Source organism: Dromiciops gliroides, chromosome 3, assembly GCF_019393635.1.
Source record: "Dromiciops gliroides isolate mDroGli1 chromosome 3, mDroGli1.pri, whole genome shotgun sequence".
Taxonomy (NCBI): domain Eukaryota; kingdom Metazoa; phylum Chordata; class Mammalia; order Microbiotheria; family Microbiotheriidae; genus Dromiciops; species Dromiciops gliroides.
Window position 1 is genome coordinate 126,710,865 of NC_057863.1, and position 136,109 is coordinate 126,846,973.

Genomic DNA, 136,109 nt, shown 5'->3' on the forward strand with positions numbered 1-136,109 from the left:
TTAGGCACCATGTCCTAAAAGTCAGTGTTCACCCAAATGTTTGATGAACATATTTCCTCCCTCTAAATACAGCTTGTTTGATTTTTAAATAAAGAGAAAATGCATTTCATGTGGCCCATATAACAGAAAATGGCCTATCCTCTCACCCAACAAGCCTGCTCAAATCTGTGAAATAATAAGGACCCTTCAAAGCCAAATGAATTGTCAACACTTTTGAAAGAAAACATCATTATTATCTTCATACAAACACTTGTGTGAGCTTCTGGTGTATGAGCCCGGGGCTGCATAGTGATACAGAGATAGAGTTTTCTGTATTTGTGATAAGCACAATAGGGACAAGAAAGCAAAAAGGCCTTTGAAAACTTGGTTTTGAGAAGTTACAAAGAGAGATAAGAGAGCCCAGTGCTGGGCTTTGTTTACTTAGCAGATCCAAGACCGGGATCCAAGGCTATTGGCTTTTCCTGGTCTTTCAAAGCTTCTCTCCAGAGAGTATCACTGTCCAAACAGCACATTGATAAGCTGGAAAGTGATCTGATGAGGGCAGAGTCTCCTCCTTGTGATATGAAGGACAGTTGAAGGAACTGGGCATGTTTAGAGAACACTTGGGAGAAATATTATAGCTGCCTTCAACTATCTGAAGGATTATCATATTGAAGAGAGATTACACGTTGTCTATATTGGCCCCAGAACTCAAAACCTGGAGGGAAGGGGCATTTATTAAGTACCTACTATATGCCTGTTTTGGTAGTGTGCTGTTTTACAAATATTATCTCACTTGATACTCATAACCCTGGGAGGTAGGTGCCACTATCATTCTCATTTCACATTTGAGGAAACTAAGGCAGACAATGGTTAAGTGACTTGCCCAGGGTCAAATAGCTAGGTTAGTGTCTGAGGCTGTGTTTAACTCGGTTGTCCTAACTCAGTAAGTCAGTCAATAAACATTTATTAAGTGAGTACTATGTGCCAGGCATGGTGCTAAGTACTGGGTACACAAATCTTTGCCCTCAAGGAACTCACCATCTAATGGAGGAGACAACAAGCAAACAAATATGGACAAAAATCTCCATACAAAATAAATAGGAGATAATTAACAGAGGGAAGACACTAGAATTTAGAGGACTGGGTAAGGCAAACTGTACAAAATGAGATTTTTAGAGAGGATTTAAAGGAAGCCAGAGAAGACAGTAAGCAAAGATGAAAAGAGAGAACATTCCAGGCATAGGGAACAGCCAGAGAAAATGCCCAGAGCCAAGAGAGGAACTTTCCAGTTTGTGGGATAGCCAGGAAGCCATCTTCATCGGATTGAAGAGAACTGGGCAGGAAGCAAGGTGTAAGAAGACCAGAAAGGCGGGAGGGAGGGGAGAGGTTAGATTATGAAAGGTTTTGACTCCATGTCAAAAACATAAAGATTCCTGTGGGCCACATACTGAATTATCAACATCATTTATGTTTCATGGTATTTTTAAAAACTTTATTAAATGTTTCAAGGGCAGCAACACTTTGGGCTGCTTAAAGGAAAAGACTGTGGGAAGACATGAGAGGAGATGCCAGTCTCATCATATCCCTATATCTAGCTTGCTACTCTAGAGACTTCAGGGAATTTCCCCTCAGATAAGACCAAGGACCCTCTTTCTTGGTTGAGCTGAGTAACCTGGCTCCCAGTGAGAGAGCTCCTTCACACTGGACTGCCTCCTTTATATTTTCCTACATATACTTTCTCTGATTTGGCTATGATTTGGATAAATGGGTTTCTTTGTTATTCTCTCCATGAGTTCACCGTGGAATTGGTATTTGGTGAGAAAGGAGTCAAGCCTTGGATATAGAGGTTGCTTCCCCCCAAAATGACAAAGCATAGAAAAGTTAGCTGGAGCTTGATAATATCCCCTAGATGAACAATATTTTAGGGGAGCAGATAGATATACTTCTAGTATTGTAGCCCCTCCCTCTGAGGAGAGAAGAGTGACATTGAGCCCTCATTTCCTGCTTCTCCTCCTGGCATGACTGAACGTCTTCCCAGGATAAGGGGAGGGGAGGGGGAAGAGCCTACAGATGTCTATACTGCCTCCCTTCATACCACAGGACAACCCCCTTGTAATACACGAGCCCTCTCTACTTGGGGCTCACTCCCCTCTCTTCCATTAAACAGTTTAGTCTGGTTCCCACAGTTTTCAGAACTGTTGCAGAGAGCTGCTTATTTGATATCTCTGGTCTAGAATATTGCCCTCAGTTTAGGTAAGGCTGAAACTACTCCTCCAAAGAAAGCTTCAATCCCTCACTATTCTATTTTAAAGGGTCAGACCCAACCCTGCATGGAATTCCCTGTCTTTTCTAGTATCCAACATGATGGCCCGTGTGTGCAAAATGACATATCCTAATGTGCCCAACAACCCTGCTCAACTTTATGAAACATTCACAGGAACATGAATCTGGAGCTAAAAGGGAGCTCAGAAGCAATGTTAGGCCCAGCTCTTCAATCTAAAGATTAGGAAAATGAAGCCCAAAAAGGTTAAGTGACTTGTTTAAGGTCACACAGGTAATAAGTGGAAGAGACAGAACCGAACCCAAGTTCTCTGACTACAGAACCAATGTTCTTTTCCACTAAACCATGGATTCCTCTGAACCAAGTTCCAGCTGCAGGGATCTTCCTCTGCAAGGTTTTAATCTTAGACTACTAGAAACTGAAGCATAATATCTACTTGCTGGGTGCAATTAACATGCCACAGGCTTGGTCTCAGCTGCCTGGCTCTTTCTTCTTCACCAGATTTCTCATTTTTAGTATGGCTCCCATGCCTCCCCTCAGGGATATCAGCTCTTCCTAGAATCCTGTCTTAGGGTTTTACAGTATTCCAACACTTGGACGATAGAGGAGTAATGCAAACAATTTCCACTTAAGAGACGAGAGAGGCTATTTCATTATAAAACATTCCCCTGAACAATTAGATTAGAATTGGGGTGGCAAGTACTGGAGGCATATTCCTAATGGTTTCTAAAACGTGGCCTAAATTTGTTGTGGTAGCACAGGCGTGATGTTGTTATAGCGTTACTTTCCATCTCACTGAATGCTGCTTGCATTATGAAGTTGATATTATCAATCATTTCCCAAACTAGGTTGTTATTGCTGAGAGGGGTAAAATCCCAACAACAACAACAACAACAATAATGAATAGCTATGTCCATATCTAGGGGCAAATAAGTAATACAGTGGAGAGAGTGCCAGGCCTAGAGTCAGGAAGAGTCATTATTATAAATTCAAATCAGCTGTTTGGCCCTGGGCCAGTCACTTAACCCTGCTTGCCTCAGTTTCCTCATCTGTAAAATGAGCTGGAAAAGAAAATGGCAAACAACTCTGGTATCTTTGCCAAGAAAACCCCAAAAGGGGTCACAGTCAGACACAACTGAAATGACTAAACAACAATCTAGTGGGGCAGCTAGGTGGCGCAGTGGATAGAGCACCGGCCCTGGAGTCAGGAGTACCTGGGTTCAAATCCGGCCTCAGACACTTAATACTTACTAGCTGTGTGACCCTGGGCAAGTCACTTAACCCCAATTGCCTCACTAAAAAAAAACAAAAACCAAAAAACAACAATCTAGCTTTCTATGTATGTATAAATACACATATGTATGCATGTGTACCTGAGAGACATATGTGTGTATGGACCTGTATACACATATGTATATGTGTGTATACATATATATATCACTTTAAAGTTTACAAAGCTCTGTACGTGTAGTATCTCATTTGATTCTCACAATAACCCTGAGAGTTTCTTTTGGTTTGGATTTTCTTGCTTCCTATAAAAATAAACATTTCTCTATAATTTTCAAATTCCACATTAGTGCCAGTTTTGTTTAGTAAGCCATGCCTCCTGACATTCAGTTTTTCCTCAACATTGGTCTATCTTTTTCTTTTTTTCTTTCTTTTTTTTCTTATTCTTTTTTGCAGGGCAATGAGGGTTAAATGACTTGCCCAGGGCCACACAGTTAGTAAGTGTCAAGTGTCTGAGGCCAGACTTGAACTCAGGTCCTCCTGAATCCAGGGCCGGTGCTTTATCCACTGCGACAACTAGCTGTCCCTGGTCTATCTTTTTCTTGCCATTTTCTCACCTTTCTCCTCTGTTTCTCTACATTACTTATAGCACATACCTTCCATCTGTGCCTGTTTTCTTTCTTCCTAGGTTCAATTTGTCTCTCATTGTGAAAATGACTGATAAAAAATGATATAATTCCCAAACATCCCCTAGAAAATTAAGCAACACCTGATACCTAACCTTTTAAAACTATTTTAAATAAATTATGTTGAACTTTAATCTGCTGAATTAGAACTGCCAGGATCGTAAAAAGCCATCTGAAGGGCCTTTGCAGAAATACAGAAATCAATGCCCTTTGAAACAAGTTGGATAATATTTAAATCATCTTTAATCATAGTAATTTTATGTTTCATCATAAAAAGGAAACCAAGTTATAGCTTAATAATAATAAATAAAAATAATAACATACAAGACTCTCTTGGGCACATAAAAATTAAGTAGGCCTGGCTACTCCTCTTTTCAGGCATATAAAAGTAGCATAATAAATCAATACCTTGCTTCATTGCCCCAGGAAAAAAAAACACCTTAAGTCCCAAAGTGGATAACTGGATGAGGTTACAACAGCAAACCTACCTTCCAAAAAAACCTCGTGTAAATGTTAGGTTTATCTTCACTGAAGTAAGCAATAGAACTCAGTGTAACTTAGAAGTTTGTATCAATTTACTAGCTCCTGAATGTTCTCTGATTGTCAACAAAAGTTGTAAAATCTTTCTTTGCTGTTCAGAGAGTAGGGCTGCTCTATTCCATGAAGCCTATAGGTTACATTTAGAATCAGCAATAATTTCAGAGATTTAAGGATTCTTTCTAATCTAATGGAGCTTGTAGTCTAGTTGGGTCTTAGTGGAAACCAAAAATGAACTCGAAAATAAAACCCTTCAGAAAAACATGGGTTAAACACCAGTTTCAGAACCTACTGTACTCTGCACAGCACACAGGATGGGGACTTATGAGGACTTCTATAACTCTTTTGTCCCTTATACCAAGGAGTTTTGTTTAAAAGTCATTAACAATACATGTGAATACTAAGAGCAAGAATAATAAGACATCCATGACTGTTTCTCTCTGAAACTCCTTTGGGAAAAAATCAGACACATAATAAATAGCTGGCATTTATAGAGGGCGTGCCAAGACTCAGCACATTTTCAAGGTTGTACTAGCTTAAGATATTTAAGACTTGCAAGCATGTACAATATTATTTCATTTCATACACAATAGGCATTTTTACCTTATTTTGAAGATGAGAAAGATGAAGCTCAGAGAGCTACTGTGATTTGTCCAGGGTCAGAAAGCTAGGAAGCATCAGAGGTAAGAATCTAACTCAAGTCACTCCCTGACTTCAACTCCAATGCTCTTTTCATTATACCATGATTCCAAATGTAGCATTACTATGACAATCTGATGGCTGGCAAGCTGGATTTTCTTCCTTGGCCATGAATGCTAAAGAAAAAATTGTTTCCTGAAGTAGAGAGGCTACAAGTATTAAATAGATGAATCAGCAATTGATACATGTTGTTGTTGTTGTTGTTGTTGAGTCATGTTCCACTTTTTGTGACCCCATTTGGGGTTTTCTTGGCAAAGATACTGCACCAATTTTCATTTCCTTCTTGGTTTTATTTTACAGATGCAGAAACCAAGGTAAACAGGGTTAAGTGAATCGCCCAGCACTACACAGATAATAAGTTTCTGAGGTCAAATTTGAATTCATGACCATGAGTCTTCCCGACTCTAAATAAGGCACGCTATCTACTGTGCCACCTAGTTGCCCTAATCAAAATATATTTAAATTATATAAACATATAATTAACATATTATATAATATATTATACATATATAAACATGTAATTCACTAAGGCTGACTGACATTCACCATAGAGTTTTGGAGAAATGAAAGGATGGAAATAAATAACCTTTCTTTACAAACTACAGAAAGAAGAAGCTGGGGAGGCAGGGAAGTGAGCAGGACACCTAGAGAAGACAGAAGCACGTGGGGTACACAAGTGATTCCAGCCCTACCAAAAACATATGAAAGGAAGAGGAAGGAAGGACTATCTAGAAGCTGAAAATGAAAGCCCACTATGGTGGTGGTATGACAGCCTGGGCTGTTTGGAAGAAGCCTCAGTTGCAATTTCTTGCCACAGTGAGATAACCAAAAGAAACGGGTATTATTTGGAGCAAAGGAAACCATTGTCAATCAAAGAAGCAAAGAGGCCAGTACCAGGAGGCAAATATAGAAAACTAAAGTGGCAAAACAATAGCCAGGGGATCCTAGGTACAAATAGGAAAATGTGGCCTTAGGGATCAGAGATCAGTTCAATAGACTTAAAGCTTGTACAAAGAGTTTGCATGCCATCCTTCTCAACACAATCAACATATCTGCCTCTCGAGGACTTGGTGGGTGATTCTAATTGTGCTCCTGATAATCTGAATGGGCTTCAGCTGTGGAAATCTCCTCAAGGCTTTTAGGGTTTTCCACACAGGAAACAGTCACATTTGAGGATCACCATACAAGTTCATTATCTCAATGTGCTGCTCCAACAGAAAGGATCAATAAACTATTTAATATCATTGGGACAGCCAGGTGGCACAGTGGATAAAGCACCAGCCCTGGATTTAGGAGGACCTGAGTTCAAATCTGGCCTCAGACACTTGACACTTACTAGCTGTGTGACTCTGAGCAAGTCATTTAACCCTCATTGCCCTGCCCCTCCAAAAATATCAAAAGAGATATTAAAAATTAAACCAAAAAGTGTCATGAATCTATACCTGGAATCATCTCTTATTGTGGCTATGGCATGTAACAAAATAATATTTAGCCATACCTTGGAGATATTGTGAGTTCAGTTGTAGGCTACTGCAATAAAACAAATATTGCGATAAAGTGAGTCACATATTTTTTGTGTGCATTTAAAAGTTATGTTTATACTATACTGTAGTCAAGCGTACAATAGCATTATATCTTTTAAAAACCACCATAAGGTACATGCCTTAATATTAAAATATTGCTAAAAAGTGCTAACCATCATCTGAGCCTTCAGCAAGTCATAATCATTTTTTCTGGTGAATGGTCTTGCCTCAAGGTGGGTGGCTGCTGACTGACTGGGGGCTTGTTGCTGAAGGTTGGGGTGGCTGTGCCAATTTCTTCAAGTGAGACAACAATGAAGTCTGTGGCATTGATTGACTCTTCCTTTCACTTAAACACTTAGAGGCTGTTGTAAGATTATTAATTGGCTTAATTTCAACAATGTTGCATCTCAGGGAATAGGGAGGTTAGAGGACAGGAAGAGGGAGAGAGGGAGGATAAGGCAGGTTGTCCCTGAAGCAGTCAGAATGCATACAATATTTATCAGTTAAGTTCACCATCTTATATGGGCACTGGTTCATGGTGCCCCAAAGCAATTATAATAGTAACATCAAAGATCACTGATTACAGATCACTGTGACAGATAAAATAATAATGACAATAATTATCAAAATGTGACAGAGACACAATGTGAGTACATGCTGTTGGGGAAATGGCACTGATATACTTTCTTGATGCAGGATTGCTACAAATCTATTTGTTTAAAAAAAAATCACATTATCTGAGAAGTGCAAAAAATGAAGCACAATAAACCAAGGAATGTCTGTATTATAAATAGAGATGATTCAAAGAAGTACAAATGGGCAGCTAGGTGGCAAGTGGAGAGAACACAAGACTTAGAATCAGGAAAGCCTTTGTTCAAATGCTGCCTTAGTTATTTACTAGCTGTGTGACCCTGGGCAATTCATTTAAACTCTGCCTCAGTTTCCTCATCTGTAAAAACCCTACTTCCCAGGATTATGAGGATCAAATGAAATATTTGTAAAAGCCCTTTGCAAACCTTAAAGTGCTATATAAATACTAGTTGTGCTTATTATTAATAATCAAAAGTATGGGAAGTAGAGGTTTCTGTACAGGGACAGACTTGAAAAGACTGGGAATCCAATATAGAAATACAAAGGTAAAGGGGCAGCTAGGTGGAACAGCGATAGAGAACTAGCCCTGGAGGCAGTAGGACCTGAGTTCAGACACTAGCTGTGTGACCCTGGGCAAGTCACTTAACCCCAGTTGCCTTAAGACATCTGGGGGGCAACTATGTGGCACAGTGGAAAGAACACCGGCCCTGGATTCAGGAGGACCCGAGTTCAAATCCAGCCTCAGACACTTAACACTTACTAGCTGTGTGACCTTGGGCAAGTCACTTAACCCCAATTGCCTCATTAAAATTAAAAAAAAAGACATCTGGGGCCATTTTCAATCATCCTGATATATATCTATATAGATATCTACATATATCTAGATCTAGATCTAGATCTAGATCTTCTTACTGGACCCAGATGGCTCTGGAGGAGAGAGTGAGGTTGGTGACCTTGCACAGGCCTCCCTCACTTAAATCCAATTTGGTGCAAGTCAAGACATTACTCTGATGACATGGTCCTCTTCGAGAAAGAAGGACAAACAACAACAACAACAAAGGTAAAGATGTTACATGATCGGAATCATTAAATAGTATGGACGACATGGATGAAATAAACATTAACCTATTCACCAAATCCTGAAATGGTAGAATGCAAATACATAACCTTTCTTTACAAACTATAAATAGCAGAAAGAAGCTGCTGGGGAGGCAGGGGAGGAAGTAGGACACCTAAAGAAGACATAGGCGGTGGGGAAGACAAGTGATCTCAGCATCCATTTAGGTGCATTTTCAAACTTTAGCAAGTTAAATTTAAGGGAAAGCAAGGAAAACACAACTTCTTACAGTGAATATTAAATGCATATGGCTTATAATCACCCAAGAAATAGTATAGACAAAACATATAAATGGATTCCAAAGGGTTTGTATAAAGTTATAGTGATAAATGACTATTGACAGAAGATGAACCATATATAACCTTTCAAGTTGACATCACAGAGTCATAGGGTCATGAAGCGTTAAAGCTGGATGGTACCTAAGAGATTATGGAGTTCAAAGCGAAAAAGAGGACCAGAGAAGTGAGTGAAAGAAAACAATTCCTTCCCTTAACACATGGACCATCTTTTATGAAGAGCATATAGGTCTAGATTGTCATGGGGTCTAATTCACCATAGTAATTCCTCCATTTTATGACACAGCATATTGAGATGGCCAGAAGGATTCACAATCCTTAAGATCATGGGCAAACTTCATACTGACTGCCAGTAGAAAAGACTTCCAGTAGCCAAAAACTTTCACCTAAGAATTTCCATGACCATGGCAGAGATGCTTAATATTTTTCTTCTCAGTTTCTTTCTTTCTTTCTTTTGTTTGTTTTTTGTTTGTTTGGGTTTTCTGGTGAGGCAATTGGGGTTAAATGACTTGCCCAGGGTCACACAGCTAGTAAGTGTCAAGTGCCTGAGGTCAGATTTGAACTCAGGTCCTCCTGACTCCAGGGCTGGTGCTCTATCCACTGCACCACCTAGCTGCCTCCTCAGTTTCTTCACCTATAAAATGGGTATAAGGGTGGCTAGGTGGCACAGTGGATAAAGAACCAGCCTTGGATTCAGGAGGATCTGAATTCAAATCCGGCTTCAGACACTTGACACTTACTAGCTGTGTGACCTTGGGCAAGTCACTTAACCCTCATTGCCCTGCAAAAAGAGAGAGAGAGAGAGAGAGAGAGAGAGAGAGAGAGAGAGAGAGAAATGGGTATAAAAATCTCACCCCTACCTAACTTTCAGAAATATCAGAAAAGGTTTAATAAATGTGTTCTCTTTGGAGGCTGTCTATGTAAATCTAATGCATTAATATTAATATCATTACTCCACTTGGTAAACACACTACATAAGAAAACTCAAATTATAAACCTCATGAATTGGGGAATGATTTTTTTCCACATTACAAAAGAGTTCTTTTCTTTACAAAAGGATTCACCAGATGTTTCTTTTAAATAGTAAGTATCTCTACTGTATCTAAAATTATATAGTGTTTTTGTTACTCCATAACTTCAATTTTCCCACTTCAGCTCCCAAAAGTTATTCCCTTCTGGGGAAAAAAAAAAACAACGTACAATTTAAATACAGAAGGACTTTCGAATTCTTAAACCATGATTTGTGCTTTTAAATATTCAGTTTACTATGCAAATCCACACGCTCTCCCCACAAAGAGATGTACTTGTTTTTATTAAGTCCCATATGTTCTATTTTTGAAGTATTAGAGGGGAAGATGGGGGAGTTTGAGGAGATGGTTATTCAAATACTTAAATCAATCTGTGATCTTATGAATGTGAAAATAATAAATGACTTTACTTACATGATCTAAGTTAATGTTCACAGCCCTGTTATCTAAAGAATATAGGAGTTAATATGCCCATTTTACAAATGAAGAAACTGAAGTACAGAGAGACTAAATGACTTGCCCATGGTTACCCACCCATTAAGTGTCAGAGGCAGGCTTTGGACCCAGCTCTCTCTCTTTATTCCCTTCTGGGGGAGGGGGACACCCCTACAATTTAAAATCAAAAAGACCTCTGAATTCTTAAACAAGGATTTGTGCATTTAAGTATTTACAGTTTACTATTGTAATCCATACTCTCAACCAAGAGGTGTATTTGGTTTATTGTTTGTTTGGTTGGTTGGTTTTTGGCAGGGCAATGAGGGTTAAGTGACTTGCCCAGGGTCACACAGCTAGTAAGTATCAAGTGTCTGAGGTCAGATTTGAACTCAGGTCCTCCTGAATCCAGGGCGGGTGCTTTATCCACTGTGCCACTTGGCTTCCCCCGATGTATTTGTTTTTACTAAGCCCCATGTGCTCTATTTTTAAAGTATTTGAGGGGTGAAAGGAGAAGTTTGAGGGGTTGGATATTCCAATACTTAAATCTGTGATCCTAGGGATATGGAAAATAATAAATGACATTTGTTAGTGCTATTCATTGTTGTTCAGTCATTCCGTTGTGACTAACTCTTGGTGACCCCATGGACCATAGCATGCCAAGCCCTTCTATCCTCCACTATCTCTTGAAATTTGTCCAAGTTCACATTCATTATTTCCCTAATACTATCTATTCATCTCATCTTCTTTCATTCCTTTTTTTCTTTTGCCTTTAATCTTTCCCAACATGAGAGTCTTTTCCAACAAGTCCTGTCTTCTCATTATGTAACTAAAGATTAAACTTCAGCTTCAGTATTTAACCTACTAGTGAATAGCCTGAATTTTCTTGAAGCATTTGCTGTCCAAGGGACTCTCAACAATCTTCTCCAGCACCACCATTTGAAAGCATCAATTCTACAATGCTCAGCTTTCCTTATTCCCACTCTCACAGCCACAGATTGCTACTGGAAAACCATACCTTTGACTCTATGGACCTTTTTCTGCAAAGTGATGTCTATGCTTTTAAGCATGTTGTCTATACTTGAAATAGTTTTCCTTTCAAGGAGCAAGTATCTTTTAATTTCATGGTTGCAGGTGCTGTTTGCAGTGATCTTTGAGCCCACATAATCTCATTTGATACAAAAATTTTGTGAGGAAGGAACCATATATATTAATATGCATTTTACAAATGAGAGAACCAAGGCAAAGAAAGGCTAAATGGTTTTGCCCATGGTCATATAGGTAGGAAGTGTCAAAGGCAAAATTTGAACCCAAGACTTCCTTGACTCCAAGCCCAATGCTCTTTTAAAAGTTAGCATACAAGAAACAAAGTAGATGTCCATTGATTGGGAATGGCTAACAAATTGTGGGATATAAATACGATGTCATATTGTTGCGCCTTAAGAAACAATGAATGTGATAGATATAGATAAGCATGGAAAGAGCTATGTGAACTGAGTTAGAATGATATAAGTAAGTCCAAGAAAACAATATCTACAATGACTAGAACAATGGAAATGGAAAGAACCAGAAAAAAATTAAAAGTGAATGTTACAAAATTACAAAAAACAAGCAGGGCTCCAAAGAAGAGATATAAAAAGACACTCCCTTCTACTCCACCCCTCCATGGGTGGGATGGATCCCACGCGTTTTCAGACATTTTCAATATAGTTATGTTTTGCTTGGAGAGGGGGAGTTCTTTTCTTTTTCTTTAAAAATATTATTTGTTATATGGGATAGCTCTCTGACAGGGGGCAGGCGAAAAATTTTGAGGGAAATTTTCATGATGTAAATAAACAAAATGTGTCAGTAAAAATCTTATTGTAAAAAGAAAAGAAAAACTATGGGTTATAATCGAGGCTAAACTTGGAAAAGCAGACTGTTCCTCAAAGGTACACATAATACTATCCAATGTGATAAAAGTATAGTTTCATGATGAAGAATTAAAGAATATATATCAAAAGCTGGTGAACACAATGCTACAATGTATAAAAAGAAATTATTTCAGCAAAAGAGAACATCAAATTATTTTAAAGATATAAAAGTATGAATAAAAATACTGTATAAGTCAAAAATGTTCATTAGTTTTAGAAGAAAAGAGAAAAGCTGTTATACAGATGAAAGATCTTTTTCCATGTCTTTTCTACATATTTGCTGGTAAATTGGTTGTATGTGAGAGGGAGCCAAGATGGAAAAAGAAGAGTATTAGTTACAAAATCATACTTTTCTTCCTGGGCTCCCTATGATTTAGATGCGGAATCATTACTCCCTTTTTACAAATGAGGAAATTAAGACAGACAGAGTTTATTTAACTATGCCAAGGTCACACACATTCTTCTATTTTCAAATATAATTGCTGAAAGTTTTTGGTTGAAACTATGTTTTGTTTATTTATTTGTTCATTCATTCATTTGCTTATTTGCTTACTTATTTACTTATTTATTTCTAGGACCAACTAGGTGATTCCATGGATAGGCCTAGAGTCAAGGAGAACTAAGTTCCAATGTGTCCTCAGGTACTGACTATCTGTGTAACCCTGGGCAAGTCACTTAACCCTGTTTGCCTCAGTTTCCTCATCTGTAAAATGAACTGGAGAAGAAAATGGCAAATCACTCCAGTATCTTTACTAAGAAAAACCCAAAAGGGATCACAAAAAGTTGTGCCCAAAATGAAATGACAACAATAACAGCATGTTATATATATATATATATATATACACATATATATATATACACATATATAATATAACATGTATTTAAATATTAATAACTTATTATTAGAGCCATTATTTAAAATAATATAGGTCTGTGTTTTGTTACTTAACCTAACCAGACTTTAGCCCACTCTTTCTGGAAATGCAAATGGGCAGCTTACATATACTCTAAAATCTGAGATAGTTACCTAAGTCACTGAGAGGTGAACCAATTTGCCTCAGATTATAGTCAAAATTCATCAGAGGTGAAATTTGAGGCAAGACCCTGGTTTTCTTGGTTCCCAGGGTGACTCTCTCTACTATGTCACATAGCCTCTTACTTCCTTTAAATTTTCCCTCAATGAATTGATTCAGAATGTTTATAGTTTTAAAAAAAACTTATCTAGGTACATTGTGCTTAACCTTCAAAATTACTCAACATCAAAACATCCCACTACATGTCTCACTTGTCAGCTATCTCCTTCTGTTTCAGTCAAAGGTAATCTATTGAAATAGCTAGGCTGTTTCAGCAAATCATATGGAAGAACTCAGTTTGTCTTTTCTACCTCATTGCATTTAAAGCCTCTCTTTCATTTCTCTACACAAAACAGAAGAGAAAGCATAGAAAACCAGAAGCATGATATTTGTGGAAGAGTAAAAGTTGTTTTTCCTTCAGTGAGAAATGGGCAGTTCTTTACTCTATGATGTTTTTATGCTCTCCTCATCCACCAATACTTTTTAGCCAATCTCAGTATAAATCCTGTTCCATACTTTAATTACCCTAATTCAGCTTTGATTACAAACTGTTTTAGTTTAAAAGGACACATACCCCTTATATAAAACACAATATGTGGAATAACAAAACCTTAAAAAGACACTAAACTTTGACCAGAGATTTGTTTTCACTACAGAATCAATTTTTAAAACTTGGTTTATACACTCTTCATGAACACATACATTATATATGGCAAATGAACAATGAAATGACTGAGAAAAACAAAGGTTCAATCTTCCGAGCATATTGATTTATTAAGCAATGCATGACAATTGTCCAATAAACCGGGACCAGACCTCACCAGCTTAGGCTTGGACCCCAAATACAGGTGTAGACAGACTTTCATACATCAAAAACAATTAATAAAATAAAGGAAACAATACAACATTAGGTAATCTGATTTCTAAATGGATGAAAGATTAGGGACTTTCCAAGTTGGAAGGAGAAGATTGAAGAGGTGAAATCAGTAAAGGAGGTATCCCACTCCACCCAAGTTTCTGTAAGCAATCCAAGGAACATGGAAACAATAAATGGTTGATCAGTACGAGGTCAGTTTTTTAGACAGGATATATGGGTGACTTGTGAGAAACTCCTTGCACCAGTCTTTGGATCTTTGAATCTGACTGAGTCCTTGGTCAGCATAACCTAGGTCTTTGATTAAGGGTCTCTAAATAGCAGGTGGGGGGGGGTGTCCAGCTTCCCAGCCACACAAGACTAGGTTCAAACAATGCAATATTTTTTCTCCCAATCCCCACAACTGAATGAAGTTTTCTCACAAGACAGAATTTGGACTAGACCCATAATTGAAAAGAAAGGGAATTGAGCTAGATCCAAAATTGAACATGATAAAGTCAGTGTGATTCACTTAATTCCCACAATTAACCATTTGCTTCCCTACTTCCCTCAATTTCCTCACATGGAAAGTAAGACACAGCTACATGATATGCCTGGCACACAGTAATAATAATAAGTTGCAAGTGTGTTTAATACACAAGAAGTAGATATTTTTAGGACATAAAAAATAGTAGTAAGTTAAGTATTTGAGTTATTCTCGTTTATATTTATATTTATATTACCAGGATAAAATTTCTAAGGAGATGAAAATAAGAGCAATTTAATAACCAAAAAAACCAAGGTTTTTTAACCCTATAATTCAAAACTTGATTCCATAATCAGTTTTTAGCCCATCCCCTTAAAGTCTGCAATAATCCTTTTGAACATTGAATTTACTCTTCTCATTTTATCAAGGTCTAAGTACCCAAATAGAACCCCTTTGATTGCAATTCTGCTCCCTTAGGATCCAGTGTAACTACTTTTATTTGGGTGCTTTGTTAGAGATCATTGTTAACAATGGTAAAGTGGGTTACTTCTGGGGGTGAAGCCAATGGGATGGAGCCAAGATACTGGAGGAGAGAAAGCTGAGTTCTCCTAATATGCCCTTCCAAACAACATTAAAATAACTCCTCAAACTGAATTCTGGAGTGGGAGAGTGAGTAGAAGGTCAGAGTGAAACATTCTTCCAGTCTAAGACAACATAGGAGTCCAGAAAGAGAGATCTGTGATACAAGGGCAGGAGGCTGGACCAGAATCCACATGGATGAAACACCAGTGGTAGGACTAGGTGGTGGTGGCTGAAGCAGCAGCAGCATTAGGAGATATTAATCCATAGATGGAAAGGAACCTGGAAAATGGCCAGAAAGTATTTAAGGTACTACTGTGCTAGCAATGGACATAGAACCAGATGCTGTTTGGCAGTGCCATTGCCTGTACTCACTTCTCAGTCGTAGTTCAAAGGTGGAGAGGAGTACTTTTGGTCGAGAAAAGTAGAAGCTCTGAGGAACAATATAAGTTCTGGGTACAAGGGAATCAGGGTCCCTGAGAAACAGTCATCATTTTAGGTCCCAAGGGAGGAGGGACCCTGAGGAGAAGTATCCCTTGCAGTTCCAAGGGATCAAGGGCCCTTCCTGGTTAAGGATCAGATTGCATGCCATGAGAACAGTGACTACACCTCTCCCCAGATTATACCACTTGGAAGTAACAAAAATTTTCAAACTTCAAGAACTAGCTCTAAAAACACAGTGGAAAAAAAAAAAGCCTAACACTTCAGACAGAGCCTCTCCAACTCCAACAGCCCAAGCTGGGAACAGAGACCAACATTAACATAAAGTTTCAGAACAAAAATAAGAATGTGACCATTAAAAAGTTATTATGGTGACAGAAAAGATCAAGACACAAACTCACATGAAGAAAATGAGATCAAAATCACTAAAGTAAAGCCCCAAAGAAAAATGTGATTGGACACAAGCCCAAAAAGAATTCCTAGAAGAGGTAAAAATTATTTTTAAACTCAAATAGCAGTTTAGATGAAAATTTAAGTAAAGAAATAAAAGCAAAGGAAAAATTACAAAAAAATAATTAACAGCTTGGTAAAAAGTAAGACAAAAAATACTGAAGAAAATAACACCTTAGAAAACAGAATTAATCAAATAAAAAAGAAAAGGGTTAAAAATATTCACTGATTAAAATAGCTCCTTAAAAAGCAAATGGACAGGGGCAGCTAGGTGGTGCAGTGGATAAAGCACCAGCCCTGGATTCAGGAGAACCTGAGTTCAAATCAGGCCTCAGACACTTGACACTTAATTAGCTGTGTGACCTTGGGCAAGTCACTTAACCCCAATTGCCTCACCAAAACAAACAAAAACCAAATGGACAGATGGGGAAAAGAGGTTCAAAGTGTCACTCAAGAAAATAATTCCTTAATGATTAGAATTGGGCAAGTGGAAGGTAATGACTCCAAGAGACATCAAGAAACAATAAACAAAGTCAAAGCAATGAATAAATAGAATAAAATGTGAAATATCTCTTCAGAAAAAACAACTGACATGATAATTGAGGAGAGATCATTTAAGAATTATTGGATTACCTGGAAAGCCATAATCAGAGAAAGCACCTAGACATCATAGAACCACAACATAAAATAGAAATTTAAATAACCTATCAATCACCTCCTGAAAGAGATCCCAAAGTGAAAATTCCCCCAAATATTAGTCATATCCCAGAGATCTAAGATCAAAGAGAAAGTACTTCAAGCAGCCAAAAAGCAAACACTCAAATACCTTAAAGTCTCAGTCAGGATTATACAAGATTTAGCAGCAACCACATTACAGGATCAGAGGCTTTGAAACATGACATTCTGGGAGGCAAAGGAACTAGTATTATAGCCAAGAATAACCTATCCAGCAAAATTGAGTATAATCCTTCATGGGAGGAAAGTTGATATTTAATTAAATAGAGGGTTTTCAAGCATTCCTGATGAAAAACCAGCTGAATAAAAACAAATTAACTTTCAAATACAACATTCAAGAGAAGTATAAAAAGAGAAATAATAAGGGAATCAATAAGGTTAAAATATATACATTCCTATATGGGATAATGATAATTTTAACTCCTATGAACTGTATCATTATTAGGCGGTTTAGAATGAGCATATATAAACAAAGGGAATGAAAGTAAGTTGACTGTGATGGAATGATTTCAAAAAAGTCAAATTAAGGAGAGAGAAAGTGGGATATCCTGGGAAAAGGGTAAAGGAGAGTAAGAATGGGGGAAATTATATTACATAAAAGAGGTACAAAAGGAAGAGTTTTTACAATGGAGAAAAGGTTTGGGGGGGGGGCATGATTGAATGTTGCTCTTATCAGAAATGGTTCAAAGAGGAATAACATATACATTCAGTTGGGTATGGAAATCTATCTTACCCTATAGGGAAATAGTAGGACAAGAAAATAAGAGAAGGGGAGGGGAATTGATATGAAGGAGAGCAGATTAAGGAAGCTAATGGACAGAAGCAAAACAGACTTTTGACGAGGGATAGAATAAGAAGAGAAAGAAGGATAATTGGGAAAATGGGATGGAAGGAAATACACACTTAATAATCATAATTAATATGAACTATGAATATGGATAGAATGAACTCACCCATAAAATAGAAACAGTAGAATGGATTAGAAACCAGAATCCAACAATATATTGTTTAGCAGAAACATACTTGGGGCAGCTAGGTGGCACAGTGGATAAAGCACTGGCCTTGGACTCAGGAGTACCTGAGTTCAAATCCAGCCTCAGACACTTGACACTAGCTGTGTGACCCTGGGCAAGTCACTTAACCCTCACTGCCCCCCCCCAAAAAAACCATACTTTTATAACAGGAATGCAGGGTTAATTCTATATTGGGAAAACTATCAGCATAATTGACCAAATCAATAACAAAAACAACAAAAATCATATGATTATCTCAATAGATACAGAAAAGGCTTTGGATAAAATAGACCACATTCTTATTTAAAAAAAAAACACTCTAGAAAACGTAGGAATAAATGGAGCTTTCCTTAAAATGATAAGTAGTATCTTTTTTAAATCATTAGCAAGTATTATTTTAGTAGGGATAAGCTAGAAGCCTTCTCAATAAAATCAGGGGTGAAGCAAGGATGCCCTTTAATATTATTGTTACTCAATATTGTACTAGAAAGGCTAGCTTTATAGCAATAAAAAAGGGAAATTGAAGGAATCAGACTAGGCAAAGAGGAAACAAAACTATCACCCTTTGCAAATGATATATATGATGGTATACTTAGAAAATCCTAGATAATCAATTAAAAAACTACTTCAAATAATTGACAGCTTCAGCAACATCATAGGATATAAAATAAACCTACATAAATCCCAAAAAAATCCAGCAGGAAGATATAGAAAGAGAAATTTTATTTAAAATAATTGCAGACATTATAGAATACTTGAGAATCTACCTGCCAAGACAAACCCAGTAATTATATAAACACAATTTTAAAACTATACCCAAAGGGCCATAAAACTCTTACAAATAAAGTCAGATCTAAACAATTGGAGAAATATCAAGTGCTCACGGGTAGGCCAAGTCAATATAATAAAAATGACAATTCCAATTAAGTTCATTTATTTATTCAGTTCCATACCAATCAAACTACCAATGAATTATTTTATAGAGCTAGAAAAAATAGCAAAATTCATCTGGAAGAACAAAAGGTCAAGAATATGAAGGGAACTGATGAAAGGGAATCAAATATGAAGGAGGGTAGCCTAGCAATTCTGTATTTCAAACTATATTACAAAGCAATAATCATCAAAAAAATCTATTACTGGCTAAGAAATAGAATGGAAGATCAGTGGAATAAATTAGGGATACAATACACAGTAGTAAATGACCATGGTAATAGTATTTGATAAACCCAAATATACAAGATTTGGGAACAAGAAATGACAATTTGGCAAAAATTTCTTGGAAAACTGGAAAGCAGTTTGGCAGGAATTACATATAGACCAACATCTCACACCATATACCAAGAAAAGGTCAAAATGGGTACCTGATTTAGATATAAAGGGTGATACCATATGTAAATTAGGGGAGCATGGAACAGTTTACCTGTCAGATCTATGGATAAGAGAAGAATTTATGACCAAACAGGAAGTAGAGAACATTATGATATTCAAAATGGATAATTTTTATTATATGTAATTAAAAAGCTTTTGCACAAACAAAACTAATACAGACAAAATTAAAAGCAAGACATAAAACAGGGAAATTTTGGTAGCAAGTTTCTCTGATAAAGACTTAAGCTCCATGATCACAATCTTATCTAAACTTTGTATTTCCCTCATTCCTTAGCACAGTCCTTTATAAACACTAGGCACCTAATAAATGCTTGTTGAAGTATCATATATTTAATATATTTGCTAAAAAAAATTGTGCAATAAGAGATCATTTAGACATTTTTTAACTTTATATGAAAAATTTCTATAAAATTCTACCTATGTCCAGCAATAAATAGTAGTACTCATCTGAAATACTTATACTCCAATATTCAAATGGATTCATATTCACATCGATATTCCTTCAACAATTTGCATTGCAATAAATTATTTAGCACAGTAAAAGGTATCTACTTTACCACCCAAAAAAAAAGGAAAATGGAAATAAACCATAAAGGAGAATAAATTCTTACTGTTTGGCAGAAGAAATTTATCTTTCCTCCTTGAATGCAGAATCTCTTAATTCAGTTGTTTACAAAATGTTCTTCCCTACAGACCACTTAAGCATGGGAAATCATTCCAAAAGATCACAAGATCACAGTTCTACAGCTAGAAGAGATCTCAGAATCCATCAAGTCCAACCCCTTCATTTTACATAAAAGGCAACTGAGGCCCATGGAGATTTAGTGACTTGTCCAAGATCACACAAGTATTAGAGGTTGGATTTGAAGCCATACTACTCTAACACCAATGTTCTTTCTGCTGCACTATGTTGTTTCCAATATATTCTGCTTAATTCCAGAATAGGTCTCCCTTTTTGGAAGATACCAATGAGAGTTATGAAAAGTTATTTCTTGATTTGTACAAAACCAAAAATATTAGTGATGTTATGCAATAGATAGATAAATAGATGGGGGCAGCTATGTGGTACAGTGGATAGAGCACCAGCCCTGGATTCAGGAGGACCTGAGTTCAAATCCGGCCTCAAACACTTAACAATTACAAGCTGTGTGACCCTGGGCAAGTCACTTAACCCCAATTGCCTCACACCCCCCCCCAAAATAGATAGATGTTAGATAGAAAGATAGATAGATGGATAGATAGATAGATAGATAGATAGATAGATAGATAGATAGATAGATAGATAGATGGTAGATGGATAGATAGATAAATGATTGTTAGATAAATGCATCATGCTAGAAATAAATTAGTTGCTGGCTGATTTAGCACTCCAAAGATTGCAAAGTGCTTTGTTTATATCAAATCATTTGATTCTCACAACTACCTAATAAGGTAGGTACTATATGAATCATTAGCTTAGTTTTATAAATAAGGAAACTGAAGCTCACAATGGTAGAAGCAACTCACTATAGCTAGTAAGTCTCAAAGGTAGGGTGCAGTCAGGTCTTCCTGACTTTAGGTCCAACAGCATTCTTTTTTATTTTTATTTTTTTTAGTGAGGCAATTGGGGTTATGTGACTTGCCCAGGGTCACACAGCTAGTAAGTGTTAAGTGTCTGAGGCTGGATTTGAACTCAGGTCCTCCTGAATCCAAGGCCAGTGCTCTATCCACTGTGCCACCTAGCTGCCACTGGTCCAACAGCATTCTATCTATTATAGCACATAAACAGAAGTCTCACTCCAAAAAAGAACAACCCCAGAACTCCATGAAGAAATTTATAAACTACCAGTCATTTTCAGACCATACTTCAAGAAACACTGCTCTTCTTTGGTTAAGTAGTAATTCATATTGGTGTCTTTGGTATTTCTAACACAGTAATTTCTTGATATAACTCACCGACCTACTTACCCAGTGGACTAGCCATCCCTTGTCATACATAAAAACAGTTAAGCAAAACCAACACAGTGGCTACATCTAATTATGCATGTAATATTTTTTAATTGTAGTTCCCCATCTTTATACCAAAAGTAGAGAAGTGCATTTCCTCATATGTTATCGATTCGTAAGATTGGTCATTAATCCAGCCTTTAATATATATATATATATAAATATATATGTATTTTAATATATGTATATTAAAAAACTGTCAAAAGAACCTTGAGCTACTTAGTTATAAAAGTAGTTTCACAAACCACAAACCAAAATCAGTTTCCTTATGTTAGTCATAATGCATATTGTCACCGTGTCAAAAAGACAGATTTAATTCACTAGCTAATAGTGACTTTCATAGAATAACCTGATTTTAGAGTTGGATGGACCTCAGCCCTATCCACACACATAAGGTCTTATGTTCTTAATTGATTTATTGATTACTCACCTAAGGAAAACCACCATTACCCAATAGTCAATTGCTTGAAGGCTTTCCATTTATCTAATGACAAACATATTTAGAAAAATCATTTTCTGGTGTGACCTTGAAGAAAGACAGAACAAGCTATTAGATTATGCTCCTTGTGGAATCTATAATGTCAGAGCTCAAAAGTCACTAGGTACCTGACAGCTAAAAATAAATGGTTTCACAGACTACAGTCGCTAAGGCAACGACAGGCTGTTAAAATGTGGAGGCAGAGCTCACCACCAGAGAGTCAGATGCACCTCCAGGAGGGTATCAGATGACATTTTGGAGTAGCTAGTGCCTAGCCTTCATTTGCTAATATATGTAAATGATCACAACCAGGGGACCAGCTGTTGTGTGTTAAAATGTGCTGATGAAACTAAATTGGGATTCTAGTGAACACAAATCAAATTGTAAGCAAAATTACTGAAATACACCAGTCTTCCTTTTAAGCCTTGTAGCCCGAACCATGAAAAATGACTAATGTGTAATAATGCACAGACCTGACAGGAATCATAAGCTAGGAAGGAGGTTGCATGTAAAATAATAATAAAGAATATTAAATTGACACCAGACTCTGCTACAGCAGGCATAGGCAAATGGAACTGTTTCCCATAATGGACCTTTATCCACTCCCATTTTATATGTACCAAAAATAGGAAGAAAAGAACATTTTCCATGTTCAATGTTCCCCTTATCACTGGAATGGAAAGACTGAAACTTGCCTCTGCTACTTATGACCTGGGTAACCTTCACCAAGTCACTTCTATTCATATTGTACAGGATAGAATGCTGTTAGATCTGGAGGGGAAAATGAATGCTACCTGTAAGGGAATAGCAAAGACAGAATGTTGTGTGTTTCACAAAAATGGATATGATCACATCAGTTCCTCAAAGGAGTATGAATTACTAGAGATTATATGACTTCCTTCCATTCAGTAAGGGTATTAAATTAGTGAAACACATTGTTCCTGCTAGTGAAATCTTAGATTATGGGATTACAGGGTTTAGAGCTAGCAAGGCTCTTAGAGGGCAGCTAGACTTAACATCTCTGGGTCTCAATTTCCTCACCTATAAAACAAGGGAAGTAAATTCACATTTGACTTCACACTGTCTTTTAGCATCCACAGAACCATATAATTTGCCATTCAAGAACTTTCTGATATTTGCTACCAGTGTGGCCTTGGGAAAATCATTTAAATTTCCTGGGCCTTGATTTCCTCATCTATAAAATGAAAAGGTTAACTTAGATGGACTGTGAGGTCCCATCCTATGATCCTATGATCCTTTCTACAAAATACTACCTACATCTGTCCTTTCCTCTTAGTACCAAAATGCTTATCTGATAGTTTAATTCCTATTCAGAGGCCTAGTCTATCTCTGTTACAAACATAAATCTACAGTCATCTTGGCCTCTCATTAGTTATAAACACACATATGTGAACTCAATCATTTATACCAACGGAAAGGTAAACAGAGGCATAAAGTAAACAATTTCTACCACAGGAGTATAAATAACAAACTCCTTTACTATTCTTTTTTTGTTTGTTTTTGTTTTTGTGGGGCAATGAGGGTTAAGTGACTTGCCCAGGGTCACACAGCTAGTAAGTGTCAAGTGTCTGAGGCCGGATTTGAACTCAGGTCCTCCTGAATCCAGGGCCGGTGCTTTATCCACTGCACCACCTAGCTGCCCCCTCCTTTGCTATTCTTAATAATCTATCTATAACTCTCTGCCTTTGTTAACCTTCCTAGATTTTGGACTGTTCATCTATCTGAAAGCCTGCCTCATTCTCCCTACCTTCACACCAAGGGACATTGGCAGGAGAAAAATTATAGGTTGCTTTAGATATCCACAAAGTGGATAATCAACTGTGAACTATCAGCTTTGTGTATATAAAATCAAGACATTGTTTTAATGAGTATATCTTATTTTATTTAGACATGAAATTATCTGGATAAATGAAAGAACCCAAGGACAAAAACCAGTTCTCCCACAGTATAAAAATAACTCTAACCAAATACAAAACAGATCTCCTTTATTTTATTTAATTTTTTTTCAAAATAGAGCCATAAGCCCTATCATATAAGAAGAAAAAAACATTGTCACGGCTCTTATAAATTAAATATCTGCAATTCACCGCTCTTGAAAATGAGTAGACAGTAGGTTATGGGCTATGTAAACAGTGCCAACAAATGGGCTCAGAAAAATGATCGTGTCAGAGCTTGCATTCTGTTGACATAGTCTTTAAGAAGTTAAAGTCATTTTTATATCATGGCAAGGCTTTAGAGTCAAGGGTTTATGGGGAGGTAAGGAGAGAGCAGCACAATGTTAAAGTCCAAGGGAAAGGCTTCCACCATTTTGAATAATTTTCTATGGAGGCTTTATTAAGTTTCTCGGAGTCCAGCATCTTCTTTCAATTCTGATTCTAGTTCATTCCATTTGAAAAGCATTAATTAAGTACCTATTATCTGCCAAGTACTAGGCTGGTTACTGGCGATACAAAGACAACAACTGAAACAGATGCTATCCTAAAAGAGTTTACATTCTAAAAGGGGAAAACAGAACTACGAAATACAAAATAGATACAAAGTAATGGTGCAGCAGAGTTTGAGGTTTCAGGAAGGACCTTTTGTCAGATGTCGCACTAGAGCTGAACTACAGGACTTCCAGGGTTGTCTAACTACTTACTCATTGTAGTGTGGAGGTGACCCTGGGTTCTCAAAGTTAATGTAAGGCATAAGCTGCCAAAGGTTCTGTCCTCATGGAAGGCCTTCAAGTTGCGTTCTGGCAAAAAACTGTCTACTTTACAAGGACCAGAGGGGCTCATTATCATTAGCCACTAAGTGATGAATTCTTTGGCCATGAAAGCTTTGAAGCAGCAACAAGGTACATAAAAACATTGAATCTGGGGCAGCTAGGTGGCACAGTGGATAAAGCACCGGCCCTGTATTCAGGAAGACCTGAGTTCAAATCTGGCCTCAGACACCTGACACTTACTAGCTGTGTGACCCTGGGCAAGTCACTTAACCCTAATTGCCCCCCCCCACACACACACACACACACAAACCCCAACATTGAATCCACATCAAATGAAATTGCTCATGTATCATTGATAATAAAACCCTTATGCAGAAATGGAATTTCTCTCAAATATTCATTTTTTTGAAAAGTAAAACCAGCCTGCCATCTTTTTAAAAAAACAAAAAACTATGTTAGCCTCCTAAAGTTTAGCAGCAACTCCTTTATATCTTAATCTAGGCTTGTTTATAGAAAAAAAAAAATGTCAATGTTGATAAGGTTCCTTTAACCTAGAAGTAACCAAAACTTGTTTATTGTCAGGCAAGGACCTCACATTCAGAGTACCAATAATTAATCTTTTTAAAATGTAATTTTTAATTCCTTCTGTCTGTACCCTTTCCACTATTCTACTAATGGTACAGAAAGTGAAGGGTCAATTTATATTTTGTTAGTTTGTTTCCTGGCTTTCCATGCCCTAAGAATTCATTATTTAATGGCCAATCTGCTGGGAATGAAGCCTTTCTATGATTGGTGGGGCTGGTTCTTGGGTAGTATGTGCCATCTGCTTTCAGGCCTCTATCCCTAGCCTATCTGGCTTGGTAGAACCCATCAGAGCATGAACTCTGCTGCCACAGCCTATGAAGACTTAAGGTCATCTCTATATTACAATAGAGATTTTGTGAAGAAAAAGCAAATTGTTTAAAGTCCAGGAGAAAGGCCACCATATTGGGTAGGTCCTCTTTGGAAGGTTTATAAGTAAACACAAACAAGAAAGAACGGAACAGGATGAGAAGTTATAGATAGATAGGTTGCAATCTACCCTTACAGAGGGAGTACCTATGTCAATAAGATAATAGGTTCAATCAAAATATCAAAGCAAATGCATATTAATATATAGTTTCCTTTACTTCATATAGCTTATTTTCTAATTCTTATCTCACAGCTCTACCGTTACTCATACAAATAAATGCCTTTCAAGTTAAAAGCCAGTAAGTACCACTAAACTAATATGTGTTCCAGGTGAAAGATGAAATGACTGAGGAAACCAAGGCTCAAGCTTCTTAGCATACCAATTTATTAAGTTATTTGGGCCAATTAATTGCCCAATAAATCTGGATCAGGCCCCTCAGTTTGGGCACAGGATCTCTAATATAGGGAGAGACTGAGTTTCATGTACTAAAAACAATCAAATAAGGTCTATTCATTAAAAGAAAACAATTAACTAGGAAACAAAATTAGGTAATATGATTTCTAATTGTAGATAAGTTTAGGGACTTTCCAAGTTGGGGGCGGGGGGGGGGGTAGATTAATACAATTCCCTGAAATCAGGAAAAAGCATGTCCCAGTTCACTCAAGTGTCAGTATTTAATCAAAGTAACATATAAACAATAACCGATTGACCAGTAGAGCCAATTTTCAGTGGGTTACTTGAAATGTATAAGAGTGAAAACTCCTTGCATGAATCTTTGGATCTGAGTTTCTGGTCAGCATAACATAGGTGTTTGGTTAAGGGTCTCTAAACAGCAGGTGGAAGAGGTCCAGCTTCCCAGTCCCACAGGGATAGGTTCAAACAATGCAATAAAGTTTTCTTCTAATTCCCACAAGTGAGTAGTTTTATCACAAGACAGAAACTGGACTAAAGTCATAATTGAATGAAAAGGAAAATGAGTTAACTCCAGAATTTAGTCCAGTGTGGCTCACTCAATTCCCACTACCACTTGCTGTTCTAATTCCCTCATGTGGAATTCCCTAAAATCAGTGTTGTTCAACTTCACGAAATGATGAAAACTGTTTGTCATGACTTAGTATTTAATCCTGTCTGCAGTATTAGGCCTAAGAGTTATGGGAGTGACACTAACAAATATGCTTACTTAGCCAAAGTTCCAATGACTTAGATGTTCCTTGGGGGAAAAAAATACTTCGTGGTATACTAGAGTTTATGAAAAATGATTTGATAAACACTGCTCTAATAGATAAGAAAAAGTAACTACTCATTTTCTTTGAAGTTTTAGGGAAACAAAAAGTGAAATATTGCAAGAAAATTGTTAGGTTTTTTCTTTTTCAAACAAAATAAAATCCTTTGTGTCTACATAGTCAAAACAACTAAATTCATTGGCAAAGGCCAATCTATAGGTTCCATTTCTCACAAACTGTTTCATTTTTATATCCTTAGATCTTAGTGACTAGCACATAGAAGGCTGCTTAATATGTGTTTATTGAATAAATGAATTCCTATTCCCTTGAATATTTTTTTCACATACACTCCTAAGGGAGTCTGGGTAGAAGTGGGGAAAGAGTAAATAAATCCTACCCACTATTCTGGGTGTCAACCTTTTGGAACAGAAATTCTGTGCTTTACCTTTCTCTAGCCCCGATTTCTACCTATTACATCTAGAGGAAAGAATAGTCTCAGGCTAACCAGTGTTATTTAAATGAGTCTTCCTCTTGTTCGTCCTTCATTTTTCAAAAACCAATGACATCATGGGATGATGTCTTAACTTGTATGTGAATTGGATTTAAGGGAGGCAGAGTTGCACAAAGTTCTCAGCCTCACTAACTCTTCTAGAGTCATCAAGTCCAGTGTCAAGTTGACTGGTGGTGGCTAGGGATACAGTGGATGATATTAGCATCTTTGATCCCTGGCCAAGCTCTAAGCACTCCATAGTACCCATTTCAGGCCCTCCATGGCCATTGGAACAAAATGTTCTAATCTGCCCATTCTTCTGGGTAAAGTGTTCACATGCTTGGGGTAGAAAGCCTCCTAACTCATCAATAGGTTTGAGGCCTTTCAGTTACCCTCAACCTGGTGTAGACAGTCTGCTGAGCTTCTTGAAGTCACAGATGAGAGTTGGGTGATGGGTGCGCGCCAAAAGTAGATGAGCAGCCCTCACACCAGAAGAGTTAGCCCTCCCTAAACAAGCCATACACCCCTACTGTCCTTTTAGCAGAGAAAGTTTCTTCTAGGTATAATTATATTATAAACTGTGTTTATACATACAAAGTGAGGCGGACAATTAAAACAAAAGTTTAAATAATTCAACCTAACCATAAAAAATGAAAGCCCTTTCACCTGCTACTTCTAGATCATCCAGTCAAAGGTTTCAGTTTGCCCAAATAATCCCTATAACAACCTCAATGCCTTATTGAGAATCGTTTGTGGGGGGTGGGGAGGGAACAAGAAAAAGCTACTTTTAATTGGATAATATTTTGACAATAATATCTATCTTTTGCATGGAATTTTCTAAGAGAATTGAAGGTTTTTAAGCATTCTATGATGGAAACTAATGTGGATAAAGTTTCATTGTATTTTTGCTATTCATGCTTTAAAAGGAACACTCTCAAAGCTGGTGGGCCTAAACTTTGACCCAACAGCTGTGTTTCAGATACTGGCTCATGTATAGAACTTACACTTTGAACAGACTGACCCAAATGGGAAAAATATCACGTGGTTAAGTGTGAGCCTCTGAATAGAGAGAAAAACAGTACATTAGCTATTACAAGGTCAAAACCCCCTCAAAAAGATTTTTTTTCAAATAAAGAAAACAGCCTTTGGAGTCTTCATTTAACAAGCCCACAGGTCTCAGCTGCTGGATATGAGAATCATGTACTATGACTTTTTAGGTAGGTCAAATTTCTTTCCTATGGCTTTTTTTAAAGTTTCTTGAAAATTTTTAGTTAAAATTATCAAAACCACATATCAAATGGTTGCTCCAGTGAAAAGCCTATAGCATGGTTGTCAGTGAACTTGAGTTTTATTATAAAATGAAAATCTTTTTGGACAAAAATTCGCAAGAGGCCTTGAAGCAGCTGCCAACTAACTAATCATAATTCAGAAAAAAAAACCATCAAACTCATTTTGTCTGATCAAAGCAAGTGATTTTTTCAAGTCAGATGGAAGAGTAATAATTTTATAAATGCCTACTTATAATTTCACAAAATATGGATTTAGAGGAAGCAATTGGGAGTTTTGACTTATTAAGTCTATGTAGCACAAAGCAACGTTGGTAACATTCCGTATTTAATTCTCTAAAATTATATAGAGTACACACAATAAACCAAATTCTCCCCACTGTACAAGAAAAAGTAGGTGGACACAGACAGGCAGTTGCAAAAAAACAAATACGCCTCTAAATACTGCATAAAGTAGGTATTATTGTCCAAATCTGACATACAAAGAAATATATGTGAGAGCTAAGCTAAAATTAAGGTCGTGCAGTGAATTAGGAGGCAAGTTCCAAAGCTATGTGTAGTATAATTCCCAGTTTCTTGCCCTTGGCATTCTTTTCAAGTCGAAATAGCCAGTTCATTGTGTTCTTTGAATTTTAAAGGCCAGTAACCTAACTGGAGCACCTTTTTACCCCTTTTTGCCATACAAACTGAAATAGGAGTTTGTTTTGACCTAGTTTCCAGAAAATTAGAGGATTTATGATTAATTGTTTTTAAATGAGGAGTAAACTTTAAAAGAACTGCTAAATAATATGTTATTCTTAAAAGAAAAAATATGATAGGGAATTCTCAAATAAGGAAATTCCTTCCACCAGTACAGGTTGGTTATGGACAACTTATAGTCTTAGAAAGTTGCCTAGAAAGCAAGAAATTAAGTGATTTGCCCAAGGTTCACACAGCTAACACATGTTAGACTTTCACCCACATCTTCCTGGCTGGCTTTCTATACACTTCAATGGTCATGTGTTTAGTGAAGTGCCTGCCACATAGCAAGTGCTACAGAAATGCTTATCCCTTTGTCCCACTATTTCAACATACCTCTCTGTGTATTGGGGATAAACATTTTATCATCACCAATACTTGCCTCAACTTCATTTTAATATTTAGAAAACTTATCTGGTGTAGGAACAATTGTTGTCCGCAGATTCCATTTTCTACAACGTACTGATATTGTTATTTTGTTGGGATGTTTATATTTTTAAGTCCTCCATGATGCTTCATGGCAATGTGGACATGACCCTATGTCCTCAAAGATTGTGTCAATGGGGCATGAGCCTTGGGAGGTTCCTATGAAGCTGGAAAGGTTTCAGGTAGGAGCCTAGTTATCAATCTATGACTCATTTATAAGTATGTCATTTATTACAGGCCTACTACAAACGGGACCTAGCCATAGCATAGGGAGGATATTCAACATGTAGCACTTAGTTTAGATACACATAATGAATGCCCTTTTACTTCCATAAATATGGAATCTGACCCATGTACCCTCTCTTCTACATATATTTGTATCTCATCTAGATATATATAAAGACTGTGATCCCATCACAACAGGCTAAAAAGTGATTAAGACTAGTGTAAACTAGGAAATAGAGCAGTCCTACTGCTGTAATTCTGCCATCCATCAGCTATAACAGTGGAACAGAAGAAAATGATCAACAAAAAAATGTTCCTCCCCTCCCTTTCAGCAGCCTTGCTCCATGCCTGTGGTCAGTTCCTATTATATTTTCTAGCTTTTCTTTTATACGTACATAAATATAGGCCTAGACAGAAAGAGAATACAAGAGGAACCAAAGGTGAGGGAGATGAGCATGGGCCATTTTTGCACTGAAGGGGACATCTGGGGGACTTTTAGATAGGAGGCTTCATGTGCATAAAGAAGAAAAGAACCCATTAAGTTCCCAGAGAATTTCCCCCACACAATCAATCAGACTAGAATGAAAAGTCCTAGAGGTACAGAAGAAATGTAATTATCTGTACTTGCATATATGTGTGTGTGTTTATATTTATATTTTTATACTTATATAAGTGTACATATAAACATTTATACATATGTGTATATGTGTATGAAAGGCAACATAACTTACTGGGTAGCTTTGGAGCCACAAAGACCTGACTTAAAGTCCCGACTCCATAGCCATATGACCACTAGCAAGTTACTTAACCTCACAATGCCCTGGGCAATTCTCTTTATAGAAGTAGTAGCCATCTGCTTCAGTGGAGGGAGTATCCTCCCTTGGAATGGACTAATGAAACAGCAGTATGTGTGTGTATGTGTGTATAAATACATACATATACACATCACACGTTGCTGGTCCTGTACCACTCTTTCCAGCTACCTGAGCTTACCCTTTGCTGTCATGACCTTGGATAATCCAGGCTCATTTGAACACCATAATAAGGCACCATAGTAGGACTCCAATGGAGAGTTTTCTTTCAAAATTGATTTTTATATAAGTAAGGAAAGAAGTGAAAGGACTTACAGAAATAAAAGGTCTTCAAAATATAAAAATCTAAAGCATTATCTACTCATAACTATATAAACTTGCTTCTCCCTTATAGTGGTTCAAGATTTTTTTTCATTCTAGTTCAACCATCTTACATGGCTTCCACAAGCCACATTGTCCCTTTAAATGCCAGAAAGCACTCAAAAGTCTTTTTCCCCTTGGAAGGCATTAAATATTAGAAGGGAAGAGATGCAAAGGAAAGTTGGCTTATTCTCTTCAAAAATCAAGATTTGCTGCTATAATTCTGTAGCACAAATAGCTATTTGGCATTCCCTAGCAATAGATTCTTTGATTCCCCCAATCTGAAAAATCTAGGATTCTTTCTGAAACCAATGACCTCAGTGAAGAAAATTCACGCAGGAAAATCCCCCAATATTGAAAATGAAGTTAACCACTTTCCCTGTCTCCCCACCTATGTAAATATCAGTTTTAATTAAGGCATATCTCACTTTTTATATTTCTTCTTTTCTCTACCAACTTTAATCCACAGTTCTGCTGTCATCACCACCTACATTGCCCATGTTCCTAAAAAGGTACATCTGCTACAAAGTGCTGAGGTAAAGAAAAACATTCACCAATCAGCATTCTTCTTTCCATTCTGAGCCATTTTGCCACTGCCTTCTTAGCCACAGACACATCAAGGGAAGGAATCTATTCACTTCCTGGCACAGCTGGTCAATTACATAGTGAGAAGTTCCTTTGATAGGATCAAACACATCATTATTCCCACAACAATTTGGGAAGTTTTCCCACTATGTAGAAAACCTTTTAACTGAAATCAGACTAAGTTCCAAGTGAATTCATACCCAATAAACAGGAGGAATAATTAAAATAGTGAATGATTATTTTGCTTTTAGTATTTAATAGAATACATAACAGGTCACATAATCAAGGATTTATTACTCCACAATACGAGGAGAAAAACACTATTGAGGACGTAAGTTACACAACTAGTTGTGAATATGGAAAATAAAAATCTCTATTTTTTATAATCTCTATAAATTTAGGGGACATCCAAAGAATTTTTCCCCATAAATATATACAAATGAGAAGGATTCATAATCAGCTTCTTATAAAATGAAGATTTTTTCCCCCTTGATTTCCCAATTACTTAGCTCACAATGATGATTTAAATGTTTACATTAAATGACATATACCAATGAGTCATTTTCACAAAAGTTAGGAGAAGAGGGGAAAAGATCTCAAAACCTGAAATAGACCACTGAAAGCTATAAAAAAAATTACTGTGTGGAAATTTTACATTCTTCAGCTGACAGAAGGATAACAACTTTTATTCATAGAATCATAGTGACTGGGATCTGGAAGCTACCTCAGAGACCATCTAGTCTAACCTTTTATTAAAAATGAGGAAACTGAGGCCTCAAGAGGTGAAATCATTTGCTCAAGTTCACTAGCTAGTCAGTAGCAGAGCATTCCTCAATTTATCAAATGACTAGTCTACCTGACAAAATTTTTTGAAAGAACATATGATCATTGACTTCTTTCAAGTTAGCATCTATGAAAGAGCCTTTCATCTTTTTGGTAGGGAAATAGTTAATCTTGATTTGTATTGAAACAGGAATAGAGGAATTTTCATCTGCTTCTAAAGTCAGAAAGGCAACCGTATTGTTTTACATCATGATTGTTCTTATACCCCCATACATACTGAAAAAAAAAAAGACCTAGCTAAGATCTAAGTCCACTGGTCCATATTGCATTTACTCAAGATTACTCTCCTCTGGAGAGCTTCCATTGAGGCAATGAATGAAGTCTTCAGAACACTCCAGTGTTGAACTTAAATCCTCAACGTTTAGCCTGTAACTGCTGGCAATTGTTTTACCAGCAGTTACTTTTGGAAACCAAAGAGGGCTTTATAATAGACTTACTTCTCAAAAATAAAGATTTAAACAAGTAATCTAAAAAATTTCATTCACTATCTGAATGTCCTCACAGTGAAGAAAAATAGCCATTTGATAATCATTAATGACTAGTTATTCAAAATACAGTACAAAGAATCTTCTCCAATAAGTTCACAATATAGATTCATACTCTCTGTAGCCTATTACTAAAGTAAACCTTCAATCAGTTGAATAAAACTTGTTATTTTGCCTGTGAAACTCTTCATGAGTTTCTAGTATTCCCTCAAGCTTTTCTATGTGATAATATTCTACTAAAATTTTCATTACTTGCAGTAATAATGTACTGATTCTTCTGTAAGATTATAAAAATATCTATTCTCAGAAGGGAACTTGGTATGATTTGGGTGGCATATGTGTATGGCACTACACAAATAAAGTACTTTACCAAAGCTCCATGAAAATTCCCTGCATTAAGGAAAGCATCGTAAGTAAGGATCATAAGCAGTTTGATTGGGAGTTTGCCTGAAAATAAACCAAGTGTGAATATTTCTCTGCTGACAATGAACTTCTTCCAAGAAGTTGCCAAGTACATAGTATGTTGTGCAAGAATGTGGGATTGGGAAGCTTTTTCTTGCTAGAGATAAAAGCACAATAATGTCAAATACAATGTATTCTAGATTTTCAAAACTTTAATCAAAATACAACCCAATATAAAACACAAGAGTAAAGTTAGTATTGAAAAAAAAGATTTAATTTGGTCTCTAACATCCTCAAGGGATTTGTTTTCTACACCATTCAGTCTAAAAACTAGGATGAATATGGCTCATAATCTACATGTATAAAAATAGATATCCTGTCAAACATATGGTTTCAAAAGAGATTAAACAGTATTAATAATGGTACCTGTTTTTTTAACCACTAGTGGACTCAAGATGCCCACCATGACCTTTTTATTTTAAAATGAAACTAATGATTAAGGAGTTGATAGTTTCCTGTTGAGCTTCTAAATATCAAAGAATACGTGGATCAACATAGATAGTTTCCATCTAATCTGAACCAATATTATAACAGTCAAAATTACTTGGATAATCAGTGTCTCTGCCTCTCTTCCCCTCCATAATTTTTTCCAAGTTGTACAGGCATAAGTGTTTTTGTAAGGCCTGAATTATCCAAATTAATTATCTACACTGTCAATATTTATCAGATAATTGCCAACCTTTAATTTGTTTTGATCTGTGGAGACCCAGCTAAAGGTCCTGATTCAAAATGAATAGAGGGTTTGGGAAGCAAATAATGCAGGTCTCAAAGTAGACTTCTTTACCAAAACTATTGAGACTATCAACACAGTCTAAATCATCAGAAAATTACCAGTCTTTCACTAAAGGCTATGCTCCGATGTAGGGCATCTCACCTCCAACTTGAGGGGCAAGGGATTCATCTCTTTAAGAAAAGCACAGTAAACTCTCCTTAACTATCACATCCCTAGTTCTTCAACTAAAGGATACATCAAACATCACAAAAGACTCAACCCAAAGACTTAATAGATTAAAAATTCACAAGGTTTGTAGATAGCCACATGAGTTTGGGAAATGAGAACCTATAGTCCTTATGGAAAATGTTTGCTGGATGGTTTGGATGGAATTTTAGGGGTTTGTGGACATAAATAAGAATCACGGAATCTTTCAATCATTAAGAACCATTAATTCCTTTAATTGCCAAATATGTCTCTTGGGGTTCCCTTTAAGAAAGGAAAGAGTCAGTATAATGGAAAACACACTGAATTTAGAGTCAAAAGATCTGCACAAATCACTTCACTTTTCTAGGCCTGTTTCCTCATCTATAAAATGAAGGAGTTGGACCCAATGACCTCTGAATTCCCTTTCAGATATAAATCTCTAAGACTTACGTTCTAGGTATGCTTGTCTAATGAACTAATAACTAAATGTCATTTGGCCTTACTAATTTTTTGCTGTGTTCACCTCTGGCCACTAGACACTGAACAAACAACACTAATTCACTTCAGACCACAGTGAGATTAACATTTTAATAATTACCAAGCCTGAGATGGTATTTAAAATATTAAAAGAAATGAAATGGATTTTCCTTACATTATCACTCATTCCAATCATCTTATGTCAGTCAATGATTCATAAAAAACATTCTTACTTTGGGGGGGGGAACCTGTTGCTGGGCAGGCATTGGAACAGAAAACCCTTACCATCCCTACTGAAAAAGAAAAAGGTAGCAGATTAAAAATACAGGTACCTTAATTTTAAAATGGCATCAAATCAAGAGAAATTTGGTGAAAACTAAGATTCAAGCAAGTAATAGTGGACCAAACCCAATTGTACAACTGTATTTCTTTTATATTCAATTCCTTCATAGAAATGGGAATAAGGAAACTGATCAGAACATGTTGCTTTAGTATGTACAGCACTTGACACAAGGGATTAGGCTAATTTATGACATTTAATAGTATTAGTAATGAATTTTAAAACTAAAAGATCAATGTAAAACGTTCACATACTCTATATATATACATTGGGTCATAAGTCATCTAAGATTAAACTTGTTTCCATCCTTAATTCTGTTAATGGGCATAATAAGATACAGTACAAGGTTCATTTTTTTTAAAAAAGAAATAAAGAAAAAAGCACTTTTCTTGAAAATTGCTTCTTACAAAATCTTTTCAAAAGATACTTCTGAGAAAAGTAGTGAAAGAAACAAAAAAATAGAAAGACTTGTAGGCCAGGAAATCTCCAGAGAATGACATCTTACACACTCAGGAGCTAGGATCAGTTTCCTTTCACTTATGATAAAGATAGGTTATGCAAAAGGGGATTTATTTCATTTTAGAGTAAAGGCATAAGGCAACCAGGTCTCATTCTGTATTCTGTTGCACTAGCCTCAAGTTACCATTTTATTGCTCCACAAACTTTTAAGCATTTATTTTCCTTCTTTTAAAAATACTCCATTTTACAACTCTCTGCAACTGGACAGCATTTGGTGCTTAGATTTCTCTGCAAATGAATCACCTGGGTTGATTCCACCTTTCTTCTAACAAATTCCAGGAGAGAACAACGCAGAAATACTGTTTTCAGGTTTACTCAGCAGTCAGACAAGCATTTGGCTTTTGGAAAATAATAATAATTTGTCTTAAATCTATGTGTAACCAAAATTAAACATATTCTACTCAAGTAAAAGAGGATTTTTTTAAAATTGTCGGTTAGAATTCCTCTCCAGAATGAGGAAATAAAGTTTAAAGACTAAAACCCTACTGGGTAGTTCTTTGGTTAGGTAATATAAGTACTAGTAAACTCTAAGTTAGAAATCAGAATGGTGAACTTAATAAGCTGTTTTTTCAGTAACTGTTGTTTTACTGTGTGTTATTAACATCTTTATGAATTGCTGAGTGTGTGCTTTCCTGAACTGTTTGGCATCAAAATCATGCATGTACTTAAATGGATGGTGAAAATATTCAGATTTCAAACCAAGTGCCTCTTCTCCCTAATTCTAAAGTACTTGCTAGTCAGAGCTAAGCAAGGACCAAATCTCCTTCGCTGGAAGAAAAGGAAACCCATCTACCCACACCTGGTGCTTTTTTCATATCAATGGCTCTTCCACTGAAAATACTGTCTATCTTACCGTTTTTAAACTCATTGTCAATTCATGCAATGCTGCAGACTTGGGCTTACTTATTGTCTTGTGTGGCAGCAATATTTCTCCCTGTTGCCAATAATGGCTGCCATGTCAACTAAAGTAGAGCAAAGTGCTCTTGGTGATGGGCCAGGGAAGTCAGCCCCAGGAAGCAGAGCAGTCAACTAGCTCCCTTTCTGCAAGTCTAAGTAGCTTGCAAAGTCTATTCTACGTGAAAATGGAAAGAACTGAAAAATGTAGCCAGTTGTTCTTTTCTTACTTTAACCTTTAACATTTTTAAAGACTTTATGCATTTAGAATAATTCAATTGTATCCAAAGTGTCCCAAATTCCAGAATTGCCTCTCTTGCTCCCAGTCTATAATAGCCTTTGCATCCAGTTAAAATCTATCATTAAAAGTCAAAAAAAGGCTATACTATCAACTTTTTAAATTATCAACTTTCCTCAGACTTTAAAGTTACCAATTTTGAACCCTTTCGACCACCTATGGGTCACAAGCACTTGAGAAGATTTCAAGGAATGTTACTTTCTCCAACACCCTGGATACTTTCCCATCCGAGTTTGAACAGTTCCAGGCGTTTGTTGTCAAGTCCAAAGTATTTGGTGCGGTAGGTTTTGTTGTTGTTTGTTATTTTCTTTTTTGTGACAACCTCGTCTCTCTTGATCCAGGTTTAAGAGAGGCTGGAAAGAAGATGGGGGAGGGAATGGGAGTCGGAGTGGGACTGAGCAGAGCAGTCTGACAGCCAAGCAGAAGGAGAGAAATGCACCTCTCAACCCTTCTCGATAGAAGCCATGATCCGAGGTTAAAAGATCAGCAAGAGGAAAGGGATCGAACTTCAAATTCCAAGGCTGGGACTAAGTTGAAGGATAAGATGGGCTATCTATAATAGTCCTAACAGAAGGTGTCTCTGAGGAGTAAAGGAGGGTTGTGGAGGTGCAGATAAAACCTAGTGGGATAAAATAATATCCCTCGTAGATGCATGGTGGGGGGGGGGAAGCTAAGGGGGGGGGGGAATGTCCAAATGGTTCACTCCCGGCAGAAGACGTACTCGGTGTAGCTGGTCCAGATCTTGTCCTCGCTCTGGTCCGTGCTGCTGGCAAAGGCGCAGGTGCCCGTGGAGCTGCAGGCCACCATGTGGAAGCCGGACTCGGAAAGCTTGTCGAAAGCCTGCTCCAGAAAGTTGAACTTGAGGTAGTAGCGAGAGGTGTAGCGCTCCGGAGGCCGGTCGGGGTCTCGGCTCTCGTTCAGGGTCTCCCCGAACACCTCCTTGGCCAGCGATGTCTTGCCACACACTGTGATCCTCGCCACCCGCCGGAACTTTGCGTCCGCCTGCGCGTCCCGCCCGATGGTGTAGGAGCCCCGGTAGCCGATGGTGATGTAGCCCGAACGCCGGCTGCCGTCCAGGGACTGGGACGGGGTGAGCAGCGGGCCCCCGGCGCCCCCAGACGGGCTGCGGCTAGCTATGTCCAGTGTGGGTGAGGGCGCCCCTGCCGAGGCGCCCTCTTGCTGCTCCGGGTCCACGTAGCCCAGGGGCAGCAGCTCGTCGCCTCCGCCCCCCACGGAGCCCTCTTTGTATACCCCACGGCGAGAATGGGGCGGCGGTGGGCCCGGCCCGGGCTGCTGGGGAGCCCCGAGGCGGCGCACGAGCTCGGGAAGCTGGAAGTACTCAGCCTCCCGCTGCAACCGGCTGCGCTCGGGGAAGTAATCGGGCAGCACGAGCTGCAAGTCCCGCAAGTAATCCAAGATGTAGCGGAAAAGAAAGCCGTCCCGGTCCAGAAAGAAGCGACCTTTGCTGTCGCGGGCCAACTCCTGCGGCTGCTGCTGCGAGAACATACGCCAGAGCAGCGAGTCCGGCACGGACACCACGGTGCAGCGCCGGGTCACATAGACCTGGCCCCCCACGTTCAGTTCCACGATCTCGGGAAACAGAGGCGGCTCGGCTGAAGACGACGAGGAGCCGCTGCCGCCCCCACCGCCGCCGCCCCCATTGGGTAATCCACGTGTGCTGTCCGCCAGAGCCATCTAAAAGACGCGGGTGAGATGGGGATGGAGGAGGAGGAAGAGAAAGAAGAAGAGACAGAAGACAAGAGAAGACGAGGAGGCACCCGGGAGAGCCTCCGGCAGTCACCTTCCAGAGACAGCTGGACTTGCTGCTGATGCCCCAGCTCGCCAAAGAGATGGCCCCGAAGGTAAAGGAGAGCGCGCGGCTAGTGCGCCCAGGCGTGGGCTGCGCGCTGCGACTCCAGCGCACCACCTCTCCCTGTGGCTGCGGGAGAGTCCCGGGCAGCGGCCGCCTGCTCAGTGTTTATGTAGAGCTGCCCGCTGCCGCCGCGACTCCCAGGAGGCGTGGGTGGATGCGGAGCTGCGGAGCCAGCTGAAGGCAGCTGAGACTCGGGCTCCCTCCTCACTCCCAGGGCAGGGGAGGGGGAACTACAAGAGGAGGAGGCTGTCGCGGAGGAGGAGGGGGGAATATATTTGCATGTTAAACGCTGACGTTGTGCCTTTCTCCAACCCCACCGGGCTCGCCGGTTCCAGAGCTGCTGCGGTGACCCTTCGGTTTGCCCTTCTCCACCCAACTCTCCCCCCCAGTTCCGCACTCAAAACCCTAGTACAGCCGCGCTCTCACTCAACTTTCTTTCTCTTCTGTAGTGAAGGGAGAGATGGAAAGAGGTGGGGGACGGAAACTGGATGACCACAAGAGCCAAGGGGCGTGGTGCTGTGATTGCATGGAGATCTCTGCATCTCTTAAGAACGCATGAAAACCCGAAGGGAAAGATAAACTGGCTGGGCTTAGCCCCGGAAAAGTTGAGGTATCACCTCTGATCAGGCATCGTCCTTAAGTGGCAGGAAGTTCTCAAGGGAGAATCCAGATTGACTAAAATACTCTCCACCCAGAGGTAGGGCGGTTTCATGGGCTTTATTAATGTGTGCACTCGAGAATTTTTCATAAGCAAACTAATCTGGGGTTTCCTCGACATGTTTTATTTTCAGCTTAAGGAGATTCCTTAAGACTTCAAAATAGAGAAAACACGTTTTGGATGACAAACTGGAATTTAGGTTAAGTTGTACAACACCGCGATAGATTATTTAGGGAGACTGAGACATCTGCTTGAAACATCATTAAGATCCATCTGATTATTTCAGTGAAATCTTGCCTGTTTTGACCAGGAGATCTGTCAATTTCCTTTCGAGCCCAAAAAGAGGCTTTTTATTTCTAAGAAATTAAATACCAAGCAGTTAGTAAAACTGAGTTCATTTAGAGATTCTATTGTTTAACCCTAGTTTCTCTTTTAAGAGCTTGTCTTGCCAGCTTATTTAATGTCCTCAGAATTATTATTTTTTTTTAAGAGCAGGCAGTAGCTTGTGAGGGGTTAGTGTAGTGGAAAGCTCACTGACACGAGGAGCCCAGAGAACTGAGGTCTTTCTACCTGGGTCCTGCCTAATCCCTGCTCCATTACTCATTAGCTTGGTCGATTAACTTCCCTTAGCCTCCTCTGCTGCATTGGGAATAAGAAAGGACCCAAATCTCCAGCAGCTGGTTTCAAAGCTCTGCTGCTCTTCTGACCCCCAGTGGTGACAGCAGGCAGCTCTGCATGTAGGCCGTGCCAGGGCCTCTCCCACAACAGTTCCATGGGAATATTTCCTTTTACAGGTGATTTTTGTATGGGATGAGATCAATAACACCTTATGTCTAGGGTCCTTGATAAGAAAGAAAATCACTGTTTTGGGCTCTCTACCTAGAAGGAATGTGTAAGGAAAGGATCTGGTAGAATGGGTTATATGTGTCAAAGCAGCAAAATGACCTAGAGAGAAGAATAATTAAACCAAGTATTAGTGGAATAAACATTGGTTTTGGAGTCAAAGGGCAATTATGCTTAAGGATTTAGAGATGGAAGATGCTTTAGTGATCACCTACTCCAACCAACCACCTCATTTTATAGATGAGTAAACTGAGGCCCCAGAAGATTTGATGACTTGCCCAAGATTACACAGGTAGTTAAGAGGCAAATTCTGGACACAAATCCTGCTCCTCTATGAATCAGCTGTATTTTTTCTCTTTGTCACACTGTTTGTGAACCAAGTTGCAGTCCTGGCTCAAATGCTTCTTAGCCATGTGACCACAGGCTCCTTCTCTTTGGTCCTCATTTTCCTTATCTAGGGTCCCAGCCAGCTCTATCACTCTCTGATGCAGTAAACTGGATCAATATAAATGGATAGTCAAGATATTGCAGGTACAAAAAAAATCCTCAATGATAGCTATTTTCCCTTTATAACTATATCATGTCACTGCCTAAAGTGAGCTTACCAACTAATTTTCCCAATAAATGTCATCCTTAGTTTCAAATGTTGCCATCTGTGAGAATACTCATATCAGCCCTAGAAAAGATCTCTGCATTTTGGGTAGGATATTCTATGGAGAATCTTTGGTAGGATAGACAGGGACACAATAATTGAGTGGGATGAGAAGGCATGGATATATTACAGTCTGAAATGGTAAAGGAAATCTTCTATGATGAAATCAACCAAATATCTTTTCCCATGCTTTTTATTTGGCTTTTGATGACTAATAGATGACACAAAATTCTAGATGAACCAGTACCAAATTCAGGGGTTGGAAAAGATGGAATTTTATTGTTTAGTGGCTATGTTTGTGGCCAGAGGCTAAAAAAGAAGCAGAATCTTAGCCTCTATAAACCCAATAAAATTGTTCTTTACTGTTCACACTAACCTATTTGGGAGTCTCTTCTAGATGTAAACTCTGTAGATATAGATATACACATATGTTGCATTTATCTCCAAAATCTCATCATGCTCCCAGAGAAGGATAATTAGAATCCTTAATTTGGTAAGTACTCTATTCCTATAGAATAGACAGTATATTGGGAACAACCCATTTCCTGTATGCATACATACATACATAGGCATGCATGTATGTATGTGGATACATGCATGCACATATATGGCAATTTGTCAGAAGAAAAGCCCATTTTCAAGAGGATAGGAAACATTCAGAAGGGTAGGAAATATCCAATAATAAATTAAGTTGAACTTGTAGCTATATGATGTGGCTTTGGGAGACTGACTTGCTTGTGAACCCTTCTGTATTTTATTTCATATCTTTTAGTTTGTGTTATAAAATTCGGAAGTCAAAATGTTCCAAGAACATTGGTGAAGTGAACCAAGTATACATTTGGCACAGTGGATTTTAGTTCTTTACCATCCCAAGTATGTTAACTGTTTTCATCTCAGAGAGGAGAACCAGGGGAGGAATAGCTAGGTGGTGATGTACATTCAGAACATTATATTGTTTCCCCTATTAGAATATTATCATATAAGGAAGGAATCACAAGAAAGGGATGAAGAAATTTGAAAGAAGCACAAAATTAAGTGGAGGACAGAGAATGGGAAACTGGGGAAATATGACTGCAAAAGTATAGTGAAAGAAACAGAGACAGTAAAAAAAAAAAATAGGAGTGGAAAGAGGCAGGATCAGAAAATCTCCTGTGCATATATTTAGGATATTTATCATCCTCCCTACATCTGTGAATCTCTTTTGCATGCTGACACTTTTGAAAGCCATTGACTTCAAAGGCTGCCCTGGATATGGAAGAAGATAAGAATTGGACACACAGGGATTAAATAAAATGAAGATTAAATAAATCTGAAAGAAGACAGACGTGGAAAGACTCTTAGGAAAAGATATGCCAACATCTAAAAGAAAAGGAGAAAGCTTTCTGTACAGAGTGCTGCCGTTATTGTGACTAGGAAATAAAGCCTTAATGTGTGTTGACATGTTTATTCTTCTATGTGTCTATAATATTGAAATTAATCAAAGGAACAAAAGTTCCCTGTAAATGTTTAGGGAATATGTTTGGAATGTTCTATTTTTTGTAATCTTTATAAACAGAGTACAGAGGTTCCATTAGTCAGGTAGTTGTCACAAATTCCAAAGTGGTTCCAAGGAATGACCAAGAGTACAGAAGTTTTTGATGAATCTCTGGCCCTAGTTCTTTGCTTCAGTCACTGTTGAGACCATTGTAGTGAGCTCCCTAACCACATAATTCCCTAGGACAAAATGTTGGTGCTGTCAACCAAGTGACTGGTTTTACCCAATTTCCTGCTCAGTTATATTCCCACAATAAGTATGTATGTCTCTCAAGTTCTCTCTGAAGAGCTTCGGAATTGATTGTGAGACATGGAGGAATTGGCATAGGACTGCTTAGCACAGAGTACCTCTTTCAAAGAAGGCACTGTGCTCTCTGAGCAAAGCAGAATTTCAGTATCTAAAAAGAAATGTGAGATACACAAATTTAGAGGCATCTCTACTCCAAATGTTCATATGGACTGTTTGTGCTCAACCTATGGTAGAGATTTCAGAGTCTATATTGTTCTGATCAGCCACAGTTGGACACACTGTATGTTGACCCCAACATAGTTATGTCATTTTCATCCACTTTGAGAACGAAGGACAACAACCAACAATGTGTGTATTTTAGGAGGCTATTTTTAAAAAATCAATGCGCCATCTGTGAAGCAGCCACATTCTTAGTTTATTTCTTCATTTTTATCCTAATCTACTAGCTTTAGACAAGGACAAAGTGATCCCTTTTGAAAATGCTGAGATCCAGGTTCCAGTATTCAAAAAGACCAACAATACACAATTTGTCTTCTGGGATTCATTAACTAGATGAACTCACTCCACTTGTGCCATTATTTATCATCCAAAGCACATAAACAATTAGGTCACCTATATCTGAGAGTCTTGATGGAGCCAGATTGGGATGGCAAAATGCATGTCTGTGAAAATTTGAAGGTGTGGGCTGAAAACTATCTAATGAGAATCTTGTAGCGTTTTTGAATATTAATAAGTGCCACTTACATGGGGTTATATGTTCAAGAAGCACTGTACATGTACCATCTTATTTGATCATTATACAAACCCCTTGAGGTAAATATTATTTTCATTATTTTATAAATGAGGAAGCATTACAAATAATACACTACAAAAAAATGTGGTTCCCATCTAACAGATGGAGAACAGCAGAAAGATGAATGCACTTGCCCAGTGTTTCATAGGTATTGACTGGTGGAGCTGCGATTTAAGCCCAAGACTTCTGACTTTAGGTGGTGCGATGGATATTGTGCTGGGCTTGGAGTCAGGAAGATTCATTTTTATGAGTTCAAATTCAGCCTCAGATACTTCCTAGCTGTGTGACCCTGGACAAGTCACTTATCCCTCAGTTTCCTCATCTATAAAATGAGCTAGAGAGGGACATGGAAAACCACTCCAGTATCTCTGCCAAAAAAACTCTAAATGGGGCCACAAAGAATTGGATACAACTGAAAAACTATAACATCAGCTTCTGACTCTAGATCTAGGGTTCTTCCCTGCATGCTACAGCCCCTTCCCAAGAAAGCGACAGATTTGATTTTTAAGCCAAAATATCAAAACTTAGAGACACAGATGAGATTTTTCTTTCAAAATCATAATCCAGAAGATAAACTGATAACCTGAAATCTCATCACCATGCAGATTGAGTTAGTTTTTGGTAATCAGTACCTTTTCAACTCCCTCAGTTGCCTCTTCCCTTTGATTAGAGGGCTGGAGGGAGGAGCAATAAACTCCTCCCGAAACTTTCCTTTTATAGAGGACTTAGAACTTCCTAGGTAATTTTCCATTTTCTCTGCTTGATTTTGACTCCATAGAACATCTTACCCACCACCACCATCACCCATCCCATGCAGGGTACCCTTGTGGCACCCCCCACTTTATAGCTTCCATTTGTGTGTTTTCTTCCCTCATTACATTGTAAGCTCCCAGAGGGCACAAGCTGCCTCTCTTTTTTCTTATTTGTATCCTCAGTACTTAGCCCAGTGCCTGGCACAAAGTAGGCATTTGATAAATGTTTATTGAATTGAAGTGAATTATTTCAGTGATGCTTCCACTCAGAACATTTCTGGAACTCCTCTTTGGAAATTGCCTTTATTGTTTTTTGTTTTGTTTTGAGGGGCAATGAATGTTAAGTGACTTGCCCAAGGTCACAAAGCTAGCAAGTGTCAAGTGTCTGAGGTCGAATTTGAACCCACGTCCTCCTGAATCCAGGGCCGATGCTTCATCCACTGCGCCACCTAGCTGGCCACAAGGAAATTGCCTTTAGATTCAAGTTACAAACCACATTAGGAAACAAATCTTGTTACTTCAAAGTCACAAGTAATAATTACTTGTGTGAAACTAAAAGAAAAATCCAGTAATGTAGCTTCTCCTATCCTAAGGATATGAGTCCAGAGCAGATCTAAAAATAATAAGTAATGGTTTAGGGCAGACCTCTGGTTCTAGTCTTGGATAATTCTAGAAAGGACTTGAAATCCCATATTGCAACTAAAAGCTCCCTGATTTTCTTGGGATCATCTCAACTAAGACTAACCTTGAGACTGATTCCAAAGACCCCTCACTCTCCTGAATCCAAACCCACAAAAGTGCAATTAGTTCAGAATGAAGCCAGCCTCTATGAGAAGGTAGCTTCTGGTTGGAGTAGTTTTTTTTGGACATTTTATTCAGGGATAGACAATGGGTTTTTAAGGCCTCCCACGATAGAGTTCTCTAATGGGCTGAATGATCCTGAATTTAGGTTAGTCAGAAGGAAGAAAGGCTGAATCAACTGATGAGATTTTAACATGTGGTTCCAGTATGTCTGGATATTTCACTATGAGGTTTAGGACATTGAGCCAAGCCGCTGGCTAGACTGCCCTCCTTGGCTTCCCATATAATTACAAGATTGTTTGGTATATTGGGAGGAGGTGGGGAGAAGAGAACAGAAAATCTGCTCATTTTGTTTCCTAACTAGTTACAGAGAAATGAGCTGTTTTGAAGCAATGGATCAAAATATGCTGAAACTTAAAAGTATTAACTATTCAATGAGCTTCCTTGCTTTCCTGCATTTCCATTACTCAAGAAGCCTCCTTTGAAGGGTTGCTTCCAGTAGGTACATTCTCAAGGATTCCTCTCTTTCAGTAAATGAATGGTGACTGAATCCATAAAGCAAAGTTAGGGAGTATAAATGGAAATGGAAAGATATACAGTGTCCTAAAATATGGGACACCCAGTATTTTAAGCTTTAATAGCTTAAAACTGCACTAAGACTTTTGGTATACTCCATATCAGCTCCCATTTATAATTCATGATATATGTTGCACATAAAATTTGCAAACCATCTTCCTTACAATGATTTTGTGAGCTAAGTAGTACAAGTACTATTACCCCTGTTCTATAAACAAAGAAATTAAGACTTCAAAAGGTTAAATGATGTACCTATGATCACTTAACCACATCTCCTGACTCCAAGTCCTGAAATCTAATCATTATGCCATATTGTCTGTGGAAGGTCTGATCCTCGGCCCCATTGAAACTTTAACAAATGTATGATTTTGCCTGAGGAGAGTTGGAAAGTTTAACCAAAATATGGAAACTTCAGTTATTTTTCAATGTAGAATTTGTAACTAAAGGAGTGCATTGTTAAAGCTAATCAGTTGTATTTCCTTTATTAAATGTCTAGCCCTGGTTTTTTGCCACCACAAAAAAAAAATGCTTCTATAAATATTTGTGTAGATATGGACCCTTTCCTCTTTTTTGATCTTTTTAGGGTATAGAATCAGCAGTGGTGTTGCTGAGTCTCCGGGTATGCTCTCTTTAGTAACTTTTCCTGTATAATTCCAAAGTGCTTTCCTGAATTGTTGTACACATCCACAGGTCCACCAACAGTGTATCAATGTGCCTGTTTTTCCACAGCCCCTCCAACATTAATAATTTTCTTTTTTATGATCTTTGCTGCTCTGGTGGGTGTGATGTAGACTCTCCAAATCATTTTAATTTGCAATTTAATTTGTAGTTGTTTGGAGCATTTTTTCATATAGCCATACATAGCTTGGGTTTTTTTCCTTGAAAACTAACATTCTTGTTATTGTTTGTACTCTCTGCTTGAATAGGACCAAAATGACATCACATCATAAAAGTCATGTACAGTGTATCCAGGTGACTGTTCATACAATACAAACTCAGAAGACTCTGTCACACATCAGGTACATCCTTAGACAATTTGTCAACTGTGGAATAGATCTTATTCTTATAAATTTGAAACAGTTCCTTATAGATCTTGCAAATTAGAGCTTTATTAGAGAAACTTGCTTCAAAGATTTTTCCCAGTTATTTCCTTTTTAATGTTTGCTTTGTTAGATTTGTTTATGCAAAACCTTGATCATTTTATGTCTATTACGTTCAACCTCTATGAATAATGGAGAATGGAATGGATAGAATTTTATAAGGCTATGTAAAGATGTCTTGGGTATTGTTATTTCAACAATTCAAGCTCTTTTTAGTCCCAGCAGCAACAGAAGATGACAAAGTAAGCACCCGAGTAAGATGAACACTTTGTGCTGGTTTTTAGATATCCCATCTTCAGAAAGAAGCATAATTTGGAGTTCTAAGTCTAAGAGATGCAAACACTACTGGTACTGGTCAAATAGGTTACCTAGAGATTCTCTGTTGGTAGGTCAGGAACAAATTCTGTGAAGGAGCACCACCTAAATTCAGAAGAGCAACTATTATGGCATTTGGTTTATCTTGAGGATTTGAGTGCTCATTAAAATAAATTGGCAGATAAAAAGTAACTGTGATCAGTTTCATCTGATCCACTTATCATATGAATCAAATATTGATATTTTAATAATCTACTCTATCCACAAAACAGTTTATTTAGTCATTTGGTCTCATCTTAAACAATTTTGCTTTTTGGTCATTGGGCAATGCCCCTTTGTCAATTAAGGAATGAAAGACAGCCTGATTTTGAAGTTAGAGTGCTAGACCAGGAAAATTTGGATCAAATCATCAAATCCCACTCTTACTAGTTATGTCACTTAATATCTCTGCACTTCCACTAAGTCATCTGCAAAATGGCATTTACATCTATGGTACCTTCATCACAAAATAGTTGTGAGACTCAGATGACAATGTATGGAAAATACATTACAAACTTTGAATTGATATGTAAATGTCTGACTCTTAAAAGAAAACAACTAAACAAACATCAGATAAACACCTACTATGTACAAGATGTTGTCCTGGATAATGGAGGTACAAAGGCAAAAACCAAATGGTCTTTGACATCAAGGAGCTTACCTTCTACTGGCCAGGCCCCAGAAGCTGATCACCTTTCCTTATCCCATGCATAAGAATATTTCTGGCTGTTCTCTGCTAGGAACCATGGTCAGTGATCCTTACCTCAAATTGGAGGGTGTCATATAGGCAGGGACTGACCAGTGTGGAAGAAATCACTGTAGCGGCAGTTAGGTGGTACAGTGGATAAAGCACCAGCCCTGGATTCAGGAGGACCTGAGTTCAAATCCAGCCTCAGACACTTGACACATACTAGCTGTGTGACCCTGGGCAAGTCACTTAACCCTCATTGCCCTGCAAAAAAAAAAAAGGGAAAAAGAAAAAGAAATCACTGTAGCAAATCTGTTTCTTTGAAACTTGCATTCCATAGAGGTTTCACAAGGGAAAGAAAACTTATACTTGCCTCCAGGTAAACATAGACTTAGCTAGGCTGTGGCCGATCATACCAGAAAGGGAAAAACAAAAGGATGCAGAGGAAAGTGTATCACCTGTTCATACACGGGAGGTACAAAGCTCATGGCCAACAAGAGCTGTAAGAGGAATTAGAACTGATGCTTAAAACTAGGTCTTATTGTCCCTCTTCAAATCCATAAGGGAAATAATACCCTTTCTCAGCCTAACTACTGTAGCATAATTAGGTGTACATCAGGTGGGAAAAACTTATGTGTATGTATGCATATAGAGAGAGAGAGATAGAAAAATGTATGTTTTTATATGTGTGCATATTTAAATATATACATATTTTCTATGTTCAAGTTTTAGATTTGGAAGAGACATCAGAGGTCATCTAGTTCAGCTTCCAATGAGAGAATTTCATCTGGCACATAACAGATGTTTAATAAATATTTGTCAATAGACTGACCTTAGAGTAAAGGAATTAGAAAACTCACTTTGACAGGTTTGTTAGCAATTTGCACCCTATGTACTCACACCTATTCCATAAACCTTTCTCATCCCTAGCTTTTGGCTAGCATTTTTAGTTCATTAGAAACAAATAGGCAGAATAGTTATTCATAGTTATTCAGTCTTTTACCTGCTTGAGCAAATTCATGCTTTTCAAAGAAAGAAGAAAAATCTAGATTTGGGGAACCATAGATTACTAAATTTCACATTAATCCCATGCAGAACTCTAGAACGAGCTATAAATTGGTGGTTTGTGAGCATTTAAAGTAGACAGTAGTAATGACGAGGAAATAGCAATGAGTCAACTAAGAGCAAGTCATGCCAAACTAATCTCATTTTATTTTTTGATAAGGTTGGATTAGGAGACTGTCATAGACATAGTGAATCCAGATGTGAATAAGACATTTGAAAAAAAGTATTTCCTGATATTCTTGTATAATGCAATAGTTCAATGGATCTGTGATCTCATTAATGCAGGCAATCCACCCCGCCCCCCCCCAAAGATGTAAGTTACATCTCATCCATGCTTATATGTGCTTTGAGGCTCTCAACCATTTCCTCCCACAAATTGATCAAAAGAATTCACTCAGTGCACTCAGAGTCTTCCTTACATTTTTCTAACATTTCTTGGATATCAGTAGGATATAAAAACTATCCATATGTTATCCTTCATTTTCACTATGGGATTGGCCCATCTTTTTTTTTTGCTGGCTTACATATTTCAGATAGCACTTCATCTGTGTGATAATTCATTGATAACTGATCCTCAATGTCAGCTGGAGACTTGTGAACAAGATGGAGAAAAGTGGGAGGGATGGAAGTATAGTTAGGTTTTGAAGCTAGTTGTATGACTTTATCCAGAGTATTGATTAATGGAATGATGTCAAACTGAAAGAAGTTCTATAGTGAAATGTCTTGTCCTAGTCAATATTTTTATCAGTTACTTAGAAGAAAGCATAACAGATGGGATTACCAAGTTTACAGATGGCAAAACCTAGAAGGGAGAGTTAACGTGATGAATGAACTAATTAACATTCAAAAAGATTTCAACAAGTTGGAACAATAGGCAAAAAGCAACAAGAAGAGAGTTAACAAAGATTTTTAAATCCTGTATTTAGGTTCAAAGAATGCATTGCATATATATAAGACAGGCAAGTTGGCGGTACCACTTTTTGTGGTGTAGTAGTTTCAGTCATGTCTGACTCTTTGTGACCCCATTTGCGATTTTCTTGGCAATAATACTGCAGTGGTTCACCATTTCCAGCTCATTTTACAGATGAGGAAACTGAAACAAACTTGGTTAAGGGACTTGTCCAGGGTCCCACAGCTAGTAAGTGCCTGAGGCTAGATTTCAATTCAGATCTTCCTGACTCCAAGCTCAGTGATCAATCCACTGTGCTACCCAACTGCCCTTAACCACTAGATCATGTGATAAAGAATTAGTGCTGGAATTAACAATAAATTCATTACCAGTCAATTCTGTGATAATGGCTACAAATAAAGCTAAAGCAACTTTAGACTGTGTTGGTAGAAGTATAATATCTAGATCAAGATGGAAGAATTATCCCAATGGACTTATTACCAATCAAACCACATCTAAGTATTGTATTTGGTTCTGGGCACTACCTTTTAAAATAAGGACACTGATGAACTAAACTGAACAACTGAGAGACTAAAGGATCTGGAAGTGATGTCACTCGATATTAAGCTCTTCTTACGGTATATGCCAGTTACTTTTCCTAGGTATTGGGGGATAAAATGACAAAAGTGAAATAGTTACTGCTTCCCAACAGCTTATAACCTACTGAAATGATATATGAAGAATGGTCAAAGGAACTGAACATTTTTAGCCAAGGGAAGAAATTAAATGGAAAAGTATAAAACTGTCTTCCAGTACTTAAAAGACTCGGAAGAGGGTTAGCCTATTTTCTTCAGTGGTCAAACGGTTAAAACTTTAAAAGATGCAAATTTTAGCTTAAGAACTTTATAACCATTAGAGCTTTCTACAAATGCAGTGGCCTCCCTTCATAAATCAGTGAGCTCACTATCACTGAAAGATTCAAATAGTGACTAGATGATAAGCTATTAAAGCTATTCCCTCTTTGGGAGGGAGGTTGAACCAAATTAGGTCTAAATTTCCTTGTAACTCCAAGATGCTTTCATGATGAATAATAATTTGCCATACAGACTTTGCTATAAGAATTTATATTGCCTTTTCTATTAGCTATTTCTCCCTCATAAAGGAAAGAAAGTTAGATTGACTGTGTTCTGATGGCAAGAACATTACTTATTAAACAGTGCTTGCTATGCCTGAAAGAAGTGCTTGGTTCTTGCTCATTTTTTAAAGCCTTAACTACATTTGGCATCAGTGTCATATTATCATTATGATTACTACAAATTTTGAAAGTGCTTTCCAATCACTTTAATCTTTTCATTTAAATGAAGCCAACAATACTAATTTGGAAATGGAACATCTGCTAACTTGGTGACTAAACGTTTACTACTTTTATGAGCTTTTACCATAAATATAAAAACTTATTAATGTAATAGAGTTTTAGTGCTCCAAACATTGGGGCCTATTTCTTATAGAAAATAATTGTGAAATTATATTTGCATCACATCCGCTCACCCTACAAAAATCTTATTACTTTCCAGGTTCATTTGTTAGTGTCTGCTAGATGATAATTGGAACTGATCAACCATTTCATGAGCTATCGAATTAATTGTCCCTGCCACTGAAACTAATGGAAAGAGATTCCATGAGGGCATCTAGTCTGTCACCCTGAATCTGAGCTCTATTTTATCTTCCCCATCCATACAAGTAAGCACCTACCCTGTTATTAAAGATTCCTGGAAAGAAAATTATATGGTTGTCCTGCAAAGCATGCCTGCCCCAGTGCCTCATACCCTTAAAATCAGGAAGTTACTTCTTATGTCAAAACAAAATCCATCCTCCATTAATTTAAGGCCAGTCCTTGGCCTGCCCTCAAAAAAGATTGATCAAAATCCCCATCTAATGACTTTTCATGAATTCAGAGTCTATTGATTAAGAATTTGTGATAATACCATTTGAGCAGGGCTGAAGTATACCTTTGTCCTCTTTAAATTGAAAGAACAGCATCAGTAAGTTTATTGAGGCATGTTTATCCTGTTTATGCAAACATATTGCTTTTATGAATTTAGGAACATTAGATATGTGTAGTTAAATGATTGTATTTATTACAGATGAGCCTTACAGTATTTACTTTCATATTCCTCTTTCACACACTCAATATGAAGAAGACAGAGCAGTTTTTTCCCCCAGACAAGCGGCTGCTTTGGTTGGCATCAATTGTTACTCTGCAGCTTGGTCAGAACAATAGAAGAAGGGAACTTGCTTGTCGAAAATAAGCACATTCAAATAGATGTCAAAAGCATTTAGCTCTCCCACTCACCCTTCAAAGTGACTCCGTTAGGGAAAATATGCATTCCTTGCTATAGTAGGAACATTGGCAATTTACCCACATAATGAGAAAACTCTGCTTAAAAGGAGGGTAAATTATAAAGATATACATATATACATATGTATATATATATGTGTGTGTATATATATGTGTGTGTGTGTGTGTGTGTGTGTATATATATATATATACATTGCCATATTATTATTAAAGCAAGGTAGATACTTGGAAATGCTTACCAGTCACAGTGCCTGGCATATAATAGAGGGCTTAATAAATGCTTGTTGGTTGGTTATAGCTATATATGTATATGTATATATATATATATGTGTGTGTGTGTGTGTGTGTGTATTATCTATATATGCCTACATATATTTATAAATTTCTAAAACTATTTTTAACTTTTATATGATTACACTTTTTAATGAATTCAACCTGGCTTTCCCCCAGGAGCTGAGCTGTTAAATGTTTAACAGCTCCTCAAAAAAAAACTAATATGCACAGGACACACTTTAAAATTCAATCTTCATTATTAACACATTTTTCTCCATCAACAAAACAATAAATCAATCTCTGCTTTGTAACTTTTGCCTATTTCTGAGGTGTAAATGCTCCCACTGAAAATTTAACAGGTGGCGGCCGAGCTTTAACTAGCTGGCTCTAGCACATCTCTGCATTCTCCCAAATTGTACTTGAAGATACTATTCATTTGTACTTCTTCATCTTCTTTTCTAACCATTTAGTAATTTGGGGAGGGATCGACTCTAGATTACCTTCAAGGTCTGTATGCTTTTACTAGTTGTGGGAGACATAAAAATAAAATTTGAGCACTAACAATAATAATGGGAGGATTACTTCCCAGATTTTACTTTCCCTCCTTGTTAGTGCTCAAATTTTATTGTATGTAATAATAATAGTAATTGTTGTTTGTCCTTTGTTTTCTCAGAGGACCAGTGACATCAATGATGATGTCTTAACCTCTGAGGGAATTGGATTTAATCGCGGCAGAATTGCACAAAGTCATCAGCCTCATTCTTTCTTCCTGAGTCATCAAAGTCCAGTGGCAGAACGAGGGTCAAGACATCTGGTGATGGCCTGGGATACAGTGGATGATCTTGGTATCTTTGATGTCTGACCGAGCTCTAAGCACTCCACAGCACCTGCTTCAGCTGCCTTCATGGGCTTTGGAACAAATTGTTTTTATCTAAACATTCTACCAGGGAGACTTCATATGCCTGGGGTAGACATCCCCCTAATTCACCTAGAAGTTTGAAGCCTGTTGTTTACCTTCAACCTATTTTAGCCCATCTGCCAAGAAGGTTTACCAAGGTATAGGTACTGTGTATGCTACAGCTTTTTGGAGCCACAGGTGAGAGTTGGGGGCTTAGCCAGCCTTCACACCAAAGGTGCAAGTCCTTCAAATACCCCATACACCCCAATAATAGTAAGAGTAATAATAGTAATGATAATGATGGAAAACTTTTCCAGGCACTGTGCTAAATGCTATACCTAATGTCATTGATTTTTAAATTTAAAGTAATAGACATTTTATTCATGCAATTATTGTTGTAGAACAGGACTTCTGCTTACAGAATTCATCAATTGGGGAAGCTAGGTGGCGCAGTGGATAAAGCACCGGCCCTGGAGTCAGGGGGACCTGAGTTCAAATCCAGTCTCAGACACTTGCCACTTACTAGCTGTGTGACCCTGGGCAAGTCACTTAACCCCAATTGCCTCACCCACCCCCCCAAAAAAACCCAACAGAATTCATCAATCATTCCATCCATTCAACTCCTACTTTGACTTTACAAAGTATTCATTTGGAAATTATTTCACCTTTGCTTATGTTAAAAGGGGTAAATGCACTTTTCCCCTTTCCGCATTTAGTTCTTATGCTTGTCCCTTTGGAAATAGCCCAGAGTTTTATAATAATATAACAGTTTCTTCCTTCCCATTCAAAATTTGTTAGATTAATAAGTATATGTTGAAAAGCTACAAAAATTACAAATCATTTTAATGCTGTTCTAATAAAAAGGACATAGTTATAAAATGGAAAGCCTTATTGCTAGATGATCTGTCCTGATTGTGAAAAAATAATCCATACCGGCAAAGATGTCATATTAGGCATAGTACCAGGCCTTGGAAATATAGAAATAAGAAAAGTTAAAGAGCCCTGCCTTCAGAAGCTTACATTCCAGTAGGGATATACAACACATGCCAAGATAAAGAAATACAAAGTAATTTCACAAGGGAGAGAATGCTAACAAATGGGGGTGAGAGCTGGCAGAGAGGAGTGTCAAGAAAGGCCTTGCACAGAAGTTGGCACTTGAGTTTTGAAGAGAGAGTGGGGTGGCATTCTATGAATAATAAATGAGAAGAGTGTGTTCTAGGTATGGGGGTAGCACAGGTGGAATACTGCACAAGGGGAAGAGCTAGCAGGCCAGTTTAATTAGAAAGACTGATTTTTCCCTTTGGCATCTAGGCTGCTACCTATACATTTTCTGAGCATGGAGTACAGACATGTCACACTATGTCCTATTTCCCACCTTCTCCATAACTCCAACAGTCCACATTTCTGGGATAAGGATAGATTTAGCTCCCCCCCCCCAAAATGTATCCTTTTATGGAATCATAGAACTTCAAAATTGGAAAAATCCTAAGAAATCATTGAATCCAATGCCAGCATTTCTAATTTCTCTAGGTGCTCATGTAGTCTCTACTTAAAGACTCCCAGCGATACCTTGCACCCATACAAAACACTTTCTACTTATAGACATTAATTATATATGAATTTTTTCCTTATACTACCTTCCTGTAGCTTCTACCCATTGGTTCTAATTACATCCTCATTGGCCAAGAAAACCAAATTTAATCCCTCTTTGACATGACAAACTTTCAAGCTAAAAGTCCACTTGTTGATTTTCTCCCCGAGTCTTATTACCTTCAGACTAAATATCCCTGCTTTCTTTCAACCAGGTTAGTCAGTCAAAACTTATTCTCATTGATCCCATGCTAGTCCATAGTGATTGACCCTGCTTTTTTAAGGGATTACACACAAACCCTGTGAGGTTTTATTCCAGAATTCTGCCAGAAATTCTTGTCAAGCCCATTTACCTATAGTTTGAAGAATCTACCTTCTACTTCTTTTTGAAAATCAAAAGGATGTTAGTCCATGCCCAAATCTGTGGTGCCCCTCCCTATTTTCAGTGATTCTTTGAAGATCACCAATAGTAACTCAGAAATTGCATCAGAAAATTCTTTTAATTCCTTAAATTGTTCCTTTAGTTAAGTTTCTTCAGAACAGATGTATAAGATATATCTGTGGTTAAAAAAAAAATCACTGTAGTACTCACCATCAGCAACTACTATTCTCTACTATTACTTCCCTTCCAGATTAACAATATTTTTTAGAGATTTGTAGCTCTAAACATGCATTGAAACATGCCCTTTATAGGAAGAAGAGGTATTGCATGTGGATTGGTGTTTGTGTGTGTGTGTGTGTGTGTGTGTGTGTGTGTGTGTGTGTGTGTGTGTGAGGCAGTTGGGGTTAAGTGACTTGCCCAGGGTCACACAGCCAGTAAGTGTTAAGTGTCTAAGGCCGGATTTGAACTCAGGTACTCCTGACTCCAGGGCCGGTGCTTCGTCCACTGTGCCATCTAGCTGCCCCCTGTTTGTTTTTTTACTACTTTATTAAAGTTATGTTTAGAATGACCTTTCACTCCTTTATCTCAGCCTTCAGACCCAGAAGAAGAGTTGAGACCAAGGTAAAGAAAAATGTCTAAGTATCTAATTTAGCTGAAGTACTGTTGGACCACACCTGCAATTTTGTTGGCACAGCAAACTCTCTCCACGCAGATTGTCAGCTACCTGCTTTTGGAGTTTCAGAGAGTTGTCCGAGCTCCTGGGAGACTAAGTGATTTGCCCAGTCACCCAACTGGTATTTGTCAAAGGCAGAACTTGAATCCAAGACTCCTCACTCAGAAGCTTTCTCTTTATTCACTACAACATGCAGCCACTTAGTTTAGGTGTATTTATTTCTTTACTGTTTTTATATTACAGCCCCTTTCACTTTTAAATCTTTCTTTGTCAAAAAGCATTATTTAAATAGCAACAAGCAGCCGGTGCTGTGAGGAGCAAATTAAATAAGGTCCTGATTTCTTAGGACTATATAATCTAACTCCAAAGGAAAATTAACATGCAGATGATAAACATGCCTATATTTTGTTCTTCCGTCAGAATAAATATTCAATAATAGCCCTGGAAGTAACATTGGATAGGTATTATACTACGTATTGTATGAGAGAAAAAATTGAAAACATGTTTGTCATCATGTTGGCAATTTTGAAAAAGCAAGATTATTACCCTCGGGTAAATAGCAACTGTAGCTTTGTTGGATCACAAAGAAATGTCAGCAAATGGCTATCTTGATAGCCTTGAACTGTTTGAAATTTGGTACCCTGTGGTGTTGTGTAAAAGACAAACAAAAAGAACCAGTTGTTGATTGCAGAAAGGTCTTGTCACTGCCTCGAGCTAATAAAATATTTCCTAAATATTGTCCAGTTCTAATAATGACTGTAATCAAATACACAGAACAGGGTCATGTTTTGCATCTAAATAGTAGCCAGGGTATGAAGAATTAAGTTGCATTTACATCAACCACATTGTTTAGCTTGCAGATTCCTATGTGATAGAGAAAGAGTAGCATCTAGTGGTGTGAGGTATAAGCTACAGGCCATCAGGAAGTTGCCCAAAAGACACTCTGACAGCACTGGGCCTTTACAAAGGTCTCTTCGAACTCTAAGATGAAATATAAGCTTCTCTGTGTAGCTTGTAAAGACCTCACCTGGCCCCAAGCTTATTATTTATTATTCCTTTCTCTAGTCTTGGGGACCCTGTGATCCTGGGCTTAAGAAGTTGGTGCTCAACATGTTCGTTTCAGGTTTTGAACAGGAACAGCTTCCAAAGCAAGGGTATTGATTTGCAATTCATTTTCCAGGAGTCCCCAAGAGAGAATTCCACCGCCTCAATTTCTTACTTATCTGATCAATGTTTTAGCATTTTCATGTTAGATTAATTGTATGGGGCACCGTGTCTTATCATTTTATTCCACAACTTATTTCATTACTTGATAAGATCTTTGATTTCATCAGTGTGGATACCCTTCTATTGACCTACATCACAATTCCTACCTACTTTAGTAGACAGGGGGTTTTTTGTTGGTTTTTTGGTGAGGCAATTGGGGTTAAGTGACTTGCCTAGGATCACACAGCTAGAAAGTGTTAAGTGTCTGTGGCCAGATTTGAACTCAGATCCTCCTGAATCCAGGGCCGGTGTTCTCTCCACTGTGCCACCTAGCTGCCCCTAGTAGACAGTTTTATAAGTTCCCATGGCCAGATAATTCTTACCTGTCAATTCATCATCTAGTGATGAGCCTGCCAGAACCGATCTTCTGCTGGCCCGGCCTTCAGCAACCCAGAATTATAATCATCTCACAAGGTATCAGTGTAAGACGTTAGTATTCAATAAGTAAACTCATATTTATTTATCTCACTGGATCCACCATTAGTTGTTGGGTATTACTGTCGATCAATCAGTAAACATTTAGTAAGTACTTATTATGATCCAGGTATTATGCTAAATTCTACAGGTATAAAGACAAAAGTTCCTGCCCTAACAAGAGGGAGGGCACTAGGAGCTGAGGGGTTCAGGAATTACTTCACGTAAGGAGATGCTGCTAGACCATAGTGCATATGAAGGGGAATAATATGTAAATAAAACTGGAAAGGTAAGAAGAGGCCATGTTGTGAAAAGCTTCAAATGGCAGACACAGGAATCTGAACTCCTCTCTTTATAGAGGGCCAGAATTTGGTTTGGACTCTGGAATTTTGTGCCCAGCCCAGGCTAAGCTGATCACCTGAAATCATGCTGTTTAATTTGGTTTGGGATATTCAACACCTCAACTTCCTTAACCCTATTCCCTCTTCTGCTGGAAGGCAGAGCACTAAACTCCTTAAGTTTTCTTTTATAGAGTGCCAGATCTGAACTTTTCAGGCAATTCTCCACCTTCCATCAGCTTGGTTTGGAATCCATTAGTAACCTGTACAATCCCTTTCCCAGATCCTCTCTCCCACCTTTTCAGCTTCTTTTTGTGAATTGTCTTCCCCATTAGATTGTAATTTCCTTGAGGGCAGGTACTTTTCTTTTTTCTTATTTGTATCCCAAGAGTTTAACAAAGTGCCTGACACATAGTAGGCACTTAATAAATGTCTATTGAATTGTATTGAGTTTGTTGATCCTAAAGGCAATAGGGAACCACAGGAGCATTGGAGCTGGGAGCATCATGACATGGTCAGACCTGTGCTTTAGTGAAATGACTGTGGCAACTTTATGAAGGATGGCTTGGAGTAGAGACTGACCTGAGATCAGGAGACCAAATAAGAAGCTATTAGAATAGTCTAGGCAAGAAATGTTGAGGTCTTGAATTGGGGTGTTGGTTGTGTGAGTGAAAAACAAGGAAATATTCAGGTGATATTTTGGCTGCTAATGACAACATTTTGCAATAATTCGATTTATTGATTGAGTGAAGGCAAGTAATTGAAGATAATACCAAAGCTGTTTACTTGGGTGATTTTAAGAATAGTGGTGCCCCATCAGTTAGAAGTTTAGAAAAGTGGTGGTTTGGGAAGAAAAATAATAAGTTCATTTTTGGACACGTAGAAAATTAAGATGACTACAGGATACCCAATTCAAAATGTCCAATGGGCAGTTAATTGGATCAGACTGGATATCAGGGAAAAAATAGGGTTTTCCTTTGAATGACTAGTTCCATAAATTTTAGTGTTTGTCCCAAATGTTACTTTTATTTTATGCAAAAAATGATGTCCCACATAGGTCATATTTCAAAGTCAGAAATATCCATGAAATTTTTCCCTATTTATAAAATTACCTTTTTATCCAGTCGTAGGCACGATAAGATGAAATACATATACATACACTACTTGGCACAGGGGTTCTTAATCTGAGATCCATGAACTTGTTTTCTTTTTATAAAAGTATTTTGATATAATTGGTTTCCTCCATGATCCCATATGTTTTACTTTATGCATTTTAAAACATTATATGTATAAGGGTTTCATAGGTTTCACCAGGTTTCCAAAGGAAATTATGTCCTGATTAGAGTGAGCCAAAAGAACAGAGAACAGTTTCTATGGTAGAAGCCAGTTTGGTCTTCACAGGTTATGGTTTTTCTGACTATGTTTGCGGCAAGGAAGAACAATAATAAAAATGATGAGTGAGACTTGTTCATTCAGAAGTTTAATAATATTTGAAGCAACCCCTTATTGATAATGTTAGCAAATGACGGTGTTGATTTTACTAAGTATAACTTACTAATGAAAATGCTTAACTTAGGAGTTAGTTTCATTTCAGTAGCCAGTTATAATGGAAATAACACTGGGAAGTCACAATACCCACATTTAAGTCTTGGCTCAGTCCCTTACCAACTTCAGAACCTTGTACAGGTCATGTATATTCTCAGTTTTCTCATCTGTAAAATGGGGATAACGCTATTCATAACCAACCAATCTTATTAACCTGGGTCATTTTCCATGGGGCTGCTAATATGTAGAAGGAGACAGGACTTTGGAGACTGGGGAAACTGGATGGGGACAGGATTACTGCCAGAGTTTCTGGAGTGTGTTATTAGTCGTTGTCCATATTCTTCAGGAGAAACATCTGAAGAGAAATTCTTTGGGAGCTACAAACATGTGAAGAATCCAGTTCCTCAATGCATCCCCTATTTCCAGCTTTCCTCTCTGGAGGCTTCAGAGATTTCCCTTCTTCAATTCCTGGCCCTTTCAGTTGGTGGCTTTGATTTAGCAAAAATATTGAAGTCTCAGCTTTCCATAGTCTGCTTTCATTAGCATCATAGATTTAGTACTAGAATAGTCCTTTAAAAATCCTCTGGCCCAACTCCCTCATTTTAGAGTTGAGGAAACTGAGACCATGGTTGGGGGCGGGGGGAATAACTTGTCCAAGATCACACAGTAAATGACAGGGCTCAGGCTCAAGTGCAGATCCTTTGAATCTAATAAATCCAAGGCTCCTTGCTTCCCCCAACTCTTAGGTCCAGGTGTGAGAAGCTAGATCAGGAATCTCTCTCCAGCTCAGTTTCTTATCTTGGGCTTCATGACTGTATTTTCCTCATTCTAGTCTCACCAGCCATAAACCCTTGAAGTTCCCTATGGTGAGTGCTGCCAAAGGCCAACGGAACAGGATGCTTCTAGAGGCAGTTTGTATTCAGTTGGTTACTGTTCTCTGAACAGGAAGTAATGGGGGAGGTACAGGATGGGGAGGAAGGAGATATGGCAGGAAGATGGCCCCAGTGGGGTGGCTGAGGCTGGCTGAATATAAAACAAGATAGAAACTAGAGATCTAGTTGAGATCTCAGCAGGAGAAGGATGAGCTAGTCTTCATCTGTCTGTCTCTAGGTTCTTTGTAACAGACTACATCTACTCTGGGGAAGCTCCCTTCTCCTGCCTGATACCCAAACCATGCCTCTTCACAGGAATCTTGAAATATGAAAGCTTCCTTGCCAAAAATTTCCAGCTTCCTAGCTAACTGGTATTTAACTCAAAGCTTCATTTTCCTCATCTGTAAAATTATTAGACCACCTGATCTCTAAAGCCTCTCCTCCCAGTTCTGACATTCTATGATTCTACAGTTCAATAAAGCAAATTGTTTCATCAGTGTTCACATAGGATTTCTACCACAGTCTTCTATTTAAATAGCTAATCTTCAGCTTGAGAGGCAGGAAGGCATAATGATTAAAGAACTGGCCTTGGGTTCAAGAAGATATGGGTTCAAGTCCTGCTTCTCACACATACAGGCTATGTTATCCTGAAAACAAACAAACCACCACTGATTCAATACTCTAGGCTGGGGTCTATGGATTTGTTTGTTTTAAAATATATTTTGATAATCCAATTTCAAGAAATTTTTCCTATTTCAAAATAATTTCGATAGATTTTATCTTTTTCATTTAAATACATTATTCTGAGAAGGAATCCATAGACTTCACCCAAAAGAGTTATCACTTTTTTTTGTGGGGCAATGAGGGTTAAGTGACTTGCCCAGGGTCACATAGCTAGTAAGTGTCAAGTGTCTGAGGCCAGATTTGAACTCAGGTCCTCCTGAATCCAGAGTTAGTGCTTTATCCACTATGCCACCTAGGTATCCCCATGAGTTATCACATTTTAAAAAATGGAATATCCCTGCTCTAAGATGTCAAAGTTGTATAGGAAGTACCACATTTGCATTAGAAAATGATGTTCCTCATTTGGAACTCCTTACACAGATGAAGTCATAGGCCCCACTAAAAATAAATCTTCACCTTGACTTTAGCATGGTATTAGCCCAAAGCATTCACATAAATCCTTGGAAAATACTTTCTGGTTATCAAAGCTGAAAAGATTTTATCATCAACCAGCCCAACATCCCATTCCCATCTCTCATTCCCTCATGAAGGAGTAGAAGGAGTAGAAGGATTCTGCATAGAGCATTCTGGTCCACATAACCCAGTTTTTGGATGTAACTCTGAAGAAATAGGGTAAGTCAGAACAAAATAGTAATTCTTGCTCACAGCTTCTCTGTTCTTCCAATACACTATTGAGCCTGCTTTTCACAAAGAGAGTTATTCTCCAAAAGGTAGAATGATGTGGGATTGGAGGCCCATATAAATAGAAAGTTAGAGGAGAATTAAATCTAAGTATTGAGTAAAAAACAGAAGGTGAAAAGAGTTAAAGGTGACTCAGAGGTGGTGGTAGTGGGGGTGGCATGACAATGATGAAGTACAGTCAATATATAGGAGTGCTGGGGGATTACACATTATACATACTAAATGAGAGGCTGCAGTCAAGAGGAGGGAAAAGAAAGAAGATAAATGAAGCTGTAAAGATGGTGCACTAAGTTATACAGAGAAATAAAGGTAAAAAAATAAGCTTTAAGAAGTTGAGGAAATGGGAATATAAAAACAAATGGAGGAGGAAAAAACAGAAGAATAATCTATCAATAAGCCTTTATTGAGCACCTATGATATTCAGAGAACTTTGCTAGTATCTGGAGATACAAAAACAAAGGTTAAACCATGAAGATCTCATGGAATTTACAATTTAGCTGGAGACAATAATACAGGTAGCAAAGAAGGAAAGTAGGAAGGAATGAAGAGAAGAAGGAAGGAAGGAAGGAAGGAAGGAAGGAAGGAAGGAAGGAAGGAAGGAAGGAAGGAAGGAAGGAAGGAAGGAAGGAAGGAAGGAAGGAAGGAAGGAAGGAAGGAAGGAAGGAAGGAAGGAAGAAAGAAAGAAAAAGATCTAGGAAGGAAAGGGAGGGGAGGGGAGGGAAGGGAGAAAATGCAAAATAATTTGGGAGTAAGATACTAGCAGCTGGAGGAATCAGGAAAAGTTTCATATAGAAGGAAACAATTGAAAGTAGAGCTTCTAAGAGGTAGGGTGATAATACATTCTAGAAATGGGGGATAGCCATGAAAAGGTACAAAGATGGGAGATGGAATACCATGTAAAAGGAAGCAAAGGGATCATAGTACGCATGAAGGTGATGAATGTATAATATAAGGTTATTAGGTTAGATTGTGGCCTGGTTCTGAAGAGTTTTAAATGCCAAACAGAAATGTTCATATTTTATTTTAGAACAGCAGGGAGTCACTGGCATTTATTGATATCAGAATAAATGGTCACATGTACACTTTAGAAAAGTCACCTTGGTAGCTGTGTGGAGAATAGATTGGTGTGGGGAGAAAAGTGAGGTCATAAGACCAAAGAGAAGGCTATTGTAGTAGTCTAAGAAAAAGGTGATGAGGACCTAAATTAGGGTCATAGCTATGGGAATGGAGAAAAGGGGGGTATATAACAAAAGACATTATAGAGACAGGAGCAGCAAAATTTGACCATTGATTATATATGCAAGGTGAGTGAGTCAAGAGCTGAGGAGTTGTGAACCTGGACAGGTGGTGGAATGGTAGTGTCCTCAATAAAAATAAAAGTTCAGGAGAATGATGCCTTCCATGTGGGAAAAGATGAGTTCTGATTTGGATGTACTGAATGTAAGATGTCTACAGAAAAATCCCATTTTTTAATTTCTAATAGGCATTTTGTAATATGTGACTGGAACTCAGCACAGAATCTAGGTCGAGATACATAGATCTAGGACTCATTAATATAGAAATGATCGTTAAACCAATGAGAGCTAATGAAGTTGCCAAGTAAGAGAATGTAAGGATAGAAGGGAAGAGAAAGTGGAAGAGAAGAGAGAGTTTCTAAAAAGGGAAAGTAGGCAACTACTTTCAAATACTGAAAGGAGGTCAAAAAGTTGGAGAAGAAGATATTGAAATAACAACTGAGAAGGGGGAACAAAAGGTAAAAAGATAAATAAATAGATAAATGAAAGAAAAAATGAGTTAAGGGAAAGGGTTGACAAAAGAGGAAGAAAAGAGGCAAGAATGGGGGTGGGAATAGGGTTGCACTAAAGCAGATTAAGCAAAATTAATCATAGGGACAAAGTACAAACTTAAAATAGGAAGAGGAACAAAAACATCCTAACTAATTTTTTAAAAAATACGAGAGACAAATAGAGGAAAACATAATCCTAACTCTCATAACTTTAAACATGAATGAAATAAATGGTCCAATTGAGTCAGTCAATAAACACTTATTAAGCACCCATTTTGTGTACAGCACTGCACTAAGTAGTGGTGATACAAAGAAAGGTAAGAGGTAGTCCCTGTTCTCAAGTTGCTCATCCTGCAATGAGAGAGACAGCATATAAACAACTATGTAAAAATAGGAAAGGCTTCCTATAGAAGGTAGGATAAGAGAGTGCCATATTGGATAAGAAAGCAGAACCCCCTCCCCCAAAAAAAGAAATCAGAACTCCATAATCTGTCACTTACATGAAACATATCTAAAAGTAAAGAGATATATAGAATAAAAATGATTGTCTAGATAAAAAATTTACTTCAAGTGGACCCAAAAAAGCAAGAGTTGCAATCATGCTATCAGACTAAATAAATAAATGTTCACAATATAGAGATAAACAAGAAAATTACATAATGCTTAAAGAAACAAGACAATTAACCAATGTCAACGTTTACTTAATGTTCCAATAGCATAATACCTAAATTCATAAAGGAAAATTTTCATGAATTTCAAAGATATAGTTAGGAACTCATGTACATAAATATTTATAGCTGCTTATGTACTCTCAGTAGTCTCTCTTAATCAATCATTGTGTGTGTCTGTGTGTATGTCTGTCTGTCTCTCTCTCTCTCTTAGTGGCAAAGAACTAGAAAATAAGAGAGTACCTATCAACTGGGAAATGGATAAACAGATTATAGTATATTAATTTAATGAAATATTGCTCTGTAAGAAATGTCAAAAAAGAATGGTTTCAGAGAAACCTGAGATTTGTTTTAACTGATGTAGAACGAACTGAAGTGAACAGAAACAGGAGAACAATTCATATAATATCAACAATATCATAAAGAAAAACAACTTTGAAAGATTTAGGAATTCTGATCAATTCAGTGACTAAAGCTAATTCCAGAGGTCTTATGGAGAAGTGTGCTATCCAACTCTAAATAAATGTGATGCAGAATAAGATATAAACTTTCAAATATGGCCAATGTGTGGATTTGTTTTTCTCAGGTATGAGAGAGAAGAAGGAGAGGGATAAGTGAAAGAAACAGAGAAGTAAGAAGAAGGGGAGGAAAATAAGCAGAGACAGAAAAAGTGAAATGGGGCAGAGCTTTTAAAAAAACTAGAAAATTAACAAGTTGTTTTTTTTAATAAGTCTTGAAAGTTAGTAGAGAGATAAACTGGAAGCCAAAAAAAAATACTATAGGACTGATAAACAAAACTAAAAGCTGGTTCCTTGATAAGACTCAAAATTTGTAAACTGTTAGCCAACCTGATTAGAAAGAATAGAGCAAAAAAATCAAATAAAATAAACAAGGTGGAATCACAACAAAAACAAAAGAAATGAAAAGGATGATCATAGCCCAGTCTACACAGTTACAATGTCAACAAAAGTAAGAAAATAAAAGAATACAAAAATATAAAATACACAAATTTATTTAACACCAAATAGAAATCTTAAATAATCTAATCCCATAAAAGGAATTACAATTATTTATAAAGGGACTAGCAAATAAAAAGACTCCCATTCCCGTTAAATTTAGAGGAGAATTCTATTAAACACTTAAAGAACAATTAATACTTATACCATGTAAATTGTTCTCAAAAATTGATCAAGAAATTATTTTATGAAATTCCTTTTTTATATAGCCCTAATATCTAAACCAAGGGAGGTTAAAGAATATAAATAGAATTAAATGACCAATGTCATTAATAAATATTTATTTTTAGAATTGTAATAAAATCCTGGGGAAAAGACTATAATAATTTATCCCCCAAAAATTATGTATTAACCAAATTGGAAATGTAAAGATGGTTAAAACATTATGAAAACAATCAAGCTAATCATATTAAAAAGAAAAAAATCCAAAATACATGATTATCTCAATAGATACAGAAAAGGATTTTTGAAAAAGTATAACACTCATGCTAAAAAAAAATTAAGTTACAACATATAGACACAAGGGATCTTTTTATATGAATATGAACAGAGATACACACATATATACATATATGCATATATGTATGTGTGTATATCCAAGAGCAGACACTACATGAAATGGGGTTGCAGTAGAAGTTTTCCCAATAAATACAATAATAAAGCAAGGATGTCTCTTTTCTGTGCTACTATCTAATGTTTTCTAAAAATATTAGCAAAACAATAAGGCAAGTGAACAAAATTAAAAGCATAAATATATGCAAAAAGAAAATAAAACTATCCCTGTTTTTTGAAGACTTGGTAAATGTTTACTTAGAAAATATCATAGGGGGCAGCTAGGTGGCACAGATGATAAAGCACCAGCCTTGGATTCAGGAGGAACTGAGTTCAAATCCAGCCTCAGACACTTACTAGCTGTGTGACTTTGGGCAAGTAATTTAACCCTCACTGCCCTGCAAAAAAAAAAAAAAAATCAGAGAATCATCATAGAAACTAATTGAGATAGTAACTTCAGCAAAAGTTCAGACTGTCAAATAAATCTACAAAAAGCAATAGCATTTCTACATAATAACAATAACAAAATTCAGGAAGTAATACTAGCAAAGAAAATCTCATTCAAAAATAACTACAAAATGTATAAATTATCATTTATCAAATCTATCAGATTACATTCAATACTTGTATAGATTCTACTACAAAATGTTCTTTAAAAAATAAAAAATAACAGAGAAATATTAAGTACTCATAACTGGGATATTCCAATAGAATAAAAATAACAATACTACCAAAGCTAAAATGCAAACTTAATACTATAACAATCAAACTACCAAAGGGATATATTGCAGAGCTAGATAAAATAATAACAGATTTCATTTAGAGGACCAAAAGATCTAAAACATAAAGGGATACAATAAAAAGGGGGTAGGAATATATAATAAAGCAGTAGTCCTCAAAACAATTTTGTACTGGTTATAAAAAAAAAGAAAAGAAGATCAATGTAATAGAGTGGACAAGGAAAAATGAAAAATAGTTGAAATCAACAACGCAACATTAAGAAAACCTGACAATATAAATTACATAAGAAAGTACTGCTTATCTGATAAGAACCAACGGGAAAACTAGAAAATGACTCTGGCAGAAATTTGGCTAAGATGAACATTTTATTCCATATTTCACCATAAATTAAAATTGCATAATGAACCTAAATGGTAAAGATTATATCCCTAAAATATTAGAAGAGAGGGGTAGCTAGGTGGCGCAGTGGATAGAGCACCGGCCCTGGAGTCAGGAGTACCTGAGTTCAAATCTGGCCTCAGACACTTAATACTTACTATCTGTGTGACCCTGGGCAAGTCACTTAACTCCAATTGCCTCACTAAAAAAAAAAAGTATATATATATATATATATATATATATATATATATATATATATATATATATATATATATATTAGAAGAGAAACAGATAACATATGTTTCATAGCTATAGGAAGAACTCAACAAATTCTCAACAAAAAATATTCTTAACAAAAAACCAATAGAGACTATTGCAAAATATAAAATAGATTATTTAAAGTAGATATTATTAATGGCTTTTCCAGAAAAAATTAATATATGTAGGACAAGAAGGGGAGCAAATCAACTGGGAAAAAAATCTCTATATCAAATATATCTGATAAGAACTTGATATCACATATACAAATATATGTATGTATAAGACCAAAACACATTCCTGAATTGAAAAGTGATCAAAAGATGATCAAAAATTCTCAGAAGGCTCTCTTGAAGAGGAAAGAAAGAAAAGAATGAAGGGGAAAACCTAAGCAGTCTAAAAATAGGCAATCTAAAAGTAAAAGTTATCAATAAAAATCCATTCAACCAATTAAGGAGGAGTAAAAAGATTACCTTCCTATACTGAGAGATCAATTGAAATTAAGTCACCTAAATTTATAGTGGACTCAGTGAGCATGGTTGCATATCTTTCTCCAGTTGCATTCTATAGCATGTGACTAAAAAAGAAGGAAGTGAATGATGGGAGTAATCCAAGACTGGGGTTTGGTCCAGGTGTATGAAAGGAAAGAAATTGAGGGATTCGGGAGTTGATGCCATTTGGAAAGGAAAGAAAAGTATGTTAGAAATACTGAGGGGTAAAATAATTGAAGGTCATGATAAAGACAAAGAAAAGGTTTAGGAGGAATAAAGTTCATGGAGAAATAGAATGAAAAGAGGTTATAATTAGACTTTAAAATGCTAGATTTCTTGGTCATGAAGATGGAACAATTATGAATGATGGCAAGGTCAAGAGTATGACTATCCCTCTGGGTAGCTGGGGTAGATTAGAGAAATAGGCCATGGATATTAAGGAACTCAAAGACTGGGGGTTTTGAGAAGCATCAACATATCTGTTGAGGTTCTCTGGAATAGGAATCATAGGACTGTCATTTTAGAGCTGGAAGGGACCTTTGGAGCATCTAGTTCAAATCAACAATTTACGGTTGAAGAAATTAGGCCCAGACACATGAAGTGACTTCCCAAGGTACTCAAATTAACAGAATAGGGATATGGATTAGGACAATTCCAGAAAAATGTCTGCCATGCTGATTCTTAGGAGGGGAAAGCAAGGTTGTCCTTCACTCTCAAAAAGAACCCTGACATCAAGGTGAGGTCATGACTTGCACTGAATTGGATTTAAGTGAGGGAGGACTGTGCAAGGTCACCAACCTCACTCTCTCCTCCAGAGCCATCTGGGTCTAGTGGCAAGATATACATCAGGACAATTGGAGATGGCCCTGGAGGTTTAAGGCAATTGGGGTTAAGTTACTTTCCCAGGGTCACACAGCTAGTAAGCATCTGAGGTGAAATTTGAACTCAGGTCCTCCTGATTCCAGGGCCAGTGTTTTATCCACTGCACAGCCTAGATGCCCCTAGGGAGAACAAGAGTTGGAGTGGAGAGGAAGACCATAAACCCAATATAGAACAGTAGGAAGGGGTCAGAGTTTTAAATGACAAACAAAGGAGTTTGTATTTGATCCTGAGGGTGATAGTGAGCTACTGGAGCTCATTGAGCAGGAGAGTGAAGACCTACACTTCAGAAAAAAATCATTTTGGCAGTGGAGTACAGGATGGATGGGGAGAGCACATGAGACCAGTTTGAAGACTACTGCAATAGTAAAAGCAAGAGATGATAAGGGCCTGCACTAGGGTTAGGATTGTATAAGTGGAGAAAAGAGTATATATATAAAAAAGATGCTGGGGGGCAGCTATGTGGTGCAGTGGATAGAGCACCAGCCCTGGAGTCAGCAGGACCTGAGTTCAAATCCGACCTTAGACACTTGACACTTACTAGCTGTGTAATGTAAGGGGCTAAAATTCTATCTAGTCTGTCTAAAATATCTAGTGAGTAGTCACCAATAAATTATAAGCTTTGGCAAGAGTTAGACTTTTAAGCATTTATTAAGGAGAATAAGAATTTGGTAAAGAGAATGAGAAAGGCCTAGATTCATCTATCTATTAAAGGGAGAGCGCATTTCTAGCTCCACTCTCCACCAGAGTCCTGACGAAAGAGAGCGAGAGAGCCAGCCTCTCCCCTTCTTCCTCCCACAAGTAAATGTCACTTCCTGATGTCAAAGAAAAATCACATGGCTTGCCCTCAGGTGCCTTCTCCTCATGGCAGAGCTTTCCTACAGTAGCTCTCCAACAGGTGGCATCATTCCAATCATTACAGTGACCTGGGGCAAGTCACTTAACCTCAACTGCCTCACCCCCCCCCAAAAAAAAAAGATGCTGGGAAGGTAGAAACAACAAGGTTTGCAATAGATTTGTGGGGTGAATGAGAGTGAAAAGTAATAAGGAACTTGGGAAGGGGATAGGGTTTGGAGAGAAAGGTAATGGATTCTGTTTTGGGCACAAGCACCTTCTCTACAAGTTTTATTATGCTTGGTCTCAAAGGCCCAAACTTGAAGCAATGCATAGAATTTTCAAAAAGTCAAATTTTGGTTTTACATAAGACAAAACTTTGTTAACAATTAGAACTATTCAAAAATAGAGGGTATAACTTTGGTTATCTTCTTGAAGGTCTTCAGGTAGTTTCTGGATGAACACTTGGGAATGTAGTAAAGGGGATTCTTAGGGGTTCTGGAATGAACTGAACTAGATGACCTCTGAAGTCCCTTCTGACTTTGAAATTCAATGAATCTCATTCGAGTCCCCAATATTTTTAAAGTTTGGGTTTAGAAAAAATAATCCTAACCTTTCTTATACATTGAGTTCTATTTCTTGGTTCTCCATTCTGTTCCACTGACCTATATCTCTATTTGATTTCCATTGTCAGAGAATTTTAATAGTAATTCAAAGTACATTTTAATATTAAATCTGTAATTTTGTGAAGTATTGATATTATTTACTGTATTTGCTTGGCCTAACCATGAGTAAGGGACGTTATTCCATTAGTTCACTTCTTCCTTGAGTTCTGTCAAAATTATTTTGAAGTTTATCTTTATATAGATGTCTTTTTTTCTTATACATAAATGCCAAAACTGATAAATTTTGTTGTTGTTATTGTTGTTGTTGTTGTTATAATAAAAGGTATTTTTCTTTTTGCCAGTATCTTTTGCTTTTTGGCTATAGGATACTAAAATAGATGGTTTGGGGAGGGGGGTATATCTTATGTGTTCCTACTCCATCTAAGTTATTTATTACCTTCATTACTTTTTTTGGTCACTATCTTGAATTTTCTGGGTAGAAATTTTGGGAATTTCTGTTTCCTGCAAATAGAGATATTTTAGTTTATATTATCAATGCTTGTTCATGTTCAGTTGTTTCAGTTACATCTGGTTCTTTGTGATTCCACTTGGGGTTTTCTTGGCAAAATATTAGAGTGGGTTACCATGTTCTTCTCCAGCTCATTCTACAGATGGGGAAACTAAGGCAAGCAGGGTTAAGTGACTTGCCCAGGGTTACACAACTATTAAGTGTCTGAGGCTGGATTGGAACTCAGATCAGACCTGACATCAGGTCGAGTGTTTTATCCCCTGGACCACCTAGCTGCCCTCAATGGTTATTCCTTTCATTTCTTTTTTTATTCCTTTTTGCTATTGCTAAATTTTCTAAAACTATGTGAAATAGAAATGGTGGGAGTAGACATTCCTATTTAACATCTGTTTTTAATAGGAATGTTTCTCCATATTCATTTTAATTAGGAACTCAGGAATTTTTTTTTTCATGAAGCCCAGGCAGAGTACCAACTCCCACTCTTACTCTATGGACAGGCTTGCTCATTCAAACTGCACTCGCACTGGTAATTCTGGTGTTCTCAGAGGGGAATATGACATGCTGCTACAACCCATGGTCTCTCTAAAGGTTCTAGGAGTAACTGTGGTATTGGGAGAAAGGCATATTCCTACTATTCGCCACAGTATTTCCGGAGACCCTACCTGGACACTTCTTATTTATATGAAATCAGTTACCCTGACATCATTAACCCAGACATAAACCATTTACTTAACAATAAGGCAAAACCAAGAATAATCATAACATTTATTTAATAGAAGGCAAGAGAAGGGAAAACCATAATATTTACCCAATAAAAGGCAAGGGCAGGAATAATCTTAACATTTACTCAATAGAAGCCAAAAGAAGGAATAATATTAACATTTGCTCACTAAGAAAACCAGAACAGGAAGAATAATGTTATAGCAATCCATCTTTGAACCTAGATCACACTATTCCACCCAAGTATCTAGTGACTGTTGGGGAGAAACCTAGCAGGGAGATATATGAGTGGGGAAAATGATGTGCTTTGGGCAAATCACAACTGGTATATGTTGTTCCTAAAAAGATCAAGGAAGAATAAACACACAAAGCTGCCTTTCTGCAAACTCCTCCCCTTCAGGTCCTCACTGATCTCCCTCTGAGCAAAATTCATAGCCATTCTTAACAGGGGGCTGAGGAAGTAGTGGTGTCAAACTCAAATAGAAATAGATCTCTGTGGGCTGCATATTGACTTAAGAACCACTAGGTGGCACAATGGAGAGAGTACCAGCCCTGAAGTTGGGAGGACCTGAGTTCAAATCTCACCTCAGACACTTATTAGCTGTGTGATCCTGGGAAAGTCACTTAACTCCAATTACTTTAAAATATCTGGGGCCATCTCCAGTCATCCTGATGTCTATCTTGCCACTGGACCCAGATGGCTCTGGAGGAGAGAGTGAAGTTAGTGACTTTCCACAGCCCTCCCTCACTTAAATCCAATGCACTGCAAGTCATGATGTCACCCTGATGTTGTAGTCCTTTTCCAGAATGCAAGGATAAGCAACAACAATTGACTTAGAAAACCACAAATTAACATTATCTATGTTGTGTTAGATTTTAATTTAATTTTGTTAAATATTTCTATTTACATTTTAATCTGGTTCTGGTGATACTTGCCACAGGCAGGACTTTAACATATATGTCAATAGAGTCACAAGGAGTTGGATTCCGCTTTATCTAAGTGGTTCCAAGCTTCTCTTCATAGCAAATCACAGCCCACAGTAAAAACATATACAAAGCTTGTTTTTCACTCCTGTTTTTCCCCTCTCAAAACAGAGACAGAAGTAATGGGCAACTCAGATACTCCAGAGGATTATCCCCCTTACCAGCCTGTAGATAGCACTAGAGAGCAATAAATACAAACAACTCTGTACATAGCAGGCATCAACTTTCTTCCAAAGAGCCTCCGCTCCATACTCCCCCTCCCCCCCCCCAAAAAAAATACCAAAACAATGCATCTCTTTCAATTAGGAAATTCCCAGCAAGGAAGCTGCAAGGTCTGCTGTCCCAGCTAGAAACCTTCTTTGTCTTCCATCATTGGCTTCTTGTGACACCTTCCATGCTCATCTCATTCTACTATTTCTTCTATCTCTTCCTACATAGTTTCTCCTCTTACATAACAGCTTCTAATGTCTCACAATAGTCACTTATTTTTCCCTTATTAAATAAAACTCAAGAAAATCCATCTTTCTTTTATGTGTGAACTCGGCTATCCTTATGTTATCTTCTCATAGTCCCCAAAGTTATTTCATTAATAATTTTGTTGGTTACTTCAAAATTCTATTTAAAAAAACATGAAAATAAACTAGTAGATCACAATGCCTTGCAGCTGTCATAACACTTCAGCCACTGCTCTGCCTTTCTTTTTTCCTCTTTTCTTTTCTTTTCTTTTCTTTCTCTGCCTCTCAAATAGATCCTCTCAATACAATCATCTGAGGAGCAGTTTCTATCAGATCCTCAAAATAGTCTATGTATCTCTTTAACATTTTATCTGAGAGGCCCCACAAAAAAGATTGGGAAAAAAACCATTTTATCTGAGATGCCTTGTTTCTACCCCTGATTGATTTTATCAGTTTACTTTATTCAAAGGTTCCTTTTATTCCCCTTTTTAGCCACCAAATTGTCCCTCTATAAAAGGGGTAGTACCTTACAATAGCATAATCCCCCTTCCCTTCCTTCTCCCCCATCCCCATTTTGGGAATAGCAACTACTGAGAATTTTCTGATCAAGATCACAGAATTTTAGACTCTGAAGGACTCCAGTTGTCATCTAGTATAGTACTATCCTTTGCCCTTATCAGGGTAGACAGAAAGTTATATTAAGAGAGCAGCAAGAAAAGTAAACTGAATCAAAAAAACTACAATGATGTAAATAGAAATAACAACAATGCAATTAAGTGCTACAATCACAGCTTGTGAGTCCCCACTGATCTCTCTTTTACCAAACTAAGTAGAAGCAATATAAAGTAAATAACAAAGAGTTATATAAAGGAGACATATTCCCAGCAATGATTCCCCTACATGGTTTCCTTCTTACCAAAGAGTGCAGTTTGGGGGTGGAGGGGAGAATCAGAGATTGAATTCAGGTCTCAGCTATCACCTCTACATCATGGCAGGAACCAAGAAACAGAATATATTGTCACTCCAGTAGAGTATTATGATTTACTAAGGAGGAAGGTAGTAGAGGTGGCGAATGTTAAGAGATCAAAATTCAATTAATTTTTCCATAGTTGCTACATAATTCTGGGTGAATCATTTGGTCCATGGAAGTAAGAATCTCAGAAAATCCAACCATATACTTGTGCTTATTTATATCTGGTAATATTCAGTAAAAAAAGCAAGGAATAAGTTTATTAAAATGTGATGACGATGTTCTAGGATCCACATACAACTGAAACTTTTCCGATTTGTGAAACTCTGGCTTTCCAGAGAATTAAACTACTCCCTTTTGCACAGAAGGTGGCAGCACTTCCATTGGGTTCAGACACAATGTTGCAACATAATAGAGTAGCACTTCACAGTTTTAATACTTTTCTGACTTCCTTTGTCACTATAATGCACCTGATCTTACTTTGAAGGCCAACAAGCAATTACTGGACTTCCATAATTGAGTTTTCTTTTCCTAAGAAGTAAGCAAAAAAGTTATTTTCATTTATGCAGATTAAGTCAAAGAATGTGCAGTGGAAAGAGTGCTAGGTTTAATCTCTGTTCATCAGGCAACACCCTAGGATTTATGTGATAAGTCATAGATGAGTTGTCCTCTTGGTGGAGGGAGTTCCCACACTTAGTTTTCCTACTCTAACATAATCACAAATTTAAAGAGTAAATACCTTTCTAGACACCAAATCTTATTATTAGAAATAAACTTAGAGATTGAAAGGACCTCAGAGGTCATTTAATCCAATTCCCCTCATTTTACAGCTAAAGAAAATGAGGCCCATAGAGGTTATATAATAGGCACAAGACCGTACATTATGCATCAAAATCAGGATTTGAACCCAGCTCCTCTGGAGCTCACCAGCTTTCCACCTCATCACTAATCTAACCCTCCACTGAATGAAGGAACCATTTCTTTTTTTATTATTATTAATGAAGTATTTTATTTTTTCCCGTTATATGTAAAGATAGTTCTCAACTTTTGTTTATACAAGCTTTCCAATTTCAGATTTTTCTCCCTCCCTCCCCCCTCCCCTAGACAGCAGGCAATCTGATATAGGTTATATATATATATATACATAATAACATTAAACATACTTCTGCATTAGTCATGTTATAAGAGAAAAATCAGAGCAATGAAGAAAAACCGCAAAATAGAAAAACAACAGCACCAAAAACAAAAGAAATAGTATGGTTCATTCAGCATCTATACTCAACAGTTCTTTTCTTTTTTTTCCCCTGGATTTGGAGATCCTCTTCTATCATGAGTTCCCTGGAACTCTTCTGTACCATTGCACTGGTGAGAAGAATATAGTCCATCACAGTAGATCAACACACAATGTTGATGATACTGTATATGATGTTCTTCTGGTTCTGCTCATCTCACTCATCATCAGCCCACGCAAGACCCTCCAGGTTTCTCTGAACTCCTCCTGCTCATCGTTTCTTACAGCACAATAGTATTCCATTGTATTCATATACCACAACTTGTCCAGCCATTCCCCAATTGATGGGCATCCCCTCAACTTCCAATTGAAGGAACCATTTCTAACACATGCCTAATAATACCATCTTGAACATTGTCAGTGAGAGTGAATTCACTACTTTCAATGCAGTCCATTCTGTTGCTTATCGACTGTAAGTTTTAGAAAGTTCTTCCTTGTGTCAAGCTGAAATATGATTTCCTGTAATTTTATGCTAGTGTCTTAGATTTACATAACACTTTAGGATGTGTTATCTATTTTGCTTCATACAACAGCTCTGTGAAGGAGACAAAAAATATATTGTAGGGACAGCTAAGTAGCGCAGTGGATAAAGCACCGGCCCTGGATTCAGTAGGACCTGAGTTCAAATCCAGCCTCAGACACTTAACACTTACTAGCTGTGTGACCCTGGGCAAGTCACTTAACCCCAATTGCCTCACTAAAATATATATATATATTGTATACTCTTCATCTAATACAATTATGAGAAATAATAAGTTCCTCCTTTTTCTTCCTCATTTCTTCCCTAGGGCATTCCATTTCCCCACCTCCCTTTTCTTTACTTTCCTAAATCAAACACAATAGAACAAAACCATCCAGACTCTGCAATTGTTATAGAATCATAAATAAAGAACTGGAAAGAACCTTGAAGGACAAATAATCTTTCCCATTCATTTTATGGATGAAGAAATTGAGGGCCAGAGAAGTAAAGTGACTTGCCAAAGGTCACACAAGTAGAAGATAGTAGGATTCTGAAAGCACAATTATTTCTTTTCACATGCTGAGATGTAAACACAATCATTTAATCCTTTAAATTTGCTCAGATATATTTACTTTTGTAGGTCTTATCTGTGTCTTATGATTATGTCTCATAGATTCTACCCAACCCTGGTTTTTTTCAGCAGGAATGCTTGAAAGTCTACTATTTTATTGAAGCTACTGAATGTAGGATTACATTCAGTTTTTCTGGATTAATTTCTCTTAATTATGAACCTTTGTTTTTCCTTTTTGGTATAGTGTATTCCTAACTTTCCTGTCTTTAAGTATTTGCAGCATGGTCTTTGTGATCCTAATTATGGTTCTTTGTTACTTGGTTTCATTCTTCCTGTCTACCATCATCACCATTTCTTTAACCTAAAAACTCTGAGTTTTGGCTATGATATTTTAGATATGTATAATTTGGGGTTTCTCTGAGGAAATGACTAGTAGAATCTTTCTAATTTTCATTTTGCCATCTGGACCTAATAGACCCAGGAAGTTTCCTTTTATACTTTCTGGGAATATGGAATCTAGGTTTTGAGTTTGGTCATTTTTTTCAGAAATCACAAAGATTCTTAAATATTTCTTTGTCTTATTTTTCAGATCACTTTTTTTTCTGTTTTGTTTTTCCAGGGCAATGAGGGTTAAGTGGCTTGCCCAGGGTAACACAGCTGGTAAGTGTCAAGTGTCTGAGGCCAGATTTGAACTCAGGTCCTCCTGAATCCAGGACTGGTGCACTATACAATGCACCACCTAGCTGCCCCCAGGTCACTTGTTTTTGAAAACTGCTCCCATGTTTAAATTGTTTAGTCTTTTAATTTGACTTTTGTTGTTGGATTATTGAATAAATGAACTTTTGGTTTCTGTTCCATTGAATGTTGCAAGACACTGGTTGGGTAAAGCTTTCTATCTTCTCTTCTTTTTTTTTTTTTTTTTTCAGGGCAATGGGGGTTAAGTGACTTGCCCAGAGTCACATGGCTAGGAAGTGTCAAGCGTCTGAGGCCAGATTTGAACTCAGGTCCTCCTGAATCCAGGGCTGGTGCTTTATCCACTGAACCACCTAGCTGCCCCCTATCTTCTCTTCTAAATGTCTCTTCGAAGTATTCTCATTTCCTTCTTTATCTTTTGTTTCAGCTCTTTTCTTCTATTCACTCTTGTAATCCTTGTTATATATCCAGAGTATTTCAATTATTGTAGAATGATTGGCATAAAGGAAATCATCAAAGAGATCACAGCAAGAGAGATATCAAAGGGGATAATAGATATCAAACTAGAAGAAACCTCAGAAGTTATTTAAATCTTTATTTAACAGGGGAAGGAAACTGAGCTGAGAAAGGCTAAGTGATTTGTTCAAGGTCACACAAGTCACAAGCAACAGAATCTAACTACTATATGTCCATCCCTGTATACTCACACAGATGAATGTCCTAGGGTAAAACTTGAAACAATAAACTGGAAACCATGAAGCATCTCAGAGTTTCTTTGCAGGTCCAAATGGTTGCACATTTTAGAAAAGCTGTTCATTCATGCCATCCCTTTCACCAGCCTCTTAAATGTTTTTAACAGTTCTTGTTAGCATTTTTATTTATCTATAGTCCCTCTTCTACAACTTGGAGCCCAAATACAAGTTAATGGCCTCCCTATCAGAGAGTTTTTTCATGGCCACCAATGCAGCAGACCCCTGACTGTTTCCTCAAAATCATTCCCCTTCACCTATTCACAGCACCATTATCTAATCTAAGGAGAATTTGCTCCAAAGATTTATTGACATTTTTTTCCACCACAACAAAGGTTTTTTTTTTAATAGGGCTTCTTGGGACTTTTCCACAATGTGAGGCTAATGCCAAATACAAGTTTTAAAAAACCAACCTTATTATATTTGCTTATTAATTATGTCAACACTGGGCTATTTTGCTTTAGAAAAAAGGAAGTGACATAAAAGGACATCATCAAAGAGATGTATTACAGGAAAAAATGTTGGGTTGGTCACACTGCAAGATTAAAAGTAGATATCTCATATGCTTCACATATTGTATGGTATGCATACAATATCTAAAGGTTGAAATAAAGGTCCCAGTCTGCTGGAAAGGCTCCAGTTGGGAGGAAGATTTGTGGCAGGACATGAATTAGAGTCATATGGGATGGAAAAGCATATATTGGTTACAATAAGACACCAGTGAAATGAGTGCATAAATGAAATCACAGATTCTTCAAAATATTAAATCAAGAGTATTTGGCAGTGGATATTGTTTTAACATTCAGAAAACCAGAAAAAAATTATTTTATATTATAAGCATAAAATAGGTTGTAGCACAGCATCTTCCCACTTCTCCAAAAAAAAACTAAAACCACAGAGTTGTAGGCTTTTATTTTTTTGTTTGTTTATTTTTCTTTTTGTTTTTGGTGGGACAATGAGGGTTAAGTGACTTGCCCAGGATCACAGAAGCTGGATTTGAACTCAGGTCCTCCTGAATCCAGGGCCAGTGCTTTATCCACTACTCCACCTAGCTGCCCCCAGTTGTAGGCTTTTATGCTGTTCAGAAGCCTAATATCGATACACCATGAATACTTTTTTTCAAGAAAATAATTGGAAAGCCCTGAATATGGTTAACACTGAATAGTACCACAAAATATTAAATTGACTATGTCTTAACAAACAGTAATAGTGTAGGAGTCCTTTTAGAATTAGCTGTTTATATGTGATTTTTAGATCAAACACCAAAATAAATACCAAATTGGAAGACGGGGAAAAGATGAGATGACAGCCAAAATTTGAACAATTTAAACAAACTGTTGACTTTTTTAAAAATGAAAAAATAGAAAAATGTTAATACATTGTTGAAATGATGCAAAATAATTACCTCCACAAAGAAGCTGATAGAGCCCAGAAACCACATCAATCAAAAATATTAGTTTCCTTTACCAAGCAGAGAGCTGTAGCTGACAAAGGCTGGTTTAGAGACTGAAGAGCCACTTTTGGGCATCACTTTGTAGTGATGATTCTTTGGGGGGCTGTATTATTGCTGGGTTCTCTTTCAACTTTAAAATTCTGTGATTTTATCTTTGGATTCTTTTAACTTTACTGTATTGAGAGTTTTCTTCAGTTTGTAGATCCTGGAACATAATAGGCACTTAATAAATAATTCTTGTTGATTGACTGACTGATTGATTTACTCATGTCTTCTCACGGGTTGCTGGATTAGGACTTTATGTTAAAGCCGCTTGCTGCTGACGTAGGAAGGCTACTGGACTGAGGCTGGGTTCTGTCCTCTTTGCAGCCAGAATGTCTGGGTCCTGTTCCCAGTTCTGTTTCTGTAGGAAGGAAGATGATGTAGGCCAAGGCCTTCCCCACTGCACAGTCCCAGACCAAGAAGTCATGTTCTTTCTCTTGAGGATGCACAAGGCTGGGAAGACCAAGGAGGGCTTCTCCACCCTAAGAGTTTTCTAGTCTCCTCACTCTTTCCTTCTTTAATCTTTGCAGAGGCTTATCTTTAGGCAGCTAGGTGAAACAGTGGTTAAAGCAGTGGGCCTGGAGTCAGGAAGACCTGAATTCAAATCTGGCCTCAGATACTTTCTGGCTATGTGACCCTGGGCAAGTCATTTAACCTCTATTTGCCTCAGTTTCCTCATCTGTAAAACAGGGATAATAATAGCACCCACCTCTAAGAATTATTGAAAAGATAAAATGAGATAATGTGGGTAAAGTGCTTTGCAAACCTTTAATAAGGCAAAACTACATCCCAGATTTTCTTTACTTACTGTATTATAAATTGCCTCAAACTTTTCACACTTGTCAGCCATTTTCCAGGCCCATGACCCTATTCTACCCCCTTGCCCTATATTGCTGTTTACCTCTTCATATGTATATCTTGCCCATCCAACTAGATTGTAGGTCTCTTAAGAGATAGGACCATGTCTTACAATTGCTTGGTTCCCCAGCCCAACACAATGCCTTAAACATAATAGAGGCTAAATAAGGGACCATGGTCATTCAATTCAATTTTCTCATGTACCACAGGTCTGGGGCAAGGAAAGATTTCAGTAGTAAAGAGACTGATACTGGCCCAGGAAAGTAAGCAGAGTTGAAAAGCCCAAACACTTTTGGAAGCTGTGTTATGGTATTCTTGTTAAACTTAGAAAAAAGAATAAGGTTTGTGTGTCTGTGTCAGGCACAGAGGGCATTTTTGAATATTACACAAGTGGAGCAATTAGAAAGACAACACTTATTTTAAATCTCCTTGCGAAATTCTAAAAAAAAAACAATATCCTGAGATGTTGAAATTTAGGCATTCCCTATATTTTAATTGCTTCACCAACCAAGTTTTCAGTTTACTAGAATTTGCCTTTGGGTGCTGAAATGAAAATGAAATTAAAATATGAAACATTATTCAGGAAGTAGTCAGCGTTTTTATAGGCATCAATCACTGTGCTGAATAGAAATGGTTCTATTTCAACTTATTTGGCAATAATTTTGGTTTTCCAAAGTTCAATTTAGTCTTTCCTGCTTTGACTCTGCTTATCTACCAAACAAGGTATCACAAAGCAGTCACTTGCTTAGATCATAGTTTTTTCAGAGACTTTGACTAGAATCAGAAAGACTCATAAACCAAGAGAAGTCCTCCCATGACTTGGACTTCAGATACCAAACTAATCACGAAAAAGAACTAGGGCCTTGGATTCCAAGTTGGATATCTATCCAAATGTATATTCCACATGGATTTTCCACCTCATTCTCCCTCAATTTTTAGCCTTCTTTTGTGCATTAGATTATACACTCCTTGAGGGAAGGGACTGTCTTTTTTTTTTCATATTTGTATCTCTAGTGGTTAGGACAGTGTGTTGCACATAGTTGGTGTTTAATGAATGTTTACTGACTATTGACTATTGTGAGGGCCAAAATTTGATATACGGAGCATTAATTGGGTGACTGGACTAAATATTGGGGTCCCAGAAATATGGGGAACCTTTACGTTCACCTTTCCCTCTGAACTGTCCTTTTAGATATTTCCCCCATGCCAATAAGAAAGGAGCCTTACAACTTTAATTCACAGAAGGACCAGATTTTATTACTTGGCAATTAATTAAACAACAAAGGTGAAACTAATAAAAATCAAAGATAAGGAAATAGGAAAAAGAAATACAGAGAAATGCTCTTAACTCTAAACTTAGCCTATAGAATCCCCAGATCATTTCCAATTAAGCTAATTCAAAGGAATTTAGGGTTTTCTGTTGTTCATTCACCAAAACGTGGAAAGTCTACAGTTGCTCACACCACCGTAAGGGGAGAAGCCAGAGAGAGAGGTCGAGTTCCAGAAGTGCCTCCACTTCCCTTCAGGGAGCATTCAATCTTTCCTCCCCCAAAAGGGGAAGTCCTTCAAAAACAGCCTATGGAGATTTCTCCTTATGACCTCAGTAGCATGCATAACTTCAGGGTGGGCCAGGTGTGGCCCCTCCCAAATGAGTCAGCCAAAACTCCAATAATTTTTACCACAAATAATTTTTACCACATCCCCCCCCCTTTGTTTCTTCAGGAAACACATTTGCTCTATGAAACAGCCAAAAATAACAGAATATAGTACCCTATGCTAGCAAACAATATGTTAATAACAATATAGAAAAGGGAGAGAGGAAAGTTTTGTCCAGAGGGGCAGTCCCTCATGAACCAGTGCTTTGACACTGGCCTGCAAAAGGAGGGCCTCTGCAGAGAATACATGTTACAAATGGTGTATATAATAACAGAAGGAAAAAAGAAAAACAACAAAACAAAACTGTTCATTTAAAGTCTCTGAGATCTTGTCTTCTTGGAGTGGTCATCAGGAAAAAACTAGACTCTGGTCTGGACTCATCAGGAAAGCTGGACTCTGGTCTGGACTCTGTCCTGGACTCACTTCTTTAGCTATTGAACTGCTGGATTTTTACTAATCCTTAGCATAGCATTGGCAATAATCAAATTAAAACAGTGAGAGTTCTTCAAAATATAACTCATACTCAAACTCGATATGTATATTATATTACATTCCACTCCTTTATATAATACAGGGTTGAGGTAGTTATGCAATCTATAACACTTCTTACCACTATGTGTCTGGATCAAAGCCAAATTTAGTAATGTGTCCATGACACCTGAAAATGTTATGGAAAGGTTACCATACCACTATATAGGGCATAACTATTGCTATGTATAATTGAATCCAGTCCCTGGGTAACCAAACCTCTAAATTCCTTACCAGCACCAGATTCTTAGTATTTGCAGAGTAAATACTACACCAAAAACATCACTATGCATCAGTCCATCATAATAGACCCTAAGAGATAGAGGATCCAATCAATTGTTAGTTATGGCTGGCAAATTTGCATCACTTGCTCTGATTCCCAATAATTCAAAGTCCAAATGTTTCCTTTTTTTTTGGGGGGGGGGGGCAATAGGGGTTAAGTGACTTGCCCAGGGTCACACAGCTAGTAAGTTTCAAATGTCTGAGGCTGGATTTGAACTCAGGTACTCCTGAATCCAGGGCTTGTGCTTTATCCACTGCGCCACCTAGCTGCCCCAAGTCCAAATGTTTCTTGGCAAATACCCCTTTGCCTGGCTGCTCAACAGATTCTCTAGTTCCCATCCAACTCAATTCAACTACCACCTAGTCCACCCTTTCCATTGTATCCTGTGGGACCCCATTACCTTTAATTATCAATTCTTTCTTTTTACATTCTTCCCTTCTTCTTGAACCCATGGAAACCTGAGTCTGTCTAGAAAACACTGCATCACTGGCCAACTTCTCCAGTGCTAGTTTTTCTCTTTCATATCCTTTGACATGCTATGTGGAACAGAGTAGTTAGCATATTTCTTTTTTTAAAAAATGTCTTTTTCCAGGGCAATGGGGCTTAAGTGACTTGCCCAGGGTCACACAGCTAGTAAGTGTCAAGGTCTGAGGTCAGATTTGAACTCAGGTACTCCTGAATCCAGGGCCAGTGCTTTATCCGCTGTGCCACCCATCTGCCCCTAGTTAGCATATTTCTTTCTTTCTTTTCTTTTCTTTCTTTTTTTTTTTTGGTGAGGCAATTAGGGTTAAGTGACTTGCCCAGGGTCACACAGCTAGTAAGTGTTAAGTGTCTGAGGCCACATTTGAACTCAGGTCCTCCTGACTCCAGGACCAGTGCTCTATCCACTGTGCCATCTAGCTGCCCCACATATTTCTTTTTTTTAATAATAATAAACATTTTTATTTAAAGTTTTAAGTTCCAAATTCTATTCTTCCTTCCTTCCCCCCATCCCCCTCCCTGAGGTGGTAAGCAATTAGACATAAATTATACATGTGCAATAACATAAAACATTACCATATTAGTAATTTTGTTTAAGAAAACTTGAATAAAAGAGAAAAATGAAAGAAAGTGAAAAATAGCATACTTCAGTTTGTGTTCAATCAACATCTTTCTTTGGAGGCAGATAATATGCTTCATCGTTAGTCCTTTGGGATTGTCTTGGATCATTGTATTGCTGAGAATAATTAAGTAATTCACAGTTCTTCATCAAACAATATTGTTATCACCGTGTATAACATCCTACTGGGTCTGCTCACTTCACTATACATCAGTTCATATAAATCTTTCCAGGCCTTTCTGAAATCATCCTACTTGTCATTTCTTATAGCCCAGTAATATTGCATTACCATCATATACAACAGCTTGTTTAGCCATTTCCCAATTGATGGGTGTTCCTTTGATTTCAAATTCTTAGCCACCACAAAAAGAATTTCTATAAATATTTTTGTACAAATAAGTCTTTTTCTCTTTTGGGGATGTCATTGGGGTATAAACCTAGCAGTGGTATGAGAGCATATTTCTTGATCCCTGCTACCACTTTCATAACTTATAGCTAACACCCTTACTTGGCAACCTGTCAGAGTCCCTTCCAAAGTAAATAGCATGAAGGGTTTGGGAAGGAAAGAGGTAGTACTATTTGATGGCCATTTTTATTTATTTTTTTCCATAAAAGTATTTTATTATTTTCCAGTTATATGTAGAGATAGTTCACAACATTTGTTTTTATAAGATTTCTAGTTTGAATTTTTTCTCCCTCCCTTCCCTCCCTCCCCCCTCCCCAAGACATCTAGTAATCTCATATAGGTTATATATGTACAATCACATCAAACATATTTCTACATTAGTCATGCTGTGCAAGAAGAATCAGAGCAAAAAGGAAAAACCTCAAAAAAGAAAAACAAACAAAAAAATAGAGATAGTATGGTTCAATCTGCATCTAGATTGCATAGTTCTTTTTTTTTTTTCCTGGATTTGGAGAGCATTTTCCATCATGAGTCCTTTGGAACTATCTTGGACCATTGTATTGCTGAGAAGAGTCAAGTCCATCACAGTTGATCAACACATAATGTTGATGATACTGCTGTGTACAATGTTCTCCTGGTTCTGCTCACTTCACTCAGCATCAGTTCATATAAGTCCTTCCAGGTTTCTCTGAAATCCGCCAACTCATCATTTCTTACAGCACAATAGTATTCCATTACATTCATATACCACAACTTGTTCAGCCATTCCCCAATTGATGGGCATCCCCTCAATTTCCAATTCCTTGCCATCAAAAAAAGAGCAGCTATAAATATTTTTGTATATGTGGGTCCTTTTCCCTTTTTTATGATCTCATTGAGGAAAGACCTAGTAGTGGTATTGCTGGGTCAATTGATGGCAATTTTTTTATCCTTTTTTATGTTCAGATATGGTCCTTCAGGGGAAGCTAGGTGGTAGAGTGGATAAAGCACTGGCCCTGGATTCAGGAAGACCTGAGTTCAAATCCAGCCTCAGACACTTGACACTTACTAGCTGTGGTAAAAAAATATGAAAGTTTTTTAACAGTTGGTTAGAATAACTGAAAGACGCCAGTTTTTGAAGGACCACCCTTTTGGGGAGGAGACCAACAGTCCACCTCCTGTGCACGTCAGACTGCCTGCAACGGACTGGACTTCTGGGGTGGAGAGAACGGAAGTGGGGCTTTGGCCGGCTCGGCGGGGCTCCTGACTGCGTGGCACAGGCGGGCTCTCGCTCTCCAAAGGTGGCCTTTTAGGTTTGGGTGAGTTTTTATAAGGAATATAGACTAAGCTTAGACTTAAGACGATTTGTATTGTGTTTCTACTTTCCTATCCTTCTAATCAACATCACCTTGTGACTACCATAACAATAAAAGGTCTATCTAGAAAACCAAAAGCTTCTTCCATTTAATAGTCTGGGAGATAAATTAAGGGAAAGGTTAAGTAGGGGAGATTTATGATCTAATATCCAATTTTTAATCTCACAGTTTGGTGACCCTGAAGGGACCTTAAGGACCCTCCCACCCTCCCTAGTTTGGCCACAAGCCAGCTAATTCGGTGGATTTTCTAAATACCCCCCCCCCCAGGGACTTTCCCTTTGTCTAATCTCCCTTAAAGACTTTAAGCCTCTAAAAGCCTTGTTTTAAACAGAAAAGCCAGCCCAGTTTAAAGGGCAAGATGCTCGATTATTCTACTATCCCTTTGATTTTTCTCATCGGAATATATTGGGACAGCATAACGTCCGACTTAGAGGAATAGTTTACTCAATGGTCCTTCATAACATTATTGGTTTTTTCCTCATTCAGGCAGCAAAAAGTTTTTTTATAATAGTATAAGTGTGAATCTTTGGGAAAATACATTTAATATAAGTAGAAATGCTATGCCTGCAATTGAAATACCTTTTAATACCACATTCATAGTTTATACGACTAAGGATTTTATTTTTGCTATTATCATTGTTATAATATGGGGGAAATTGTCACATATGGAGAGAGTCCTCAAGATGGCTCTTTCTACTAGAGATGATACAAGTTTAGAATCAGATCAGCAGAAACTGCTCCCCCTGCAGGAAACTATAGAACATACCAAAAAAGGAGCACCAATTCAAGACAGAAAATATAGCCCCTTTAAACCAAGTGACTTAAGCGCATGGAAATCAATCATCCCTAGTTTTGAGAAAAATCCAAACACTGTAATTTCACAGTTAAGGACTATATTTAATATATATCAACCCACTTGGGCTGATGTTACTTGCCTTATGGAAACTTTACTGTCCCCAACTGAGATTACAGATATTATCTCAGCAGGAAATGCCCTTGTTGTGAAGGGTAAGGCCGATGTGGAATGGCCTCTAAAGGATCCAGAGTGGAATTATAATAATGATAGGGATTTCCAAAGATTAAAAGATGCTAGAGAAACACTTCTGAAGGGAATGGAATCTTGCTCTAGAAAACCGGAAAACTGGCAGAAATTTTTAAGCCTACCTCAGGAGGCTAATGAAAGACCAAACAGATTTTATGATAGACTTTGCGAGGCCGCTAGACAGTACACCAGATTGGATCCAGTAGATTTAAGAGATTCCTATATTGTTCTCAACACATTTGTTTATAATTCACTGCCAGAAATACGCAGATACTTTCTGAAACAATGTCCAGACTGGAGAAATCGCACAGTAGATAGGATTAAGGAACTTGCAAATTATGTCTTTGACTCACATGAGGAAGGTCCAGATCACCCTAAACAGAGCATTCTGGCACTGGCGATTCCTAGTCAGCCATGTGAACACCAGAACAAGGACACTAAGGTGTGTTGTTACTGTCGTAAGGAGGGGCATGAATTGAGAGAATGTAGGACTTGGAGAAGAAATTCTAATTCTAATTACAGGCGAAATCAAAATAGAAATAGATCTTTTCGGAGGAATACAGAAAGGCAGTACCAGAATAATGGTAACCAAGGTCCCTCTCAGAGGATTGCACAGGATTGACGGGGTCTTGGGGAGGAATGAAACATAGATAATGAAAGCCATATATTCCTAGATCCAGATTTTTTGAATGCCCTTGTACCAGTCCATTCACCTCCCCAGAGTAAAGAACCACATGTCACCCTAAAAGTGGGGGAGACTTATTACGGTTGTCTGCTAGACACAGGAGCCTCTAAATCAGTATTAGTAAGCAAACCAGATGCTGGGTGTAGACCTGTAGGATTTTTGAATATAGTGGGAGTCACAGGAAAGAGCCAGAGAGTGGCAAAATTGAATCCTCGCATGGTATCTATGGGGCCCTTAACAGTAGAACATTCATTTTTACTCATGCCTGATGCCCCTGTAAATTTATTAGGTCGTGATCTCCTTTGCAAGCTTAGAGCAACCATACCTTGTGCTCCAGATGGGGCTGTCTCCCTACAATTGCCAGAGGATACTGTTCATTTATTACCAATTTTACTTACAGAAGCTCAAGGAACAGTAGGGGAAGTATCCAAAATTCCCTCTGACATTCCTGAGTCTTTATGGGCCTCATCCCCTAATGAGGTGGGGCTCCTTAAGTCTGCCATGCCTGTTACCTTTAAAGTTAAGGGGGGACCACCCCCCTCCATTCCACAGTATCCATTGTCTAGGGAAGCAATAGAAGGGATCACCCCTATAATTGAGGCTTTGAAAAGCCAGGGTATTATTATTCCATGCCATCACTCTCCATGCAATACTCCCATTTTGCCAGTTAAAAAACCCAAGCCTGGGCCAGATGGTAAACCTGTTTATCGTTTTGTGCAAGATCTTAGAGCGATTAATAATTATGTTATTCCGAGACATTCTATAGTTGCAAACCCAGCTACGATAATTTCATCAATTCCCTATGAATCTACATGTTTCACAGTGGTAGACCTCTGCTCTGCCTTTTTCTCCATACCAGTACATGAGGACTTCCAATATTTATTTGCTTTTACCTGGAAAAATAGACAGCGGACCTGGACTAGACTCCCACAGGGATTTGTAGACAGTCCCACATTATTTTCCCAAATTTTACAGCAGGATCTGGCCTCCATTACCTTTAAAGGCTCCACACTAGTACAATATGTTGATGACTTACTTTTGGCCTCTCCTAATGCTGAAATTTGTCAGGAAGATAGCTGTCACTTACTGCTGGAGCTGCACAAGAGAGGACACAAGGTTTCCAAGATAAAGGTACAATGGTGTTTGCCCCAGGTAGAATATTTAGGATTTATTTTGGCTGCTGGAACTCGCTCTGTCTCTTCTAAGCGAGTCCAGGCCATTCAACAACTCTCTGCCCCCACTACTAAGAGGCAGTTGAGAACCATTCTGGGAGCAGCCGGGTACTGTAGGCAATGGATACCTTCTTTTGGTGAAATTACTAAACCTCTCATAGCTCTTACAAAAAGTTCTGTCCCAGACATTTTACAGTTGGATCCCCAGCATCTCTCAGCCATAAAAGAATTAAAACGGGCCTTGTTATCAGCACCTGCCCTAGGACTACCAGATTATAGTAAGCCTTTCACTCTCTTTGTGCATGAACAAAGGGGGGTGGCTTCTGGAGTTCTGACTCAATCACTGGGGCCTAACCAACGCCCTATAGCCTACTATTCAACTCAGCTGGACCCTGTAGCGGCTGGAGCGCCACCTTGCCTTAGGGCAGTGGTGGCCACAGCCCTTTTGGTAGAAAAAGCCTCTGATTTGGTCCTAGGTAACCCTCTAACGGTGCAATGCCCTCACGAAGTAGGGGCTCTCTTACTACATCACAGGACACAAGCCTTTTCAGATCAAAGACTGGCTAAGTATGAAATAACCCTGTTAGGTAATGAGAATATCACTTTAAAACGCTGCACAGTTCTCAATCCAGCAACGCTACTCCCTAACTTACCATTCTCGGGGGAACCGTTGCACGACTGTGCTTCTTTAGTTGATATGGCTGAAAAACCCCGTGATGATCTTTTTGATACACCTTTAGAAAACCCTGATCTTGTCCTCTATACAGATGGTTCCTCATTTATGAGAGAGGGAACCCGTTTTACTGGAGCTGCTGTAGTTTCTGATTATGACACCCTCTGGGCAGCTTCTCTGCCTTCCCATTTTAGTGCACAGGCTGCTGAACTTGTGGCTCTTACACAGGCATGTAATATAGCCAAAGGTAAGAGTGCCACTATTTTTACTGACTCGAAATATGGCTTTGGCATATGCCACTTTATTGGTATGATTTGGCATCAACGAGGCTTTCTAACATCCTCGGGCAAGGCTATTGCCAATGGGGACCTTATCAAGGACCTCTTAGATGCCCTGAAACTGCCTTCTTCCCTAGCCGTTGTACATTGCCCTGCCCACACAGGGAATAGTGATCCTGTTTCAAAGGGAAATGCACGAGCTGATTCTGCAGCCAAGCTTGCTGCATTAGAAGCTCCTGAACATGTATTTAACCTTTCAAATTCTGAGGATATTCCTTCCAACCTAACCTATGACGATTCTGAAGTAGAAAAGTGGAAAAAGAAATTTAAGGCGAAACAGATCAATGGCATCTGGGTGTCTCTGGAAGGTAAGCCACTTCTTCCCCAGAAATTCTACCACCAGGTATGCCTCTCTGTTCACAGAAAAGGCCATTTTGGTACACAAGGCATCGTAGACTCTATTAAGAGAACCTGGATAGCACCAGGTGTGACTAATACAGCATCTCGAATCTGCTCGGGCTGCTCCACATATCAATCTTATAATCAGTATGCTTTTAAGGCCAAAGCTTATGGAGGGCGTCCCCTAGCATATACACCTTTTGAGCACTTACAAATTGATTATATTACTATGCCAAAAGCAGGACATTATAAATTTTGCCTTGTTATAGTTGATCAGCTCACTCAGTGGGTGGAGGCCTTTCCCAGCCCCCGAGCCACAGCTGCCTTTGTTGCCAAAATTCTTCTTAAAGAGATAGTACCTCATTTTGGCCCACCAGCCCACATCGATTCTGACAAAGGCACACATTTCACTGATTCGATTTTATCCCAAATCTACTCTTTCTTGGGAGTGACTCCAAAATTCCACATGCCCTACCATCCACAAAGTTCAGGCCAAGTCGAACGTATGAATAAAGAGCTTAAGAGTATGATTGGCAAATTATATACTGAAACCCATTTGAAATGGCCTGATGTTCTACCATTGGCATTATTCTATCTACGAAGTAGACCAAGAGGAGAACTTCATATATCTCCTTATGAAATGCTTTTTGGTCACCCTCCTATCCAAGCTAAAACTTTTTCCCCAGTTTATACATCACTGGTGGGAGGTGATACTTCTGTTGCCTCCTATATACAGGAATTACAGACCAGGCTACGTGAACTCCATGAGGCAGGAGCTGTGGTCCAGGCAGGACCATTAGACTTTTCATTGCATAACTTCAACCCAGGAGATAAAATATATGTAAAGAATTTTCAGAGAACCAGTGGAACCCAACCTGCCTGGGAAGGACCTTTTCAGGTATTATTGACAACTCCTACTGCCATTAAAATTGGTGAAAAAGACTCATGGATTCATTGCTCTCATGTAAAGCCTGAACCATTCATAGGTGAAGAGATTTTAGATAGACCTGAGGTAGACGCTAAAGAGGTAAAAACCCTAACGATAGCAACTGTTAAAGAGCAAAGAGAGTTCAGAGGAAATAGGCAGTTCCCATTTGATAATGCCACTGATCAGTTAAATGCTTTGGGACTCAGTCTTCGTAAAGTATCAGGAGATGGAAATTGCCTGTTTAGGGCTTTAGCAGACCAGCTAGAAGGTCACTGTAGAAATCATCTCAGACATAGACAAGAAGCTGCTTCTTACATGATTAACCATAGACAAGAGTTTGAGTCTTTTATAGTAAATGACTCCCCTTTTGAAGAATATGTTGATGAATTAAAGAAATTTGGAAAGTGGGGAGGAAATGATACAATTGTAGCATTTGCTAAGCAGCATCAGCTGAATGTGGTGGTTCATCAGTTAAATCAGCCTTTATTGAAAATCAGTGGTACAGACAAAACTGATGCTAGAGAACTCCACATTTTCTACCATAAAGAACATTATGACAGCATTAGAAAGATCAATGACAATTCAGAAACCCCTGCCACTTTGGCATGCAGAGAATTGGGGAACCAGTTAAAACAATGTGGCATACCCCAAACTCTAGCAGCTTAAATACTTTATAATTTAACAAGCATTTCCTTCTACAGGCAAACCACTAAAGCACATGGCCTAGTTTTCTGGCCCACCTCAACTATTTTTTTTAATTCTTTTTTTTTTGTTTTGTTTTGACTTTTGAAAGGTACTGAAAAGACCTGGAATTCACCACATCTTTAAGTTCTTTAAGAGCACAAAAGGGTGCTTAGCGAATCTTTTGCTTTTTATTTTTGGTTTTTGGTTTTGCTTTTTTGTTTTTTTGACTTTTGCTTCTTTTGCTTTTCTTTAAAACTAAATTTTGTAAACTAAGTGATTATTCAAAGACATTTTAAGTATATGCTGTGGGTGAGGCCATCGGGCCTCAGAAGCTACCAGAATTCTTTTTTTTTTTCTCTTTCTTTTTGAGAGAACCATGAGTTTGTGAGACTTAAAATTGGATATTAGATCATAAATCTCCCCTACTTAACCTTTCCCTTAATTTATCTCCCAAACTAGTAAATGGAAGAAGCTTTTGGTTTTCTAGATAGACCTTTTTATTTATTGTTATGATAGTCACACGGTGATGTTGATTAGAAGGATAGGAAAGTAGAAACACAATACAAATCGTCTTAAGTCTAAGCTTAGTCTATATTCCTTATAAAAACTCACCAAACCGAAAAGGCCACCTTTGGAGAGAGAGCCCGTCTGTGCCGCGCAGTCAGGAGTCCCGCCAAGCAGGCAAAAGCCCCCACTTCCGTTCTCTCCACCCCGGAATTCAAGTGCCCCGCAGGCAGTCTGACATGCGAAGCAGGCGGACTGTTCATCTCCTCCCCAAAAGGGTGGTCCTTGAAAAACTGGCGTCTTTCAGTTATCCTAACCGACTGTTAAAAACTTTCATATTTTACCACAAGTTCTAATGAGTTTTGTTTTATTTATTTTTTTTCTCCTTTCTCTTGTATGTTGTTCTGTTTAACTAAAAAAGACCAGAAAGGGTTATTGAACCCCTATTGCTTGATACCTCACTGAAAACGTTGAATATTGAATCTTGCTAATTGAAGTCTTATTTCTTTTTGATAAATTAATCACCACTTTAAGTATCTTCTACTGTTATACTAGAGAATTCATGTATAAGATGATGTGGTTTACTGGCTAAAAGAAGATTATGTAATAATGTCTAAAAGAAGATTATGTAATAATGTTTAATATAATCAGCTATTTACATTCATTTATTATTTATATGTCATTATACTCTGGGTATGGTTTGGAATTATTGTATATATCACTAATATACTCTCAGTTATGCAGCATAGCACGAATTTTTACCATCATACTGTCTTTGATGAAATTAATGGGATTTCGGAATATGGAAACTTATCATTTCAGAGACTAACTTGCTGTGAACTCTGATGCAGGCCCTGGAGAGAATATATGTGCAACAAAAGGAGAGACAGGTATACATAAGTCCATGGTTTGCTTATGATGGTGACTATGTAGAGCACAGTTACTAGGCACAGTCCAGTATTCATCCTCTCTCCCTCCTAATTTAACCTAATTTAACTTAATTTAACTGAACTTATTTATCTTTTTATCTCACTCAGTTGAACTCACCTGTGGCCTAGCACAATCACTGGCTGTCTCGGAACCATGAGATATGGTATGATAACCTTTCCATAACATTTTCAGGTGTCATGAACACATACTAAATTTGGCTTTGATCCAGACACATGGTGGTAAAAAGTGTTACAGATTGCATAACTACCTCAACCCTCTATTAGAAGTCTAAGGATATAAAGGAGGGAATGTAATGGAATTTATTAATTTGATCATTGACAATGCTATGCTAAGGTTTAGTAAAAAAATACAGCAATTCAAACAGTTAAAGAAGATAATCCAGCTTTCCAGACCAGAGTCCAGAGTCCAGAATCCAGACCAGAGTCCAGAATCCAGTTTCTTCCTGAGGACATCTTACCACTTCAAGAAGACAAGAGAACTCAGAGACTTTATATGAACTGTTTTGCTTTATTAGTTTTTACTATCTCCTTTCTGTTATAATATATACTATCTGTAACATGTACTCTCTGCAGAGGCTCTCCCTTTGCAAGGCTAATGTCAAAGCATCGGTTCATGAGGACAAAAAAAAAAATTGCCCCTCTGGACAAAACTTTCCTCTCTTCCTTTTCTATATTGTTGTTCACATATTATTAGTTAGCAATAGTTATTATATTCTTTTTACTGTTCCATCAAGGAAACATTCCGTTTCTTGAGGAAGCAAAGGGGGGAAATGTGGTAAAAAAAATATGAAAGTTTTTTAACAGTCGGTTAGGATAACTGAAAGATGCCAGTTTTTGAAGGACCACCCTTTTGGGGAGGAGACCAACAGTCCGCCTGCTGTGCACGTCAGACTGTCTGCGACGGACTGGACTTCCGGGGTGGAGAGAACGGAAGTGGGGCTTTGGCCGGCTCGGCGGGGCTCCTGACTGCGCGGCACGGACGGGCTCTCGCTCTCCAAAGGTGGCCTTTTAGGTTTGGGTGAGTTTTTATAAGGAATATAGACTAAGCTTAGACTTAAGACGATTTGTATTGTGTTTCTACTTTCCTATCCTTCTAATCAACATCACCTTGTGACTACCATAACAATAAAAGGTCTATCTAGAAAACCAAAAGCTTCTTCCATTTACTAGTCTGGGAGATAAATTAAGGGAAAGGTTAAGTAGGGGAGATTTATGATCTAATATCCAATTTTTAATCTCACATAGCTGTGTGACCCTGGGCAAGTCACTTAACCCTCATTGCCCCGCAAAAAAAAATCAAAGCAGTGGTCCTTCCCTTCTGCTTCTGCCATTCCTGTCCTCCATCTACCTGTTCATCAAGTACACTGAATCGCAGAATGTAAAATAGGCAGATAAAGCTTTGTCAGAGTATCAGCACACTAGAGGGAACCAAAGTTCCTTCCTCATAAACATACATACTTATTATTGTGCTCTACTAGCCTTCCAATCACTCCCCATTCTTTCATAAGGCATTCAAGGGCAGCTAGGTGGCGCAGTTGATAGAGCATTGGCCCTGGATTCAAGAGGACCTGAGTTCAAATCTGGCCTCAGACACTTAACACTTACTAGCTGTGTGACCCTGGGCAAGTCACTTAACCCCAATTGCCTCACCAAAACAAAACAAACAAAAAAAAAAACCCCCAACAACAACAACAAAAAACAAACATAAGGCATTCAATACTTGTCTCATAGACTCTCTGCAACTCATCCCTGCCTTTATGTTCATAGATCTCAGCTTAGAAACTGATGTTTCCAAACAGTCTGACCTCTCATCCTCCTTCTTTTTCATGATTTACAGGTCCACTCTAGCTGTCACCCACTAAAATGGTCATGCTTTAAATCTTACCATCATCCATAAATGTGCCATGTGAGAAAATCATGGGATTTGGCAGATGACCAGGGGCCCCACCTGAAGATTTATTTGGAATTGATTGAATTGGGTGAGATTGACTGAGAGACTGACTGAGAACCTACTTAAGGATGGTTAAATCGAGACCACACCTGGCCGGCCCTGAATGTGGTGTTGTTCTCAGTGGCCGTGGACTACAACATCAACACAAGACCACCCTCAACCAATCAGCTTGAAGAACCTCCCCTTGGGGGGGGGGACAGGAAGTAAGAAGTGATGCTGGCTTCTTGGCTCTGGTCTTTTTCATTCTGGAACCTTGGGTTGGTGGCAGAAAGGAAAGGACAAGAAGGAGGCCAGTCTGAACCCTAATGTAGATAGGTTTTTCTTTCTGTAATTTCTTTACTCCTCGTATTTTCTCTTGTTTCTTTAATAAATGCTTAATGCCAAAAACTGGTGCTGATGTTTCTAGCTTATAAGTAAACCTTAGCTAGTTCTCTCCCCATACTGAGGGGTAGAAACAAGGTGGTCAAGGTAGAAACATTAGATTTTAAATGTCACAGCCACTCCCATGATTTTGAACTCAGAAATGCCCTTCTCTGATCATGAATCCAATCCTCTCTCCTTCTGCCTTATGCTTCAATCCCACCACTACCTCCAGTCCCTCTTTGATCTCCTAATCACCCCATCTGGGTCTTGCTTTCTTCTCATCACAGTTTGACCCTGTTGTTGACCAGTTAAACCATGTACTCTCTTCCACGCTTTATTCCCATTCTAATGTCATTCCCACCATGATACTCCTCAATCCCTAATCATCCCACCACAACTACCACCACTACATGCCTTCTCAGGTGGTACTCATGAGCTTCTGACTGTAGCTGGAGGAAGTTGTGCCACTGTGCCAACAGGGACCATAAACATTCATGTTACCCTATCTCAATTGGGTCCTTATCAGCTCACAGCAAAACTTTGTCTTTTTTTACTTCTTCTCTATCTCATTCCTTTCAATGAATGTTCCACATATTTCTTCAAGCCACTAATCTCTACTCTACCAACCCCCTTCCGCAAATGTCCTCACCTCCTCTTTTATTGAGGGAAAAAAGGCCATATACCATGAGCTCCCTCTTTTCTCCCAACTCTGCACCTCAAAACATCACCATAACTCTTGACCACATCTCCCAGGAGAGTGGCCTGTATCTTTGTCTTTGCCCTATATTCCATTCCCTCTTATCTCTTCCATCAACTTGTTCTACTGATCAAGTTCCATCTCTCTTTTTTTTATCTTCAGTCTTTCTCCTCCAACTATAAATTTGCTAAGATCTACCTTGTCCTTAAAACTCCTCACTTGGTCCTCCTATCCCCTTAAGATATCAGCCTTTTAAGAAAAAAGATTTCATCTTAAATCCTTACTCCCTTTTACTACTAAAACTCTAGAAAGAATCACCTTTACTCACTTTATCATATCCCACTTACCTTTCAATCCCTTCCATTATGGCTTCTGACCCCCACCACTCTACTGGAATATTCTCTCCAAGGTTACCAGTGATCTTTTTTTATTATTAAAAAATATATTCTATTTGACATTTATTAGGAGACTGCTATCTGCAAAGTATTGTGTTGGGCACTGAGGATATGAAGCTGAATAAAACACAGATCCCAAATGGGACCTGCAGTCTATTGGGGTTGGGTGGCAATACACATTTATGCAGATAAGTTAAATACAAAGTAAGGCCAAAGAAAAGATCCAAGCAAAATATACTAGGAAACCTTGAAGAAGAGTATAATAAGAGAAGTTGGATTAAGCAGAAAAGGCTTCATGGAGGATGGAGGCACCTGAGCTCTGCCACGAAGACTATTGTGTATATTAAACAAAGTATGAAATGAATTAAATTGATCCAGTCATTGACTTCTGACAGTTTTCAGTCTAAGATAGACAGTACAGATGTATATAGATAAGGAATTATTTAAATCATGTATATTCAGTGAGATAGTAAGAAACGTGTTTGTATACAAGCCAGAAGTCAGAGAGAGTATATACCCATCTAGATTCATTAAGGAATATAGCTTGAAAATTCCAGAAGATTCATAATAAAACATGCTACTCACATGCAGATAGAAAGGTTTTATACTCAGAGTACTGACTCAGGTATATAGCTCTAGATCTATATAGATAAAGATGAGAGAAAGGGAGGGGGAGAGGGAGAGAGAGAGAGAGAGAGAGAGAGAGAGAGAGAGAGAGAGAGAGAGAGAGAGAGAGAGAGAGGCAGGTGCAGGGGGAGAGATAATAGAGATAGAGATAGATTTGGACATGGCTGATGAAGTAATTTGTTCTGCTTAACTATACATATTTGTAATGGGATGTTATACTCTACTCCTCATCAATTTTCCTTATGCTCTACTTACTTGTGCACATATTTTGTTTCCCCAAGTAGAGCATAAACTACTTAAGGGTAGGGGCAGTTTTATTTTTGCCTTTTTATGCTGAACACTTAAAACCCATGCCTTGCAGATAGAAGTTACTCAGTAAATGATTAATTGACTTGAATTGTGTTGTGCTACAAAGTTCAACAAATAGGGTTAATTGTTCTACTAAGTTCTACATTTGTTCACTACAATAGTCAAAACATGCTGCATCTTATTGGGAAATTATTGTTATCTCTATGCTGAGATGATTTCATAATTTCCTTTTTTATATTAAGCTGTTTACTTTTCATTGGTCAATTACCATTCTTCCTATCCCAATGGAAAATGAGCCCAAAAGGCATATTAAAAATATGAATCTCCCTACCTTTGGAAAAGTACCTCAATGAATCAAGGTTCATATCTTTACCTATCTTTTTTTTTTAATTTCAGCATCACCCTCAATGTTTTCTTTCTTTACAGAAACTCCTTAAAGACCTAGATTCTCTTTAGAGAGTTTCCTATTTGCACAACACTGGGTTAGGTGCCAGATAAACTAAGAGCAAATAATAGTCTGCCCTTTTAAGGAGCTTACTTTCTAGGAGGGAGAATAAGGCAGGTGTTTAAAGAGATATATTAAAAGTGAATACACAACAGAAGTCCAGACAAAGAATCAAGTAAATAGTGAACTCTCATGTCTGGGGAATCAGAAAGAACACTCAGTTTTATCACCCTAGAGTTTTGTGTATTGTTCCTTAAGCATTTAGTACAATGTTAGCCATCCTGTGGTCATCCAAGAAATGTTCAGTACTACACTACAAGTCTATTGAAATGTTCTGTCAGTATACATAAGGTCAGATGGCAGTAGGGAATGAAAGTTCTTAAATGAGAAATTATATTTTGTGATTTTCCTCTCAGGGAAAAAATATACTTAAATGAAGTGAAAAAAAGTCATTCCATTTGGGACTCAAGATTCCCATTACAGAAAACATTTATAATGTAAGTTTTCATTGATACTTTCTGTTTCTGACATCATCATAGTTATCCCAAGTAGTCCTCCTTTCCCCACTCCCCAGAGAGCCAACCTACATGAAAAATAATATTTTAGAAGAAAAAAAAGTCAGCACAATTGATTAATACATTTTTAAAAGTCTGAAAACATGTACAATATGTAACACCTGTGATTCTCCAACCCCCATAAAGGGGTAAATTGGGGATGTCTGTTCATATTTCATGATTTGAGTCCCACTTGATCTTTATAATTTTGTTACATCCACTTTTTATTTGTATGTAGTTGTTTTTTGTTTGTTTGTTTGTTTTTTAGTGAGGTAATTGGGGTTAAGTAACTTGCCCAGGGTCACACAGCTAGTAAGTGTTAAGTGTCTGAGGCCGGATTTGAACTCAGGTACTCCCGACTCCAGGGACGGTGCTCTATCCACTGTGCCACCTAGCTGCCCCTGTGTGTAGTTGTTTTTCCCCCATTTACATTGTTGTAATCATTTTGTATATTGCTTTTGTGTAATTTAAGATTCTAAATGTGGATTCTAATGTGTTCCCCCAGTTTGGGGGAAACTGACTAAAAATCACTGATAAAACGAGTTTAGGTTTTTTAAGGGTTTATTGGAAAATAGAAAGAAAAAGATTGAGAACAGAATTCTAACAGTCTGGCATTCCTATCTTTCCTCAAATCTCCTGTGAAGTCCTCTGCCGCCACCACCATCAAGTCCGGAAGCCAAAAAGCCCGCGCTCTCTGCGCAGGCTCCCTTTCCTCCTTCCTGTCTCCTCCCAGACCATAGGAGGCTCCTCCAGTTGATTGGCTGGTAGACTTGATAGACAGCACCCATGAGCAAGCGTCATTTCCTGACGCCAAGGAAAAGCCACAATGCCTCTGAGGCATTTTCCTCATGGTGGAGCTCTCCACAGCAAGTCTCCAGTAGGTGGCGTCATTCCAATCATTACAGTCCCCCCTGTTGTTCCTCAAGAAACAAAATGTTTCCTTGACGGAACAGTAAAAAGAATATAATAACTATTGCTAACTAATAATATGTGAACAATAATATAGAAAAGGAAGAGAGAAAAGTTTTGTCCAGAGGGGCGATTTTTTTTTTTTTTTTTTGTCCTCATGAACCGACGCTTTGACATTAGTCTTGCAAAGGGAGGGCCTCTGCAGAGGGTACATGTTACAGATGATGTATATTATAACAGAAAGGAGATAGTAAAAACTAACAAAGCAAAACAGTTCATATAAAGTCTCTGAGTTCTCTTGTCTTCTTGAAGTGGTAAGATGTCATCAGGAGGAAACTGGACTCTGGTCTGGAAAGCTGGATTCTCTTCTTTAACTGTTTGAATTGCTGTATTTTTACTAAACCTTAGCATAGCATTGTCAATGATCAAATTAATAAATTCCATTACATTCCTTCCTTTATATGGTTAGACTTGTAATAGAGGGTTGAGGTAGTTATGCAATGTGTAACACTTTTTACCACCATGTGTCTGGATCAAAGCCAAATTTAGTATGTGTTCATGACACCTGAAAATGTTATGGAAAGGTTATCATACCATATCTCATGGTTCCGAGACAGCCAGTGATTGTGCTAGGCCACAGGTGAGTTCAACTGAGTGAGATAAAAAGATAATTAAGTTCAGTTAAATTAGGTTAAATTAGGAGGGAGAGAGGATGAATACTGGACTGTGCCTAGTAATTGTGCTCTACATAGTCACCATCATAAGCAAACCATGGACTTACATATACCTGTCTCTCCTTTTGTTGCACATATATTCTCTACAGGGCCTGCATCAGAGTTCACAGCAAATTAGTCTCTGAAATGATAAGTTTCCATACTTCCAAAATCTCATTAATTTCACCAAAGACAGTATGATGGTAAAATGCGTGCTATGCTGCATAACTGAGAATATATTAGTGATATATACAATAATTCCAAACCATACCCAGAGTATGATGACATATAAATAATAAACGAATGTAAATAGCTGATTACATTAGACATTATCACATAATCTTCTTTTAACTAGTAAACCACATCATCTTATACATGAATTCTCTAGTATAACAGTAGCAGATACTTAAAGTGGTGATTAATTTTTCAAAAAGAAATAAGATTTCAATATTCAATGTTTCAGTGAGGTATCAAGCAATAGGGTTCAATAACCCTTTCTGGTCTTTTTTAGTTAAACAGAACAACATAAAAGAGAAAGGAGAAAAATAAATAAATAAAACAAAACTCATTAGAACTCATGGTTCTCTCAAAAAGAAAGAGTAAAAAAAAAAGAATTCTGGTAGCTTCTGAGGCCCGATAGCCTCACCCACAGCATATACTTAAAATGTCTTTGAATAATCACTTAGTTTATAAAATTTAGTTTTAAAGAAAAGCAAAAGAAACAAAAGTCAAGAAACAAAGCAAAACCAAAAATAAAAATAAAAAACAAAAGATTCGCTAAGCACCCTTTGTGCTTTTAAAGAACTTAAAGGTGTGGTGAATTCCAGGTTTTTTTAGTGCCTTTCAAAAGTCAAAACAAAAGAATTTTTAAAAAATAGTTGAGGTGGGCCAGAAAACTAGGCCATGTGCTTCAGTGCTTTTGCCTGTAGAAGGAAATGCTTGTTAAATTATAAGGTATTTAAGCTGCTAGAGTTTGGGGTATGCCACATTGTTTTAACTGGTTCCCCAATTCTCTGCAAGCCAAAGTGGCAGGGGTTTCTGAATTGTCATTGATCTTTCTAATGCTGTCATAATGTTCTTTATGGTAGAAAATGTGGAGTTCTCTAGCATCAGTTTTGTCTGTGCCACTGATTTTCAATAAAGGCTGATTTAATTGATGAACCACAACATTCAGCTGATGCTGCTTAGCAAATGCTACAATTGTATCATTTCCTCCCCACTTTCCAAATTTCTTTAATTCATCAACATATTCTTCAAAAGGGGAGTCATTTACTATAAAAGACTCAAACTCTTGTCTATGGTTAATCATATAAGAAGCAGCTTCTTGTCTGTGTCTGAGATGATTTCTACAGTGACCTTCTAGCTGGTCTGCTAAAGCCCTAAAAAGGCAATTTCCGTCTCCTGATACTTTACGAAGACTGAGTCCCAAAGCATTTAACTGATCAGTGGGATTATCAAATGGGAACTGCCTATTTCCTCTGAACTCTCTTTGCTCTTTAACAGTTGCTATCGTTAGGGTTTTTAGCTTTTTAGCATCTACCTCAGGTCTATCTGAAATCTCTTCACCTATGAATGGTGCAGGCTTATATGAGAGCAATGAATCCATGAGTCTTTTTCACCAATTTTAATGGCAGTGGGAGTTGTCAATAATACCTGAAAAGGTCCTTCCCAGGCAGGTTGGGTTCCACTGGTTCTCTGAAAATTCTTTACATATATTTTATCTCCTGGGTTGAAGTTATGCAATGAAAAGTCTAATGGTCCTGCCTGGACCACAGCTCCTGCCTCATGGAGTTCACGTAGCCTGGTCTGTAATTCCTGTATATAGGAGGCAACAGAAGTATCACCTCCCACCAGTGATGTATAAACTGGGGAAAAAGTTTTAGCTTGGATAGGAGGGTGACCAAAAAGCATTTCATAAGGAGATATATGAAGTTCTCCCCTTGGTCTACTTCGTAGATAGAATAATGCCAATGGTAGAACATCAGGCCATTTCAAATGGGTTTCAGTACATAATTTGCCAATCATGCTCTTAAGCTCTTTATTCATACGTTCAACTTGGCCTGAACTTTGTGGATGGTAGGGCGTGTGGAATTTTGGAGTCACTCCCAAGAAAGAGTAGATTTGGGATAAAATCGAATCAGTGAAATGTGTGCCTTTGTCAGAATCGATGCGGGCTGGTGGGCCAAAACGAGGTACTATCTCTTTAAGAAGAATTTTGGCAACAAAGGCAGCTGTGGCTCGGGGGCTGGGAAAGGCCAGAGCTCCACCCTTTCTTGGTTCTGCTAACTTATTACTTGGCTATTACATCAGTTCATATAGATCTTTCCATCCTCTGTATTCATTACATGTCATTTCTTACAGCACAGTAATATTCTGGTACATTCATTTACCACAATTTGTTTAGCCATTACCTAAGTGATGGGCATCTACTTTGTTTCCAATTCTTAGCTATTACAAAAAGTGCTGCTATAAATATCTTGATGTATATTGAGACTTTCTTTTTATCCATGGCTTCCAGAAATGGAGTCTATGATTCAAAATGTATGGACATTTTAGTCACTTTATTTGCACAATTCTGAATTGCTGTCCAAAACTGTTGTGACTTTTCATCATTCCACCAACAATGTATTAGTGTGCTTGTCCTTCCACAGCCCTCTAACATTGACTGTTGCCATCTTTTTGGTCATTTTTGCTCATTTGCAGAGTATGAGGTAAGACCTCAAGGTTGTTTTGATTTACACTTCTCTTATCATTAGTTATTTGGAGCATTCTTTCATGTGAATATGGGACCCTTTGCTATCTTTTCCTCTTTGTGTTTTCTTTCCTGAACATAGATGACTAAATAGCAACCCTGAGATGGACATGTCTAGCCTTGAAGGTGGTCTTGTTATTTCAATAAATTGGGGGTTTATGGGTCTCTCAGAGTTCCCTGGAAGCCAGAATTCTGTATAAAAGGGGATGGTCACTGATGGGAAGATGAGCACAAGGTCTCACCTGGCTTACCAGAACACCCTAGACAATGAGATAAAATTTAAAGACTTAATACTGAGAAAGGGCCCTTAGTATAGGAGAGGGTAGAGGACCCTAATCACCCCACACCCAGGAATGATTTGTATTATTATACATGAAACTGCCACGGACTCGAAAATGCACTTTATATTTAGATTGGTTTCATATGGGTAAGCAGGAAGCCTAGAAACAATATATAATAAACTCTCAATAACTAATACAGTGTTAATCTTAAAAACCTGGTGCCTACAGAGGCTCTCTGAGACCCATGAGGCTCATTTGTGGCAAGCTGCCTCTGCTTTGAACATTTTGGATATCGAGCCCTCTCTTCCTGCCTAAGACCCTTACCCTGAAATTCTATAGACACTTCCATACCTAATCTTTGCATTTCATATTTCTTTTACTTTACTCTTCCTAGAACCACATACATCTGAGTGAGAACCCCCTCCCCACCTCCTCCCTGCTCATCACCCTCAGCTGCATTTATGAGCTGCTATGCTACAGAAGTGATGTAAACCCACATCCATGCATACTTGGACTGGGTATAGTGCCAGAGAGTCTGGAATGCAAAGTCCAAGGCAACCTCTTTTAAAGACCATCACTGACCCCCTTTTCCTTTTATTGGTGTGAAGAATATCCCACCTGAAATTCTGGTAACTACTCTGGTTTTATTTATTGACTTTTTCATTGATATTTTCTGTTTCTTACAGAAGGTGCCCTCACCCACCCTCCATGGTCCTGCCTCCAATTGTTTCATTTTAGACTTATGCCTCCCTTTGTGTGAGTTAAAACATGATAAAAATTTATTGCTTTATTCATTACTGGTCTGTCTGATTCTTTTATGAAACTTCCTCTACATTCCATAATTGCTATGATACATCAGAACAAACACTGATGAATAGAGGCATTGACATAAAGACTTGAAATCTGTGTTTATAATCTTTCTGGCTAGGTCAACATAAGCTAAGTAGTCACAGAAGAATGGGCAGCATTATTCATTTGTAAACTATACTTGTGAATCTGATTCTGCTTTGAAATCATGCTGGCAAACTCCTGAATGACCAGTTGAATACCTTGATCTGGTTTTCTTGATTTGGGTGTTATTTGACAATACTTTTCTGCTTGGAATTTTCCTTAGAGGTGCCAGTATCAGTGAAGGTGACAGAAGGAGAAGGAAGAGTCACTTCCCCCTAGGAAAATGATCTTCTGAATCAGAAGGAAAGGCACATATTACCACCCCTCTTCTATTGCCCTTATCACAAGCAAGCCCTCTGACATTCACTAGATATTTACAACAGTTTCCAAAGCACTTACCAATACCTTTTACCTATGAATGAATGAAAGGAATTGACTTCATGTAGGACTTTCCTGTTTTAGGACATCAACTCAAAGGACTGTAATGACGAGCAAAGTTACTTATGTTTGTCTGTAACACGTCTTGGGCAGATGTTTACAGAAAGAGAAACACTAAAAAGGAAGTAACTATACTTTCTGCTTGTAAGCGTGGGAATTATGTCAGTAAAAAAACTTAAAAGGAAGGGAGGATGAGAAAAAAATTACACATCCTCCCATGACCTGTGATGGACATCACAAGACACTGAGGCTTTTAAGGCTTTCTGTGAGGAAATCCTGCACTGGAGTCCAGTGATGATGGGAAATGATTCAAAACACCTACCATCCCATCAGGTCTCTGATCAGTTACATCATCATACTGAGGAATAAATATTTGAAAAAGTTTTCAAGTTAGTGATGCCAGAGAGGACCAATGATGTGTTGGAGCCAGTTCTCACTGGCTTAATTTTTCCATGAGTGTTTTCATCTTAGAAATTCAATGAAGTGACAAATCAGGTCTCTGATTGTTTTGTTGATTGTCTAAATGTTGATCATGCTGATTAAACTTAAAAGTATGTCCTGAGTACATTTTTTTCCCAGAGAGTCAGTTGTTAAACATTTATCAGATATCCCTGGCCTTGGACTCATAAAATATTAAAACCGGAATGGACCTTAGAGAACATATAATCCAACACCCCATTGTAAGGACAAGTAAATCAAGAACTAGAGGTGAATGGGATGACCAAGGTCACACAGCTAGATTGCCAGAGCTAGGACTGTAGGTCATGCTTCCAGGGTCCCAGTACTCTTTCCACTATACCACTCAGGGAATAAATACTGATCAATCAGGGCCATAAGACAAGATCTGACACTTTGGTAAGGTTATTGAAAATCATATTGATGTCTGCATTGTGTGGTTAAATAAATAAACTGTTAGTCATACTCTGAAGACCATGAGTTAATCAACTAATAAACATTTATCGAGTAGCTGCTATGCCCAGTACTGGGAATACAAATACAAAAGTAAGCAGTTCCTGACCTCAAGGAACTTACATTCTACTGGGAGAATACAACATGTTCACAGATAAGTAAATACTTGTGTGTGTGTGTGTGTGTGTGTGTGTGTGTGTGTGTCCCTACACACACTTGTAGTCTGAGCCCCAAGATGTATGATCAAGACCCTCAGCCAATGCAACAACTTCTCTGTTGTAGCAAGGATACATTCAAATCTATCAAACAATAGAACTGTATTCTCACCCGATACATGTATCAGGGCTTGCATTCTTATCCCTTACTCTAAATGGAGTTAGTTGTTTTATTTATTGAATCAACCCCTCCCCGCCTTACATAAGGAATAAATACAAAGTGATTTGATTGGGGTATTTATGGAAGGGGGAGATTTGAAACTGTAAGAATCTGGAAAAGCCTCTTGATGACCTTCAAGCACTTCAGCCAAGCATCAAGATAAGAAGTTCCAAATATTGAAGATAAAGAGGGTGGCTTACGATGTGACACAGCACAAAGATGAAAGAAGATATGTTGTATATGGGGAAGCACAAGTAGACCATGTCTATAGACTCATAAAGATGCCTCAACCCAGCCTCTGAAGGGCAACCTTTTTATCATGGCTGACTTAAATCAATCAGGGCAGCTAGGTGGTACAATGAATAAAGCACTAGCCCTGGATTCAGGAGTACCTGAGTTCAAATCCAGCTTCAGATACTTGACACTTACCAGCTGTGTGACCCTGGGCAAGTCACTTAACTCCCAGTGCCCTGCAAAAACAAGCAAACAAACAAAAAACTGTGGCAGGGTTAGAATTCTCTTTGAATGGTGGTTTACCCTCAACGACATCTCTCTTAACTGAGTTGGAGTATGGGTCAAAGCCTCTGAAGCTGTACTAGGATCACTATTTGTTGACCTGTACTAAGGGAAAGAAACACAAAGAAAAAAAGATATCTGAGGACTTGAGACCCAGTCTCTGCCTCAGTCAGTCATTCAGCCAGCATTCATTAAGTGCCTACAATTTGGCAGCTAGATGGTACAGTGGATAGAACACTGGCACTGGAGTCAGGAAAACCTGAGTTCAAATCTGACCTCAGGCACTTACTAGCTGTGTGACCCTGGTCAAGTCACTTAATCCTGTTTGGCTCAGTTTCCTCATATGTAAGATGACTTGGAGAAGAAGATGGTAAGCCACTCCAGTATATTTACCAAGAAAACCCCAAATGGGGGTCATGAAGAGTTGGACATGACTGAAATCACTCAACAACAAAAGGGCAGCTAGGTGGCAAGGTGGATAGATCAGTGGGCTTGAAATCAGGATGACATCATTTTGAGTTCAAATCTAGCCTGAATTGAACCCAACTGAAAAATGACTGAACAATTTACCAGGAACTGCATTTAGAAAGGAAAGCTCACTCGGGTTCATTGCTGTGTGTAGCTGGTGCTGGAGAGGGCAAGGGGAGAAAAATCTCTTCCCACCCCTTACTAGAAGGAGAACTGAGATTGGCTGTAACCCAACAAAATGCTTTTCTCTTTGAGCTCTTATTTGGTCTACTGAAAGAGCAGTTCCTACTGTCACCAGTCCTCTTCAACATAGCCCCCCCTTTTTTTTAGTGAGGCAATTGGGGTTAAGTGACTTGCCCATGGTCACACAGCTAGTAAGTGTTAAGTGTCTGAGGCCGGATTTGAACTCAGGTACTCCTGACTCCAGGGCCGGTGCTCTATCCACTGCGCCACCTAGCTGCCATACATAGCCCCTTTTACCTATCAAAAGAACCAAAGAAGCAACCAGGAGCCCCTGGATTTGCATGCCCCTTAGAAAATGGTCCATGGAAAGGGGCCAAGGCATAGTCCCATCCCCACACATGCTCCATAGGAAGTACTCCAAACTAATTCTGTGCTGTGTTGGGATGGGCCAAAGAGTTATAGCTCATGATGGAAGCAATAAAATGAAGATAATGAGGAAATGGGGAAATTCCTGTGTTTAGAGAAGGAAGTGACTGAGCAAAGTGAGGGGTGAGAAGAGGTGGGGGGGGCAGGGGGAAGCTACTTCTATAAAAGAAGTCTGGTACTCATTGCAGTCACTGCTCAGCTTTGTTCCTGGGATTAACCTCCTCTTTAGCTCAGAATGATTCGCAAGGTATGATTACGGTACTTTCTATTTCCTTTGGTTTGATTTTTGTCTCTTTATCCTTTTTTCTAGTTATGTAATGTTTTTGCTTTGAAAATGGCATTTTACCTTTTTTTGAAAAAATGGAAACTCTGATTTATAGATCACCCCCCAAATATTAGTTCCTCCCCCTCAAATTGTCCTTATATTTGTTTGATTTCTGCTTATATATGTATTTTCTCCCCTAATAGAATATAAGTTCCTTGAGAAAGTAGAACTTTTTCATTCTTTTTTTTCTTTGTATATTCTGTGCCTACCACAGCACCTGACACATAGTGAATATATAAAAGTATTGATTGATTGATTGAAAAATTGAATGCATCTTTTTTCTTCATCCAATACTGTAAATATAAGGGACATGGTTAATACTTCTTTAAATTGAGAAGATAAGTAGATGTGACTTGCTATTAAGAAATTAGTCAGGGGGCGGCTAGGTGGTGCAGTGGATAAAGCACCTACCCTGGATTCAGGAGGACCTGAATTCAAATCTGGCCTTGATCAATTGATACTTACTAGTTGTATGACCTTGGGCAAGTCACTTTTAATCCTCATTGCCCTGCCAAAAAAAAAAAATTTTAAAGAAATTAGTCAACTCATATGTGTAATAGGTATCATATTTCTTATCTTCTCAATGGGTGGGGGAAAGATTGGAAAGATGTAGAAAATTTAGACTTGCTGATAAAATTTTTAAATTAAAAAAAGAGATTAGTTAGCATAGTATTATTTGTTTTATACTTTGAGCATAGTTATTTATTGTTGTTTTCAGTAAACATAGGACCTGGAGTGACTGGAACCTTAGAAATCTCCTAGTTTGTCTCCTTTTTCACAGGATGTAACTGAAGTCCAAAGAACTTAAGTACTTTGCCTAAGGTCAAAAATGTAATGAATAATAAAGCCAAGATTAGAACCCAGAACCTTTGACTCTAGAACCAATGATTGATTTTCCATTTCCCCACACATTTAGCCTTCTCAGTTGCCAAGAAAAAATCAGATGCAAAAAGTTACTTTCAAGATACGTGGGGGGAGGGGGGGCAGCTAGGTGGCACAGTGGCTAGAGCACCGGCCCTGGATTCAGGAGGACCTGAGTTCAAATCTAGCCTCAGACACTTGACACTTATTAGCTGTGTGACCCTGGGCAAGTCACTTAACCCTCATTGCCCCACCAAAAAAATAAACAAATAAGTGGGAGAAAGTAAAGTGCACAAATTGTTGAAGAGTCATATATTTCTTTCTCTTTGTCTCATTTTTCTTACATTCCTGGCCATTCCCTTTAGGGCCAATAATATAAGGTTATTTGTCCTTTGGGCACATGAGATGCCTTGTAGCATAGTGCAAAATGAACTGGTGTTGGAGTCAAGGAAGAGCTGAGTTTTAATTCCATCTCTTTTATATGGTACCCATGGCCTTAGGCCAACCATTTAACTTCTCTTAGCTCTAGTTTCCTCATTGGTAAAATACAAGTGATAATACTTAATATTACCTCACAGAGTTGGGTGTGGAGGAAGCACTTTATAAACTGCTGAGTGCTATATAAATATGAATGACTCTATGATTATTTAAAGGTTTCTAAGCGGGCTTCTCTAGTACAGGGTTGGAATAGGCATATAACAACCTCCTCCAAGATCCCACTTTTGTATCTACTCTCCCACTCTCTTCCAAGTGGAATGGCCTTTTCACAAGGGAGTGAGCTACCTCTCACTGGAAGTCCTCAAGACAAGGCTGGAAAAAGACTTTTGGGAAATGTCCTAAAGGAGAATCCTACATTGAGTAGGGTTTGGACTAGACTAGATTAACCTCCTATATTCCTTCCAGCTCTAAGGTCCTATGATCCCTGTGATTGAGATTGAACGTCATCTTAGGAACATCCAACTCTTCCCCACATGGTAGTGCCATTACTGGCAGAGAAAAAAAAGGAACTGTGCACTATCACTAATTTGGTTCCAATGTGAAGATAGGCTTGGAGCTGCAGTTTTCAGAAATAGATACAGAGCTGTTGCTAAATCTCCAAAGTAGCTGTTGCAACGATCTCTTTCTCCTTTCCCATTTTAAATTTGTTTTGCAGCAATTCCTAGAGCATAAAATAGGAATGCCTCCCACTATGCCTCTCAAGGTAGCTGGTGGAATAATGGATGGAGCACTGGGCCTGGCATCAGGAAAACTTGAGTTTGGCCTTAGACTAGCTGTATGACCCAGAGCAAGTCACTTAACCTCTGTCTGCCCCAGTTTCCTCAACTGTAAAATGGGAATAATGATAGCTCCTTTCCCACAAAGTCATTGTGAGGATCAAATGTCTGTTGTGGTTGTTCAGTTATGTCTGCCTCTGTGTCTCTAGTTGGGGTTGTCTTGGCAAAGATACTGGAGTGGTTTGCCATTTCCTTCTTGAGTTCATTTTATAGATAAGGAAACTGAACAAACAGGGTTAAGTGACTTGCCCAGGGTCACACAGCTCCTAAGTATCTGAGGCCAGATTTGAACTCAAATCTTCCTGACTTCAGTGCTGGTGTTCTATCCACTGCAGCACCTAGCTAGCCTCAAATCAAATGAGATATTTGTAAACAGGTGCTGAGCACAGTGCCTGGCACAGAGTACTCACTATATAAATGTTCATTCCCTCCCTCTCTTCCCCTGGTGTAGTGAAAAGAACATTGGCTCAGGAGTCTGAGGACCTGAGTTCGAATTTAACTCCCATTTTACTCCATTCAGCCTCAGTGTCTTCATATGTAAAATGAGATGGCCTCCTATCTATCTATGATCTATGATCTTTTAACGTTTTGCCCCCAGGCTCATCCAGGAGACTTCACTGTGAAAATCTCAACACAATAGCTTCCATTATCAAAACTTCAAAAAAAAAAATTAACTCATCATGTAACAACAAAAGACACAGTGTCCTATGTATAGTAGGTGATTAAAAAACACCTCTTTAATGAAAATGTTGGAGACACCTGGATCATATTTAGATAATCTGGAGTGGAGACAAGTTGGTGGACAAGATTCTTAGATCAAGAATAGTCAATCATTGGGATCAGGGCCATTTGTGTTGCTGTTCCCCTCATTGGCTTCAGAGAGATCGGACAATGTATGGGGGTGGGGTTTGGCATGGAATGCTCAGTAATGCAGGTATACCTCATTGGAAAAACTGGCATGTTCTTAAAAAACTACATGCAACTCAAAGGAATTTGAACTCTGAATAATTACACTATCCAATCTTGGTCCCAAACAATAGCTAATGAAGCATACATCCTTTCTCCTGTCAGGGAGACAGGAGGGATATGCCACATCCAAAAATGGTTGTGATTTAAAATCAAAGGGCATAAGTAAAACTTGTTTTTGAAAAGTTTGCAAATCAAATCTTATTTTAACTTCATTTTTTAAAAAGAAGTTAACATTTAAAACCTTGTCATGGTTCTTTTTGTAATAGACTTTTGTGAAATAGAGATAATTATAATTATTCCTCAATCTGTTTTGTAAGGATTCAGCAGCTTGAGAAATAGAAAATACATGAGACATCTAGGATCAAGTCTCGGCTCTTTCATAGCCATCTGGGGGGCCCCAGACAAGTGCCTGCATCAATTGGTGCCCAAGGCACCTTCTTTGTAAGAGGAGGACACTGGAATCAGTGATTTCTATGGTTGTTTCCAGCACTCAGATTCAGAGTCACATCTACAAATAAAAATGCTAAGTTCTCTTGCAGGAAGTAAATATGGAAGTATAAATGCACAATATCTGCTGCTAATTGAAAAATCTTTTCTTTTAAGTCTGTCACAGAAAGTTTTGCCAGTGTCATCCATGGTCTAAATGTGGGGCATCTGACGGACCGAGTCATTCAGAGAAGCAAGAGGATGATCTTGGATACTCTGGGCGTTGGTCTACTAGGAACCACCACCGAAGTCTTCCACAAAACCACACAATATAGTAAAGTAAGAGTCCAATAAGTATAGATTATAGGTACAAGTGTGCCTGATAATCAATGGAATGTCATGTAACATAACATAGCATGATATCATATGGGATATGATAATTGTTGTTGGTCTTTCATTCTTGAAGAGGACCATGACATCGGGGTAATGTCATGACTTGCATTGAATTGGATTTAGGTGAGGGAGGGCTGTACAAGGTAACCAACCTTACTCTCTCCTCCAGAGCCATCTGGTCCCAGTGGTAAGATATACATCAGGATGACTGGAGATGGCCCCAGATGTTTAAGGCAATTGGGGTTAAGTGACTTGCCCAGGGTCACACAGCTAGTAGATGTCTGAGGTGAGATTTGAACTCAGGTCCTCTTGACTCCAGGGCCAGTGCTCTATCTACTTCACCACCTAGCTGTTCCTGATATGATATGATATTATGACATAATACAGAGAGGTAGGATATTATAGCAGATAGGGAGCCAACTAGACCGATAGTCATGTCCAACCTCTGATACATGCTGTGTGACCATTGGCAAATCACAACTTCTCAGTGCCAAAGGAAATGTTCTACCTTTTCCCAAAAGCCTTACCCTGTTCCTAACTTTCTTGTTACTATCAAAGGCCCCACTATCCACTGAGTGACCCTAGCTTGCAAACAAGGAGTCACCTTAGACGGCTTGCTCTTTCTCACTCCCCCATCTCCAATCTGTTGCCAAGTTCTGCAGATTCCACCATCACGACATCTCTCCTCTATGGGTCCTCTTCTCTCCTTTGGCACAACCATCACCCTGGTGAAGGATCTCATCATGCCTGGACTACAACTATAGCTTTCTGGTTGTTCTCCCTGCCCCAAGTCTCTTCCCTCTGCAACTCATCCTCTACTTGGCTTTCAAAGTGATCTTCTTAGTGCCAGTATTTCCTATTCAGTAAACTGCAGTGACTTCCTATCACCTCTAAGATCTCAGATCTTCCTGATTCCAAACCCAGCTTTCTATCCACCCTACTAACAGCTGCCTCCAACAGCACCTTCCCATGCTTCCCAATTCTGAATGTCTTTGTTCTGGTGATTATCTCCAACTATATATCTTGTATACATGTTGTCTCTTCCCATTAAATTGTGGGCTTCTGGAGAGCAAGGACTGTTTCTGCCTTTGTGTCCTGAGCACTTATCACAGTGCCTGGTATCACATAATTGGTACCAAAGGGGGGCAGCTAGGTGGCACAGTGGATAAAGCACTGGCCCTGGATTCAGAAGGACCTGAGTTCAAAGCCAGTCTCAGACACTTGACACTTACTTGCTGTGTGACCCTGGGCAAGTCACTTAACCCCCATTGCCCCACCAAAACAAAACAAAACAAAAAAATAAAATAATTGGTACCAAAGAAAAACTTGTTAACTCTAAGGCTATAAATTTCAGACAAGTTGCTAAGAAGTTTATATAATTTCTCTCCACCAATGAAATCACGGGTCTAGACAAAAACCATTCATACATATCTGGCTAAATATATTGTGTGTATACACACAACACATATAAGATATGTAACATGCATATATATATATATATATACACATGAACATATATGCATATATGTGTCTGTGTGTACATATACACACAGACACATCCATACAGTGTGTCACAAAACTCTTAATGGAGTTTTAAGCTTTAATAGCTTAAACACACACATATAGTACAGATCCATGATAGATACAAGTTTAGTTATGATATAGCAAAAAATATAGGGTGGGCCAAAAGTCGTGGTGTTTTAATACCTTTTTGACAATTATTTTTCTTTATGTTTTGCCATTTATAGGATTTGATTTTTCACACAATAAAAATTCATTTCCTATATACTGTATATAATACTATGGTATTGTAAATTTAAAACAAAAAATAAAGGAGTTATTAAATATTGAAAACCCTCTATGATTTTTGGCCCCCCCATTCAACATATAGAGTAAAAATAATAAACATGCATATGATATAGACACATATAGAGTATGTGTATATACAGAAAAATAATGAATTTTGTTTATGTTATAGAAACATATCTACAGTAGTAATAATAAATATAATACATATATAATACAATAATATAACATTATACAATAACATAATAATTATTTGTCATTTAGACATAAATATGTCTGGCATATTTATAATAAATTTTGTATCACAGAGATATGTTTACCTAATATGGGCATTTGGAGTATTTTTTTTTACCAGACTTCTGACTTCATAGCTGGTATCTTTGTACCTCAGAATCCTTAAAGGGTTGCTTAACGAGTATATCTGTGAAGTATACATTATATGTGTGTATATGTATACATATACATACATGCACATATATTTCTATATATAGTTACCTGCATATTTATAATAACATATCATATAATATCATTGACAATATGCCTGTAATAAATATAATATTTTTAGAGTCACCATGGCACAATAGATAGTGAGCTGGTCTGAGTCAAGAAGACTTGGGTCCAAGTCTCACTTCTGGCACAAAATGGAAGTTTGACCCAGGGCAATCACTTAGCCTCTAAGTGTTCCATGCCAGCCTCTGAAACTAAATTGCAGAGCAATCTCCAATAGTAGGGGAAAGTTCCTCACACTGATAAAACCACAAATCTAGGGGCAGCTAGGTGGTGCAGTGGATAAAGCACTGGTCCTCGATTCAGGAGGACCTGAGTTCAAATCCAGGACTCAGACAGTTGACACTAGCTATGTGATCTTGGGCAAGTCACTTAACCCTCATTGCCCTGCCCCCCCCAAAAAAGAACCCACAAATCTAATTAAAACACACACATATACATATAATACATATAATAAAAAACATATCCAGTAGGTATAAATGTCTAGGGTCATCACTTTAGAACTGAAAGTTTTAAAGAAAGGAATGTTCAGATAAGTCAAATCTCTGTCCCTCAGAGTTTTTCTGCATCAGGAACTTTTATGAGATTATGACAGTCTTCTCCAATCTACATGTGAAGGAGGAGTTGTGCGATCCTCTGGGCCAAAGAAAAAGAAATTTACAGAATGTGATTTACATTTCTCATCAAGATTTGTTAGAATAATGACCCCAAACATTAAAGAGGAAGGAGAAAGCAAGAGAGAGAGAGATCTTGACCTTATGCCTCAACTTGATTCTTCTCTTTTTGTTCCAGATCTATAGTTCTGACATGGCCAGCTGCGTCTGGGGACATCCAGACCTCAAGTTGCCACCCACCCACGCTGCTTTCGTGAATGGAGTAGCTGTAAGGATCTTTATGCAACTTTTCAAATCTCAGATATTCAGTATCACCAGTTTTGTCTTTGTGGTGTCTAAAGCTTTTAAAATGAGTCCTTTTAGAAACTTCATAGAATAAAATTATCTATGAGCAGATGAAGCCAAGGACTTGGGGGAAGTACACAACACCCAGCTATGAGTCTAGACTCTCCCCAGGAGACCCTCCTCTGTGGCAAAAGATACAGGACACCTTCATCTTTTAGGAAAAATAAGACAGATACACACTTAGTAATAACCATAAAAGGAAACCTAAGATAAACTTACTGTGAGTGATATTGACACTGTTAGACAATTTCAGAATGGGAAGAGAACATTTTCAGCAGCAGTAATCAGAGAAAACTGCGTGAAAGAATGAGCATTTAAGCTTGGCTTTGAAGGGTTTTGATAGGTAGAAACTTGGAGAGTATGTCAAAGGAACAGAAAGGGAGTAATAGTGCATCCATCAAGTGCTAGCATTGCAATCAGAAAACCTTGATCCCGATACTGCTTCAGACGCATACAAGTCTTTTAACCTCTAAAAAACCCATATTTTCTTCATCTGTAAGATTGGCATGACAATACTTGTGCTACCTAACTTTCCTCGCAACAACTCAGGGTGGTTGTGAGGAAAACACTTCACACACAGCATTATATAAATATGATTTATGATATTACATCATAGTATATTGTTGACAAAACAGCAATTAAAGGAATTTGATTGGAGGTTAATTTTTATGGGGAAGAAGTTGGAAGCAAAACTAGAAAGGTAGGTTAGGGCCAGATAATGGAAAGTCTTGAATGCTGGGATACATAATCTAGACTTTACTTGGAAAGTACTGGAGAGCTACTGAAGATTTTTTTTTAGCAGGAAACTGAAATATTCAAAGCTATAGTTTAAGGAGATGTCAGGACAGCCTAGAGGTGTGAAGAGCCTGAAATCAGGAACACGAATTACAAGACTTCTTCAGTGGGCCAAACATGAGCTATTGTGGCTGAGCAGTGCAGTAACTATGGAAGAGAAGGAGGGGTTGCTAGGTGGTGCAGTGGATAGAGCACCAGCCCTGGAGTCAGGAGGACGTGAGTTCAAATGCGGCCTCAGACACTTGACACTTACTAGCTGTGTGACCTTGGGCAAGTCACTTAACCCCAATTGCCTCACCCCCCAAAAAAAAGTTTTTAGAAAAAGAAAGAAAAGAAGGGATGAGTGAAAGATTACTGATGCAGAAATAGCAGGCTTTTTCAATTAACTTGATGTGAGAGGTGAGGGAAGGGGAAAAGTCGAAGATAACTGTTATACAGGGCTTCAGTCCTGCATGAACTGAGAACTGAGAAGGGGGAGTCACTTTAAGGGAGAAAATAGTGAGCTCAGTTTTATATATGTCGAGTTGCAGATAACATCAGGACATTCAGTGGAAAGATGCAGGAAGAATTTGGAAATGAAACAAATTAAGCATGACAATATCCACAAAGATTTTAGTTGAGAAGACAGTGTTTGGAGTTGGAATTGTTTGGCCTAGAAGAAAAACTACCGGGACAGCTAGGTGGAGCAGTGGATAAAGCACTGGCCCTGGATTCGGGAGGACCTAAGTTCAAATCCGGTCTCAGACATTTGACACTTACTAGCTGTGTGACCCTGGGCAAGTCACTTAACCCTCATTGCCCCCAGCAAAAAAAAAAAAAAAGAAAAAAGAAAAGAAAAACTGCTTGTTTCCTTTCTCTGCATGTGGATATTCCTTCCCACCTCTTCCCTTCAATTCTTTATGTCTATACCAGTAGAACAAAGGAGCCTTTGAGGTATCCTGGGCAACTATCCATGAGTGAATGGAATGCTGCTTCTGACTTTTGAACCCCCTAATGCTATCATTTATTTCCACTGTGCCCAGGGTAATCTATGAGTGGCATGGTTTCATTTTTATGTCTGTTTTAGGGAAGTTTAATAATATACTTTCCAGAAAAAAATCTCTTTGGTTCCTTCAAGTCCCCAGATAGATCTCTTTCCCTCCTCTTCCCCTCTCTTTACATTTCCCTCCCTTTCTCCTCCTCTGCTCCCACCTCTCTTTCTCCATGTCCCCCTACCTCTTTTCTTCCTTCTACTTCTCTCTTCATTCTTACCTCTCTAGCCTACCTGTTTCCCCCTCTCTCTATCTCTCTCTGTTCTCTCTCTCTCTCTCTGTGTCTCTGTCTCTGTCTCTCTCCCTCCTGCTCTCGCTCTCTCCTTCTCTCTCCGAATTTTAATCTCCCTCTCAGCTGCCTTTGAGTAAATTAAATACATATAGCCCAATAACATTTTGGGGTTAACTACAGATTTATCTTAATACTTAAGAGACTATGTGAGTTGTAAGGAAGAAATACAGACACTTTAAATAAATATACGTAAGCTTTAGGAGCTTATATACACTATTTCAGGTGCTTATAATTCCACAGCTTATAATTATAATTCAGGTGCTTATAATTCCACAGCTACTAAACATATGATACAAAAGTTGAACCCAGGTTTTCTAAACCCCATGCTGCCCAGACCATGCTCCTTCCTCAAATCTTAATGAAAATAGGGGCGGCTGGGTGGTGCAGTGGTTAGAGCACCGGCCCTGGAGTCAGGAGTGCCTGAGTTCAAATCCAGCCTCAGACCTTAACACTTACTACCTGTGTGACCCTGGGCAAGTTACTTGGCCCCAGTTGCCTCACTTAAAAACAAAAACAAACAAAAAAAACTTAATGAAAATATAGAAAACCTAAGATAAAATCTCATCTCTGACCAAGTTATCTTTTTCTCTGTTGTTTTTAGTCCATTGGAATCGAAGGGAACTGAATCTGTGTGTATGTGTGTGTGTGTGTGTGTTTTTTCCTCTCCTACAAAGGTACACTCAATGGACTTTGATGATACATGGCACCCTGCTACACATCCTTCAGGGACAGTACTTCCCGTCCTTTTGGCATTATCAGAAGCCTTACCTCAAAATCCCAGGGTATCTGGACTTGATCTGCTGCTGGCTTTCAATGTTGGGATTGAAGTACAAGGCCGATTAATGCATTTCTCCAGGGAAGCCAGTGACATACCAAAGAGGTATGGAGAGAATTTGTCCCAGAGTTGGGCAAAGAATTGCCTCATTCTTTGTTTCATTTATAAAATAGTTGGTGCTTTTAGGGCTCTGAAGGAGTCTAACTCACCCAAGAGATCAAATCTATCTAATACAAAAAGACGAATTTTACCTCAAGGTAATATTTTTAGCCACTATTCTGGTCTTATTTATCAAACAAGATCAGCTGTTAGCAAGTACTGACATAGAGTAAGCACTTAAAAATGCTTATTAACTGATTGACTCATTCACCTGACCATCATAAATTCTACTGCACTTAGGGTGATTGCTGGTGAAATGCAGACTTTCTTTTGGTTCTTCAAGAGTGGGTAATCCCCAGGTCTATTTCTCTCTGGGTGGCTACACTTTCTCATTAACCGAAGGGCGAGATCAATGAGATTTACCCAGTGAGAACAACTCTGAGGTTTCTTACTTACCAGAAAACCTTCCCCTACTTTTGAACTTGCTACATTTTACTGAGCCCTAGTCATGTGCCCATACTAGAATTACTCCCCATTATAATCAAATGTGGGGATACTGTATGTGGTGTTTTGCTCTTCATAAGAGAAATAAGTATTCTATAATAGAAAATCCATCTCACAGCTGGAGACCCATAGCTTCTCCAAAACCAAGTATTCCCCCAGTGTATAAGCATGCTCTCTACTGAGAAGTTGCAGGAAAGACACAGTTCAATTTATTTAGACTCCCCACAACCATACTTCCAGCATGCAGGGAGAGAAGTAAAGGGAATATGACATAGTTCGCATCTGTCAACTCATAGCATCTAGTAGAGCCAGTCATTAGATGAAGGAATGCTAGATCTAGGTCTCATCTCTTTCTCATGGCATGACAGATGGTGTCGAAGGACCTCTGGAGCAGAAGGAACCTCCTACAACCAGTGTTTTTCCATATAGTGACCTGTCCTTGGCAGGTAGCTCCAACTGCCTTCTGCCAAGGCTAACTGTGGAATGGGACAGCGGTAGGCAAGAGAAGACCAGACTAAAATACCCTCATCATTGTGCCCCCACTTTGTACCTTCCCATTGACTGTCCTGTCTCATTTCCTTCTGAGATGATCCCTGGGGCCTACTTGCTAGAATTAATGCCCAAACCCCAAGTCAAATTCTCCAGAAATGTTTATTTCACCACATATTTGAACATGCAAGAGTAAAAGATAATATTGGCTCACCTTTCTAAGCCACTCCCTGCCCTGTGTCTTCATAATCCCATGCAAGAGCCATCAATGTGCCATAAGCCTCTCTAATGCACTATGGTTAACCGTCCTGTCCTGTGCTCTTCTTTTCAGATTCCATCCACCAAAAGTTGTGGGCACTCTGGGCAGTGCTGCTGCTGCAGCCAAGTTTTTAGGACTTGACCGGACAAAGTGCAGAGAGGCCATGGCTATTGCTGTTTCCTATGCAGGGGGACCCATGGCAAATGCTGCCACACAGACCAAACCTCTCCATGTTGGCAATGCAGCCAGGAATGGGTTAGAAGCTACTTTCCTGGCTTTGCTGGGCCTTCAAGGGAACCAGGAGATCTTGGACAAAGAGGCAGGGTTTGGGGCCTTCTATTCCAACTATGCCCCACAAGCCCTACCAACTCTGGAATCTTACACTTTGCTGCTGGACAAACAAGACATAGCCACCAAGCGCTTCCCTGCCCACTTAGGAACACACTGGGTTGCAGATGCAGCTGCTTCTGTGAGGAAGCACTTGCTCCCCACTGACAGGATCAAAAGAATTGTTCTCAGAATCCCTGATGTCAAATATGTGAATAGACCTTTCCCAGTTTCAGAGCATGAAGCCCGACACTCCTTCCAGTTCGCTGCCTGTACTGTGTTGCTTGATGGTGGCATCTCAGTCCAGTCATTTCACAAAAGCCAAATTGACAGGCCTCAGATATGGGAGTTACTTGATAAAGTCGAGTTGGAGTACCCTCCTGACAATCACCCTAACTTTGATACACTCTACTGTGAGGTGAGTGTCAACCTTGAGAATGGCAATACCTTCACAGAACGATGTGATGCTTTCTATGGTCACTGGAGGAAACCGCTGAGCCAGGAAGACTTAGAAGAAAAATTTAGAGCCAATTCTTCCACTGTGCTCCCCTCTGAGTCAGTAGAAGGCATTATAAAAACAGTGAACAGATTAGAAGACATAGAGGATTGTTCTTTGTTAACCACATTTTTAAAGGGGCCTCATCTACCAAAGAAGACTTCAAAATGCACTCGGCGGCTTCTCTCCACCCATAGCTTCTCCTGATACTTCCAAAGGACTGAAGGGTTTTGACACTGTAAAGATTCATTGAATCATAAATTCAGAACTAGAAGGGCCCTTGGAGGTCATTAAGCACACCCCCCCATTTTACAGATGAGTAAACTGAGGCATATAGAGGTTATTTGCCCAGGGTCACACAATTAGTAAGTGTCTGAGATAGGATTTGAACTTGGATCTTTTTGACTCCAGGCATAGCAATCTATCCACACTACCTCCCAGCTGCTGTGATTTAGTTATTGCTTTCAAAAGGAAAGCACCTGAAACTTAGTTTCCCTAATGTGGTTCCCTATCAATCAACATATTAAATAAAAAATGTTAAATCAGGCAAGAAAAACCCAATTCAGATGCAGGTCTCACCAGATATATATGGAAATAGAAAGTTGATCTTGCTCTGTCAAAAGCAAGGCAACATGAAAAATTTCCAAGACAACAGAAGAAAGTTGCAAGACACTCATATGATCACAGAATCATAAACCTGAAGCTACAAGGGACCTCAGAATGCATCTAGGCCAAAACTCCTCATTTTACAACTGAGGAAACTGAGGCCCAGGGAGTATGTTACTTGCCTAAGGTCATACAGGTAGTGAGTGTCAGAGGCAGGAAGGCTAAATAAAACTTAGTCCAGGAGTGCCTTGCCAGCAAATTTAGCCACTTCTAAATAATTATTGACTGATGGACTTTCAGGAGCTCTGTATCAGAGAAATGTCAGCACAATAAACTATTTCTTAACCCTAGGGAAGAGTTCTACAGCCTCCTCCACCAAGAGATTTCTTAATCAGTCCCCACGCTTACCCTCCCCAGAACTCTATGATGATGTAAAATAGAAAAAATGTCAGCTTCACTATTGAGATTGTATCAAGGTATACTCATTTGACAGGAGAAATTGGTAGCCAGACTCAGAGGTGCACATGTTTAGAACTGATAAGCTAGAAAGAATTGGAAATCGAGGGGGTGCTCATCAATTGGGGAATAGCTGAATTAAATTGAGGCATGTGATTATGATGAAATACTATTGTGCTACAAGAAATGATGAGAAGAATGCTCTCAGAAAAACCAGGAAAGACTTACATGAGTCGATACAAAGTGAAATGTACTGTGAACAAAGTAACAGCAATACTGTTAGATCAGCTGTGAATGACAACTATTCTCAGCAATACGATGATCCAAGCAAGACAACACTGAAAGACTTCTGATGAGAAATGATATCCATCCCCAGAGAAAGAACTGATGGTGTCTGAATTGAAGCATAATTTTTTAACTTTATTTTTTCTTGAGTTTTTTTGTCTTTTTCCTTTCACAAAATGACTAATATGGAAAGGTTTTGCATGATTACATAAGTATAACTTATATTGAATTGCCTGCCTTCTTAAAGGGCGCGGGGTGGGGGAAGAAGGAAGAAAATTTGGAACACACAGTCTTAAAATGGGTGTTAAAATTGTTTTTACATGTAATTGGGGAAAAATAAAATGCTAAATTAAAAAAAATTAATACAGTTACACACACACACACACACACACACATGAACTGATAAGCCAGGTAACAAGGTCTGGAAGAGATTGTGCAAAGCATCAGATAAGCAAGTAGTCAGGAACTATCAATTCATGGAGAACTTTGGCAAAAATCAGTTAACATTTTTATTCTCTTCCACCTATAAAGGTTGACATTTAATTACTGTAAAGTGTAGCCATGCCTCTAGACTGATTTTGTCTACTCTAAAAATACTGATGATGTACTTGATAAAGATACCTTGTGTAGACACTCTAAGCACATTCTCACTCTCAATAGTTACATGCTCTTTTTGCATGTTCATTTACACTTAGTTTACATTTGTATTCTTTCGTCTTTGTGTGTTTTTTTTTATACTAGTCACTATGTTCTTAAAGAGGTCAAAGCCCTGGTCGCAGTCACCAGTTGATCCACACAAGAGAGGCAAAAAACTAAGTCCCCACCCTCAAAGACTTCACATTTCAATGAGAGACAACATGCAAATAACTAGATATTTATAAGATAAACATAATGTAAATGGAATGCAATCTCAAAGGGGAAGACACTACCAGTGGAGAAGACTTAAAAAGGCCTTCTGAAGGAGAGATTTAAGCTGAATCTTTAAAAAAGCCAATTAGAGACAGCTAGATAGCAAAGTGGATAAAGCGCTGGTCTTGGAATCAGGAGGACCTGAGGTCAAATCCAGCCTCAGACACTTGACACTAGCTGTGTGACCCTGGGCAATTCACTCAACCCTCACTGCCCTACCAAAAAAAAAAAAAAGCCAAGAAAGTCAGGAGGTGGAGAGGAGAAGGGAGGGCATTCCAGATATGGGGGACAGCCAGTGAAAAGATAGTCATGGAAGTGTCCAAAGGACAACATGTCAAATAGAGAGTAAGTTATTCCATCAAATGTGGCAAGCATTATGATCTATGACGTTAAAAGACCTGGAAATGGGGGCAGCTAGATGGTGCAGTGGATAGAGCACCAGCCCTGGAGTCAGGAGTACCTGAGTTTAAATCCGGCCTCAGACACTTAACACTTACTGGCTGTGTGACTCTGGGCAAGTCACTTAACCCCAATTGCCTCACTAAAAAAACAAAAACAAAAACAAAAACAAAAAAACCTGGAAAGCAAGCACAGGAAGGTGGAAAACATCTGGATTGATATCTGCCTCGTGGGTCTCCTGGCATGTCATGAATTTTCATGAGGGACTTGAAATTCAATCAGAGCTAAGTATCAATTAAGTTCTGTGCCAAACAGCCCAGTGGTCCTGCTTTCTTCTCTGGTCTTCGTGATAGGACAAAGACCCTCTAATCTTATAAACTCATAATATTACTATGTTTGAAATCAGAACCACATTAAAAAGACAGACCTGTATATCTGGTGTTGACAACTGACAAATATTTTTCCAATTTGCAGGGTTCAGTGTAGGCTATGACATAAGTCCTGACCCCATCTACATAGTACTGCTAGGTCTCAAGGACAAGTTGGTGTCAAGATTTTGCTACTTCAAACATGCCTAAGAATAGGAAAGAGGTAAGGAAATGTTGTGAAGGATACAACTATTACTTCTCTTATGACACACAAGTATAATTGCTCTACCCTTCAGTGTTACTTGTGCCATGATATCAGGCTGCTTGTTGAACAGCCCAATGCACAAACCTTCTCTAAGTATGCAGACAATACTCAGTTTCCTACTGTAAATATTCATTTTGCTAAACCAACTGCAGTCAGCCACAATCTATACCACAGCGAATGTCTGACAAAGGTAGAATAAAGAAATCCTAGTGATATAGAGAACCCAACACACAGTAAATATATTTAAGAGTTGAAGAGACTCAACTAAAGATCCCAAATAAAACTTGTGTAGCTCCATCTAAGTACCCCCATAAGCAGATGTTAAGGCTTCTACTTGGATCTGATTGAATATGCAGTTCTCCAGCCAGGCAGAGATTTGGCAGGGGTGGAAGGAAGCCAGCACCTTATGGATGTGGGTGGGGAGGGGAAAATAAATTAAAATGTCATCTTGATATACTATTATATCACAAACCAGTCAATCTCAGAAAATACTCTTCATGAAGGACTGGAATATTGAAGCCATATTTTAAAAACTGAGTGGTATCTGAACATATTCAAGGTGAAACTTTTAGGACAGTCATGTATTCCATAGCCATGTATTTCCTAAACTTAGAGCTCTTCTTACGTGTTCCTCATATGTATATTATCGAGGCAGCTGGGTGGTGCAGTGGATAGAGCACCAGCCCTGGAGTCAGGAGGACCTGAGTTCAAATCTGGCCTCAGACACTTGATACTTACTAGCTGTGTGACCCTGGCCAAGTCACTTAACCCCAATTGCCACACACACACACACACACACACACACACACACACAAATGTGTATTATCCACAACACTGATTGTGTGGTAGCCCATGGGAGAATATAACTGGGGGGGGGGAGGGGGGAGGGGTTGTGGGGGGGGGGGTCTGAAAAATCCTTACTGACATTAATTTTGCTATGCTGTTTAATTGTATATTTTCTGCTTTAAACAAATATATTCTCTAACTCTGTAAAAGTAGACACACTGGAACTGATCCAAACATTCTGGAGAGCAATTTGGAACTCTTCCCAAAGGGCTATGGGACTGTGCATACCTTTTGACCCAGTAACACCACTACTTAGTCTGTATCCCAAAGAGATCATAGAAAATGGAAAATTACCCACATGTACAAAAATATTTATAGTAGCTGTCTTTGTGGTGGCAAAGAATTGGAAATCAAGGGAATGCCCATCAATTGGGGAATGGCTACACAAGTTGTGGTATACGAATGTAATGACATACTATTGTGCTATAAGAAATAATGAGCAGGCAGATTTCAGAAAAACCTGGAAAGACTTAAGTGAACTGATACTGAGTGAATTGAGCAGAACCAGGAGAACATTGTACACAGTAACAATGTGATGATCAACTGTGAAAGAGTTGGCTCTTCTCAGTAATGCAATGACCCAAGATAATTCCAAAGAACTTACAATGGAAAATGTTCTCCACATCCAGAAAAAAGAACTATGGATTCTGAATGCAAATTGAGCCATACTGTTTCTACTTTTTTGTTGTTTTCCCTCTTTTTCGAGGTTTTTCCCTTTTGTTCTGATTATTCTTTCACAATATGACTAATGCAGAAATGTATTTAATGTGATTGTACGTATATGGCCTATATCAGATTGCTTTATGCCTTGGGGAAGGAGGAGGAAAGGAAGGGTGGGAGAAAAAATTGGAACTAAAAATCTCATTAAAAAAATATTGAAAACTATTTTACATGTAACTAGAAAATAATAAAGTACTTTTATGATTCCCCCCCCCAAAAAAAGGAGACACACTGGTGGAGGCTTGTGAGCTATGGTTTTTCATGGGAGTTGACCCACAGAGTTTCTGGAACTGAAATGATTTTCTGGAGGTCCACACATAAGAGAAGAAGCAGATGCAACCACTGAAAAAGAGTTGAAATATAAGAGAATTAGAGAGATAGAGCATCTAGCTGCCTTGAATGATTTGAAGTCACCAATCAATCCATTAAGCACTTACTACATACCAGGCATTGTGCTAAGTGCTAGGGATATAAGAGGCAAAAGGCACCTGCCCTCAAGGAGTTTATAATCTAATGGGGGAGATGATATGCAAACTCCTTAGGTCCAAAGTAATCGCTTTAGGTTGTGGTGTAAAGAGAATATATCTTTATCTATCTATCCATTCATATAGACAGGAGCTTGGAAAAATGGCATATGATCATAGATGAAAAGAGTAACAATTTCACAAGATATTTGTAAAGCACTTAGCAGGCACTATGTGTCTGGCACAAAAGAGATGCTGCATAAATGCCTACTCCCTTCCCTATCACCTTCCCCTTGATTCTGGTTCTAAACATCAATTACTGAACAGTGAAGTTGTGCCTACTTTTTTCAGTTTCTCTCCTACCTAATCTCCTAGCTAGACACTTCTAGATATCTTCCATTGGATTTGTCTTGCAGGTTTTTGTGTTTCAGACTTTCTGAAACCGATTCTCCAATACTGCTAAAAGTATGAGAATCTAGAGTTGACAATACAGATGCTTACCTCCTAAAACTACTCACCACCTGGATCAGCCTCTAAGAGTGCTCCCCTAGTGTTGGTTTGAGGGACCCAAAGTTATTTTGCCTTAATGCCTTCCTTGATCTTTTTCTGAAAATGTCTGTACTTTCCCCCCCTGAAAACTGCTTTCTTATCTCATACCATCCTTTCTTTTCTGCCTTGTCAGCCTAAAATAGATTCCAGTAGCTAAATATTGCTTGGCTTGTTCAGTCCTAGTGGTGAAATTGTTTCTTTTACTTATATCCTATGTAGGTCTTGGGTCCCATGGCCCAGGAACTCCCAAGCATCATTGAACTTGAAGCCTTATGCTGCTCATTGATTAACCACATCCCTTTGACTCAAATTATACTTCCCTCATTGTCTGAGCACTTCCTTTTGGCCCTACCACAGCCCTCCCCCTTGGATAAGCTGAGCTGACAAACTTTAGGGGCAACTGGTATTGGAACCCTTTCTTTATTCTCAGCCCTAGGCTCCAGTAATTTCCACACCTCAGGGTGCTGAGTCAACATGTTTTAGTTTTTTGGTTTTGTTGTTTTGCCATGTAATCTGGTAAGAATTTAATAAATATTTCCTACATGCAAGTCATAATAGCAGGGTATGGCTCCTGATTTAACAATGACAAAATTTTAAAAATAATAACCCTGCTCTCAAGAAGTATATATTCTATAGCAGGGATATAACATGTGAACACTTAGGTATATACATGATAATTCTAGGAGGAAGAAGGCACCAAGAATTAGGGAGACCTGGAAAGGTACCTTAGAACGTGGCACATGAATTGAGTCTTGAAAAAAGCTAATGTTAATGTGAATATATGGATCACCTGGATTTGATGGAGGTACCTTATTATCCAAATGGGTTTTATGATACCCTGGAAAATGCCTTTGGCTAAAACTTCAGACTGAACCCAGATAGCTAGCAGATAAGTCCCTATTTACTAACATCTCTCCCCAAAAGAGTAAACAAATCAAAATGCCCCTTTCTACTAAACTTCAACAAATGAGTCCCCATTCACTATCTTCTTTCCCCCAAAGAGTAAATAGAGGAAATATCTAGACATCCTTGTCCTTGGTAAACCCTTCCTGCGTCTTTAAGCTGCCTGTTATAGTATTTGCTTTAGGTTAATTTGTATCATGCTAATAAAACCAACATCACCCTGTAACCAGTGAGCAGAGAAAACTTTATATACCCTCAGAAAGAGGGAGTCCTGGGGCTCTCTTGGCAAGGGAGACTCCACACATGATCATGTGTTATTTCTTTCTTCTTGGGACAACAAAATATTAAATCGATATTAGGTTTTTTTTCTGTCTGTCTCTGATCTGGTTTTGTTTCATAGGAGATATTAAATTTTATGATCTGGTTTTTAACCATGTTCTCTGATCTGATATTATATTTTGTAGGAGGACAGGTATGGGGACAAATTGTAGGAGATATTATATTATAATTTCTATGACCTGTTTATTAATTTGTAGAGAAATTAAACATTATTTCTCTTATCTGTTTGTAGGAGACAGGCAAATACAAAAACTATATTTTAATATTTGACCCTAAGTAATCTAAGAGGAGGGACAAGGAGGAAATTCATTGCAGGGATCAAGGGACAGCACAAAATCAGGAGATGAAATGCCAGCTTCAGAAATGAGAAAGTAGGGAGCAACAAGGTGGCACAAGTGGATAGAGCAGTGGTCCTGGAGTCAGGAAGACCCGACTTCAAATCCAGCCTGGGTAAATTACTTAACCCGGATTGTCTCCTTAAAAAAAAATTTTTTTTTAATGAGGAAGTAGGTCAGTTTAAGTGAGATCTAGAATGAATGGAAGGAGATTAACGGAAAAGAGGCCTGGCTATGTACAGTAGGCTGAAGTCAGACTGTGAAGAGCTATAAATGTAATTATAAGGAGAAAGGGCAATAGAGGGCAAAAAATGGTCAGATTTGTGAGTTAGAAAGGTTATTTCAAAAGTTATGTGGAGGATAAATCCAAAAAATCAGAGACTAGATGCCTATAGTTCAAATAGAAAGCACTTGCAATAGCCAAGGCAAAAAGTGATAAGGGCCTGAAATAGAATAGTTGGCGGCCATGTTAGTTGAGAAGGGGCTGGATCTGAGAAAAATTTAAGAGGTGAAACAGAGAATGTTGCAGAATTCTCTTGACCTTTTCAGAGAAGCATAGCCATCATTAGAGGCCCAATGACTGTGTACCAAAGTGAAAGTAAAGAGATTTATTAGATGCTAAGGAAGATTAACATCTTGCTGATGGTTGCTTCAGCTTTCCAGTGTACAGATCTGATTTTTAAAACCTTTCAAACCCACTTACAGTACACAAACAATCAGGAGTATTCTGCAGCAACTTAGGATAGATAAGTAAGGCATTTCACAGGAGACAAATGGGTAGGGAAGAAGGGTAATCATTAAGGGTGAAAAGAGGAATAATCAAAATGCAACTGGCAGGATTTATTTTCAAAATAAGAAAATAGTCCCTATTCAAGGGCAGAAGACAAGGGGAAGAGACCAAATACTTTTGCAGTTGTGAAATACGTCCTTTTAGCCAAAACTGCAGAGTCTTTTATCTAAACACAAGAAGTAGTTGTTATAGCAGCAGATGAGACCATCTAATTTATCATGTCTTTGCATAAGGTTTGGGGACTTTCTAATATTAAGCCACCATGTGGTTGAGGGATTTCTTTAGTTAGACCATCAAGATGTTGCAAAATGATTGTGGTTCCTAATCACACACACACACACACACACACACACACACACAATCACATAACACTTTGCAAATTATTATTTATAAAGTAGGAGGGAGTATTAAGTCAAATAGGGTAACTTGAAAAATGAGGGTGTTCTCAACAGAAATAGGGAAGTTTAGAGAAAGAACACATTTAGAGAGTTGGGATGTAGGTAGAATTTTAAATGCCTAATGTGACATACATTTGAAAATGTCCAACAAAGAATAGTTAGCTCAGAAGAGACACTCTGATTGGATATATATGTCTGGGAATAATCTGTGTAGAAGTGATAATTGAACTTAAAGGTGTTGATGACATCACCAAGAATGAGAGTATAGACAAGAGAAGAGGGCCCAGGATGGACACTTTAGGGATATCCATAGTTAAGGGACAGAACAAGGGTAATGTTGAACTCAGGTCCTCCCAACTTCAGTGGTTTATCCACTGTATCACCTAGGAATAAAGAAGCCTGGGGTGTCCCATAAAAGGTTTACAAGAAAAGATTGGTATCCAAAAAACCCAGGGAGGAAAGAATGTATAGGAGGAGTAGGTGACCAATAGTATCAAATGCTGCAAAGAGATCAAGACTGGTAAGAACTGCAAAAAGGTCACCAGATTTAGTGATTAAGAAGTCATTGTGGGGGCAGCTAGATGGCGCAGTGGTTAAAGCACCGGCCCTGAATTCAGGAGTACCTGAGTTCAAATCCGGCCTCAGACACTTGACACTTACTAGCTGTGTGACCCTGGTCAAGTCAATTAACCCCCATTGCCTGTAAAAAAAACAAAAACAAAAACAAAAACAAAAACAAAAAAAAGAAGTCATTGTGGGGCGGCTAGGTGGCACAGTGGATAGAGCACCGGCCCCTGGAGTCAGGAGTACCTGAGTTCAAATCCGGCCTCAGACACTTAACACTTACTAGCTGTGTGACCCTGGGCAAGTCACTTAACCCCAATTGCCTCACCAAAAAAAAAAAAGTCATTGTACCCTCCTTCCGGCTCAGCCCCCGGGGAGTGTATATTTGTAGAGAGCTGTGAGAAGGGCCAGCTCAAGCCCAAGAAGAAAGTCTTTGAGAAACTGCAGGCTGACTTTAAAATCTCCTCGGAGTACATTGCACGGTGGAAGCAAACCAACTTCATGACCAAGCTGGGCTACGTCTCTTGTAAAACTCTTAAGGGAGGGAGCATCAGCTAACTGCAGGGTTGTCACCCTCCTCCCTCCCCTCTCACAAGCTGCTCTCATCCTTGCTTTGCCTCCCCATCTCTGATCCACCAGTCCATCAAGGAGACCCATCTTCCTGGTGTTGTTGATGGCAGACTTGAGACTCCAAATTCCAGATATCCAGTGCTAAATAAATGCCCCTTGAGCAGACCTGGAGACCTCAGCCTTGAGGCTGGCTGCCACCGACCCCTATTCCCAGGAGCCAGGCCTCTCACACCTTTGCAGCAGACTTGGGAACACTGAGTGAGGGAGGCCAACAGAGGCAGCTGGTCTGGCTTCCTCTCTGTCGGCAGCTGATTTAGGAACTCTTTCCCAAAAAATCCGGTTTTAGTGTAATGGGGGGGGGGGCGAGGGGGGAGAGTATTCCGTAATTGTGCAAATTGGAAAACGATCTGTTCTTGGGCTTTCCAGGGGGATCTGGCAGCTGTGCTCCAGGGGCTGTGCCTTGGGCTGGAGATTAGTGCCAGGAATGGGCTAATTATAGCTTTTTAGTAAGTGGTGGGGTTTGGGAAGGCAAATATTTACAAGGAAAGGAATAATTGTTCAATGTTCCAGCCCCCCAAAAGAAGGAAAGCCAAGAACCTGGTTTGGTCTTACCATCTGCCTGACCCCTTGCTGACTTCCCACTGAGATTCCCAGAGTGATGCCAGGGAATCCCTTCACCCTGCCAAGCTGGCCACACACCCTAAACCAGGTGTGTGTATTATTAGCATCACACTGTATGAGGAGGGGGGAAGCAGGACTTTTTAAAGAGGGTGGGAAGTGATTTCATCTGAATCATGGTCATAAATCAAAATAAAGTGTCTGAAAGTGAAAAAAAAAAGTCATTGGGAGGCAGAGCCAAGATTGCTGAGGAAAGGCAGTGACTTGCCTAAGCTCTCCCCAAGACCCCTCCAAATACCTTCAAATAATGCCATAAGACAACTCCTGTAGCAGTAAAACCCATAAAAAGACAGGGTGAAATAATTTTCCAGCCAAAGAGAGCTTAGAAGTTCTGCAAGAAAGGTCTGTTGTACTAGGGTGAAAGTGGAGCACAGCCCAGCACAGGTCACACCAGTGCAGACCCAATCCCAGTGCAGACCCAGCCCCAGTGAAGACCCAGTCTCAGCCACAGCAAACCAGGAGCAGGCTTTGGGAGTCAAAAACATGAGCAGGCAGATTTCAGAGAAACATGGAAGGAGTTGCATGAACTGATGATGAGTGAGATGAGCAGAACCAGGAGAACATTGTACACAGCAGTATCATCAACATTATGTGCTGATCAACTGTGATAGACTTGACTCTTCTCAGCAATGCAGTGGTCCAAGATAGTTCCAAAGGACTCATGATGGAAAATGCTCTTCAAATACAGAAAAAAAAAAAGAACTATGGACCCTAGGTGCAGATTTCTATTTCTACTTTTTCTCTTTTTTTTTTTCCTTTTTGCTCTGATTCTTCTTGCACAGCATGACTAAAGCAGAAATGTGTTTAATGTGATTGTACATATATAACCTATATGAGATTGCTTGCTGTCTTGGGGAGGGGGGAAGGAGTGGAGGGAGGGAGAAAAAATTGAAACTAGAAATCTTATAAAAACAAATGTTGGGGCAGCCAGGTGGCGCAGTGGATAGAGCACCGGCCCTGGATTTAGGAGTACCTGAGTTCAAATCCGACCTCAGACACTTAACACTTACTAGCTGTGTGACCCTGGACAAGTCACTTAACCCCAATTGCCTCACTAAAAAAAAAAGTTGAGGGGGCAGCTAGGTGGCACAGTGGATAAAGCACCAGCCCTGGATTCAGGAGGACCTGAGTTCAAATCTGGCCTCAGACACTTGACACTTACTAGCTGTGTGACCCTGGGCAAGTCACTTAACCCTCACTGCCCTGCAAAAAAAAAAATAACAAAACAAAAACAAATGTTGAAATCTATCTTTACATGTAACTGGAAAATAAAACTTTTATGGAAAAAAAAGAAAGAAAAAAGAAAAAGTAAGAGAGGTAGAGGAAAAAATGGAAAGAGAAATGAGAGTTTGCAAGAAAATCATGAAAAAAAAGTCAACAGCTTAGTAAAGGAGACACACACACACACACACACACACACACACACAAAATACTGAAGAAAATAGCACCTTAAAAAACAGACTAGGCCAAATGGTAAAAGAACTACAAAAAGCTAATGAGGAAAAGAATGCCTTGAAAAGCTGAATTGACCACATAGAAAAGGAGGTACAAAAGCTCTCTAAAGAAAATAACTCCTTAAAAATTAGGATTGAGCAAATGGAAGCTAATGCCTTGATGAGAAATCTAGAAACAATAAAGCAAAACCAAAAGAATGAAAAAATAGAAGGTGATGTGAAATATCTCATTGGAAAAACAACTGACTTAGAAAAAGGATGCAGGAGAGATCATTTGAAAATTATTGGACTACCTGAAAGCCATGATCAGAAAAATAGCCTAGACATCATCTTCCAAGAAATTGTTAGGGAAAATTGCCCTGATATTCTAGAAGCAGAAGGTAAAATAGAAATTGGAAGAACCCACCCATCACCTCCTGAAAGAGATCCTAAAATGAAAACTCCCAGGAATATCATAGCCAAATCCCAGAGCTCCCAGGTGAAGGAGAAAATATTGCAAGTATCCAGAAAGAAACAATTCAAGCATTGTGGACCCACACTCAGGATGACACAAGATCTAGAAGCTTCTTAAAGGATTGGAGGTCTGGGAATATGATATTCCAGAGAGCAAAGGAACTTGGATTACAACCAAGAATCACCTACCCAGAAAAATTGAATATAATCTTTCAGGGGGAAAAATGGGAATTCAATGAAAGAGAGGACTTTCAGGCATTCTTGATGAAAAGACCTGAGCTGAATAGAAAATTTGACTTTCAAATACAAGACCCTAGAGAAGCATAAAAAGGTTAAGAGGAATAAGAAATCATAAGGGAAATTAAAAGGTTAAACTGTTTATATTCCTACATGGGAAGATGATACTTGTAACTAATAAGAACTTTCTCATTATTAGGGTAGCTGAGTGGAGTATATATAGACAGAGGGCACAGTTGTGAGTTGAATATGAAAGGATGATTTTTTTAAAAAATAAAATTAAGGGGTGAGAGAGAAATGCATTGGGAGAAAGGGAAGGGGAGAAGTGGAATGGGGGGAAGTATCTCACATAAAAGAAGTGAGAAAAAGTTTATACAGTGGAGGGGAAGATGGGGCAGGTGCTAGGGAGTGAGTGAACCTTACTCTCATTAGAATTGGCTCAAAGAGAGAATAGCATAGACAATCAATTGGGTATAGTAATCTATCTTGCCCTGCAGGAAAGTAGGAGGAGAAGGGGATAAGGGTGTGGGTGGAGTGATAGAAGGGAGGGCAGATTAGGGGAGGAGGCAATCAGAGGCAAAACACCTTTGAGGAGGGAAAGAGTGAAAGGAGATAGAGAATAGAGTAAATGACACGGGGAAAGAGTAGGATGGAGGGAAATTCAGTTAGCAATAGTAACTGTGAAAAAAAATTAAAGCAAGTTTGTCTGATCAAGACCTCATTTCTCATTAAAGTTGGTAAAATATGCATACTCTTTGACCTAGTAATACCACTAGTAGGTCAGCAACCAAAAAAAAAGATAAAAAACTAAAAGTTAAAGGACTTATACATAAAACAAAATTTATGGCAGTCCTTTCATGGTGCAAAGAATTCAAAATTGAGGAGATGCCCATCAATTGGAGAATGGCTGAACAAATTGTGGGATGAGATTGTGATGGAACACTATTGTGCTGTAAGAAATGATGAGCAGGATGCTCTCAAAAAAAGCTGGAAAGACTTACACAAGCTGATGCAAAGTGAGATGTACTGTGTACAAAGTAACAGCAATATTGCAAGATGATCAGCTGTGAATGACTTGGCTATTCTCAGCAGTGCAATGATCCAAGACAACTCTAAAGGACTTATGAAAAATGTGATCCATCTCCAGAGAAAGAACTGATGATGTCTGAATACAGATTGAAGCATATTTCTTTTAGTTTCTTTTTCTTAAGTTTCTTTTATCTGTTTTCTTTCAAAACCTGACTAATGTGGAAATATTTTGCATGACTATACAAACATATTGAATTACTTGTGTTCTTAAGGGGTGAGGGTGGGGGGAGGAAGAGAATTTGGAACACAAATTCTTAAAAATGGATGTTAAAATTGTTTTTACATGTAATTGAGGGAAAAATAAAATTCTAAATAAATGAAAAAAAGAAGTCATTGGTAAGAAAAATTAGGACATCTTGAAAAGATAACAGGTTTAAATGAATATTGTTAAGTATAGCAAAGACCTGAACATAGGGAGGATCATAGAGTTTGAAGAGATATCAGAGTCTGTCTTACATATGAGGAAACTGAAGGCGTAGAGATTGTGACTTGTCCCCAAGGTCAAACAGATAGTAAGTGGCAGAGGTAGGATCTGAACCCATGGTTTTATTTAAGAATCAATACTCATCCACCCATACCAGGATACCACCTTTATATTCATAGGCAGCAGGGGAGGTGCTCTTACAGTATGGATATTGACTTTTGATGAACTTATATTTCATTTATATCACTGTTCCTTATAATATCATTATCATCATTGTGATGTTTTGAGATTGGGAGTGATGAAGCACAACAATCTTTAAAGAACTATAGTTGAGGGTTTTCCAAAGGACAATACAGAGGCACATGATGGGGGTGAACAGACTGCAACACATTAAAAATATGGAACCATGGGGCAGCTAGGTGGCTCAGTGGATAAAGCACGGGCCCTGGATTCAGGAGTACCTGAATTCAAATCCAGCTTCAGACACTTGACACTTACTAGCTGTGTGACCCTGGGCAAGTCACTTAACCCTCATTGATCCACCAAAAAAAAAAAAAAAAAAGGAAAAAAAAGAAAAATATGGAACTATGCAGGTGAAATATTGTGAAGGATGTCATCAAGGAAATATGTAATTTAAAAAGAGAAGGCATCAGGGCAGCTAGGTGGCACAGTGGATAAAGCACCGGCCCTGGAGCCAGGAGTACCTGAGTTCAAATCCAGCCTCAGACACTTGACACATACTAGGTATGTGACCCTGGGCAAGTCACTTAATCCTCATTGCCCCACCAAAAAGAGAGAGAGAGAGAGAGAGAGAGAGAGAGAGAGAGAGAGAGAGAGAGAGAGAGAGAGAGAGAGAGAGAGAAAGAGAGAGAAGGCATTTATATGGCCAAAGGAAAGAACAATCAATTAACAGACAGCTTTATCACGTTTGCTCCATTGGTATTTTCAGGAGTTTCAGAGAACAGGAGGAAAGCAAGCAGAAAGAAAGAAATGGGAGAACATGAATGAAGGTTTCATAGATCAGGGTTCATAGGTGCAAGACTGGGTTGCAACCTGCATCTTTGGAATGTGAGATTTAAAATTGGATATTAGACCCCTTAAGATCCCTTCAGGGGTCGCCAAAACTGTGAGATTTATGATCTAATATCCAAGAAGAAGTACCCAAATCGGTTAGATCACAGATCCATTCTGGTATTGTGGTATACAGTGCCTTAAGGTTTACAAAGCTCTTTTCTAACACCTCAGTGAAGTTGATAGTAAGTAATATTATGACCATTTAACAGATGAGAAAATGGAGGCTCAGAGAGCTCCAGGGAATTCAGTATCTTAGCAGAAACTCATACCCAGGTTTTATTTCACTTGATTTCATTTATCACCTCTATGTAGATGGTTCCAAGATTGATGTACTTAGCCATGGTCACACTTCTAAGATACAGTTCAGTATCACCAACTGTCTTTTGAACAACTCAAACTGGATGCCCAAAACAAAACTCAATATCTTTACCCACAAACCCTCACCTCTTCCCAACTCCTCTCTCATTGTTGGAGGCACCACCATCCTCCCAGTTACCCAGACTTAGACTCTCAGTGTTGTCCCCAATTCTTCAATCATATGTACTCTAACTATCCAATCTAATGTCACATTTTATCCTTTCTACTTTCATATCTCCTCAGAAGGCTACTACAATAGCCTTCTGGTCAGTCTCCTTGTCTCGAGTCCCCCTTCACTCCAATCCTTCTATCATTCAGCTGCCAAAATGATTTCCCTGAAGTATAGATCAGACTATATTACCACGCTATTCAATAAACTCCAGGGCCCACTATTACCTCCAAGATCAAATATAAAGTCCCTTATTTTAGCATTTAAAACCCTTCACAACCTGCCTCCTTCCCACCTTTCTAGATCCAGCCACTTTTGTACTGGCTGTTTCCAATGCCTGGAATGCTTTCCTTCTTAACTGCTACCTCTTAGCTTTCCTTGCTTTCTTTAAGACTCTGCTAAAGTCCTGCTGTCTATAGGAGGCCTTCTCTGGTCCTCCCAGTTCTTTCCTTGAGATTAGCTTCCTTTTGTTCTGTATATATCATATATATACATAGTTATGTACATGTTGTCTCCCCCTTAAAATGTGAGCTTCTTGAAGCAGAGACTGTTTTTTTGCCTTTCATTGTATCCTTAAGAACTTAGCACAGTGCCTGGCACATGATAAAGTCTTAATAAATGCTTGTTGACTGACTCTTCCATGCTACCTATAGAGCTGTCCATGAATCTCAATTTCACCTAACACTGTGCTTTTGTGAAACTAAGGAATAATCAAATGATTTTACCAGGCAGCAAAGGAAACTTATAGCCTTAATAGTGTAAGGGGCTAAAATTCTAGCTATACTGTCGAAAATATCTAATGAGTGGTCGCCAATAAATTAGAAGCCTTAGCAAGAGTTTAGACTTTTAAGTATTTATTAAAGAGCATTATGATCTAATGATTAGAGAGAAAGGTGAAAATCGAACTATTTCTAAGAGACCCCATCATCCACTGCCATGGCGAGGTCAGGAACAACAACAACAAAAAAGACTCAACCCTTCCTTCTTTGTCCCACAAACCTCCTGTGGAACTGGGAACATCCCATCCACCCACACACACAGCTTCAAGCTAATTGGCTGGTAACTTTGATAAACAGTACCCACGAGCAAACGTCACTTCCTAACACCAAGGAAAAGCTGCATGGCTTGCCCTACTTTGTGCAAGAACCTAATCATTAATATCTTTATTGAAATTCCTCCATTTAGAGGACTAAGAAAATAGTTCTCTTCCTTCTCAAATTATTTTCCCATTTACTTATCTGTCTGTTTTTCCCAGTGGAATGTAAGCTTCCAAA

The 136,109-nt window shown here is 38.4% G+C and overlaps 2 protein-coding genes across 3 annotated transcripts; one reads left to right on the forward strand and one right to left on the reverse strand.

The window, feature by feature from the left end:
• Positions 1 to 33,548: 33,548 nt before the first annotated feature.
• On the reverse strand, positions 33,549 to 39,172 carry KCTD12 (potassium channel tetramerization domain containing 12). Its single transcript, XM_043991759.1, has one exon. It carries the CDS (start codon positions 38,551 to 38,553, stop codon positions 37,558 to 37,560), a length of 996 nt encoding a protein of 331 aa, XP_043847694.1. The 5' UTR covers positions 38,554 to 39,172; the 3' UTR covers positions 33,549 to 37,557.
• On the forward strand, positions 38,598 to 120,657 carry ACOD1 (aconitate decarboxylase 1). Of its 2 annotated transcripts, none has more exons than XM_043991757.1 (5): positions 38,598 to 38,720; positions 110,580 to 110,741; positions 113,901 to 113,990; positions 116,860 to 117,065; positions 118,384 to 120,657. In XM_043991757.1, the coding sequence occupies exons 1-5, from the start codon at positions 38,688 to 38,690 to the stop codon at positions 119,339 to 119,341; spliced, it is 1,449 nt and encodes a 482-aa protein (XP_043847692.1). In that variant the 5' UTR covers positions 38,598 to 38,687; the 3' UTR covers positions 119,342 to 120,657. The 2 variants fall into 2 exon arrangements, with proteins under 2 accessions (XP_043847692.1, XP_043847693.1); XM_043991758.1 differs by lacking the exon at positions 38,598 to 38,720 and adding an exon at positions 106,783 to 106,794.
• Positions 120,658 to 136,109: the final 15,452 nt, after the last annotated feature.

Excerpts from the sequence above, each read along its gene's own strand:
- ACOD1 (XM_043991757.1), top strand. The coding sequence starts at position 38,688 with ATGCCCCAGCTCGCCAAAGAGATGGCCCCGAAG. Across the intron at positions 113,991-116,859 it reads CTTTCGTGAATGGAGTAGCT|GTACACTCAATGGACTTTGA; the intron begins GTAAGGATCTTT and ends TCTCCTACAAAG. Across the intron at positions 117,066-118,383 it reads GCCAGTGACATACCAAAGAG|ATTCCATCCACCAAAAGTTG; the intron begins GTATGGAGAGAA and ends TCTTCTTTTCAG.
- KCTD12 (XM_043991759.1), bottom strand. The coding sequence starts at position 38,553 with ATGGCTCTGGCGGACAGCACACGTGGATTACCCAATGGGGGCGGCGGC.